This window comes from Chiloscyllium plagiosum, unplaced genomic scaffold, assembly GCF_037043375.1.
Source record: "Chiloscyllium plagiosum isolate Xiang-an unplaced genomic scaffold, Cpla_swu_hap1 HiC_scaffold_16, whole genome shotgun sequence".
Lineage (NCBI taxonomy): Eukaryota > Metazoa > Chordata > Chondrichthyes > Orectolobiformes > Hemiscylliidae > Chiloscyllium > Chiloscyllium plagiosum.
The window spans coordinates 92,311,376-92,455,554 of NW_028270154.1; the positions used below are offsets into that span (position 1 = coordinate 92,311,376).

The 144,179-nt window shown below is 45.4% G+C and overlaps 2 protein-coding genes across 6 annotated transcripts in view; one reads left to right on the forward strand and one right to left on the reverse strand.

The window, feature by feature from the left end:
• Positions 1-4,828: 4,828 nt before the first annotated feature.
• On the reverse strand, positions 4,829-64,161 carry LOC122556816 (lateral signaling target protein 2 homolog). 4 transcript variants are annotated; one of them, XM_087995541.1, is made up of 15 exons: positions 63,606-64,161; positions 62,974-63,059; positions 44,843-44,983; positions 42,922-43,028; positions 33,955-34,092; positions 31,692-31,894; positions 26,588-26,677; positions 25,308-25,397; positions 20,146-20,247; positions 17,393-18,271; positions 15,607-15,758; positions 14,622-14,741; positions 14,005-14,112; positions 12,307-12,410; positions 4,829-7,058 (listed from the first exon to the last, which is right to left on the reverse strand). In XM_087995541.1, exons 4-15 carry the CDS (start codon positions 42,997-42,999, stop codon positions 6,927-6,929), a joined length of 2,196 nt encoding a protein of 731 aa, XP_087851667.1. In that variant the 5' UTR covers positions 43,000-43,028; positions 44,843-44,983; positions 62,974-63,059; positions 63,606-64,161; the 3' UTR covers positions 4,829-6,926. The 4 variants fall into 4 exon arrangements, with proteins under 4 accessions (XP_087851667.1, XP_087851665.1, XP_087851666.1 ...); XM_087995539.1 differs by lacking the exons at positions 42,922-43,028; positions 62,974-63,059 and adding an exon at positions 51,390-51,457; XM_087995540.1 differs by lacking the exon at positions 42,922-43,028.
• An 18,407-nt stretch (positions 64,162-82,568) lies between these two features.
• Positions 82,569-144,179, forward strand: part of fam193b (family with sequence similarity 193 member B) — a 111,086-nt gene continuing 49,475 nt past the window's right edge. For both annotated transcript variants that reach the window (XM_087995543.1, XM_087995544.1), the window contains exons 1-2: positions 82,569-82,862; positions 132,381-132,611. In XM_087995543.1, coding sequence (XP_087851669.1) covers positions 82,659-82,862; positions 132,381-132,611 — 435 coding nt within the window. In that variant the 5' untranslated portion in view covers positions 82,569-82,658. The remainder of the gene's footprint in view (positions 82,863-132,380; positions 132,612-144,179) is intronic.

Below are 144,179 nucleotides of genomic sequence, written 5' to 3' on the forward strand. Positions count from 1 at the left end.
TCAGCTGCTTCCAGGTTGCTGAGTAAGAAATAATCAAACCCTGTGCATAGGCCTTGGCAGTCTCCCAGAGCACTGATGGATTACTGGTCATCGCCAAATTAATGTCCCAAAAGATATTAAATTCCAGTGAAAAATATTCTACAAACTTGCTATCTTTCAAGAGGAAAGGATCCATGCGCCAGTGCCGGGAGCCCATCGTGCCAGCGCCAGGCTTGACCTCCATATACATTGCCACATGATCAGAAATGGCTATGTTCCCGATTCTGCAAGACAGCGTCAAATTCAAGGTGGTCAATGGGACAAAATCATGTCACTTCTGGTGTAGCATTTATGTGAATTAGAGAAATAGGTGAAATCCCTACCTTTGGGGTGAAGACATCTCCACACATCCACCAACCCCAGCTCCCTGTTCAGGTCCATGTTGCCATGGTCTGGCGATGGAGGAGGCCAAGGACCTGCATGTCCTTGGCAGAGTGTGAGGGGGAATTAAACATTGGGGAGACAGGCCGCCTACTTGCGGAATGTTTCAGAGAACACCTCTGGGACACCCGCTCCAACCAACCCAATCGCCGCGTGGCTAATCACTTTAATTCCCCCTCACACTCCGCCAAGGACATGCAGGTCCTTAGCCTCCTCCATCGCCAGACCACGACGCCTGGAGGAAGAGCGACTCATCTTCCACCTAGGAACCCTCCAACCACAAGGGATGAATACAAATTTCTCCAGCTTCCTCATTTCCCCTCCCCCTACCTTTTCTCAGTCCCAACCCTCGGACTCAGCACCGCCTTCTAGACCTGCAGTCTTCTTCTTCCCGACCTCTCCGCCCCCTCCCCCTCTCCGGCCTATCACCCTCACCTTAATCTCCTTCCACCTATCGCATTCCTAACGCCCCTCCCCCAAGTCCCTCCTCCCTACCTTTTATCTTAGCCTGTTTGGCACACCCTCCTCATTCCTGAAGAAGGGCTTATGCCCGAAACGTCGATTCTTCTTCTCCTTTGATGCTGCCTGACCTGCTGCGCTTTTCCAGCAACACATTTTTAAGCTCCTTCTAGCTGAAGCCATGCCCCTCCCCAGACAACACAAAGAGAGAAAAAATACATACTTCTTATAACAAGAAAGTTAAAGTGGACACTCAACCCGTTCCCTGCATACTGTAATCCTCGGCACTCCTGATAGAACAGACATATATAACCTCCCCCAAACGCCCACCCCATCCCATCCCATTCCAGAAAAGAAGAACAACAGGAAATTATAAGGAAAAAAAAGAACAAAAGGATGACAGGAGGGGGGAAGAGAGAGAGAGAGAGAGAGAGAGAGAGAGAAGAAAAAAGAAACAATGTGATCTTCCCATGTATATTTTTTAAAAAGCCCCCTGACAACCAGGTAAACAAGGCAAATTACAGAGAAAAACAAACTAAACATAATTGTCCATATTATTCAAGCCAGTCAGTCTATTTTAAAGCATCCAGGGAGCCCTTTGCCTTTTCCGCTGAGTCAAAAGTAAATACGGACCCTCCATGGCTGAAACGTAACATTGCTGGATATCTTATGGAATACTGAATATTCAAGTCCCTCAGCCGCCTTTTTACCTCAAAGGCATTCCTCTTCTGAATCATGACCTGAGAAAAATCTTGGAAAATCATAATTCGTGATCCTGTTTATCCTTCCCCAGTGCTCTAGAGGCCTCCAGCATCATTTGTTTATCTCTATAACACTGGAGTTACACTAGGACTGGGCGGGGGTGCTGGTCAAATTGCCTGTGCACTGCAACCTGGTGAGCCCGTTCGACCTGCACCCAGCCTGCCCAGACTTCTAGCTTTAGAAACTCCGGCAGCCGTTGCTCCAGAAGCTGTCCAGCTGGCCTTATTCCTCCTGTTCAGGAAGCCCCACCAGATGGATGTTCTTCCGCTGACCTCTATTTTCGAGGTTACCAACCTGCTCCTCCAAGGCCCGTACCCAATGTTCCAAAGTCTGGACCCGACCTGCCAAGGATTTCGCTGTGGTCTCAGAAGCCGCGGCCCATTGCTCCACCTCCAACACACTGCCCAAGACGTTGTATCTGCTGCTCGTGCTTCTGCAGCATGACAGAGATCGGTTTGAGCCTGGCCCAGGTCTCCTCCAGAGTCAATCTTCTCTTGGAGTTTCACAAACTCTGAGACCAGGCTCTGCTCCATAGGGAAGTCCCCTGGGGTGATTGCAGAGACCAACGCTGTGGCCACAGATGTGTCTGCTGTTGCGGGGGGTGTCTCTGCTGGTTCCAATCCTCACACTCTCTTCCCTTTGGTCATTTCCTAACTGTTTTAAAGTGACACTAAACAATTCTTGGGGTCAAATAAATAGCTATTTCTACCACATTGGGTAATAAAGGGAGGGCGAGTGCACCAATATGATGACACGGTGGCTCAGTGATTAGTACTGCTGCCTCACAGTGCCAGGGACCTGGGTTCAATTCCAGCCTCGGGTGACCCTCTATGTGGAGTTTGCACATTCTCCTAGTGTATGCGTGGGTTTCCTCTGGGTGCTCCGGTTTCCTCCCACAGTCCAAAGATGTGCAGGTTAGGTGAATTGGCTATGCTAAATTGCCCGTAGTGTTAGGTGCATTAGTCAGAGGGAAATGGGTCTGGCTGGGTTACTCTTCGGAGGGTTGGTGTGGACTTGTTGGGGCGAAGGACCTGTTTCCACACCGTAGGGTGTCTAATCTAATCATTTTGTCTGGGTTCTGATGCAGAGCTCAGCAGGGTAGCCCTACTGGGTCACCGCCATCTTGAATCCCCATGTATGCTATCTTAATGGTGACTGGACGGTGTTTTCGGGTTTCAAGGGGATATAGTTTAGGCTGGGACTCAATGAGCTTGGTCTCACCTGATTGATATTGAAGGAAATTCTTGTCCAGGCAGGACTTGATCTTAGTGTGATGGTTGAAAAGTATTAAAGTAAACATGACGGCAGAGGTAAATATTGGTGTCAGCGGAAATCCGAGCTGCCTATGCATGTCACAAAGAGGGAGTATACATGTGGAAAAGAAAGTCAGAACAGAATCTCAGAAGTACAGTAGAGGTTCTTACTAGGCTGGACAACAGTTAACATTTGCATAGCCCCCTTTATTATATTACAATGCCCAAATTATAGGCGCATTATCAAGCCAATTTTGACACCAGTTTTCTCCATAAAATATTGTCAAATGGTGGGTTTCTATTGTTCTGAAAGACCGCCAGATTATACTTGACCTAGTTCTTATTTTAAGATAATCATTTTTTAAAAATCCCTACCAGAGGAAATAGTTCCTCTGTTTTGAATCCTTTTCATATTTATCAGCTTGAGCAGTTTGCCCTTCGAGGGAATACAAGCCAGATTCTTAAGGACCACATACTGCATGTGGCTTGATGTCAGACTCAAAAGCAGGAGATTTATTTATTCAATAATAAATAGGATCAGGATCACAAAGAACCTGTTGTATTGTGTTGTCAAATTCCTACTGGCAGTGCATTGGCGAAGGGCTAAGTAGTGCCACCAACAGGACATCTGCATTTTCATTTTTTCCAACATGGAGAAATTAATTTCATGACCATTTAAAGGATAAATCCAGCTACCCAAAAAGATAATTTATTGCCTGGATTAAAGCTAGTCTGGGCAGCAAGAACATAAAGTGTAGCACAAAGGCAACAGTGGAACCTAGGGACATTGTGGGATTAAAGCATTATGGAAAATATACCTTGCAATATAGTTTTGCATTGAAAGCAACAGCAAGGTTAGTTAGACTGAAATGGAGTGAATCAGGCAGCAAGTATGCACTGGAGTATGCACTATACATAATGGGTGCCTCTCCAAACAGAAGGAGCAGGATCCTCTTCTGCTTCATTTATGGTTACCATTTTTCAATTAAACCTTTTCAGTCTAATTTAAAAACATTACAACAGAGATTGTTCCAATGTAAGTGCACCACTTATTGGGGTAGAATGGAAGAGAGTAGTTTGTATCAAGTTATATAGTTCACTTCTGGCAGTCAAAAAAAACCAGAGGCAAAGTTTACCTTTTTTAAAAAAAAACTGTTCATGGTTTAGTTTGAGACTACAGTCGGCTTGGGTCTGTTTCAGTGCTGTATGACTATGACTATTTAATGTCCTACCATCCCTAACTCTCACAAATTCAATGAGTAAATTCTATACTTTATGTCACTAATAAATCTAAAATAAAACAAAAATGAAGCACCCTGAAGGTCACTTTGCATTTTTATTTTAACTATAACTCCTGAATCGTCAGTGATTTAACAGAAAAAGTGGAGGCAAATGTCAAGCTAAAAATTCTTTTAAGTGAGCAGAATTAAATATTAAAATGGTCCATCAATTGATATATTCAGTTTCTTCAATTATATAGTGTAGGTTTCAGTTACAGTGCCAGTCACCACAGTTTACCTTTTGAAAATTTATAATTTCCTCAGTCTGTAGACCACTGGATGGTTTTCCATTTGGATCATTGAAATTTTAATATATTACCCAGACTTGTGTCATGAGAGACATGGCTGTACACATTTGTGCATATTTTAAGGGAGGGACATTCAGAAGTAATCCCATAGTGAATTTATTAGACTAGGGGAAGCAATGGACCAAAAGAAAGGGATATCAATATTTGCAGAAGTGGCAATGAATATTTTTTTCCTTCTCACAAAGTGGAGGCTATTTCCCAAACACTTGAGTAATTACAGTAAGTACTCAATCACATACTGAAGGAGTGGAGAGTTTACCCTAGAAGCAGCTACCTTCATAACCAAGTCAACTTGAAGCAGAGACAAAAATGTTCCTGGATTTAGAACTCTAATGGAATCAATACATTCTCTTGTAACCCATTCAGTTTATTGTGCAAGATATTATATTTAAGATACATAACAGTATAACTTAGTAATTATTCAGAAGATGATCAACCAACGTAACCACAAATATAGTCATCTCCAAACTGAAGTGCAAAGATCAGTGAAGTTGAAGGGAGGTAAACAATAGGGTGTTCCCTCAACCAACAGACTACACCATCTCAGAGCTGGCATTTTTCAGAAGATGATGATAGGAAATTGCATTACCTTCCTTTAGAAAACTCGACATTTTAATTCAAGATCTGCTCCAATTGGACTAAGTAAGAAATCTAGACGAGACAATGGGGAATGTGTTTGGCTTCAAAAGAAGTCTGAAGATTACATGCCAATCACAGCTTTAAGTTAATTTAAATTTGTTTTGTGAGAACACAGAATTGCAATTTAGTAAAATTTCATTATCTGAAGGACTCCTAAGTGATAGCTTCCAAGGATTTATGCGCAGAATTTCCTTGGACTTTTCATGCAGAATATCCATTTTGTCATTTGTATGAAAGTGCATTTTTCTGTAAAATAAACATCAGCATACACGACAGAGTACTAAACAAAAGCCACAATCTGTACTTCAAGAAACATCCGTGTGCTGCAAATATAATTCCAATGTTAATACAGCATGGTTTTGCTTTTTGCTACATGGTACAGGAGGACACAAATATTAGATTGGTCATAAATATTAGATGAGTCAATGATCCGAAACATCATTGAAGACTATAAGCTAAGGAAAATTGTTGTTCAGCATGTGTTCAACACAGATTTCAAAACTCAAGGTTGGAGTCAGATTCAGCCTCAATTTCACTTTAGAAAATGGGCAAGCTTTCAAAAATACTGCTAACTAGCTCATAAACCATGACAATATATAACCCAAGATCTTTGTTATGTTTGCATCTAATCATAAATAGAATGTAAATACCATTCCCCAACTATCAATTAAAACATTGAAGAAACTATACTTGACAAAAAAAGTGATAATTATTTCAACAGAGGCTGAAATTATGAGCTGGTTATGGGTATTTTACTGGAAACAAATACATTTAGTGATACACAAACAAAAAAATTACCATATTTCCTGAACTATGTGCTAACCAATTCCAAGTGAAATTATGAGCAAAAGGAGTTCAAACCCTCTACCATTTCCTTGTGACTTCAATAAGCAGATGCTAGGAGTCAAAACTTAGCATTCCATTAATTTCCAAAACTAGGTTACTGAAATTTATGAAATTCCATAAGAGCAGCAACAACTTTGTGCAATTATGTCAATAATCAACGTAAGCTTCAACACTGCTTCCTACAATTATAACCAATATGTTGGGGCCACTTCTTCAGACATCAAACTGATTTTTGTTCCATGATATTAATCCTGAAGAGTCGCACACAAGTTTTCTTTGGAGTATCAACATTTGTGTTCTCCAAGTGCCAGCTTTTGTAGTACATAATTCTAAAGCAGTTTACTAGAGTTGAGCAGTTCAGATTTCTTCAGTAGAATGGCAATAAACTGGTCAATCCAGCTGATTGTCCATCAGTATTACAGGCTGCAGTATAAAAGTATCAAATGTGCCCTGGAACCTTCAAATTTTACCCCTGTTTCTCAGATTTGATACTGTTCACATATTACATGTATTTCAATTCCCTATAAGCTTATGAGCAATTTACAGAAGCAAATTACATTAGTAAAAATTACAAAATTTAAAATCTCTGATAACCGTCCTGTAAAACCATACAAAAACATTGCTGATTACCTTTATCCAATCTGAAGGAATCATGGATGCAGCTATCATTAAAATAAACTTGAGTTACCAAGTACATCTTTTATATCAGATGGTGATGCATAAATAATACACAATAAATGGTTGTTCTTTATAGATTTGCATTCGTATCAGAGTTAATATATTGAAATAGGACTACAGAGCTAGACGAGGGACTTTTGGATTTTGTGCGGTCATGGTAATTGTGAAGATGGTCATCCTTTGTTCATAGGAATCAAATGCCCAACATCAATCATTACCATGGGCTTGTTCTACTTGTCTCCTTGCATGTCTGTGGACACTCACTGGTCTTGGGCTTCAGGTTAACACGTCGATGTACTGGAGTAGCAGGGACTCAGGTGAAATGTGTAACAGTGTGCGCAGACACGGACTGGCTTCATGTGTCCATACCAAGGTAATGGTGCTGATTGGGAAGAACAGCGGGAACAAAAGATCTGAAACAAAAGAAAGTGGAAATTGAATATTTGCAGCACATTCTGACAGTGAATTATATACTAAGGGGGTGATATTGTTCTCTCTGAACATTGCAAAGCTCTTCAATATGACCCAGACATTGCAATGTATAGCAATTAAATACAAATTGCTTCAAGTCGAACTCCTGTGTATAAACACTATGATAAAGTATGAACAGAGACAAATTGACATAACATCTCAATTTATAAACTGCAACAGGTACACTAAAGAAGTCAGAATTAAAGGTAAGCAATTACGGTATTCTGGTTTGGAGTCTGAAAATTGGTTTTTAACACTAACATTTATTGACATATAATGTGTGTTTCTCATACTTGTACCCATTTACAAGATGGTTAGTGGGATTAGGGGATTGGTTAGCTCAGATAGCTGGCTGGTTAGTTTGCGATGGAATGTGATGCCAAATGTTTGGATCCAATTCCTGCACTGACTAAGGTTACCATGAGCTTTCTCAATCTCTCCCCTTGCCTGAGACATAGTAACCCTTAGGTTGAACTGCCACCTGTTGTCTCTATAATGAGAGAGAGAGAGTAGCCCTATGGTCTCCTAAGGTTGTGGCAACTTGATAAAAACAATGACTGCAGATGCTGGAAACCAGATTTTGGATTAGTGGTGCTGGAAGAGCACAGCAGTTCAGACAGCATCCGAGAAGCAGCAAAATCGACGTTTTGGGCAAAAGCCCTTCATCAGGAATAAAGGCAGAGAGCCTGAAGCGTGGAGAGATAAGCTAGAGGAGGGTGGGGGTGGGAGAAAGTAGCATGAAGTACAATAGGTGAGTGGGGGAGGGGATAGGTCAGGGAGGAGGGTGGAGTGGATAGGTGGAAAAGAAGATAGGCAGGTCGGACAAGTCCAGACAAGTCATGGGGACAGTGCTGAGCTGGAAGTTTGGAACTAGGGTGAGGTGGGGGAAGGGGAAATGAGAAAACTGTTGAAGTTCACATTGATGCCCTGGGGTTGAAGTGTTCCGAGGCGGAAGATGAGGCGTTCTTCCTCCAGGCGTCTGGTGGTGAGGGAGCGACGGTGAAGGAGGCCCAGGACCTCCATGTCCTCGGCAGAGTGGGAGGGGGAGTTGAAATGTTGGGCCACGGAGCGGTGTGGTTGATTGGTGCGGGTGTCCCGGAGAGGTTCCCTAAAACGCTCTGGTAGGAGGCGTCCAGTCTCCCCAATGTAGAGGAGACCGCATCGGGAGCAACAGATGCAATAAATGATATTAGTGGATGTTCAGGTAAAACTTTGATGGATGTGGAAGGCTCCTTTCGGGCCTTGGATGGAGGTGAGGGAGGAGGTGTGGGTGCAGGTTTTGCAGTTCCTGCGGTGGCAGGGAAAAGGTGCCAGGATGGAAGGGTGGGTTGTAGGGGGGGGGGCGTGGACCTGACCAGGTAGTCACAGAGGGAACAGTCTTTGCGGAAGGCGGAAAGGGGTGGGGAGGGAAATATATCCCTGGTGGTGGGGTCTTTTTGGAAGTGGCGGAAATGTCGGCAGATGATTTAATTTATGCGAAGGTTGGTAGGGTGGAAGGTGAGCGCCAGGGGCATTCTGTGACTTTACTTTAGAATTAAAATTAGCTTTGTCACATGTACTCACAGGAGTACAATGAAAAGTTCACAAGTCACCATTTATGACACCATCTGAAGTACAGAGGTACTGAGATACAGATTCTTAAGGAAAAAGTAAAATAGAAAAATAAAGGAAATAAACAGTTCAGAATAAAAGTCCTTCCAACCCAGTCCATACCGGCACCTAGCCTCCAGTACACACTAGGCCTTGACTCCAGACCACACCAGGCTTCACCTCAAGGTTGGGAGACTGCTCTGGAATTATCAAGGCTAAAAGTACATGCTGAGGGCATGCTGGGCTAGAAGTCCAGAATTAAAGGTTAGGATATTCAACAAGGTTCCTCATGGTAGGCTGGTTAGCAAGGTTACATCACACAGAATACAGGGAGAACTAACCATTTGGATACAGAACTGGCTCAAAAAAAAAAAGGTAGAAGACAGAGGGTGATGGTGCAGGGCTGCTTTTCAGAATGGAGGCCTGTGACCAGTGGTGTGCCACAAGGATAGGTGCTGGGTTCACTGCTTTTTATCATTTTATATAAAGGATTTGGATATGAACATAGGGGGTATGGTTAGTAAGTTTGTAGATGACACCAAAATTGGACATGTAGTGGACAGTGAAGGAGGTTACCTCAAATTACAATGGGATCTTGATCAGATGGGCCAATGGGCTGAGGAGTGGCAGATGGAGTTTAATTTAGATAAATGTGAGATGCTGCATTTTGGGAAAGTAAATCAGGGCAGGATTTCTACACTTAGTGGTAAGATCCTGGGGAGTGTTGCTGAACAAAGAGACCTTGGAGTGCAGGTTCATAGTTCCTTGAAAGTGGAGTAACAGGTAGATAGGATAGTGAAGGCAGCATTTAGTATGCTTTCCTTTATTGGTCAGTGCATGGAGTATAGGAGTTGTGGCTATTGTTGGGGAGATTTCACTGGGGTGTTTAATGTAGGGCTAGGGAGGGTGACACTAGTTCTGCAACAGACACTTCTAGTTCCAGCCCTGAAATGGTTAACAACAGCCAAGCGAGGTACTGCTGGCGACTGCATGAGTACCTGGCTGGAGCTTGTAAGGGATGTGCATAATGTTAATTAAATCTTGGAGCCTGTAAATACCAGCCAGTATCAATTGCCCCATCGAAACTCGGGATTAATAAAGAAACCGATCGGAATCTGTAACTGTTAGACAAGTGTGAATTGCTCTATCGGAACCTGTAACTGTTAAGTGTGAATGGCTCTATTTAAGTCTAAAGTTGATAAGTGTAATTGTCAATTTAGTTAAACTGAAACTATTGAAAATGGCTAGCCTGTCAGACGCATAGTAATTCCTTGAAACAATGAACTATTGAATACGGGATCGGAACCGCTCCCGGGGATGGCTGAGCCATTGTCAAGCACAGCAGGAGCTGGACAGGCACTTCGGTGCGGCCAATAGGAGGACGGATCCCCAGCGCGCGCAGATGAATGGACCAATGGGGAAGGCGAACTGACCGGGGACTCCAGGCAGCGCGAAGTATAATTGTGTCAAGTTTGAACGAGAAGGGAGAACGCCTTCTCCAACGAATGCATGCTTGTAGATTCGTTGTACCAGTTAAGATTCTGTGAATAAACTGCTGTCTGCGTCTAACCATAGTTGCCTGTGTGAGTCTCTCCTTCCGAAAGAACACGCAAAGACGGGACCCCGCGGGTCCGTCTTAACACTATGCAGGGCATTTATTAGGCCACTTTTGGAATTCTGCATTCCATTCTGGTCTCCCTGCTACAGGGAGGATGTTGTGAAACTTGAAAGAGTTCATAAAAGAACTACAAAGATCCTGTCAGGAATTGGAGCTCTTGGGAGAGGTTGATTAGGCTGGAGCGATTTTCCCTATAGCATCTGAGGCTGAGGGGTGACCTCAGAGGTTGAGAAAATCATGATGGGCATGGATAGGTAAATAGACAAGGGCTTTTCCCTGGGGTGGAGGAGTCCAGAACTAGAGGGCATAGGTTTAAGGTGAGACGGGAAAGATTTAAAAAAGGTACCAAAGAGGCAACTTTTTCACACAGAGGGTGATACGTGTATGGAATGAGCTGCCAGAGGAAGTGGTAGAGGCTGATACAATTGCAGCATTTAAAAGGCATCTGGATGGGTTAATGAATAGCAAGGGTTTAGAGAGATATGGGCCAACTGGGACTAGATTTATTTAGGATATCTGGTTGGCATGGATGAGTTGGACTGAAGAGTCTGTTTCTGTGCTGTACATCTAAGACTACGACCATGTTGCTGACAAGGAGAAAGGAATTAAAAAAAGATCAAAAGGAAAGAAACTGGCAGAGCAGACAAGCACTAGAGGAGGAGGAGTCCTACTCGATCACCATCTTGGAATGGTATGAACTTAGAATTATACAGTATGGATACGGGCCCTTCGGCCCAACAAGTCCACACTGACCCTCCGAAGAGTAACCCACCCAGAACCATTCACTGAACCTATAACTCTACATTTACCCCTAACTAATGAAACTAACCTACACATTATGAACAATACGGGTAACGTAGCATGGCCAATTCACCAAACCTGCCCACATCTTTGGATTGTGGGAGGAAACTGGAGCACCCAGAAGAAACTCACGCGGACATGGGGAGATTGTCTGTGTGGAGTTTGCACAGTCACCAGAGGCTAGAATCGAACCTGGGTTCCTGGCACCGAGACATCAGTGCTAACCAGTGAGCCACCGTGTTGGTATTAGTGTGATTTGATTTCCCCTCTTTCACTATCATTTCCAAAACCTTTCATAAAGGAGGCTTGTGTATCATGCTTTTCATGACCCCAGTGTCCCAAAGGAAAGCACTTTGGGGCCAACGAAATCACAGTCTAGTATTACTGACCTAACGCCGGAAATATGGCAGCTAGTTTGGACAGACAGAAAATCGAACTTCTTGAAAAACACAAAAGGCAGGTACTGTCCTTGTTGGCACGGCATGATGTGGATAGTAATTTGGTTTGCTCACAAGTCTGTACTATTTTTGTATTTTTGATACTTCATTTACTAGTGACATGATGTTGAAACATTTCATTGCAATGCTACAAGTCGTTTTCTTTAAAACTTGAAAAACCAGGATATTTCAGTAATGAAGAAGAAACAAAACTAAGTCAATAAACCCAAAAAGGTACAGAGCAAGGGTAGCCAATCAAGGTGGCATCTCCCAATCATTTGGAGTGGATTGCTTGCTAACATGTTGGTCTGAATAGTCTGCCATTCTGAAGAGAGTTAAGAAAAATGTGGTCTTTAAAAAGGTAGCCAAAATGTAGTGCATTTCAGTTTAAGTTCATTTTGACTTTTTTCTGAAAGTCTTTATTTAACAAAAATCGAAGAAAAGTCAAAGTAAAATGCCAATTACATAAATTTCACTTAGTGATAGAAGCTATAAGTGAAGTGAATGAAAAATATTTTGCATATGGTTTACGGACTGGCCATGTGGTAGAATCCAAAAGTTGCAAAATTGATGGCTAGTTAAGCTTTTTGAACTCAACGTCCCACTTTCACAGGACAGAAAACTGGCTGAAGCCACAGACAGTTGAAGCAGCAAAGATTGATCGAGTGTCAGTTATTCTCCTCCATGTAGCCAATACCAGATCTTTGATCCTAATTTTACATCACAATGGTTAACGTTTCATACCTTTCCACAGTTCCTGCAGTGGTGCCGCCTCCTGACAATTGTAAATGGTGCTTTACAAGATGTGCATTGGTTACAGGCAGAATCTGCAATCCACTCTGGGGGCACTATAAAAAAAGGGGCGGAAAAGCATGTATTATTTGCATGAAAACAATAAAAATTGAAAAAATTAACTACTTTGCTGATGACAAATTTAGTCTTTCTTCTAATAAGTTTTTCGAATCTAGGTGAGATTTCAGGATATTCAATAAGAGAAACCACTCAGATGTGAAAAGGCAGCAAGAAGAGGGCAAGTCAAAATTGAATTTGTTTGATGGCTAGTTGGGATAAATCTTGTGTTATAGTACAAAAAGTTTTTCAAAATTCTAAGGTGGCATGGTTGAAGTGGTGATGCAATCTTCCAGTTATATCCATTTTCGTTTGGTAGTGAGCAAGCCAGCATTCTCTATGTACCATTCAAAGCATGCCACGTTGCAGGGTCTTGTTAAGTGGCAACATACAAATTCTATCCAGCAATAGGAGTGGGGTTTCTTGCAAGGTTTTAAAATAGATCACTCAGGATTGTTGGGTGGTCATGAAAGAGCAGTCAAACCAAAGAAGAGTGAGAGTGAGAGCAAGAGCAAACAAAGGAGGAAGTTACCATCCCATGAGTGTGTTCTCAATCAGCCATGCAACTGAGATCCAGAGCTTGCCATGTCCATGGCTAGAAATGAACAATCACTGATTTGAGTTTTGACTTACTGCAATAGACTTCACAATGAACTTAACTGTGCTGCTTCATGGCAGCTGAATTACACAGGACAAAAGTGAGAATTGCAGATGCTGGATATCAGAGTCAGTAAGTGTGGCACTGCAAAAGCAGAGCAGGTCAGGCAGCATCCGAGGAGCAGATGATGTTTTGGGCATAAACCCTTCATCAGGAATGGGTTGAGAATAGTATCTAACTCTATAGATCTGAGCAAGACCTGAGCTAAGGGCAGAATTTCAAACACCAGGGGCTTTTATGTCAAAGGGAATGGACTATAAAAATAGGGAGGCCTTGCTCAAACTACACGAGTTACCAGTTAGACCACAGCTGGAATATTGAGAACGGTTTTGGTTCCCTTATTAAAGGGAAAATAATGTTGCATTGGGGACAGTCCTTGAAGGTTCACTGGGTTGATCCCAGGCATGAAACAATTTTCTGAGGAGGGGCGAGTAGGTTGATCCTGTACTCACTGAAGTTCAGAAGAATTAGAAGCAACCTTATTTAAAATGCAAGATTCTTTGGGGATTTTAGCAGAGTATATACTGACAGGTTGTTTCCTCTTGTGGAAGTGTCCAAGACTTAGAGTAAGGGGTTGCCTATTTAAAAGAGATAGAGGAGATTTTTCTTCCTCTCGAAGTACTGAATTTATGGAATTTTTCAGTATAGAGGCTGGATTGTTAAGCATATTCAAGACAGACAGACAGATTTTTAATCAGCAAGGGAATCAAGGGTTACAAGGCAAGGCAGGAAAATGGTCTTGAACATTATCAGATCAGGCACGGTCTCACAGAATGGGGAAACAAACTCAAAAAGAATGAAATAACTCACTTCTGCTCCTGTGTGCTGTGGAGCAAGAAACATAACCTGGCACCAATACTTGCACAATTAAGTAGTGATGTCTAATTATTGGCAGACTTTTTTTCCCCCCAACATGATATCCACTTAAAATGTACCTTCTAATTTGGTATTGTTTAAATTGGAAGCTCTAGAAGCATAAGAATGAGATTCCTGACACAGTGAGCAATCTTCTAATGTAGACTCCAAACAAACGCGATCTTCCTCTGCAAGGGATAAAGTTTAAAAAAAGTTAAAGAAAACAGCTGATTTCTAATTTTTGTAAATTTATGAAGTGTGTATTGAATATTATTAAAATTCTCTTTCAGATCCTAACATTCCATTTAAGAGAGGTTCAGTCTTGAGTAACTTTTTTTTTAATTGCTTTCTCTGGTGAACTGCACATTTTTGCACTTTATGTGGCAGCCCTCTTGTTATTGTAGCTACACCTCTGACAGTAGCGATACTCCAGGTATTTCCCCGATAACACTATCCAAACTCCTCAAAAGCCCAACTTCATAAAGCCCCTCCATCACAGCAGGAAAGTGAAAAGGACTCAAATCTTTCTAAAACTTTCTGGTCTCTTGATAATTCCCATTATTCCTGGGTTCAGAGTCAGAACTATAAGCTCCCAGATCTCAGCTGAGAATGTTCCCACACTCAATGTATCCTTTATAAATCTTCCTAAGAAATGAAAAACACTTGAGAATACAATTATAAAGTGAATCCATTGTACCTGTTTCCTCTTCCAGAGCATCCATATTGTTTTCTGGTGTTGATGTGGCAATGTCAAAGACAGTCTTTAAGATCCGCCGCAGGTCTCCTGCGAAGTTGGTCTGAAGTTGGTCTGCTACACCTATTCAAAACAACCATAATTTAGTGAGTTTTGAGAAGATTCATAGCTCAGTTTGAGGTTCTGGATATAGGTTTGCTCACTGAGCTGGAAAGTCTGTTTTCAGATGTTTTGTCACCATACTAGGTAACATCTTCAGTGAGCCTCTGGATGAAGCACTGGTGGTGTAGGCCACTTCCTATTTATGTGTTTGGGTTTCCTTAGGTTGGTGACATCATTTCCTATAGTGGTGTCATTTTCTGTTCCACCCCTGAGAAAAAGAAAAAGGCGGTGGGGGGTGGGAAGGTGCAGTCATTGTAGAACGTAGGTCCTGGTGTTCCTATTCATCTGCTGTCCTTGTCCTTTAAGATCATGAGTATGAAGGTGTAATTCGCCAATTGTTGCAGTGTATCTTGTAAAATGTATGGGACACTTACTTGTCTTATCACATCTTTAAATTGCCCCGAGAGCATTAAAAAAAAAAAACCATGGTGTGGGATTGGAATCAGAGACCAGACACAGATTTATATTGATCCGTCAGCTGGCTGCGGCACATCACTTACCCTTATTGATGAATTACACTTGCAACAGCAGGACCTGAACCCACAATCTCTCATTTAATGATCTATTACCATAATCACAAGGCTATCATAACCTATTCCTCGGACTCCCTGCACCTAGATTGAAATCTCATTCTCTGGTCTTCAAGAATAGAAACGAACCAATGCTCCTCTGGTGGTTCTCATTATCCCATTTACAGAAACGTGGCCACAGGATCAGGCGGTGAAGTGAGGGGCATGAAAAATCAACAGTGTTGTTTAATGCCATGGCACTACACATTAATGCTGCAACGTCACAGTGCAGCCTTACAAAGTGCTGAATAAATTACCTGAGATACAAACGAAGAGCCGATGAAGCATGTCACTGCGGCTGCAATACCTTGACCGAAGCTCCTCTCTGGCTGTTGCTCTCGCTGTGCACACTGCTTGCTTAACTGCTTCAAGATCCACAACTCGAGATCCATTCTCTCGCTCTAATGTACTGCAGCAAAGCACACAAGTCAGTATGCAACCACATGCTTAGCTTTTTCATTGGATGCTGCTTTGCCAGGATATATTTACCCATTCCAGTTGCCTGGTCTTTCAGTTTTCAAAATCATGACAAAATTAAAATATTTTTAAGCTGTATGAAATATGCTGACTGTCAGATGGACCATGATCCTATTGAATGGTGGAGCAGGCTTGAGGGGCCAAATGGCCTCCTCCTATTTCTTACAGTCTTATGGTTAGAGCAACCATTAAACAATTATTTTAAAGGTCAAAGCTACCTAGATATCTTGATGGATCCAAAGAACTGATTCGATTCAATCAAGGTTGTTTCTGGACCACTTTTGCCTGCCCTCAAATTTCATCGGAGCAGATCTCAGCAATAAGATCGGAAAATCTGTGACAAATATAGTTGATGTGCAGCAGACAAAGAAATTACTTATTCACCATTTGTGTCCAGGAATACCACTCTACTTCCTGCTTGCTTCCTATTCTGGATTCCTTACACCGAACCTACAAAAACATCTTTAAAATGACTTAAAATGTTACTTTTTGGGTTAGAAAATTGGTTGCTCAACTCTCAGAACTGTATCCCCTTCAAATATAGTATCCAAGGTGACAGGCTAGTTTTAAAGGAATTGCTTTAATATACCAAAGAGATTTCCAACCCACATCCACACAGGCCAAGAGATTTCACTTAGATATAATAGTCAGCACCCCGATTAGACCCAAAATGTAGATCCAGGTTGAAATTTACTTCTTAATTAGCAACTTGGTGTAACATTCTGCCAATACAACTGCTTAAATTGTTCAAATTCAGGCAATTTCATGATGAATTTTCAAGGAGCAGTAAGACACACACAGGAACGATGTAATGATGATCATTTACTGGGCTTTTCGATGCTGATAGAATGACTTTCGAGCTGGAGGCTGAGAAAGAAATAGGGGCAGCAGGTGGTCATGCAGGCCACAAGCCTGACCTAACATTCAATCAGATCATGGCTAATCCAATTATCATAGTACCCCTTTCCTGACAGGCCCCATAACCCTCGATACTCTTCAAGATCAAAAATCTAACTCTATTTTGAATATTATTGTGTATCTGGTGGATTTTAATTTCTTAGGGTTTATTGCAATGGAGGATGCACTGAAGAAACAAAAACATTTCCCCTCCGCAAGCTTTTTGTTACAAAATCATGTGTGGGCTGTCAATAATTGCTATCACAAAATCAGAATCTCTGTAGTGCAGCTTGAGGCAATTCAGCCCATCAGGTCTGCACTGGCCTTTTGAAGAGCATCCCACCAAAACCTACCTCCTTCCCAATAACCTGCATTTACCATGACTAATCCACCTCGTCTTCACATCCCCTGAATGCTATGGACAATTAAACATGGCTAATTGACCTAACCTGTACATCTTTAGATTGTGGGAGGAAACTAGAGCACCTGATGAAAACCCACATAGACATGACAAGAATGGGCAAACTCTACAGACAGACATGTTCCCAAGGATGGAATTGAATCGGGGTCCCTGGCACTGTGAGCCAATAATGCTAAGCACTGTGACGCCATCATTGGTATTGTCTTAGTCATTATTCTATAAATACCCCAAACCTCTTTAATCCTCACCTTAAATTACTGAAATGCGGCTCTTCGGGCACCACAGGAGTACTTGGGGTTCTTCCATTATAACTGTACTGCTTTGACATGTCATGGCTGGTGTTTACCATTTCATTGTGTTTCTCAATCCCTTCCATATGCTCTCTACTGGGATATGTGCTCAGAACAGCTTTTTGTTTCACAGTGTCCTGACTAGAAGTAAAAGCCTTTACTGAATGGCCAACATAATCCTGCTCAGAAGTAGTTGGCACAGAGCTTGTATCTGGAAAATCAGTAAAATAGTGAGATTGAGTGACATGAAATGTGGATATTCCTGTTGCTTCAAGCCCTGCTAACTGTGAATGGTCATTTTCTGAGGCAAAACTATTTCCTGCCACAGTGAAGTGCTGAATGATATTGGAATGAGTCAAGCAGTTAGCAGAAGCAGAAGCAGATAAAGAGGACTCAGGATTATAGTCCAGGGCTGCTGCTTTTTGTTTTGGTGCATTCTCCAGTCTGCTGCCAACAGTGCCTTGTCCAAACTCTTCTCCCCACAATTCATTTTCAGTCTCAAGTTGAAGTTTAGGTTCTTTGGAAGCTTCTGTTACATCGTTCGGAATTTGCTTGAATGAGTTGGCCAGATTGGGGTTGAACTGAGGTGAATATACTTCACTGGGTGCTTGGTGGACAATTGACTTCAACTGGTCGAGTTTCTCGGAATCTTGTGGAACAGGAGAAACCCTGTCGGTATACGTGGACTCATCAAGACCCTCATGATTCATGCTGTTGTGAAGAGATGAAAGGCTGGGCAGCATAGTACTGGCACTGAAGAAATCCTCAGCTTCTACAGCACATAGGCTCTTCTCTAAGAAAGAAAGTTCTTCTTCTGTGAGGACATAAAGCAAATCTCTAGGAATAAAGTGAAAAATGAAAGGTAAGATATTAATTTCACAAAAAAACCCTCTTTTTATCTAAATGCATGCTTGAAATAATCCAAATCACTTTCATCAGCATAAACTTCAATATTTTACAAGTGTATCAGTAAAATCTCAGCTTCATTGGCTTTTAGTGAAATGAAGAAGCACAAGCAAATAACTCAGTGCAAAACATTTAAATTGATCAAAAGATACACTTACATTAGGTGTCCTTTGTGTATTTTATGCAATTTAAGGGGCTTGTCAAATCAATACATATACTTTTTCACAATGATGCATAGCTGTGATTGCTGACACCGTGCAGTTTCTGTATTATTCTCTGTGAATGAGTGCATGTACATTAACTGATACAACCATGAACATGGAAGGGATTGCAGCATAAGAAATGGGGGGTGGATAGGTGAGACGATTGGGGCTCTCATCACCATTCACCCAGTCTCTCTCCCCTCCAAGCCCAAACAATTCCTGGATGGATGGTTGCCCCTGTTTGGTGCATGTTGCAATGATGTAGATGGGCTGGAGTAGTTTTCACGCATCAGCAGATACTGCATTCATTTATAACCCTTGTCCACATTGATGAACATGTAGTGCACCATGTTTTACATGGCTTTCCAGTATTTCAAAAATCTCAGTCAGCTTTAAAATCAGTCAAGAATTATTATTACAGATTTGCAATTGCCTCTGGGCCAACATAACCAGGGCAATGAAGCAACACTGAATCTGGGGGAGTTCAGACCAGGTTTGTTGATTGGCCAGGTTTTGAACCTAAAAATTTGAAGTTATGGAATTTGTTGTGCAAGCGTTTCAGAACCCTGGAGCAATCTTGCAACAATGTCAGAATTACACATCACTGGCCATGAATACCAGAGCGTGGGCAGAGTTAGACCACATTAGGTGTGATTCGACATGAGACGATACTAGTCCAGACTGAGACTCACAGGAACACATGGATTGGAACTCACTCACTTGCAGTTATAAAGACAAAATCAGGAGTCCGCAACATCTATGGATTACTACGTAAACACTTGCCTTTCTCCTTGAAGGATTTGTCTTGAACTCACTCAGTTTGGCATCAATCCACATGGTAAAAATAGGAGCTTTCACAAGATAGATTGAAGGTTGCAGGTGAGTGATGATGATCAAATGTGGGCAAAGTTTTATTTTAAATGAAGCTTATCAGGAGCAGCAGGGGCAGACCAAGAGTAGCAAAAGCTGGTATTAACACCAAGATTGTAATTATAGTTCCTTACAGGGCACAGAGTAAGTTAAAGCATGGGGACACAAAAAGAAAAGCAGCAAATTGTTCAAGATATCCTGGTCAGTGACAAACAGGAGGACTGCTCAGAGCGGACAGGAGGGCTTTGCTCTGTTTGTGGATTGCAGAGGTTCCTGTGCAGGTCTATGGAACTGACAGAGGCTCTGCCACAGACACTATTGCACTTGTTAAAATTTAAAATTTATTCTTAAAATTTAAAGATACCTTTGCATTGATCTCAGGTACTAAAAGTAGTGTAAGCTATGGATTTCACAAGGCATGACTGCACAGAGAGAAAGGTCAGTTAGTCTTTGGTGAGCTGTTCTGATAGAGTAGAAAGGAAAATACAAGTCAGGGATTAGACTAAACACCCTTCAAAAAGCAAAAATAAAAACCACCATAAGATATTCATTTCCAGTCAAAATGGGACCAAACTTTCAAGAACAGCAACGTAAGTCTCATTAATAAAATCTCCCTTTCTGACGTCAACAACCAACTGGACATTTCCAGCATTTCTTTGCTTCCCTAGCTGGTCACCTTTTACTTGAATTTACCAAGATTTTTTTCTTTAAAAACTACACAATGTCTCTTACCTTATTTTTTGCAGGAGGGTGTAGAATGGTTTAAAAAGCAGAGACATGTCATTGGGCTGCTGCTGTAGATTGAGGGGTCCTTCTGGATAAATCCTCAGCCCACTGGAAACAAATATAAAAGTAAGAAGGGGCTCTGGATCAGCTCAGCTGGATGGAAGCTTATGGCATCATTTATTTTTATCGTATGGTTAACTCAGTTGGCTGGATGGCTAGTTTGCATACAGGGTATAGAACGCATGTGAGAGAGCATTAGTTTCATAAGAAGTTGAACTGTCACCAGAACATCATATGGCAAATAGCAGGCAGTAGAGATTCAACTTACTGCCTGGTTAAACCTGACTGTAAACAGGGCAGAGCAGCCTGAGTGATTGTCACCCTATCCACTTGCTTAAACCTTTACTTTCTCCACCAATGGTGCACAATGGCAGCAGCATGTGCACCATTCAAAAAATTTGAATTAGAGTGAAGTCCTGATCCCTGAGATGAAAACGGTCAGTGATACCCAAACCAGTCTGGATAAGATCAAAGAAATGGAAATTTGCCAGGTTCCATCCATTTTAGGTTTAGCTTTCATGTCAAACAAATATAAGAACGTTAATCTGACAACTTCCACATGCAAGAAGAATCATCAGGAGATCTTTACAAAAATTTTCACAACTTCATTCTTGGGATACTGGCAATGATAGTCAACCCTAACTGGCCTCAAGGCCATGGTGAGCTAGCTCCTTTTACTGCTGCAAGCTTTAGTCCAGAATTGTTCTGAATCTCCCGAAGTGGTAGCAAAGGAAAATCAATATAATTCCAAGTCAGGATGATGCATGACTTGGAGGGGAATGTACAGGTGGTGGTGATGTTCCCATGGGTTTGCTTCCAGGTAGAGATTACAGGTTTGGAAGATACAGTGAATGAATCGTTGAGAGTTGCTGCAAGACATCTTGTGGATGGCACATGCTGCTGCCATTGTGCACCATTGGTGGAGAAAGTAAAGGTTTAAGCAAGTGGATAGGGTGACAATCACTCAGGCTGCTCTGCCCTGTTTACAGTCTGCTTGTTAACAATTGTTGGTGTTATCGAGGTAAGTTAGGAGTTTCCCATCACAATTCTTACCTACGCCTTCCATATAGTGGCCAGACCTCGTGGAGTTAGGAGGCATGTCACAGAATTCCCAGCTTCTAACCTGATGTTGCCACGACATTTAAATGGCTCATCCATTAACTTGCTGATCAATGCTCATGGAGAAAGTGAGGACTGCAGATGCTGGAGATCAGAGCTGAAAATGTGTTGCTGGAAAAGCGCAACAGGTCAGGCAGCATCCAAGGAGCAGGAGAATCGACGTTTCGGGCATAAGCCCTTCTTCAGGAATGAGGAAAGTGTGCCCAGCAGGCTAAGATAAAAGGTAGGGAGGAGGGACTTGGGGGAGGGGCATAAAAGGTAGGGAGGAGGGACTTGGGGGAGGGGCCCTACCTTTTATCTTAGTCTGCTGGACACACTTTCCTCTTTCCTGAAGAAGGGCTTATGCCCGAAACGTCGATCAGTGCTCATCCCAAGGATGTTGATGTTGGGGAATCCAGCGATATTTTTATTCATTCAAGGAATGTGAATTTTGCTGACTTAGCTAGAATTAATTACCCATCCCTATTTCTCTGGAGAAGGTGGATGTGAGCAGCCATCTTGAACTGTTGCAGTCCATTTGGTGTAGGAACCTCCACAATGCAATTCAGGAAGGAGCTTCAGAACTTCAACCCAACTCCAAGTCAGGATGGGGAGTGACTTGGTGGGGAACTTGCAGGTGGTAGTGCTCCCATGTGACTGTAGCTCTTGACCATCTAGATAGTAGTGGTCGTGGCTATGGGTTTGGAAGGTGCTGTCTGAGTATTTCTTCAATGCATCTTGTAGATGGTACACACTGCTGTGACAGAGCATAGGGGTGGAGAGAGATTAAGTTTGTGGATATAGTGCTAATCAAGCACCTGTTTGTCCCGGACGGTGTCAAGAACATAGAACATAGAAAAATACAGCGCAGTACAGGCCCTTTGGCCCTCGATGTTGCGCCAATCCAAGCCCACCTAACCTACACTAGCCCACTATCCTCCATATTCTGGATTAGTGGTGCTGGAAGAGCACAGCAATTCAGGCAGCATCCTCCACTATCCTCCATATGCCTATCCAATGCCCATTTAAATGCCCATAAAGAGGGAGAGTCCACCACTGCTACTGGCAGGGCATTCCATGAACTCATGACTCGCTGAGTAAAGAATCTACCCCTAACATCTGTCCTATACCTACCACCCCTTAATTTAAAGCTATGCCCCCTTGTAATAGCTGACTCCATACGTGGAAAAAGATTCTCATGGTCAACCCTATCTAAACCCCTAATCATCTTGTACACCTCTATCAAGTCACCCCTAAACCTTCTTTTCTCCAATGAAAACAGCCCCAAGTGCCTCAGCCTTTCCTCATACGATCTTCCTACCATACCAGGCAACATCCTGGTAAACCTCCTCTGCACCCGTTCCAGTGCCTCCACATCCTTCCTATAGTATGGCGACCAAAACTGCACACAATACTCCAAATGCGGCCGCCTCAGGACTCCGGAACTCAATTCCTCTACCAATAAAAGCCAGTACGCCATATGCCTTCTTCACCGCACTATTTACCTGGGTGGCAACTTTCAGAGATCTGTGTACATGGACACCAAGATCCCTCTGCTCATCCACACTACCAAGTCTCCAACCATTAGCCCAGTACCCCATCTTTTTGTTACTCTTACCAAAGTGAATCATCTCACACTTACCCACATTGAACTCCATTTGCCACCTTTCTGCCCAGCTCTGCAACTTATCTATATCCCACTGTAACCTGACACATCCTTCCTCACTGTCAACAACTCCTCCGACTTTCGTATCATCCGCAAACTTGCTCACCCAACCTTCTAGCCCCTCCTCCAGGTCATTTATAAAAATGATAAACTGCAATGGTCCCAAAACAGATCCTTGCGGAACACCGCTAGTAACTGCACTCCAAGATGAACCTTTATCAACTACTACCCCCTGTCTTCTTCCAGCCAGCCAATTCCTAATCCAAACCTCCAACTCACCCTCAATGCCATACCTCTGTATTTTTTGCAGTAGCCTACCATGGGGAACCTTATCAAATGCCTTACTAAAATCCATATACACCACATCTACCGCTTTACCCTCGTCCACCTCCTTAGTCACCTTCTCAAAGAATTCAATAAGGTTTGTGAGGCACGACCTGCCCTTCACAAAACCATGCTGACTATCCTTGGTCACATTATTCCTATCCAGATGTTCATTAATCCTATCCCTTACAATTCTCTCTAAGACTTTGCCCACAACAGAAGGGAGACTCACCGGCCTATAGTTACTAGGGTTATCCCTACTCCCCTTCTTGAACAAGGGAACCACATTTGCTATCCTCCAGTCTACTGGCACTATTCCTGTAGACAACGAGGACATAAAAATCAAGGCCAATGGCTCTGCAATCTCCTCCCTTGCTTCCCTAGGAGAATCCTAGGATAAATGCCATCAGGCCCAGGGGACTTATCTATTTTCACCTTTTCCAGAATTTCCAACACCTCTTCCCTACATACCTCAAAGCCGTCCATTCTAATTGTGACTCAGTATTCACATCGGCAACAATGTCCTGTTCCTGAGTGAATACTGACGAAAAGTATTCATTCAGTGTCTCCCCAATCTCTTCAGCCTCCACACGCAACGTCCCACTACTATCCTTGACTGGACCTATTCCTACCCTAGTCATTCTTTTATTCCTGACATACCTATAGAAAGCCTTAGGGTTTTCCCTAATCCTACCAACTAAGGACCTTTCATGTCCCCTCCTTGCTGCTCTTAGCCATCTTCAGGTCCTTCCTGGCTACCTTTTAACTCTCAGTCGCCCCAATTGAACCTTCACGCCTCATCTTTACATAGGCCGCCCTCTTCCATTTAACAAGGGATTCTAATTCCTTATTAAACCATGGCTCCCTCACACGACCCTTTCCTCCCTGCCTGACAGGTACATACTTATCAAGGACACTCAATAGTGGCTTCTTGAACAAGCTCCACATATCAATTGCGCCCTTCCCTTGAAGCCTACTTTTCCAAGCCACGCATCCTAAATCGTGCCTCACCGCATCATAATTTCCCTGTCCCCAGCTATAACTCTTGCCCTGTAGTGCACACTTATCCCTCTCCATCACTAGAGTAAAAGTCACTGAAGAATTGTGGTCAAGTTTGAGTGTAGTTGGAGATGTACTCATCCAGGCAAATGTGAGTATTCTATCACACTCCTGACTTGTGCCATCCAAGTGTCAGACTTTGGGGAGTTAGAATGTTAATGACACACTGCAGGATTCCTAGCCTCTGACTTGTTCTTGTAACCGCTGTCTTTTTATAGCTAGTCAAGTTCAAGTTCTGGTCAATTGAAACCTCTAGAATGTTAATAGTGGGGGCTTGGTGATAGATATGCAAGGATCAATGATCAGATTCTAGTACTTGTGGTGCAAGTGTTACTTGCCACTTATCAGGCCAAACCTGAATTTTTAGGAGAAAGTGAGGACTGCAGATGCTGGAGATCAGAGCTGAAAAATGTGTTGCTGGAAAAGCGCAGCAGGTCAGGCAGCATCCAAGGAGGAGAATCGACGTTGCCCAAAACGTTGATTCTCCTGCTCCTTGGATGCTGCCTGACCTGCTATGCTTTTCCAGCAACACATTTTCCAAACCTGGATTTTTGTCCAGGTCTTTCTGCATTTGGACATGGACTACTTGAGTATCTGAGTAGTCATGAAAGGTACTGGACATTCTACAATCTGCAGAAAACATTCATGTTCCTGATCGAATAATGGAGGGTAGATCACCAATGAAGCAGTTGGAGATGGTTGGGCCTAGGCTACTAACCAACAGTTTCTCCAGTGATGGTCTGCAGCAATGATGATTGAAAGACTGTTGGAGGTTAACCATCCTCCCTGGAGCTCACCATTTCACACAGCAGTGAAGATTTGTCTCCCCTGATTGACCTTTATATCACACTGAGGCTGGTCTGATGTCACAGGGAGTCTCTCAGCCCACCTTTGGGATTCAGCTCTTGCATACACATTTCAACCAAACTATTTCCAATGGTCATGAAAATGAGCTCCTTACCAAATGATAGCAAGGCGTGGAATAGTAAACATCAGTTCAGGCTCAAAACCATCAATCATATCTTGTGTCAAGTACCCCAGCTTCAATGCCCTGTAATATTGAAAGATGACATTTGGCAGAGTAAATAGGAGAAATCAAACCTACGTGTATTAAGAATAGAGGTTTTAAAAATTGGTAGAGAGACTTCCTGTTTCAAGAAAATTACAAACAAAATATTTAAGCGTAAAACACGAAGAATACAAGATGGGAAAGAGGGACTGCATTAACATTAAAAAGGCATTTCTGAGGAAAGTTAAATTGAGTAAGTTAATGAGTGGAGCCTCTGGGTCAGTGGCTATATATCACATTTTTGGGGATGCATGAATGCACAGATCTGTTGCAAGCCTCTCAACTTTCCGCACAAATCAAAACCAGAGAGAGGCGAATCATCGAGTTAAATTACACAGCTCAGCTGTACAGTCAGGCACACAATTCAGTGGAATTTAACACCGGTGAATACAGTAGCTCTCCCCCTCTCCCATACCCATGGGGGTACATTCCAAGCCGGAAACCATGGATAAGAGTGAACCCATTCATTTAAATGGGAGGCTTACCTTCCCAGCAGCCCCCTGGTGCCTGGTTCTGGAAGGTCCCCTATAATACATTTGGGCTGCAGTCAACTGAGGCTAACTGAAACCATGGAAAACAATTCTGTGGATACCAGGGTCGCCCTGTATTTACTATTGTGTTTACTAATGCAACATAGATTTGTAATAACCAAAGTAGAATTGGCATATGACTATCTACAATAATACCAGAGAATAAGGGTCGGCTCAGTGTCTAGACAAAGTGTCAAAATGAAATAAAATTGTCACGTGGAAGAATTTGACCTCAGGATGTTTCAAAGTACTTACCAGACAAAAAACACTCCTTTGAGTTGTGCTCACTGCTCTTTGTAGGCCAAAGCAGTCAGTTTTACACAAACAAGACTAATCATCTGATTAGTCGCTCTCAGGTGATATTGGTTGGTAATTATGTGTTGAAAATGTGTTGCTGGAACAGCGCACAGGGAACAGGAGAATCCAGGGAACAGGAGAATCGACGTTTCGGGCATAAGCCCTTCTTTAGGAATGAATGTGGTAATTATGTGTTGGCCCATTTACTTCCATAGTCCAAGGAAGAAAAGCAACAAAGCTCATCATCATCTCAACAGTCATCAGGTCAGTTTGGATTAAACAAAGCAATGGTTGAGCAAATCAGGCATTTATGCAAAAGATTAATGAAAATTCAGGAGGACTAACCTATCTATTGTTTCACAGAACAGCACAATAATCTGCTGCTGATTGTAGAGTTCTTCAGGAGACTTGATGGGAACCACTGCAGCAACATAGCTGGAACAAAAAGGTTACATTTCAGAACAAACCACACCTGTATATGGAAGATTGATCAGTGTATAAGACACTATAGGAATCATTCCCTTTTCCTAAGTATTTCAAGAAAAAGGTGTTGGTTACAAATAGCCTTGCTGAGTGTATGATGTAACTAAATCTCAATAAAAGACATCAACACTTCATCTGTGTGGTACATCACTGTTTGTTGTATACCTGTGTTTTGGACCAGGCCAGACCTCCTCAAAACATTTCAAGAAAGTACCTGGCCCCTAACTTTGGTAGTTGTTTTAAGCAGGTGTCGATTGGATATTCCAGGAGGGATGCAGCTGGTCAAACCACTGTTTTAAGCAAAGCAGAATGTATTTACAAGATTACCGAATGAAACACAAACAGATCAGAACACAGAATAGCATAACCTGTCTGAAAACTCAACAGATTATCCCAACTTAAATGATGCTGTTCCAATCCCCCATAAACACCCTTTGGCAAAAAAGGTAACATTAAACCCTGGTGGTAGAGAGAAAGAAAGAGACAGAGAGAGACACAGAGAGGGAGAGAAAACTGGCCACTCCCCTTTCATTGTACAAGTGTTTTTTTTAAATTGAAAGCCTTTTGCTCAAGGCAGTATCTGTAGGCTATAATCAAATTGGTCCTAACACCCATCCAATCCAGGCTTCTCAGAATTGCTGCTTTTACGACCTCTGGGGAAAAAGTCAAGGACAGCATCACCTTGTTAAAAATAATCAAATTATGGTTTTCCAAGTAATCATAAATCCTGTCTTTCAGAATCCTTTCCATCATCCCACCTGCTTTTCAAAAAGTACAATTAAGTGGGGCACAATACCTTTCCGTTAATAAGGTGATTCATAAGCCAGTCATTTCAACTGCTGCTCATGGAGCTTTACACACTAGTGTTGCATATACAGTCACAGAATCCCTTCAGAGTGGACGCAGGCCATTCGGCCAATTGAGTCCACACAGACCCTTCGAAGAGCATCCCACTCAGACTCATCCCCAGCCAATAAACCTGTATTTCACAGAACATAGAACTCTATAGCACATTGGCCCTCGTTGTAGTATCAGGCTTTTATCCTATAAAATCAGACTAACATACATTCCCATCATTGTACGAAATTCCATGTGCCTATCCAAGAGTCGCTTACTTGTTCCTAATGTATCTGATGCTACTATCACTTGTCAGTGCATTCCATGCACCCACCACTCTGTGTAAAGAGCCAATCTCTGACATCTTCCCTAAACCTTCCGCCAATCACCTTAACGTTATGCAACTAGTGATAGACATTTCCATCATGACTAGACTATCCACTCTATCGATGCTTCTCATCATCTTGTACACCACTATCATGTCCACCTCTCATCCTTCTTCACTCCAATGAGAAAAGCCTTAGCTCCCTTAACCTAAGACATGGCCTCCAGTCCAGGCAGCATCCTGGTCAATTTCCTCTGCACCCTCTCTAATGCTTCCACATCCTTCCTATAATGAAGTGACCAGAACTGAACATAATATTCCAAGTGTGGTCTAACCAGGGCTCTATAGAGCTGCAGCATAACCTCACGGCTCTTAAACTTAACCCCCCACTAATGAAAGCCAACATACCATATGCTTTCTTAATAACCCTCAACTTGGGTGGCAACTTTGAGGGATCCACGGACATGGACCCCAGATCCCTCTGTTCCTCAACACTGCCACAAATCCTGCCTTTAACCCTGTACTGTGCATCCTTGGATATCCAAAACACCAATTATACGAACCTCAGACTATCCAAACAAGATCTTAAGATCCAGATGCTTGGGTAAAATGTTCTGAACATTCATTTGGATAATTGAGGTTGCCCTGTAATCTGCATCCAAATTCAACCTTCCAAAGTGAATAGCTTCACACTTTTCCAGGTTTAACTCCATCTGCCACTGCTCAGCCCAGCTCTGCATCCTGTCAATGTCACATTGCAACCTACAACAGCCCCACCCACACTATCCACAACTCCACCATCCTTCCTATCAGCAAGCCTACCAACCCACCCTTCCACTTCCTCATCCAAGTCATTTATAAAAATCACAAAGAGCAGAGGTCCCAGAATCATTCCCTGTGGAAACCACTGGACACTGAGCTCCAAGCTGAATACTTTCAATCTATTACTACCCTCTGTAGTCTTCTGTGGCCAGCCAATTCTGTATCCAGACAGCCAGATTTCCCTGTATCGCATGCCTCCTTACTTTCTGAATGAACCTACCATGGGAACCTTATCTCATATCTTGCTAAAATCCATGTAAACTACATCCACTGTGCTACTTTCATCAATATGTTTTGTTACATCCTCAAAGATGTCAATAAGGTTTGAGAGGCATAACCTGCCCCTCACAAAGCCATGTTGACTCTCTCTAATCAAATTATGGTTTTCCAAGTAATCATAAATCCTGTCTTTCAGAATCCTTTCCAATACTTTGTCCACCAGAGACAAAAATGATTGGTCTGTAATTCCCCAGGGTTATCCCTATTCCTTTTCTTGAAGAAGCGAAGGACATTTGCCACACTCCAATCACCTGGAGCTACTCCAGTGGTAAGTGTGGATGCAAAGATCACAGCCGAAGTCTTAGCAATTCCCCATGGCCATTCCACCTAACCTATACATCTTTGGACTATAGGAAGAAAACTGCAAACTCTCACATACATGAGTAGAATGTGCAAAAATTCGACCAGAGTCACAGGAGGTGCTGAAAGGCAGCAGTGCTAACCACTGACCCACAATGCTGCCATGTTATCTTTATGATAACAAAAAGAGTGGAAAAGCACCTTTGAGGCAGTGCATCCAAAATTCTAACTGCTTTCCTTTGGAGAAGACAAACATTTTCACCTACACAGGGATGTTCTCAGTTTAAGTAGTACAAAAATTGTTTTTTTTAAAAAACAAACAACAAAAAAAACAGACCATATGCCCATTGATACCTAAAACTTAAAACATTATAGATTAAAGTGTCTCATTGGGATTCCAACAGTTCAAGGCAGCAGCTCACCAAACTTCAAGGGTCATTAGGTATCACCAACAACTTCCAGCCATGCCAGCAGTACTTCGATTCATAGAACATAGAAAAATACAGCACAGAACAGGCCCTTTGGCCCATGATGTTGTGCCGAGATTTAATCCTAATGTAAAATAAAGTAACTTAACCTATGCACCCCTCAACTCACTGCTATCCATGTGCATGTCCAGCAGTAGTTTAAATGTCCCCAATGACTCTACTTCTACCACCACAGCTGGCAACGCATTCCATGCATTCACAGCTCTCTGCGTAAAGAATCTGCCTCTGACGTCTCTTTCTACTTCCTCCTAATATCTTCAGATCATAACTCTTCGTGCCAGTCAATCCTGCTCTGGGTAAAAGTCTCTGGCTATTGACTATGTATTCCACTCATTATCTTGTATACCTAAATCAGGTCTCCTCTCTCCAGAGAGAAAAGTCCGAGCTTATTCAACCTTTCTTCATAAGGCAAGCCCTCCAGTCCAGGCAGCATCCTGGTAAACCTTCTTTGCACCTTCTCCAAAGCCTCGGTATCTTTCCTATAGTAGGGTGACCAGAACCGGACACAACATTCCAAGTGTGGTCTCACCAGGGACTTGTAGAGCTGCAGCAAAACCTTGTGGTCTTAAACTCGATTCTCCTGTTAATGAAAGCCAAAATACCATATGCTTTCTTAACAACCCTATCCACTTGGGTGGCAACTTTGAGGGATCTATGTACTTGCACACCCAGATCCCTCTGTTCCTCAAGACTGCCAAGAATCCTGTCTTTAATCCTATATTCAGCATTTGAGTTTGACCTTTCAAAACACATGACTTCACATTTATCCAGGTTGAACTCCATCTGCCATTTCTCAGCTCTGCATTCACTAAGCAAATAAGAATAAGTGTAATTTCTGTCATTTTATAACCTATTTAGTATTTACTATGGTTATATTTTTGAACCGTATTGAACTTGATAAATGTTACAACACAGGGTAGGTAAACCCTCCTGCTTAATTTAAAACCACCAACACAGAAAAGATTTATCCCATGCAGTAATCTGTAAACATTGGGCTGGTCAAGAACTGTTTAAAGTAAACATTTACAACTTTATTTCTTAAAGTAAAACAGAATAATTAACTAACAACTTCCTTGCTCTAACAAGTCCTTGTTCTCACCTTTTTTACCTTCCCTTCTATAATACTAGTCCGATAAAACTCCTGATTACAATTTACAAAATAACATTTCTCTCAAAACCAGGCAGCTTTTGGTTCTTCTATTTGGATCTTCCTGTGTCATCTTTTTTACTTCTTAGGGATTTCTGCTTCACAGTTTACTGATTGATTAAGATACCTTTTAAGAGAGCTATTTTTCAGGCAGTCTTTATGAGCGGGTAGCTGGGCAGTTCTCCTCCCAACTGTTCAATTTTCCACAGTCTTATACCCCCAAAGCATCGGATTGTCTCATTGACAAACTTTTAAAAGCCAATCTACTAAATTCAAACTTGATTGGAATTTGGTATTTTTTGGGGTATAATTTAAACTGATTGGCCTAATTCAAATTTGTTTTTTGTTGTTTCCAGGCAACCAACTACCAGAGTAGCTGGAGCACATGTTTCATTGTGTCTTAATGAGAACACTTGGTGCTGTCACTGCTTGCTTTTAACTCTTAAGGTATAGTTCACCCACATCTTCATAACAAATGTCATGCAATGCATGCGAAATGACTCTATAAAAGATAGATGGAATAGCTTTGCTTTGGCTGAAGTAGTGGGAAAATGCCATTGCCACACTGGGTTATAGAAGGATTATCATCATTTGGAAAAAAAATCGTCTAAATTCCAAACATAAGGACTTGTACAGATATACTAACGGAGACACCATCAGGTCAAAGCAAAGATTAGATCCTCTTTCGTTGCTGAATTTCAATACCGAAGCTGAAACTGCCATTCGTAAATGCCTGTGACAAAGTTCATTACTTTATTACTCCCTTACCTTAACTCAAACTCAGCAAAGAGCCTGTCAAACCGAACCAGGGCTGCTTTGATGTCATCAGTATAAACGGTGTAGTCAGAAAGACTCTGCTCCCGGAGTAGGTAGCGTACTTCCTCTAGACTGTGTAGCAGGTCCTCTGCCAGAGGGTGCAATGCAATCATTTCAGATTCATGTACATCAATGAGAGAACCAGCGACCAAACACTTAAAAAAAAAGGAAAGTGAGGCAAGTTAATTACTTGTTGCTTTCTTGCATTTAAAAAAAATCCCCATACACATGTACAAGTCAAGAATACAAAGCACACTTTGAGGTCTAATGTTTCAGCTAAAGATAATTATGAAATGCTGACAATATCCTATGATGGCTCATCTTCGGTTTTGTGTAATTAAATCACTAAAATTGGAATACAAAATTGAATTAAGAGACAGATTATGAAAGGTACCACCAATTTTTTCACCTTTCATTGAAATATGAAAAATATTTCATGGTTCAGTCGTAGAAATTCAGCTGTATCCAATGATTAGGCAATATTTAATCCATCATTTTGTGACTGCTTCTGGGTCATATTTATGTTTCATTTCAGTGAAGAGAAACAGGAAATATGAAGAAGTTGCTTTGACTTAGTGAGCTTAGTGACACATAGTAAAAGATGGTCCCATTCAAACCTTCTGGTCATGTGTATATTAAATTATATCCAAATTCAATGAAAAAATGAGAGCTGAGAAGCGGCAGATGGAGTTTAATTCAGATAAATGCAAGGCGCTGCATTTTGGGAAAGCAAATCTTAGCAGGACTTATACACATAATGGTAAGGTCCTAAGGGAGTGTTGCTGAACAAAGACCTTGGAGTGCAGGTTCATAGCTCCTTGAAAGTGGAGTCGCAGGTAGATAGGATAGTGAAGAAGGCGATGGTATGCTTTCCTTTATTGGTCAGAGTATTGAATACAGGAGGTCATGTTGCGGCTGTACAGGACATTGGTGAGGCCACTGTTGGAATATTGCGTGCAATTCTGGTCCCCTTCCTATCGGAAAGTTGTGGTGAAACTTGAAAGAGTTCAGAAAAGATTTACAAGGATGTTGCCAGGGTTGGAGGATCTGAGCTATAGGGAGAGGCTGGACAGGCTGGGGCTGTTTTCCCTGAAGTGTCGGAGGCTGAGGGGTGACCTTATAGAGGTTTACAAAATTATGAGGGGCATGGATAGGATAAATAGGCAAAGTCTTTTCCCTGGGGTCGGGGAGTCCAGAACTAGAGGGCATAGGTTTAGGGAGAGAGGGGAAAGATATAAAAGAGACCTAAGGGGCAACTTTTTCACACAGAGGGAGGTACGAGTATGGAATGAGCTGCCAGAGGATGTGGTGGAGGCTGGTACAATTGCAACATTTAAGAGGCATTTGGATGGGTTTATGAATAGGAAGGTTTTGGAGGGATATGGGCCAGGTGCTGGCAGGTGGGACTAGATTGGGTTGGGATATCTGGTCGGCATGGACGGGTTGGACCGAAGGGTCTGTTTCCATGCTGTACATCTCTATGGCTCGATGACCTAATCTTTTCCCTTCCTCAATGGGATTGTCTGTAACACTACCACTTCAGAAATACGGAGGGCGGCATGGTGGCTCAGTGCTTAGCACTTAGCCTCAGCTCCAGGGCCCCTGGTTCGAGTCCCACCTTGAGCGACTGTCTGTATGGAGTTTACACATTCTCCGCATGTCTGTGTGGGTTTCTCCGGTTTCTTCCCACAGTTCAAAGATGTGGGGGTTAGGGAGAATTGGCCATCGTAAATTGCTCAGTGTTCAGGGATGTGCAGGCTAGGTGGTTTAGTCATGGGAAATGCAGGGAATAAGGATGGTTTGCTGAAATAAATGTCGAAATCCTTTGGTCATTAAATATCTGCTTCACTCTCAGCTCAAATTTACACAGACTAGATGTCACACTCTCAAGCTCCAAACAAATTGTGGTAAGACCTTTGCCTGGCAGCCACCCCCGATTTTAGCTCCATACGGGTTCTTAAGAGCTTCAATTGATGCAGATAAACACAACAATCAAGTCTTTAATTTGTGCATATGTAACTAGATTTATCCAGCCCACAAATCTAAATCAAAGAGTTGGTTGACACCTGTGAACTGTTATAGATAAAATAGTCAAAACTGCAGCTAGAAACCAGGGAGGTAGGTTGACCAGGGATTGTTCTTAATATAAAACTCAAAATTATACTGCTATACATGGCATACAGTAATCGGAAAACCACCCTTAATCAAGGTCTACCTCAGCAGCAAACCACAGTTGTACTCCGAGGTGCTCCTGTAAAACCTCATCTGGAAATTTGACGCGGAAATCTCTATTTGGGCGCTCATTGGGAATGCAATCGTCCATTATCTGGTTAATTATCTGCAGCATGTGGTCCTGAAAAGTAACAACACGTACAAGCTGAAGCAATAACTGGGTCTTTAGAGTAGATATCGGAAAAGTTGCATTAAAAAGGTCAGGAGAAGGGAAATCCAATTTCCATTGCATCATCCAACATGACAACTTTAATCTGAACAACATTGGCCCAGAAATTTAGACCTAGGTTGTAACCCCAATCTCCAACACCAATCAAATTTTATTTAAAAATCTCATTTCCCTATTCAAAAAGGGAGGGCAGCAAAAAGCAAGTAACTAGAGGCTGATTAACTGAACATCTATTGTTGGAAAAATATTGGATTCAATGATTAAGAAAGTAAATTACAGAACATTAGGAAATTTATAATCTCATCAAGCATATTGCACTGCTTCACAAAAGGAAAATCACATCAGACTAGTTTTTTGAGGATGTCTCAACCAGAATGGATACCATACAAAAAAGTGTCATACAATAAAAAAGTCCATGGTGTTTGAGGTAGTATATTGGTTTGAATAGAGAATCGGCTCATGGGCAAGAAACAGGAGTGAGATAAGAGGTTCTTCAGATTGGCGACCTTCTGCCAATACGGTTCACAGGGATCATGTTTGGATCAGAATAGTTTACAATATATATTAATGACTTGGAGGAGGGAAGTGAATGTACCAGAGCCAAATATGGTTAGATGGCACAAAAACAAGTGGAAAAGCGGGTTCATGGAAGGACACAAACTCCTTACAAAGAGATATTGATAGGCAAAAAGTGGTCAAATGGAGTATGGTGTGGACAAATGTAAAGCTGTTCATTTTGGAAGGGAGAACTAAACAACAATATTATTTAAATGGAAAGAAACTGCAGAAAGCTGCAAACCAAAGGGACTCAATACTATTTAAAAATCGGCAACAGTTCGGAGAAGGTTCACTCAGATAATCTCTGGGATGGAGGGATTGTCTTATGGGCAAAGGTTAAACAGGTTGGGATTCTACTCATTGAAAATTAGAAGAATAAGGTTTGATCTCATTGACACATATAGGATTCTTAAGGTGCTTGACAGGGTAAATCCTGAGAGGATGTTTCCCCTCATTGCAGAGTCTTGGACCAGAGGGAAGAATCTCAGAATGAAGGAGTGCCAATTTAGGACCAAGAGGAGGTGGAATTTATTCTCCGGTGCGTTGTGAATCTTTGGAACCCTTGTTTCCACAGAGCTGTGTGGGTAAACTTCTTGTGTATAGTTGAGGTTGAGATAGATAGATTCTTGATCAGTAAGGGAATCAAGGGTTATGGGGAAAAAGGGTAGGAATGTGGACATGAGGAATGTCTGATCAGCCGTGATCCTAATCAATGGCAGAGCATGCTGGAGGGACTTACGGCATTCCTCTATACTCATTTAAGGTCTTTGGACCTCCCGTGGAGTGATTCATGGGCAGGGCCTCCTGTTTCAAATCTGCCCAGGAATCCTTGGACCCAGAAGTGGAGAAGATAGTCAACACTGCACTGACTCAGTGTTTCAGGTGTATTCTGATAAACATCTAGGAGACACTGTGAACCTTAATGTGATAGGGGCAAGATGAATTAGGCAAGTTGGTTCTGGATGGTTGGCAGATATGTGCAGTGCAGCAAGCATGTGTCAGTTTAGTACTTACCAAACAGTTTGAACCCACAATAATCCACTTTAAAGGGAACTTTTCTTTAGGTGTTCCAGACACAGGGAACTGCCCTTTGGAATTTTCCATTTCTTCGGTAATTCCCTTGGATTCAGCTAAATTGGGATTTCTGCATGGACCTGACTTGACAGCAACTCTAGCCCACGCTGTTGCAATGATTATTTGACCATCAAAATAGCTAGGCCAGCAAGTCTGCTGGGAAGACGATTTCTTTCTCTGCACACATTTCCAGTTTTGTTGCCAAAAGTAACCACAGGAAAACTATTCCCTCTTTCATTACATAAATCAAATCACTTTCTACAACTGCAATAATCCAAAGAGACATCTTCTCCAACCACTATAAGTACATTTTGATTTTTCATTTCAGTTCTGATGACACGTTGGTATTTTGGATGCAATCTGACTTTTCCATCTCCAGGTGTGACTCACCAGCCATACATTCCCCCAAACATTTCTGGGCCTTTGTTTCACAGATCATGTATCAACTCATTCTGCCCCTCCTTCTTAATCATCAAGCACACATTTTTTGCCTCATCGCGCAAACACAAGTGAGAAGGGGAGATACCTCTGTTTATTCCATATGAGCTGGTGGTGAAATATCATGAAGTTGTGAAATGTAGAAATAATCTTCCAAGTCTTTTGGTGGGTCATATTTCAATATCATCATCAATAAATGCATGCTTAACACCCTACTGGCTTGACTGACAAAACAAGTCGGTGTTGTGTGATTTGCTCTGTTCAGCTGAATGTTGGTAAAGACAGATCATTTCACCTTATTAAAGTGTTCACTGATCTGGAATATAATGCAGTGAGCAGCACAGTAATTCTTTGGCGTATCACAAAAGAGTTTTACATCTGAAAGGGGTGGAATCTCTTGTAACCAAAGGCTGCCAGAATCTGACTAAATATTCCACAAGATTGGAAGGTTTCCCACGTGTTGCAAAGTTTTTACTACTTTGCTACTTGTTTATCTTCATTCTTCGAAATGATTTGAAGAGTGCATCAAGAAAGCATTGATCACCTCATAGTGAAATGCTTTGTTTCTACACTGCTAATGAACAGGCAACACCCTAGATTGTTAGTCGGTTTTAGCAGTTAAGAATGTGGGATTTTATAACGAGGTTAAGTTAGACACTTAAAATGCAAGACAAAAGATGAATGTTGTGGATTGTTGGGGCAGGTATATGGGATGGTTGCAGGTGGAAGAGAGTGAGAGAGAGACAGATACAGATAGACACATTTTAGTAATCAAACTACTTGTCCAGAGACAGGTTTGTGATGTGAGGTGCCAGTGTTGGAATGGGGTGGACAAAGTCAGAAGTTGCATGACACCAGGCTATGGTCCAACAAGTTTATTTGAAATCACAAGCTTTTGGAGCATTGTCACTTCACCTGACAAAGGAGCAAAGAAATTACTGTCCTGGGGAAGAAGCTGGAGCAGAATAAATTGTTTTTGTAGTAACAACTAAGTAGTTTAGAAAGTGGACCATTATTCAGTAAGAGATGTTGAGATTTAAAGCAACAAGGAGTCACCAAAGTGGGCCATGCTAATAAAAGTCTGTTCTATTCAGATAGAGAGTATCAGAACAACTTTAAACGGACATTGGAAGATTTGACCTGATGTAGCAAGGAGATGCTGAAAGTCAGGAGTGCCTTGATACTTGATCTTGCATTGCAGCCAGTCAGAACTGTGACAAAGTAGTAATGTGTCATGTCACATAGATCAATTGATTTATGCAATTATTACAGAAATACCATTTCTGTAAGTTGGTGTGTTAGCTGTTAAATGGTGTTTGTTCAATATTGATCTTAGTTCACGGTTTTTAAAATAGTAAAAGCCTTAAAATAAGAAACTGCCAAAGGTGAGAGATCAGTCAGGAACTGGGAAAACCATTTCAAAAAAAAACAAACAATACAAAATTGAATTCTGCAGAGACTTGAATGTGCAATAAAAGTTGCACGGCAGAATACAACACAAACAGCTGCCTGATGTTGAGACCCACACAAAAAGGCTTTTTGTTGCCTCAGACGAAGTCCAGTTCTTTCACCCACTCAAGACAGTCTAAATGTCAATGATTCGGATTTTGCTGTTACCAATAAAGGAACTGCACTCACTATCACTGACATTGGTTAAAAACAAAACATCTAAAGCTGTACAGGTCTAGAGAGTCAGCAACATGAATTTTAACACCAAATTGAATTTGGCACCTTCTACAGGAGGATTGTGGAATCCAGAGACAGTAAATATAAGGACGTGATTTGCTTACACATTGTAGAATTTTTAGTCAAAAACAGAAAATGAAAAAGCAAAATAAATAGGATTTTATTCAGACAGACAAAAAGATTGGAGCATCCTCATGTGGTTTGGGGTTCCCCTCACCAACCTTTTAGAAAATTAAAACAAAAAATAAAAAAATCCAAAAGCAGTCAGGCCACCTCGACAGGTTTTTAAGGGGAGGTTACAGGAGGTTTCCAGTTGCACCTACACCCAGGCTGAAAAGGCTTGGAGGCTTGACTAAAAACTTAGCCATCTCACTTCCTGACCTGTTACGGGAAACAAACATCTATTGGAGCAGCAGCAGGCCATTCAGCCCCTCGAACTTGTTCTGCCATTCATTATGATCATGAGATGGAGAAGTCAATGTTTCGGGTGTAACCCTTCTTCAGGGCTGGGGGTGGGTGTCGGGGGAGCTGCAAATAAAGGGGGTGGCGGGGCAGGGGATAGGTGAAGACAGGTAGAGGGTATGACCTGGTTGGTCAATGGAAGGAATGAATCTGAATGAATGAATCTGCAGCTCTCCCTACACCCATCCCCAGTCCTGAAGAAAATTTACACCCGAAACGTTGCCTTCTCCACCTCCTGATGCTGCCTGACTTGCTGTGATCTTCCAGCCTCCTGCCTCTCTACTTTGGATTCCAGCATCTGCAGTTTTTGTCTCGAATTCTTTACAATCATGGCTGATCATAGAGCTCAATATCCTAATCCCACCCTCCCCCCTTAGCTCTTGATCCAGTTAGCTGCAAAAATTACATCTACCTCTGTTTTGAATACACAATGTTTTGGCCCAATCATTTTGCAGTAGTGAATTCCACAGGCTCATCTGGATAAAGAAATTTCTCCCCGCTCAGTCCTGAAAGGTTTATCCTTTATCCTTAAACTATGATCTTTGGTTCTGGACTACTCCATCATTGGGAACATCCTTCCTGCATATTACTCATCTACTCCTGTTCGGATTTTATAGCTCCTCCAAGAGATTCTCCCCTCCTTCCTCCAGTCTTCTAAATTCCATTCAGTTCAATACCTAATCAACTCAATCTCTCCTCATACGTTAGTCCTGCCAATCCAGGAATCAATTTAGTAAACTTTTGCTGCACTCCTTCTGCAGCAAAAATATCCTTCCTCCGATAAGACGACCAGAACGGCACATAACGTTCCAGGTGTGGTCTTACCAATGCCCTGTATAGCTGCCTTAAGACATCCTTGTTCCTTTGTACTGAAGTCCTCTTGTTATGGAGGCCAACATACAGTTTGCCTTCATTACTGCCTGCCACACCCGCACACTTACTTTCAGTGACTGGTGCACAAGGACACCAGGCCTTGATCACTAAATTGAGAAAAGGCACTTCATTCAAAATAATAACCAGCCTCCTATTTTTGCTACCAAAAAGGAAAGGCTCACATTTATCCACAATCTGCCATGCATTTTCCCCAGTCAGCCTATCCAAATCACACTGCAACATCTCTGCATCCTCCTCACAGCTCACCCCTCCATCTAGCTTTTGAGATATTACATTTTGTTCTCTCATCTAAATCAATAACATCTCAATAGCTGGGGTCCTAGTATCAATTCCTGCAGTACCCATGAGTCACTGCCTGCCATTCAAAAACAAAGGAGGAGAAAGTGAGGTCTGCAGATGCTGGAGATCAGAGCTGAAAATGTGTTGCTGGAACAGCGCAGCAGGTCAGGCAGCATCCAGGGAACAGGAGAATCGACGCTTCAGGCATAAGCCCTTCTTCAGGAATCACAAACCCACCTGCCTTTGTGGGCGGCACGGTGGCACAGTGGTTAGTACTGCTGCCTCACAGCGCCAGAGACCCGGGTTCAATTCCCGCCTCAGGCGACTGACTGTGTGGAGTTTGCACATTCTCCCCGTGTCTGCGTGGGTTTCCTCCGGGTCCTCCGGTTTCCTCCCACAGTCCAAAGATGTGCAGGGTCAGGTGAATTGGCCATGTTAAATTGCCCGTAGTGTTAGGTAAGGGGTAAAAATGTAGGGGTATGGGTGGGTCACACTTCGGCGGGTCGGTGTGGACTTGTTGGGCCAAAGGGCCTGTTTCCACACTGTAATCTAATCTAATCTAATCTAATCAAACAAAGACCTATTTATTCCTACTGTTTCCTGTCTGCTAACCAATTTCCTATCCATCTCAGTACACTACCTCCAATTCCATGCACTTTAGTTTTACACTTTGAAGTGGGACTTGGTTGAAAGCCTTCTCAAAGTCTAAATAAACTATATCTACTGGCTCCCATCTCAGTGAGTTACACCCTCAAAGAATTGCAATAGATTTGTCAACCACTGTCTCCCTTTTGTAAATCCGTGCAGTCTCTGATTCTACACTCTGTTTAAGTGCTCTGCTGTAAAATGCTTGAAAGTGGACTCGATATCCATGCAGTGAAATTACCTCCTGTCCTATTAGCAAACAGAAAGCTAACCAGTAAAATCCAATAGCCTCCTTTGGCTGATTGTATTCAGTTTCTGAATTAATTGCCTGGAGGTGGCAGGTAGGTCTGTTCAGCTCCAGACACACACCTCAAAGTGATCACAGTAAGGACAGAAACAGGAAACAGGTATTGCTTATTTCAGAACCCATCCAAATCTGCCCTATTACTCAAATTTAGAAAGCATGGCCTGTATCTTTCTTTAGAAACAGTTGTGGTGACTTCATGGACCTTGAACAATGCTGGAGTGAATTGGATCCAATTATGTCAAATCTCACTTTCACAGGAGGGGAGCCTGAACTCACTGCTGTGTTCAAATATATCACATTTCCATGGACAAGGGTCAAACTCATCCTGTGATGCAGGAGTCTTAAATTGCAAGATATAAATCCTCACAAGGGCCAATAGAATACAAAGAATTGTCAAACTATTTAAATCCCCAAAGCTTCAAAATTTTTTATAAATTGTTTATATCAGGAAGATCTGAAACCTAACTTTAACTATTTATAATAGCTGTTTTACACAAAGAATGATTATGTCACTAGTTAATCATTGGCTTCATTACAGAGTTTACAATAAAGTGGAGACTGGGGGTGGCAGTGAGAGGTGGGGGATTGAAGAATTCTCAGTTCAATTGAAAAGATCAATGATTAAAAAAACAAAATGCAGGAGAAACTCAGTATGTCTGGCAGCATCTGTGGAGAGAAAACAGAATTTCACTAAGGCATTTGATAAGATTCCCCCAGGGTAGGCTATTGCACAAAATACGGATGCATGGGATTGAAGGGTTTGGATCAGAAATTGGTTAGCTGAAAGAAGACAGAGGACTGTGGTTAATGGGAAATACTCATCCGGGGGTTCAGTTACTGGTGGTGTACCGCAAGGTTTGATTTTGGGTCCACTGTTTGTCATTTTTAAAAGTGACCTGGATAAGGGCATTGAGGGATGGGTTAGCAAACTTGCAGATGACACTCAGGTCGGTGGAGTTGTGGATAGTGACAAAGGATGTTGTAGGTTATGGAGGGACATAGATAAGCTGCATAGCTGGGCTGAGGGGTGTCAAATGGAGTTTAATGCGGAAAAGTGTGAGGTGATTCACTTTGCAAAGAGTAACATGAATGCAGAGTACTATGCGAATGGTAAGATTCTTGGGAGTGTAGATGAGCAGAGAGTCTCAGTGTCCAGGTACATGCATCCCTGAAAGTTGTCACCCAGGTTGATAGGATTGTTAAGGCATACAGTGCGTTTGCCGTTATTGGTAGAGGGATTAAGTTTCGGAACCATAAGGTCATGTTGCAGCTGTACAAAACTCTGGTATGGCCGCACTTGGAGTATTGCATATAGTTCTGGTCACTACATTATAGGAAGGATGTGGAAGTTTTGAAAAGGGTTCAGAGGAGATTTATCAGGATGTTGCCTGGTATGGAGGGAAGGTCTTATGGAGGAAAGGCTGAGGGACTTGAGGCTGCTTCATTCAAGAGAAGGTTGAGAAGTGACTTAATTGTCACATAAGATTAACAGAGGGTTAGGTAGTGTGGAGATTGAGAGGCCTTTTCCTCAGTGATGGCTAGCATGAGGGACATAGCTTTAAATAGAGGGGTGATAGATATCGGAAGTATTAGGAGGTAGTTTCTTTTTTCAAGAGAGTAGTAGGAACATGGAACGCACTGCCTCCAACAGCAGCAGACTCACCAACCTTAAGGGCATTTAAATGATAGGCATATGGACAAGAATGTAATAGTGTAGGTTATATGGGCTTCAGATTGGTTTCACAGGTGGGCACAACCTGGACTGCGCTTTAATGTTTTATGTTCTGAGTTAATGCTGAGTCCAGTGAGATTCCATCAGAACTGATAGCAGCTAGAACAAAGTGGTATGTATGTGGAAGGTGAGGTGGGGGCAATGAGATGGAGAAGACGATAAAGATGGGGCCAAAATCAGAGAGGCTGTTATATGATCAACTGTTTTTAAACTGGGATTATAAATACAGGCTTGTTGTTTCAATAAGTGGCTAACGGCTGAGGGACTATTAAAATTTTGAATGGGTTCTGATGAACGTAAGTTTTTGTTATAGTGTGATGGCAAGAAATTTATTTTGGTTTGTTTGACCATGGGTCTAGAAATTTGCCAAAGACAGATGCTGGGTGTGTTGCTAAGGCAAAAGGTGGGGGGTTGGGGTGCATGGGCTGGCACAATTGAAGCAATAGATTGGCTTGGGGGTGGGGGGGTGGGGGGGGGGGGGGGGCGTGGAAAGACTGTGGGCAGAAAGGAAAGTTGAGAAGGTTATGGAGAGCCTCATATTTAAACAAAACAACAGGGTCAAAGTCAGAGAGAAGAAAGGTGTGCCTTTTAAATAGCCTGCTTTGGCACTCAGCCACTCCTGCCCATCTCTAATCTACATTTGAGGGTATTGGATTCCCTGCCTCAAAACAAAAAAAAAAAATTGTCATTGGGGAACTTGCCTTACTTTTGCCAAAATTCCATCCCAGTCCTTTGGGAAAGAGCAGCTATGGGAGTCAGAAGCTGCCTGATTTAAGCTACCCATCTTGGGAACAAAAATCTGACCTTATTGATCTGAAAAGGAAGTTCAAGGATTAGATCCATTCTATATTTTTTGACAAATTAGCATTAAACAAGACACCAAGATAAAAGATTATTATATCACAAATATATTATTCTAAACTGATGTACAACAATACCCATGTATTGTTCCATCAAGATGGAATTTAGTTGGGCACCATTCAATTGTGTGACAATGAAATGAGCACCACTCATTGCAATTGTGTGCAATCAAGGAGCAAGAGGTGCAGCTCCATTACATGTTTGAGGTGACTTTTCTGGTGGGTATTTGAGAATATATATTATACTCCTCTGCTTTTCAATGCATTGGCTTTTTAACTGAAAACAGTACATATTGACGTGAGATTGAAGGCTGAGAGTGGGCAGTTTACATTTACCAATTAATACTCAAATAAATCTCTGGCAGGTGATGTTATAGTCCTCTTCCAGCACAAGACCCCTTTAAGTAAGGTGATGATGCCAGTGTAATACATCATGGCTAATGTTATTAAAACTATCAAATTCAGAATGATATTGTAATGAAGTCACAAGGTTAATTCAATGAAGCCTTGGGACACAAAAGGACACTTTGTTGTTCATGGGATTTTGAAAGGAAAACGCAGGTAAAAATCCTGTCAATGGCAAATTTACCAGTTTAAAAATGAGTATGTCACCAGGTCAATGATTTCAAATAGCTTGAATAATCTATAACTCGGTAACTATTTTCAAGTCCATGGTAAGTCAAAGTTTATTGTGATTAGTCCAGTTGTCAATCTACTATTTTCATACTTCTTATTCAGCACAAAAATCTCCAGTTTATCACATGGGAGTACTTTGAGAAAAAGAAAGTTTGTGCAAAGGTTTCGCCTATATTTCCATCATTCTGCTCTCAGATGCTACCTGACCCATAGAACACACCCAACATATCAATTTGCAACATTTTTTTTTGAAGAACTTTCTTTGGGACACACACAGGGACCAGAGTTTGATTCCAGCCTCAGGTGACTGTCGGTGTGGAGTCTGCATGTTCCCCCCACATCTGCATTGGTTTCCTCCAAGTGCTCCGATTTCCTCCCACTGTCCAAAGATGTTAGGTGGATTGGCCACGCTAAATTGCCCCTTATGTCCAGGGACGTGCAAACTAAGTGGGTTAGCTATGGGAAATGCAGGGTTACAGGGATAGAGTGGAGAGCTGGGCCTTGGTGGGATGCTCTTTGGAGGGTCAGTGCAGACTCAGTCGCCGAATGGCCTCTATCTGCACCGTAGGGATTCTATGCACTGACTGATTGCACTCTATTCTGAGAGGAATGATGAGGTTGCTGTACAGAGTCAACGTGATCTGAATGGCTGCCTGCTCTATAATTACATTAAGTCCTTATTAATAAATGGCACCCTGCAAAAAACTTAGGTCATTTCCATTTCAATAAAATAATAAAAATGAAAATGTAGTTGATGAGATGGTCACAAAAATAAAACGGTATAGACTGGGAAGTACGCATGAAGACCAAACATTGTTAAAATGTAACTGATGATGAATTGCCAAACTGGGCTAATAAGCATGTGCAAATAGTACCAAGTGTTAGAAACACTCCAACTGTAGTTTGTTTTTGCAATGTGTCATTATCTTCTAGAAAACATTTACTTTAGAATATTTCTTTGCAAAAAAACAAAAATGCCGACACTAAAAGACTGTTGAACATAACGGACGATGTAACCCCCACTATGGCAACTGTTTAAGATTCAATGTCATTTGCTTCTAGAGATTGTTCAAAATAAAACTTGGATTAGCTCGACCACACAGGATGGATGCCTGAATCTAAGTCACTGACCTGTCTAGCCCGAAGATTATTTAGTTGTACCATATACTGTTGGGGGTCATTGTGAAGATTGACGTTATTCAGCTCCATCATCACTTGGGTTACTTCCTTATCTGCATAGAAGAATTGAGCCAATGGATGTGGGTTGGACCTCTGAAAATATGGAAAATATTAGTGTCAGAACAGAGAAATGGTGAAACGAGATTATCTCACCGCAACAACCTGTTGTAGCGCATGAAGAAACAAGTAAACTTTAACACGGATTCATAGCAATAGGATCCGGACTCTTCGGTGACCAACCAATAATTACAGTCTCATCCCAGAATTCATCTTGCAGTGGAGCTAAATGTTGTGAATAAAGTGGAATAGTTGGGGAATTATCTGCATACATGCATACTCCAAATAACAAGCCAACAGAAAAGTCGTAACTTGATCTAAAGTTTAAGTAGAGCTCTTAATCTTATTCCAAGCTATTAATTTACATTTATGAGACTGCCGGATGGTACATTGCCTCCCGGTTGCTAGCGTCAGAGACGTCTCGGATTGAGTCTGCAGAATTCTTAAGGGGGAGGGGGAGCAGCCAAAAGTCGTGGTACACATCAGTACCAATGACATAGCTAGAAAAAGGGATAAGGACCTGAAAAATATGAATACAGGGAATTAGGTTGAAAGCAAGACGAACAGAGTAGTAATCTCAGGATTGCTACCGGTGCCATGGGCTAGTGAGGCTAGGAGCAGAGAGTGAGCTGGTGTACAAGGGAGACCTTCAGATATATGGACCATTGGGATACCTTCTGGGGAAGGTGAGACCTGTACAAGGAAAATGGGTTGCACCTGAACTGGAGGGGCACCAATATCCTGGGTAGGAGGTTTGCTAGAGCTCTTCAGGAGGGTTTAAACTAGTTTGGCAGGGGAATGGGAACTGGACTAATGGATTAGAGGATGGGGTAGCTGGTGAATAGGAAGCTACTCAGGGCAGAGAGTCTGTGAGGAAGGGTAGACAGTTAATGGGGAAAGTTGCAGTTGGTGTGATGGGTTGAAGTGTATCTATTTTAATGTGAGAGGTGTCAGGAATAAGGTTGATGATCTTAGAGCATGGATCAGTACTTGGAACTACGATGTTGTGGCCATTATGGAGACTTGGATATCACAGGAGCAGGAACGGTTGTTGGATATTCTGGGGTTTGGATTTTTCTAAAGGAATAGGGGGAGCAGGTGGGGGAGTAGTTTTGCTAATCACAGATAGTAGCATGACTGCAGAAAGGGAGGGTTTGTCTACAGAGTCTGTATGGATGGAAGGCAGAAACAGGAAAGGAGCAGTCACTTTATTGGGAGGTTTCTACAGGGCCCCCCAATAGCAACAGAGACAGAGACACGGAGGAGCAGATTTTGGAAAGGTGCAGGAGCAACAGGATTGTTGTTGTGGAGGACTTCAACGTCTCTAATATTGATTGGAACCTGCTTAGTGCAAATAGCTTGGATGGAGCAGATTTTGTCAGGTGTGTCCAGGAAGGATTCCTGACTCAATATGTGGGTAGGCTTACCAGAGGGGAGGCCATATTGGACTCGGTCCTTGGCAACAAACAGGCAGGTGTCAGATCTCTTGGTGGGAGAGCATCTCTGTGATAGTGATCACAATTATATTACCTTTACTATAGTCATGGAGAGGGATAAGAGCAGTCAGTATCACAAAGTATGTTATTTGGGGAAAGGGGAATTACAATGCTATTAGGCAGGAACTGGGCACCTAAATTGGGGATCAGGTGTTCAGGAAAACACAGGACAAAACGTGGAGGTAGTTAAGGGAGCACTTGCGAGTGCTGGATAGGTTTGTCCCACTGAGACAAGGATGGGATGGTAGGATGAACAAAACTTGGATGACAAGAGATGAAGAACATCTAATCAAGAGAAAGAAAGAAGCTTGGTTGAGGCGGCAAGGATCTAAAAAGGGCTCTAGATGGTTACAAGGGAGCCCGGAAGGAAATGAAGAATGGACTTAGCTAGCAGGGGATATGAAAAAGCTTTAGCAGGTAGAATTAAGGAAAACCCTCAGGCATTCTCCACTTATGTGAGGAACAAGAGGATGGCCAGAGTGAGGGTAGGGCTGATCAGAGGTAGTGGAGGGGACTTGTGCCTGAAGTTGGAGGTGGTAGGAGAGGTCCTTAATGAATACTTTGCTTCAGTATTCACTAGAGAGGGACGCTGTCATTTGAGAGGAGAGCATGAAACAGGCTAATATGCTTTAACAGGTTTATGTTAAAAAGGAGGATATGCTGTAAATTTTGAAAAACGTGGATAGATAAATCCCCTGGGCCAGACGAGATGTACCCAAGGTTACTACAGGAAGTGAGGGAAGAGATTGCTGCGCCTTCAGTGATGATCTTCGCATCCTCGTTGTCCAGTGGAGCAGTACCAGATGATTGGAGGGTGGCAAATGTTATTCCTTGTTCAAGAAAGGGAATAGGGATAATCCTGGGAATGACAAACCAGTCAGTTCTATATTGGTGGTGAGCAAATTAGAGAGGATTCTGAGAAACAGGATGTATGATCGTTTGTAGTTTGATTACAGATAGTCAACATGGCTTTGAGAGAGGCACATCATGCCTCACAAGCTTTACTGAATTCTTTAAGAATGTGACAAAACACATCAACTAGAGTGGTGGATGTGATGTATATGGATTTTAGCAAAGCGTTTGATAAGGTACCCCATGGTAGGGTCATGCAACAAGTAAGGTGGCATGGGCTACAGGGAAATTTGGCTGGCTGGATACAGAATTGGCTGGCCCCATAGAAGGCAGAATGGTAATATATGGCAAGTATTCATCCTAGAGCTCAATGACCAGTGGTGTTCCTCAGGGATCTGTTCTGGGACCTCTGCTCTATGTGACTTTTATGAGCGATTTGAATGAGGAAGTGGAACGGTGGGTTAGTAAGTTTGCTGATGACATGACAGTTGGAGGAGTTCTGGATAGTTTGGACAACTGTTATAAATTGCAACAGGACATGGACAGGATGCAGAACTATGCTGAGACGTGGCAGATGGAGTTCAACCTGGATAAATGTTAAGTGATTTATTTTGGCAGGTTGAATTTGAATGCAGAATACAGGGATAAAGGCAGGATTCTTGGCAGTGTGGAGGAACAGCAGGGTCTTGGGGGCCACATCCAGAGAGTTGCCACCCAAGTTGATAGGGTTGTGAAGAAGGGGTATGGTGTCTTGGCTTTTATGAGCAGGAGGATTGAGTTTAAGAGCCGCAAGGTTATGCTGCAGCTACATAAAGTCCTGATTAGGCCACACTTGGAATATTGCATTCAGCTCTGGTCACCTCATTCTAGGAAGAATGTGGAAGCTTGAGAGGGTGCAGAGGAGATTTACCAGGATGTTGCCTGGACTGGAGGGTATGTCTAATGAATAAAAGATTGAGAGAGCTAGGACTTTTCTCACTGGAGTGAAGGATGAGAGGTGACTTGATAGAGGTGTACAAGTGGGCGGCACGGTGGCACAGTGGTTAGCACTGCTGCCTCACAGCGCCAGAGACCCGGGTTCAATTCCCGACTCAGGCGACTGACTGTGTGGAGTTTGCACGTTCTCCCCGTGTCTGCGTGGGTTTCCTCCGGGTGCTCCGGTTTCCTCCCACAATCCAAAAATGTGCGGGTCAGGTGAATTGGCCATGCTAAATTGCCCGTAGTGTTAGGTTAAAGGGGTAAATGTAGGGGTATGGGTGGGTTGCGCTTCGGCGGGTCAGTGTGGACTCGTTGGGCTGAAGGGCCTGTTTCCACACTGTAAGTAATCTAATCTACAGGATGATGAGAAGCACAGATAGAGTAGATAGCCAGAGAGTTTTTCCAAAGGCAAAAATGGTGATCACGAGGGGCATAATTTTAAAGGTGATTGGACGAAGGTTTAGGGGAGATGTCAGCAGTAGGTTCTTTACTCAGAATGGTGGGTGTGTGGAGTGCACTGCCAGCGGTGGTAGTAGAGTCAGATACATTAGGGACATTTAAATGACTCTTGGATAGGCCCATGGATGATAGTAAAATGAAGGGCATGTAGGTTTGTTTAATCTTAAAGTAGGACAAAAAGGTTGGCACAACATCCAGGACTGAAGAGCCTGTACTGTGCTGAACTGTTCTATGTTCTACATTCTTTATAAAAAGGTGCATTATTCACTACCATCCAATTATTTCTTCTTTGGAAGCAAACTGAAAATTGAAAAGCCATTTCTTGTGTGGGAACTGAATCTATAATGTGAAACACCACGCCTGTTCAGAAGTTTGTTTCAGCAAATAGAAAAGTAGAGGATGTTAATTTGTACTTTATTACTAATGCTCAGGTGAAACAAAACTAACCAAATTAAGGAAACATGATGGCAATCTTACGAAAGCAAATAAATCAGCACTGGAGTTTATACATTACATGGATCGAGATCTTAGATAATTGAAGCTTCCTTCAAATACCTTATCCCTTACTCTCAATGTGTGAATAAAATTTCCCATCAAATTTTTCTAACAAAAATCGATTAAAACATCGATTGTTTTATTTAGTGATTCCCTGGAGAAAAAAAAACAAGTGCAGTTAATTTTAAATGTTGAAAGAATCAAAACTGATCTTATTTTCTAGTTTCTTTCTAGAACAGTTTTAACTTATTTCCAGATCCTCAATGTTTCAAGTGAGCTCAATGGTGGCGCACATTCGAGAGTCTGGAGGTTGTGGGTTCAGATTTACTCCCATGACTACAGTACACAATCAATCAATGCTGAAACTCCACTGAGTACTGGAGGGACCATTACCTTTCTGATCAGATTTTCAATCATCTTAATGCTACTAGGGATTTTATCCCACCCATTTGCCAGTGGTTGCCAAGTGCTTGAGATTTCTTGAAGCATGAAGAGCGTTATATTAATTCAAACATTTTGTTGAACTTGGGTAGATACATTTTTGGCAATGCTATGACATTATTCTATGATCCATTTTATACACTGGATTAGATAATTTTGGAAATAAAAGATCACAACTTTAATATAATTTAATGGAGTTTAATTTAGATAAATGAGAGGTGCTGCATTTTGGGAAAGCAAATCTTAGCAGGACTTATACACTTAATGGTAAGGTCCTAGGGAGTGTTGCTGAACAAAGAGACCTTGGAGTGCAGGTTCATTGCTCCTTGAAAGTGGAGTCGCAGGTAGATAGGATAGTGAAGGCAGCATTTGGTATGCTTTCCTTTATTGGTCAGAGTATTGAGTACAGGAGTTGGGAGGTCATGTTGCGGCTGTACAGGACATTGGTTCGGCCACTTTTGGAATATTGTGTGCAATTCGTGTCCTTCCTATCGGAAGGTCGTTGTGAACCTTGAAAGAGTTCAGAAAAGATTACAAGGATGTTGCCAGGGTTGGAGGATTTGAGCTACAGGGAGAGGTTGAATAGGCTGGCGTGGTTTTCCCTGGAGCATCAGAGGCTGAGGGGTGACCTTATCGAGGTTTATAAAATCATGAGGGGCATGGATAGGATAAATAGACAAAGTTTTTCACCTGGGGTGGGGAGTCCAGAACTAGAAGGCATAGATTTAGGATAAGAGGGGAAAGGATTAAAATGGGAGCTAAGGGGCAACTTTCTCAAGCAGAGGGTGGTATATGCATGGAATGCTCTGCCAGAGGAAGTGGTGGAGGCTGGTACAACTACAACATTTAAAAAGCAAATGGATGGGTATATGAATAGGAAGGGTTTGGAGGGATATGGGCCAAGTGCTGGCAAATGGGACTAGATTAGGTTAGGATATCTAGTTGGCATGGATGAGTCGGACCGAATGGTCTATTTCTGTGCTGTACATCTCTATGGGTCCATAATGTTTGTTCTCAATGCAAACATCAAAATGGTCAGTATAAATAATACAAGGACACTCTGAAGAGGGGCCTACAGGCTTCTACATTGCACACCACCTTTCTAGCAAAAACACTGTAGCTGACTGGTGCACGTGGAAGCCAGCGCTTAAATTTGGTTTGGTGCACTTTAGGTCATCTACATCAAACTAGCCGCATCAAACATGCCTAGAAGAATGCCAGAGTTGCACAAGTTCTCTCTCACACTAACTGTGACAACACAAACTACCATGACTCTGGATGTCCATGCCATTCTCTCAGACTCTGTGCTGAGAGCAACTTCAGAGGACAGCAGTTTAGACATGCTTAAATAATGAGGCACCTACTTCCTTGCTCTTGAAATATACACATCCATGAAACAACAACAATTTCACAGTTCTTAACAAGTTTTTAAAAAGGTAAAGAACCACCACCTACAGGCAGGAGTACTAAATATACTGGCATGTGTGTTTTTGGAAACAGCTTTGTTCTATCAACATTTCCAAATTACATTGAAACATCTGTTTGTATCAAACTGAAAAAAAATACAGCTTGCTTGGTTTCAAGTATCATTATGAAAACATTGCTATATTTTCAACTCAAACCAAAACTGGTTCAATGTAATGGCTAAGAGCCCCAGATAACAATCATTTAAGAAACATACTACACAGTTCACAATAACTCATCACCTTTCCCTTACTTACATTTCCAAAAACGTAATAGTTCACGACCATTGTGTAATAGAAGTGCTAATAATGATGTTAGCATAATCCTATTGAGAAAATAACAAAGGGCATGAGGACCAATGGGAGGAGATTACACATAATTATAAAGAAAATGAATGCTAAATGCTTGAAGTCTAAACATTAGAAACAGCTGCAAATATATATTGTCTTGGTCACTGATCAGAAACTGAAAATTACATTTGCATTTCCATAGATCGAACTGAGAGGCCAACACCTGCTTTAACTAAAAGCATGGACCAAACAGATTTCATACAAGACCTCAGTAAATGAATGTGGACGGATAGCTAACATGACAAAAGATTAATCTAAACATGGAAACCACAAGTAGGCATGTTTTTTCATTGGTGATATATACTTTGCTCTAATTATAGAGTCTGAGAGATATACAGCATGGAAACAGACCCTTTGGTCCAACTTGTCCATGCTGACCAGATATTTGCCAGCATTTGGCCCATATCCCTCTAGACCTTTCCTATTAATATACCCATCCAGATGCCTCTTAAATGTTGTAATTGTACCAGCCTCCACCACTTCCTCTGGCAGCTCATTCTATATACACACCACCCTCTGTGGAAAAAAAAGTTACCCCTTGCTCCCTTTTATATCTTTCTCCTCCTCACCTTAAACCTGTGCCCTCTAGTTTTGGACTCCCCCACCTCAGGGCAGCTCAGCAGTTGGCACTGCTGCCTCAAAGCACCAGGGACCAGAGTTCAATTCTGGTCTTGGGTGACTGTGCAAATTCCACATAGATATTCTCCTGGTGTCTGCGTGAGTTTCCTCCCACAATCCAAAGATATGTAGGTCAGGTGAATTGGATTTGCTAAGTTGCCCATAGTGTTAGGAGCATTCGTTTGGGATAAATGTATTGGAATGAGTCTGGAGGATTACTCTTCGGAGGGTCAGTGTGGACTTGTTGGGCTGAATGGCCTGTTCCCCACTGTAGGGGATCTAATCTAATCTAAAAAATCCTCAGTCTGTTCCCAGACTGCCTTTGGTAATACATTTACCGCAGTATGATTTCAGCTCTGAAGAATTCCATTTGCTTAGTTTCCAGTCACTTCATGATCTATTTTGTATCTTGTCCTTCCTAAACCTCATGATATCAATCACTGTTCCCACACATACATACTCCACTTATTCTTCAACTCTTGTTCACTCCCAGGGATTGACATGACCCTTCAAGGTACTATGTCTATATCACAATTTTCAACTTTTACAAAGGGAGGACCCTCCTTGTTTGCCCCAATCTATCAGCCATTGTGTTTGCAAGATCAACTTTCCCCTCACTCCGATATAAAAGGGATTGCCAAGCACAATTCACTATTCTCCAAACCATTGGGGAGCTATGACTCCACTACGGCAACTCAGATGCAACACTTGCCCATTCAATTTCTGAGAATGACCTCATCCACCCCTTCTACAGAGTCATAGTCATAGTCAGAGATGTATAGCAGGGAAACAGACCCTTCGGTCCAACTCGTCCATGCTGACCAGATATCCCAACCCAATCTAGTCCCATCTGCTCGCACCCAGCGCTTATCCCTCCCTATTCATATACCCATTCAGATGCCTTTTAAATGTTGCAACTGTACCAGCCTCTACCACTTCCTCTGGCAGCTCATTCCATACACGTACCACCATCTGCATGAAAATGTTGCCCCTTAGGTCTCTTTTATATCTTCCCCCTCTCACCCTAAACCTATGCTCTATTGTTCTGGACTCCCCATCCCAGGGAAAAGACTTTGTCTATTTATCTTATCCATGTCCCTAAGGGAGGATTTTGTAAACCTCTATAAGGTCACCCCTCAGCCTCCGACGCTCCAGGGAAATTAGCCCCAGCCTGTTCAGCCTCTCCCTGTAGCTCAATTCCTCAACCCTGGTGACATCCTTGTAAATCTTTTCTGAACCCTTTCAAGCTTCACAACATCCTTCTGACAGGAAGGAGACCAAAAATGCATGCAATATTCCAACAGTGGCCTAACCAATGTCCTGTGCATCATGACCTCCCAACTCCTGTACTCAATACTGACCAATAAAGGAAAGCATACCAAATGCCATCTTCACTATCCTATCTACCCACAACTTCACTTTCAAGGAGCTATGAACCTGCACACCAAGGTCTCTTTGTTCAGCAATACTCCCTTGAACCTTACTATTAAGTCCTGCTAAGATTTGCTTTCCCAAAATGCAGCACCTCATATTTATCTAAATTAAACTCCTCTGCCACTTCTCAGCCCATTGGCACATCTGATCAAGATCCCATTGTAATCCAAGGTAACCTTCTTCATTGCCCACTACACCTCCAATTTTGGGGTCTTCTGCTAACTTACTAATTGTACGTCTTATGCTTGCATCAAAATCATTTATATTAATGATGAAAAATAGAGTACCCAGCACCGATCCTTGCGGCACTCCACTGGTCACAGGCCTCCAGTCTGAAAAACAACCCTCCACCACCACCCTCTGTTTTCTACACCTGATCAGGTCCTGGGATTTATCCACTTTTATGCATTTCAAGACATCCAGCACTTCCTCCTCTGTAATGTGGACATTTTTCAAGATGTCCCCATCTATTCCCCTACATTCTATATCTCCCATGTCCTTTTCCAGAGTACATACTGATGCGAAATACTCATTTAGTATCCACCCCATCTCCTGCAGCTCCACACAAAGGCTGCCTTGCTGATCTTCGAAGGGATCCTATTCTCTCCCTCATTACCTTTTTGTCCTTAATGCATTTGTAAAAACTCTTTGGATTCTCCTTAATCCTATTTGCCAAAGCTATCTCATGTCCCCTTTTTGCTCTCCCAATTTCCCTCTTAAATATACTCCTATTGCCTTTATACTCTAAAAATTCACCTGATTTTTCCCGTCTATACCTTTTATATGCTCCCTTCTTTTTCTTAAGAAAACCCTCAATTTCTTTAGTCGTCCAGCATTCCCTATACCTACCAGCCTTTCCTTTCACCCTAACGGGAATATACTTTCTCTGGATTCTCATCATCTCATTTCTGAAGGCTTCCCATTTTCCAGCTGTCGCTTTACCTGCGAACATCTGCCCCCAATCAGCTTTTGAAAGTTCTTGCCTAATACCGTCAAAATTGGCCTTTCTCCAATTTAGAACTTTACCTTTTAGTGATGGAAAAGAATAGACCAGATCTATTTTAAAACTAAAACATGTAATCAAGTAACCAGGCTTGATACACTCACTGCTTAGTGCAATCTCCAATTCAACTGTGATTAGGAGGTGGCTTTGCAAAATAATTGTGCTCCATTTTAATCTGGGCTTCCCCTCGACTCAATCTTTGAGCTCTGCTTCTCATTTCTGCTGTAATCTCTCACTGTAGCCTGTATTTAATAAAAGCTTCAGTCAATGTCACATTTTTCTCTTGGATTCTGGAGTCCCCTGGTCTATTCATTCTCCTAATTTAACACTTGCATGCTCCACTTCTTTACAGCAAGGAGCAACAGTGGCTAGGGAAACCAGCTTTTCAATATTTTGGGAAGGGAGAAGGAACACTGATGTTAAAAACTTTTGTTGGAACACAAGTCCCAGCTGAAGGAGCAAACTGTTTAATTAAACCTTGTATACCACAAGCTGGACCAGTCACTGCAGGAGCCAATACATTCACCCTATTTGTACATTTGTAGCAGCAAACACCCTTGGATGAGCCTTTCAGCGTTTTGGTTATTTGCAGGGCTTTAAAAGTGTTATTTTCATTGTCTAACAGTCTTTTGAAAAAAAAGTCCCATATTTTCCTTTAATCAATTCATTCAGCAGCTCCACTTACTATCTTTGAGAGGATCATCAGTTATTGGTTCTCCTTTTCGCAAGTTACTAAAAATCTTTATTCACACCTGGAGCTTTCAACTTGCAAAAAAAAAAAAAAAAAAAATCCTAAATCTGTAACCATGACTTTACTAATACCAGAGGGTGGGAGGGCGAGAGCAATAGACCGAGAACTATCTCCACATTAGTCTGTTATCAATCAGTTGTACAACTGAGATTCAGGACTTGCCATGTCCACGGCTGGAAGTGAACAATAAAAGGATGTTTTGATTTGCTGCAATCAACTTCACAATGAACGCTACAGATTAACCAAATCTGAGTGCGCAATACATGATCACTGGAGAAAGCTTCCTGGTTCACAGTCTAAATGTAGATTTGTGCTGATAGCCAGTGAAACACAAAAGTTCTGGCCTGTTTTCCACAGGTTTTAAAAAGTAGGACTTGGAAACTCAGATTGGAAAAATTTCTAAACAACAAGAATTATATGCCACAACAAATTCCCTCAGTGCTTTAGAGGGTTTCCAGTGTGCTATGTCAAACAGGGAGATTAACAATTTAAGAATGTGAAAAGTTGTCCAGGGATATTTATTCAACAATGACTAAAGATCTATTTTATTGTCTAGTGGCAAACACTATCTTCTCAAAGTGATCAGAGAGTTCTAAACACTCTGCTCTTTTCTCAAAAGGGAAATCTGCATCATGTTAAATACGATTACATAACACTATGAACATTTCTGCGCTGGTGTATTATCTGACGTAACACAGACGTACTATAATAACCTGTTTAACACCCTTAAAACACTTACACCCTGTTGAAAATTTCAACTTCCTCTTAATGCAGGAATCTGTAAATACAGTCAAACAATTAAAAATGAAAGCACCACCATAGCTTTAGCAAATAAAAGATGATAGAGTTCTGCATCCTTAATAATTAAGAACCTATTCATTTAAAAGATAAAGTATCTTCCAACCTCTCCTCACTTCATGACAAAGGTGTCAGTCCTCAGTGCTTGTGCTGTATACTGGTTGACTGACTATTTTGTTGAAAGACTTCAGAGAAGATACAGAGATGGCAGTCATCAGAACTTGACACTCTTGGAAAATGAGAAACTGTCACATACTTGGAGAAAATTCACCCTTCCTAATAGTGTGTCAAACAATTTTCCAAGCAGGCGTGTAAAAAAGACAACATTTCCCTTTCAGGTCTACGTAGATGTTGTCAGACCTGATAGTTTGTTTTATTCTACATTTTCAGCATCTACAGAATTTTGCTTTTGTAGTCACTTTCCTTGCTATAACCACCAGTCCATACACAAGCTCAGAGCCATAGTTAGATTTTAAGCAGATTTCTACATTCTGACAATGTTAATAACATACTCAATTTCTTATAGAACATAGAACAGTACAGCACAGAATAGGCCCTTCAGCCCATGATGTTGTGCCGACCATTGATCCTCATGTATGCACCCTCAAATTTCTGTGACCATATGCATGTCTAGCAGTCTCTTAAATGTCCCCAATGACCTTGCTTCCACAACTGCTGCTGGCAACGCATTCCATGCTCTCACAACTCGGTGTAAAGAACCCGCCTCTGACATCCCCTCTATACTTTGCTCCAACCAGCTTAAAACTATGACCCCTTGTGTTAGCCATTTCCGCCCTGGGAAGTAGTCTCTGGCTATCGACTCTATCTATGCCTCTCATTATCTTGTATACCTCAATTAGGTCCCCTCTCCTCCTCCTTTTCTCCAATGAAAAAAGTCCAAGCTCAGTCAACCTCTCTTCACAAGATAAGCCCTCCAGTCCAGGCAGCATCCTGGTAAACCTCCTCTGAACCCTCTCCAAAGCATCCACATCTTTCTTATAATAGGGCAACCAGAACTAGACGCAGTATTCCAAGTACGGTCTAACCAAAGTTTTATAGAGCTACAACAAGATCTCACGACTCAAACTCAATCCCCCTGTTAATGAAAGCCAAAACACCATATGCTTTCTTAACAACCCTGTCCACTTGAGTGGCCATTTTAAGGGGTCTATGTACCTGCACACCAAGATCCCTCTGTTCCTCCACACTGCCAAGATTCCTATCCTTAATCCTGTACTCAGCTTTGAAATTCGACCTTCCAAAATGCATCACCTCACATTTATCCAGGTTGAACTCTATCTGCCACCTCTCAACCCATCTCTGCATCCTGTCAATGTCCTGCTGCAGCCTACAACAGCCATCTATACTGTCAATGACACCTCCAACCTTTGTGTCATCTGCAAACTTGCTGACCCATCCTTCAATCCCCTCATCCAAGTCATTAATAAAAATTACAAACAGTAGAGGCCCAAGGACAGAGCCCTGTGGAACACCACTCACCACAGACTTCCAGGCAGAATATTTTCCTTCTACTACCACTCGTTGTCTGCTGTTGGCCAGCCAATTCTGTATCCAGACAGCTAAGTTCCCCTGCATCCCATTCCTCCTGACCTTCTGAATGAGCTAACCATGGGGAACCTTATCAAATGCACCGAGGCAACAACTAACTCCTTCTTCAAGAGCAATGTGCAGCAAAACAAAATGCTATGCCCAAATTGACACTTGACAAACTTTGGAAATGGAACTTCATCCAACTACTCCAACATATATAAACTCTCCAGGTCAGTTGACCAATAAGGATGGCAAGGGCAGCACGGTGGCACAGTGGTTAGCACTGCTGTCTCACAGCACCAGAGACCCGGGTTCAATTCCCGCCTCGGGCGACTGACTGTGTGGAGTTTGCAATTTCTCCCAGTGTCTGTGTGGGTTTCCTCCGGGTGCTCCAGTTTCCTCCCACAGTCCAAAGATGTGCAGGTTAGGTGAACTGGCCACGCTAAATTGCCCGTAGTGTTACGTGATGGGGTAAATGTAGGGGAATGGGTCTGGGTGGGTTGCGCTTCGGCGGGTCGGTGTGTACTTGTTGGGCCGAAGGGCCTGTTTCCACACTAAGTAATCTAACGTAAGTAATCTAATCTAATGTAAGGAAGGGCTCCTTCACTGTTCCAGTATGGTTTCTTACCTCTTCTTACTGCAATCTGGTTTCCTAACATTTGATCAAGATTTACAATTCAATGCCCATTGGAAAAAAGGTCTTGCAGTATTCAGTCTGATTATTTTAGGCTAAAGTGAGGACAACAGATGCTGGAGGAAGCCCTCATTCCTGAAGAAGAGCTTATGCCTGAAACATCGACTCTCCTGCTCCTTGGATGCAGCCGGACCTGCTGCGCTTTTTCAGCATGACAATCTTACTTGTTCAGTTTGAATGACCCAAACTAATTTTGCACAAGGTACTAATAAATCCATCTGGATTAGATTCAAACCTAGGTCAATGGATTGCAATGGATTCAGAGAAGGCCCCACCACCACTTTCTACAGGGCAACTAGGGTTAGTAATAAATTGCTAGTGACACCATACATCCAGATAACATAATCGATAGAAAAGCTAATGTGTTGTCTCTGCAAATGTTGATTAACAATATTTTTGGTGAAACAAGGTAGATGCAAACTCCGATAGAATTGCTATTTTAAGAAAGTTATTTCTCCCCACTTCATTTGGAGAGGTTTGAATTCATTAATATACACTGTATTCAAAATAACATCCCAAATTAATGCATTGAAAGCAGCACAAAGAAGACATGCAATCAAAGGCAGAACACACACACTGCTTCCGCCCCCACCCCCTCCACCTCCACATCCCTCCCCACCATCCCAGCATCTTCCCAGAGAAGTTTCACTCAATTCATTCCAGGGATGATGTGCTTATTTCATGAAAGTTTGAAGTAATATGAGAAAAACAAATATTCTGAGGGGTTTGATAGTTCTTGTAAGGAAGACAAGATTTATGGGGGACGCAGTTTATCAAGTCTTCCTTTTAAGACAGAGACGAGAAAGGTCTTCTTTCGGTGAGTTGTTAGTCTGTGGAATTCTCTTCTCCAGTAAATAGGGGCATTTAGGTCATGGAACATATTCAAAGTGGAGGTGGATAATGTTTGGATTGGACAGCGGAATCAAGGGTTCTGGGGACAAGCAGGAACTGAGACCAGAATCAGATCCACAAAGATCTTCTTGAATGGAGAAGCTGGATAGAGGGATAGATGTCATACTCCCGGGCCTAATTTGTAGGTTTGTAAATAAGGAAAGGAGTTTAAAATCATGTGACAGTTTTAACTTTGCGATACAAAATGGTTAAGTGGTGAGAATACCCAAACATCTCATGAAATAAAATTTTATTAAACAGAGGAAAAAAAAGTGTACAATCAATTGACATGTTCTTCTGACTAATCGCTAACAGAATTTATCACTTGCGGCAATTTGGGATCTCCATCCTTTCAGACATGTACTGACAATGAAAAATGAACAAACTGGCTTTCATTGTACTTCAACCACAGTTTTCATTGGCCAATGCTAAATTTGTATTCACACCCCTAGTGACAAGTTGAGAATCTACCCAAAGGTCTTTCAAGAATTTTTGCTCTAACTGGTAACAGGATTAGTTAAACTACCACATATTGACTGCAATATTGTTGAGACCTGTACAATCATTTCATCTTCAAGAAAGTGATTCAGAACTCATCACATTAAGAGACAGGTAACCATCAAATTATCTACTTTGCAGACTCTATAATTATTAACCGAGAATACACAGAGTATTAGCAAACTAATACCATCTGTTACGTTCTTCAAGCTCCCCGCATGTTTTCAGAATTAAGGATGTGTCCTAAGCAACTCATGATCTATTAGCTGGTTGACATTGACCACTTTCCTGATCCTCTCTTTTGCTGGATCCGTTCGGCTCTTCTTCACTTTGATTATACTGTTGCTCTAATCCTCCATCCCCAGCCAGCTGGGCAGCCTTCTACTTCTGCTTTTGATAGTGGCCTAACCAATTGCTAATCTCATCTGGACTGGTTTGCCTAGTTGAACTGCTTCTTACCGTAAAGAACTTGTCACTTCCTTTAAAGAATCCTGCTGTGGAAAATCACTTGGCTATTGGCTATTCCAATCCTTTTACACCTATGTTGAACACTCTGTGGAAATTCCTACTGAATCCCTTTCCCAGACATCTTTTACTGTCATACCAATGACAGTGTAACTGCTCCTTCCTGCTCATCCCTCAAATTGCCAAGATACTTAAAAATTAACCATACTTTAAATGCTCAATGATCCCTTACTTTTAAAATGGTTCATCTCCTCTTCAAATTCCCCTTCGACTCTGTCCTCATACTGGTGATGGCTAGCATGAGGGGACATAGCTTTAAATTGAGGGGTAATAGTTATAGGGCAGACGTCAGAAGTAGTTTCTTTACTCAGAGTGGTAGGGGCATGGAAAGCACTGCCTGCAACAGTAGCAGACTGCCCAACTTTAAGGGCATTTAAGGGCATTGGATAAACATTTGGATGATAATGGAATAGTGTAGGTTAGATGAGCTTCAGATTGTTACACCGACGTGTGAAACCATCGAGGGCCAAAGGGCCTGTACTGCGCTATAATGTTCTATGTTATTCCAATCACACAACTTATCTTGATGAACAGTACTCTATTTTTCCCTCCGGCTTTACTATAAGTTTCAGAGATAGCCAACCTTAATGTTAGCACTAACCTGTTTTATGGTTCAAGATGCATATGTTACCATGCTGGAATGCTACTTTAGCACTTGGTCGGGGGCAATGTCAGAACACTGGTTGGGGTAGCGATTCACACCTATCAACCTACATTCAACAATCCTCCAATTTTTTTCTGGGCTTCTGTCGTGAAGCATACACATATCCATAGACACCAGGAATTGTTAAAACCACTGCTTCCGTTAGAATCGGGTTTATCTGTGACCTGCCTTGATAGTCAGCCCAAGAAAAATCTTCTGTCTTTATTTAGAATTATTTAGAGACATTCACAGCCTGGTTTCTGATCAGTGAAAGCCAAGAGACAAAAACTCACTTTTCAAATGAGAAAACAATCTAATACAAAATGATCACCAGAATACCCGACATGGAAAATGAAAATGCAACAACAGGGTCCTTTTTTAAATGGTTTGCAATGGTAGCACATTGTTGGGAAGAATAGGGTGACCTCCACTGCTTGGCCAATAATGAGTTAGTTGATTTAAAGATTCAATCTATTTCTGGAATAGGAATATGGTCCTCTCCCCCTCCCTTACACTGCTCCCTGCCACCGACCAGATTCATCCATCCCATTGACCAACCAGATCATACCTTCCACCTGTCTTCACCTATCCCCACCTCACCACCCTAATCCCACCACCTCCTTTATCTGCAGCTTCCCCCACACCACTCCAGTCCTAAAGGGTTACACCCAAAATGTTGACTTCTCTACCTCTTGAAACTGCCTAGCTTGTTATGTTCCAGCATGAATAGAAGTAGCACCATTTTTTTGTTAAATATAGCAATAATGCTGTACCCAGAAGGATCTTAATGTTTACAGAACCATTATAAAATCAAATGTAAAAATACTATTTGTAAACATTCAAAAATCATAAAAACCAAATACTCAGGTCTGACAGCATCTTTAGAAAGAGGGAAAACCACTTAATAGTCACCTTTAAAGTAATGGATTTGAAATCTGATTTTTTGTGCAATAATTCACAGAAACTGTAGTGTGATTAGATGTTAAATGCTGACATGGGTGAAGCATTAAAACAAGTCTAAACACAGCATTGTTTGATTACTACATCTGGTGATTCGTAAACATGACTAGTAAGTCTTACTTTTAGGTAATTGAACAAGTTATAATGATAAAAGCTTAAGAATTAGAACAAAATTAAATTTTACTTTATCTCAATCGGTGTGAAGAATGAGATATATTGGTAGATTGTTCTTGGTCCAATTGCACAATCCTATTGAAATGTCACCTGGACAGAATTGGAATGCAACCTGTCCACCATTTAGGTTTTGTAATCACAGTCATGTGATGACACACCTATGCAGGTGAGATTTGAACACAGGTTTGAGCCCAGATGTGGGAACACTAGCACTGCACCACAAGAGCTTTTTAAAATGCACTCTAAATTAGTTTTAGCATCCCAGTAAGATATGCTCTCAAATGGCATCAGTCTAGATGTGGGGCAAGTTCCTAGGTCTGAACCAGAAGGCCGAGGTTCAAGTCCCACTTGTGTCATAACATTTCCGAACAGGCTGATGTCAAGATAACTAAAATGTGGGGCAAAGCAGGTTTGGGTTTAGTTGAAGGACCCAACCACACCCACACCTCCAAACTCCCAATAGTCAGGTACCCTGGGGACTCTCATCTTGACTCACACTTGGAAAGTTTATTGAGTGAAGATATTGAGAGCCAATTGTTCCTTGTGAAACTCTATCAAGCAATATTGCAACAGGAGGAGAAAAAGAGTTTTTAGTTAAATGGAAACAACTCATTACATATATGTTACATTGCAGTCAACAAAAGACAGCAGCTGAACACACTAAGCAAATCTTGCACATGTCTCTAACTTAAATGAACTAAATTCACCAAACAGAAAGATTACAAATTAGACAAATTTTCCCTAAAGCTCATCACCATGCAAAACTTAGAACAAAGATATATGCTGAATGATTTAATCTGAGAGTTCAAGTGAAGTGAAATTACAGTCAAGTTAAGATTGGGACAATGAATGTGAGATTAATTCACAACACACCATGATTTCTTTTTGTATCAGGTAGGCAACTGAAGTAATTAAAGAGACAGATGCAAATATTAATTTGTTTGAAACTACCTGATATCTTGGATGGTTCTAGTGAAGTCATTGTAAAAAATTAAATTTCCTTTTGACTGGTTGCCTGCTCCCAAATGAGATTATTTCTGCAAAAATAGGAGTGCAATTTTGCAAATTGTAACTTGTGCAGATTTCAAATAACAATTAATTGACTTCAAACCTCTCAAAACTTACATTTGCCAAATGTATAATTTTTGAAGGTGATGCAGCATGTAAGAGTTTGAATCCATTATTAATGAAGCAGTCAACATACTGAAAACAGTCTAGGTGCTTTCCAACAGCAGAAAAAGGAAGCAGATAAGAATCAGAGAGAGAGAACCAATAATCTGTGGCTGCTCTGACACACTTACTGGCGTGTGCTATAGAAATTATGGAGATGTTGTTGTGTGAAGAAAATAACATTAAATTCCTCAGTAGGCACTGGATAAAAGGTAAGACCACTCACCACTTTAATAGACTACTAATTTGCAGAGTAGAATTCAAAATGAGAGTTTTGAAAAAAAAGAGAAAAATGATAACAAAAGGAAGGTCTGAAAAAAATTAGAAATAAGTTTTTAAAACTATCGCTGAGATGAATGGAATGCCAAGGTGGGACGATTGAGTGCAAAATATATACTACTGAATACTCTTACTTTAGGTTTGTGCAGCCATTTCCTTACTGCAGCAGGCAGCATGTTCAATTGCTCCGAGTTAGTGTGCATTCAAAACGAACACTTCAAGCAGCTGGATCGACAGCCCAGATTTCTGTTCCCTCCAATTTGCTTCAGTTTTTCAAGCATGGTAACATTTGTCCATCACCTCCATTGAATTATCTCTTGGTCTTCTCTTGCTTCACCAAGTTTCCAGCTGTTTCACTACCTGGCAACTCACTTCGCTTGGGTAGGCTGGTTGTTGTAGCACACTCGTAACTTGTCCCTTTCACAAGGCAAGCAGTGAGCTCTCTCTCTCTCCTATCGACACACACGAGTAGATGGAACAAGTCTTCACTCTTCCTTGAGCAGGCTGACAGTTGTTCCTCACTGTTGTTTGAGTGGGTTAGAAGTTGTTAACCTGGTGAGACATGTTTTTCCTATCGGACACTGCAAATCTCAGGCTGCTGTTAGCCACTGAGAAAGCCCCTTGTGTCGAAGCTGACCTTTCAGTCCATCTCTCTCCTACCCCTGGGCTCTGGCATAGTCAGCTTAGCCCTCAGTCCCTTCCGCCTTCGCTGTGTACTGTCCACCCACCTGACGCATTTACCTACCTTAATCATAATTTACGTGCTGACGTGGTCAGGTAAGCCCCGCCCCAAGCCTTATTCTTGCCCAAAGAGCGCAGGTGAGACGGCAGAACGAGTGCTTTGATAAACGCACGGGGTACCATTCTATCGCTCGTATTTAGGCAGTGATTAGCTGCATTTTCAAATGAGAAGGCAAGGTGAGCCCCGGATTCTGTGAAATAATGTTTCCAGAGAAAGCTGTGCTTCCCTGAACCCGTGACCCCAGCAGCATAGCCCTGTGTTTCAGAGGCTGACAACCTGCTTGTAGGCAGCAGGAAGACCCCCAGATCATAGCCCTCTGTTTTAGAGGCTGAGAACCTGGCTTTGTTGAGCTTCTCAAGGCAGCACTGATAGTCAGATTGTCCTCTATCCACTGCTTTACCTAAGTTGTCCAAAGCAGATGTGACTAGCAACTTATTAATAATGAGATTTAAACATCTGACACAAACATTGCTTGGTCCAAGCAGGCTTAATGAAGGACTAGAATCCATAGGTAAGAGGGGATTACGTTTTTTTTGCAGTATATTGCTTATGTGCCTTTAGAAGGGTCACTTCTGTTACATCTCTTTTGATGACATTCTTATTTTAAATGGCAATGAAGAAACCAAAATGTGTCTAGAAACAGATGGAAATATTCCAATGCTGCTCATTCTGTTCTCTTTTCTATGCGTTTTTGAACAGCTGGAGCTCTGCTGAAATGTAACTTCCTGGGTTCCAGGATTCCTTTCCCATCAGGACCATATCATCCTGCTGGATGACATAAACATGACTCTCCTCTGCTACTCAGTCACTTCAAATATGAAGGTAACCTGATGCAGCTTTCTGTGTCTGTCCCTAATTAGCTGAACTTCAAGATTGTATTTAAATTCTCTACCAGTTTTTCATATTCTCTGCTTTGTTGGGTCTTGAACACTAAACCACTTTTTCTCAGATAAAGTCTATTTCTCCACTGACTTCTGCACCTCCAGCATTGTGTTTTTATTTGGAGACCGGATTGTGTGCAGGGCTAACTAATTCTAATGTCTGTTCTGCTCATTGGCTGGGGCTTTCTCTCTGTTTGCTGAGATAGGCGTGACCTGTTCTTGCTCTGGCCTATCTTGCCCAGGATTCTATTTGAAATGTTGCTGTATGGTTCTCCATTCATTCTGTTGAATTCACTGACTCACCCCAGTGTCTCATCCCTTTAATGGATTGAATAGGACTAACTTCTCAAATCCCTACTGCTACTTCCAGTCATGTGCTAATTATACCATACTTAGGCCAGCTTCTTTCACATTTTCTCTCCTATTTTCTTGATTCTTTAGGATGGCAATTGTTGTAAGTCAAGGTGAGATTCTAAGGAACGTGATTACATCATCTATATTGGTTTTAAGAATGTTCCAATGCAATTTACAAGTAATGAAGTACCTTTGAATCATAGTTACCCTGTTGTGAAACATGAAGCTTTAGTTTAACATTTCATGTGCTGGACAGCATCTCCACCAGTGCAGCATTCCCATTGTATGGGTAAACTATGCCAAAAATTTAGGCCAGTGTAGAAGGAGTGGGTGAGTGGGACTATCTGGTTCAGTATGGATGTAATAAACCAATTGGCTTCCTTCTGTGCTGTCACAAATCTGTTTCTTTCCTCCTGTCAACCTGCCGTAACATCTAGCATTTCCTTCACTTCCTGTTACATTGTTACCATAGTCCCTCTATTCCCGCAACACCAAGTGAATTTTGACGAATCCTGACTGCAGCGTAACCTGATATACAAATGGTTTGTCCATCCATCATTAGATCTGGCAAGGCTATACCAAACACCAAGCAAGTTATCAAATTTCTGTCCTTGCCTCTCTTCCTGCAACAGCCCGGTCACATCAGAAATTTCATGCAAGTTGTTGTTAAAATATGTAATAAAAATGTATATATCTCCCTAATCCCCATAATATTTAAATGATCATGGTTACTAAGTCTAAAACAATGTTGGCAATTTATCAAAATAACCAAAACAAATGATCAAGAATTAAAGCATCGTGATGGGGAGAAAATAATGATCTTGAAGGGCAACAATTTTTGGAACTAGATAAATTTAATAAATCCTTCTATGAGAATTAAGCCTTAGAGGTAGGTTTTTTTTCCTGGCAGTTAGACTTAACATTAGGACCAATGAGTCATAATGTTGTCAGCAAAACTCGAGGGAGACTACACTTATCTGTATACCAAAGCCAGCAATTCAATTACAATCATTGAAATGAATGTGAATGTTGTGCACCTTCTCACTGTTGAAAGTTTGGATATGGATTGTGAAAATTCAGATGAAAATTGAGAGATAGATCCTTAAAGGTTTTCAAAGAGTGTTAACTTTTGGTCTGCAGAGTGTAATAGCAACCTGTTCCAGCAACCGAGAGGCTGAGGCAATTCAGAAACCTAGGCTAGTAAAAACAAGAGCTGAAAAATGTGTTGCTGGAAAAGCGCAGCAGGTCAGGCAGCATCTAAGGAGCAGGAGAATCGACGTTTCGGGCATAAGCCCTTCTCCTTGGATGCTGCCTGACCTGCTGCATTTTTCCTGCAACACATTTTCAGCTCTGATCTCCAGCATCTGCAGTCCTCACTTTCTCCTAGTAAAAACAAAAGAACTACATGCACACTTGTTGCTGTGTTGTGTGGGGTCTATTTCTATTCATGCAATGGGAAGCATGAGATTCCAGAGAGATGAGTAGCTTTGTTCTGGACATTTCTAGAGATTTGTCAACACATACATTCTGTGGTTAATAGCACCCATTTTAATCCAGCAAGAGTCCATTTTAAAATAAATAATAAAGTAGTGGACTTTTAAAAATGTAATGATTTCTCATCATGCTTTATGGCACGACAGTCTATTGATATGACACTGGTATTCACCTCATTGTCAATTACAGACAGTACGGCTCCAGCATGTGTCGAACATTTATCAAACTTTGATTTCTATTAACTACTAGCATAAAAGTAAAGCACAAAATGTACAGGAATGTAAATATTAACCAAATAGAACATATTACACTAAAAATTAAGTATAGAAATGAAAAAGTCAATGAATAAAGACCCAAGATGATGGAATAAAAGTAAGCCATTTGCCTATCGAGTCTGCTCCACCATTCACTGAGATCTTTACTGATCTAAGTATCCTCAACTCTAAATTGTGAATGTTTGTTATACAGTTACTGTTGAAAAACCTTGCCAATGAGCTCATTTAAATGTTCACATTTGAAGTAAACCAAGGAATAGTAAGTGGGGAATACATAAATGATGACAGGCAGAGAGGAAAGATGTAGTTCAAGTGAAAATCCAGAAACCCAATTCTGATAAAAAGAGCAGAGAACATGGAATGAGCAGAACAAGAACATGACAGAACCAGCACAGAAACAGCCTACACAGAGAGAACAGTATAAAAAAAAGGTCAACACCAGAACAAAGACAAACAAACTTTAACAGAAAACCTAATTAGTTCATGTAACAAATTTTGCAAGTGAAATCATAAATTGGAAAGCTGACAAATCAATCAATCAAGATAAAATTAGATGATTAGGAATCAACATAAATTCACATTAATACATATTAGAAAGTGGTGGTGGTAGTTGAGCAGGGCCTATCAGTTAACGAGAGGGGAGAAGCCAGTCACATTTTATTAATCAGTTAATTTATGCTTCAGACCTCTTTTATTAATTTGCAAAGTCTCCATGAGAAATTATTTTGTGCATTCATATGCTAATTATGGCAACCGGCTGGCAAACATATTCCAAATCTAACACATTATCATATTTGTACACAATTTTGTACTTCTATACAGGGGTAATACTGTATTAGGTAGTGATAAGGTTAAATTGAAACTAATTTCTGGCATTAACCTGATACCGAAGGGCATTTCTTCAATAATCAAATATGTTGAAAATACATAATTACCTCTAATTATTACTCTAATTAAACAGGGCTTAAAATGAAGACCAATGGAGGCAGTGAAGGACTATCAGTACAATATTCTTAACTATATGCCAGAAGATAGTATTTAGGTCCATCAATAAGCTAATTTCACCAACTAGCATTTTGACAAACCAATTCCACTTAGCTGCATGGGTAATTTCTCTTCCATATATTGGATACAATAAAGTTATGAAACCATTCTTCATAAACAATTATTATTTTACTGTAACTTGAACACTTGAATAGTTTCCTTGGTAACCATTCCAGGCCCATCTGATAAAAATAATGTGAATTCCCTTCTTACTTCAACCTTCCATTTGTATCCCATGATTTTTCGAATGCTCTGCCATTACAAATAGTTTGTAGTTAAGGTACAATGTTTATGTTGGTAAAATAAATATGATTCTTAACCACAGAACATTTTAAATTGATTAAAATTAAAACCTAGTAACAAAATTCATATAAATCCCAGTTACAATGCTCATTACGAGGATGCATAGAGACTTCTATATTTATTGAAGCACCTTCCAGCTTTTACCTTTATCATTTACAGCTTTCAAAATTTGATGTGATCTACTTCTAATTTAATACACATCTTATCTTCATAGATTAGACTATATGGAACAAAATACAAACTTTAGAGGATTACAGGGTAGCTAGGAAAGAACTCAAAAATGCACTGAAGACAGCTAAGAGGGGACACAAAAAGCTGTGGAGGGAAGGATTAGGGAAAACCCAAAGTCGTTCTACACTTATGTGACGAATAAGAGAATGATCAGAAAGAGGGTAGGGCAGATTAGGAATAGTGGAGGGAACTTGTGCCTGGAGTCTGAAGAGGTAGGGGAGGCTCTAAATGAGTTTTTTGCTTCAGTATTCACTAGAGAAAGTGAGAACACCGTGAACCAGGTTAATAGGCTTGAACTGATTGATTTGGAAAGGGGATGTGCTGGATATTCTGGGAAGCGTCAAGATGAATAAATCCCCAGGGACGGACCAGATATATCCAAGGTTAGTACAGAAGTGAGAAATGAGATTGCTGTGCCTCTGGCAATAATCTTTGCGTCCTCACTCTCCACGGGAGTAGTACTGGCTGATTGGAAGGAGGTGAATGTTGTTCCTCTGTTCAAGAAAGGAAATAGGGAAATCCCTGGGAATTACAGAGCAGTCAGTCTTACATCTATGGTAAGCAACTTACTGGAACAGATTCTGAGAGATTGCTTTTCCAAATAGTCATAAATCCTTAGTTTGAAAGATAGTCAGTATGGCTTTATAAGGGACACGTTATACCTTATTGAGTTCTTTGAGGATGTGACAAGACAAGTTGAATGTTGAACCCTGGATGTGGTGTATATGGATTGCAATAAGGCATTTGATAAGGTTCCTCACGGTAGGCTAATTTAGAAAGTTAGCAAGTATGGGTTACAGGGAAATTTGGTTGTCTGGATACAGATTTGGCTGGCCAAAAGAAGACAGCGAGTGGTAGTGGATGGAGGTCGGCGACCAGTGGTGTCCTGCAGTGATCTGTTCTTGGGCCTCTGCTCCTTGTGGTTTTTTAATAAATGATTTGGTTGAGGAATTGGAAGGTTTATGGAGTCATAGATAGTGTCGAGGGCTGTTGCAGGCTACAAGAAGACGTTGACAGGATGTAGAGCTGGGCTGAGAAGTGGCAGATGGAGTTCAACCTGGATAAATGTAATGTGATTCATTTTCGAAGGTTGAATATGAATGCTGAATACTGGATTAAAGACAGGATTCTTGGCAGTGTGGAGGAACAGTGGGATCTTGGGATTCACGTACATAGATCCCTCAAAGTTACCACCCACATCGATAGGGTTGTTAAGAAGGTGTATGGTTTTTGGCTTTCATTAACAGGGGGATTGAGTTAAACACCCGTGAGGTTTTGCTGCAGCTTTACAAAACCCTGGTTAGACCACATTTGGAACATTGTGTCTAATTCTGGTCGCCTTGTGATAGGAAGGATGTAGATGCTTTAGCGAGGGTACAGAGGAGATTTACCAGGATGCTGCCTGGATTGGAGGGCTTATCTTATGAAGAGAAATTGAGTGGGCTTGGATATTTCACACTAGCGGGAAGAAGGAAGAGTGGTGATTTGATAGAGGTGTACAAGGTAATGAGATACATAGAGGAGATAGCTGAAGACTTTTCCCCAGGGCTGAAATATTCATCATGAGGGGGCATAAGTTTAAGATGATTGCAGGAAGGTTTAGGGGAGAGTCAGAGGTAGGTTCTTTACACAGAGGGGCAGGTGCTTGGAATGCACTGCTCGAGGTGGTAGTAGAGTCAGAGACATTAGGGACATTTAAGCAATTGCTGGACAAGCACATGGATCGTAGTAAATTGTGTGGTGTGTAGGTTAGGGTGATCTTAGATTAAATAAATGCTCAGCACAACATTGTGGGCTGAAGGGCCTGTGTTGTGCTGTCCTGTTCTATGTTCTCATTTCTAGTTTGAAGAGTTCATATGATTTACAGGGGTTATGTTCAGCAGTAATTACTAAAAGTCAAAAAATGAAGTTTGTTGCGGTTCATCTACTGTTAACAAAATGTCCACTTAATTAATGGAAAGAATGCTACTCAAAACTTTTGATACAGGAGATGCATCATATTACCTTAATTACTAAAGACACTTGTGGGAGAGACCCTGTGCTGAAGGATGCCTAGCGACAGACCCTGAACTGTAGTTATGTTTTTCAATACACACCTGAGTACCTCAGCTAAAGGAACAAATCTCCAAGAAGCTGGTGGCAAAAAGAAGAAATAAAAAAACTTTGCAGCAAGATGATCTGCACAAATCTTCCAGTGAAGTGTACACTGGGAATCTTAAAAGTTCCAGAAATCAGTAACTCTAACTTTCTTTTGAACTTTGAAAGCTAAACCATTACCTCAACTCTGAGACCCAAGTCTAACTGAACCTAATCTGACCTGCAGTTTGATTTGAAGGTCTCATCAATTCTTCAACTATCAGCATTCCAATCCAGATAATAGAAAATCGACTGGATTGTCAGAAATCTTCTCTTGTCTTATCCTTTGAGTTCAGACCCTTGGCACCAAAATGTTTTCCCAGTTGCCTTTTTTATTTTATCTCTGCAGAATCTTATTGTTTTGTCTATTGTGTAATTATGTGTAGAGATCAAGGGAGAATAGTTTGATTCTGAATAGTAAAATGCATGATAAGCAGTTTTTCATTGATTGTAAGAATAAGTTTATTTTGAATCAACAAGCTATTTTGAGTTTATGGAAGAAAACTGGTGAAATTCTATTCTGCTCTGGATAACAGTAATAAAGAGAAACAATTAGCCAAATGATGATTAAATGAAACATCGGGAGGAAGAACGTCTCATCTTCTACCTTGGGACCCTCCAACCACATGGGATCAATGTGGATTTTACCAGTTTCCTCATTTCCCCTTTCCCCACCTTACCCACATCCAACCTACCAACTCGGCACTGCCCTCCTGAACTGTCCTACCTGTCCATCTTCCTTCCCATCTATCTGCTCCACCCTCCTCTCTGATCTATCACCTTCACCCTCACCTTCATCTACCTATTGCATTCCCAGCTACCTTCTCTCCAGCCCCATCCTCCTCCCATTTATCTCTCAGCCCCCTTGGCCCACAAGCCTCATTCCTGATGAAGGACTTATGCTCAAAACTTCGATTCTCCTGCTCCTCAGATGCTGCCTGACTGACTGTGCTTTTCCAGCATGACACTTTTCGACTCTGATCTCCAGCATCTGCAGTCCTCACTTTCTCCCTCTCGAAATGAATGCTAATGTTGCAGTTGCCTTCCCAGCTGTCAACTGAACCTGTATGTTGTCCTTAAGAGAATCCTGAACTTGAACTCCCAAGTCCCTTTGTGCTTGAGGTTTCCAAAACCTTTCCCCATTTACAAAATAGTCTGCAGCTCTGTCCTTCTTACCAAAGTGTATAACCTCATACTTTACCAGATTCTATTCCATTTGCCACTTCTTTACCCACTGTCCTAGCCTGTGCAAGTCCTTTTGCAGTCTCCCTACTTCTTCAACATTACCTGTCCCTCCAGTTATCTTTGTCTCATCTGCAAACGTAGCAATAGTGCCCTCAATATTTTCATCGAGATTGTTAATGCGTAGTGTGAATAGTTTTGGCCTCAACATGGATCCTGTGGATCTTCACAACTCACTGGCATCCATCCTGAAAAATACCCTTTTTATCCCCACTCTCTGTCTTCTGAAAGTCAGCTAATCCTCTTTCCATCCCATTACCTGCACCTAACTCTATGGGTTCATACCTTATTGAGCAGCCTCCTGTGCGGTATCTTGTCAGAGGCCTTCTGGAAATCCAAATAGTTCACGTCCACTGACTCTCCTTTGTCTAACTTGCTTGTTATTTCCCCCAAAGAATTTTAATAGATTTGTCAGTAATTATCTCTTCCTGAAGAAGCTGTGCTCACTCAGCCCTATTTTACCATGAAATGAATCTAAAATCTTATCAATGACAGAAGTCAGGAGAAAGTGAGGACTGCAGATGCTGAAGATCAGAGCTGAAAATGTGTTGCTGGAAAAGCGCAGTAGGTCAGGCAGCATCCAAGGAGCAGGAGAATCGACGTTTCGGGCATGAGTCCTTCTTCAGGAAAGACAGAATGCAATGACAGAAGTCAGGCTAACTAACCTTTAGTTGCCTGTCATCTGCCTCCCTCCTTTCTCAAACAGTAGTGTTACATTAGCCATTTCCCAATCCTCTGAGACCCTCCCTGATTCCTGAAAAATCACCACCAATGCCTCAACAATGTCTCCCCAGCTTTTTCCTTCAGAACTCTGCGTTATAGTCCATCTAGTCTGGGTGATTTATCCACCTTCAGACCTCTACCATCATCTTTAAAGCACAGCAAGCCAGGAAGTGGTCTTCACACCTTTGTGCTCAGCTGTTAATACTGAACATGGTCGGGTATGGTGTGTTTTAGTTATAAAGAAAGGCTGGATATGCTGGGACTTTTTCACTGGAGTGTAGAAGGTTGAGAGGTGACCTTGTAAAAGTTTATAAAATAATAAGGGGTACTGATAGAGTTAATAGAGTTGTCTTTTCCCTAGGATGGGAGATTTCAAGACTAGCGGGCACGTTTTTAAGGTGGGAGGAGAGATATTTAAACAAGACATGAGGGCAAATTTTTTACACTGGTTAACTCAGAATAAACTTTCATCAAAAATGGTGGATGCAGATAATTATAACATTTAAAAGACATTTGGATAAGTGCATGAACAGGAAAGGTTTGGAGCGATATGGGCCCGGAGCAGGCAGTTGGGACTAGTTTAGTTTGGGATTATGGTCAGCATGGGCTGGTTGAGCCAAAGGGTCTGTTTCCATTGTTACGAAGATGTGGGTGTACTGTACCTTTTAAGAGAACTAAAATCTTGCAGAACAATCTGACAGCACCAAGTGTCCTGAATAAGATACAATGAAACATGTGATCCAGCTACTGGGGTAGCTAGGGTAACTGGTTGCCTAGAGACAAAAAAGATTTGAATTAGGCCAATCAGTTTAAATTATACCCTGGAAAATACCAAATTCCAATCAAGTTTGAATTTAATATATTGATAACCTTAAAAGCCAGCGACACAATCCAATGCATTAGGAGTATAGGACCGGGGAAAATTGAACAGTTGGGAGGATAACTGCCAAGCCACCAGCAAATAAAGACTGCCCGAAAAATAGCTCTCTTAAAGACACCTTTATCGATTAGTGACCTGTGAAGCAGAATCTTCAAGAAGAAGAAAAGAAGACAGGAATACAGAGAAGAACCGAAAGCTGCCTGGTTTTGAGATAAGAAGTTTTGTTTTGTAAATCTTAATTGGGATTTTTATCAGACCAGTATTATAGAGGGGAAGGTAAATAGTTATTAGTTAATTATCCTCTGTTATACTTTAAGAAACAAAATTGTTAACTTTTACTTTAAATAGTTTTTGGCCTCTCGAATTTTAACAGATTATGGCACGGGATAAATCTTTTCTGTGTTGCTCGCTTAAATTAAGCACGAGGGTTTACCCCATGTCATGACACCATGCTGTATGACTCTATGAAAGTAAAGAAAAGCTCACTCTCCATTTCATTGACAGGGTGATGGAAGAGGAGGAGGACACTCCTTTATCCATAAGGCCATGTCACCCACAGTGTGGAACTCAGGTTATTGCAGTGTCCTGGGTGAAAAATAATGTAGAGCTTTACCAGGAAGATCAGTAATCTAAACTCCACAAGAGAATGTGGCACTATCCTTTCAGTTAACTCATGCATGTCCGGCTAGCTCTGTTTCCAATTCTGCTACTGCATGTACATATCACTACAACTCTTAGTATTGTATGCAGCATGGCCCCCACACCACATTCTCCCAAACTACTCATTCTTCCTGCCCTCTGTCCTTCCATTCGCTCACTGGAAACCTCTCCTGCTCACGCATCACTGCTAACTGCTGTTCCATCTACATCCATAACTTAGTCCCTCCCTTTGTGTGTGTGTCTCTGTCTGTCTGTCACTCACTCCCTCACTCATTCACTCACTCACTCACTCAGACACAGACATGACTGCAAAGTCATCTATCCCCCACCGTTCCCAATCAACATGGCACCACCTGACCAATATCCTGTTGTGTAGGTAGCAGTGGTGTCAGTAATCAGACAAACCCCTTGACTGTGGCAGTACTCCCTAATTTAGTATCGTCTCCCTATTCTATACTAATGACTGCCCCTTTTTGTCTTGAATACATCATTATTTGCTTTAAACACATTCAATACATTTCGGTGGTGAACTGCTGGCATGTGCTGCAGGTCTGATGTTGACAATGTGACAATGCTCAGAAACACGTCCACCCTCTATATGACTGATAGTGTTCAATCCTTCTCACTATCACAATCTTCCTGCTTTTCCCTCTATGGTAAAAAATAAACCTGACTCACAAAGGCTGGCACCCTGTAACTGGGCACGGATGACCTTGTTTGCTAAGAAAGCAATGTAAGCCACACAGGGGCTGTAGGTCAGTGGCGAATTCACTGTTTGAGCATTAAGGAAACAAATTAAGAGCTGTAAGCCTCATTGTGTGTGTGAGAGAGATAAGCATGAAAGTCATAGCTGTTCCTCAGCTTCAAAGCAAAGCATTGAAGAGCTGAAGTGGTGTCCAGGTTGGACTGAGAGCAAGCATGATGACTTTGCAGAGCTTGTAGTTTCCTACTGCCAAGTTGTGTAGATGAAGGGTTGAGGAAGATGTGGATATTGATTCAGTTGATTTCAGATGCTTGCCTTTTGCAAGACAGCTGAAAAGCCTGTTTCTCTTTTTCTATGCTTTTACTTGCTTTTTGGTTTGCAACAAAGATGATAAAATTTTGGAGTTCGTTGTGAAGGATGAGATTTCTGAATACCTGGAAGTTATGGTAAAATAGGACAAAGTCAGCATGGTTTCATCAAAAGGTCATGCCTGATAAATCTGTTAGAATTCTTTGAGGAAGTAATTAGCAGCTTAGACCAAGGACTGATTCGGGATAGTCAATATTGCTTTGTGCATAGGCAATCATATCTCACCAACTTGATTGAGTTTTATGAAGAAGTAACTAAGAAGATTGCTGAGTGGTGGATGTTATCTACCTGGACTTCAAGAAGGCCTTCGTCAAAGTGCCATACAAGAGGCTGCTGAGTAAGATAACAGCCCAAGGTGCTAGCACGGATAGAAGATTGGCTGTCTGGCAGAAAGCAGAATGGGGATAAAAGGGTCCTTCTCAGGATGGCAGCCAGTGACAAGTGCTGTTTCGCAAGGATCAGTTTTGGGACCACAACTTTTCACAATATACATGAATGATCTAGATGAAGGAACTGAAGGCATTCTGGCTAATTTTGCAGATGATACAAAGATAAGTATTGGAACAGGTAGTATTGAGGAGGCAGGAGGCTGCAGAAGGATTTGGACAGGTTAGGAGAGTAGGCAGATGGAGTACAATATGGGAAAGTGTGAGGTCATGCACTTTGGTAAGAAGAATACAAGCATGACTATTTTCTAAATGAGGAGAAAGTTCAAAAGTCCGAAGTGCAAAGAGACTTGGGAGTTCTCGTCCAGGATTTTCTGAAGGTAAACTTACAGGTTGAATCAATCGTTAGGAAGGCAAATGCAATGATGGCATTTATTTTGAGAGGATCTTGAATATGAAAGCATGGATATACTTCTGAGGCTGTATCAGGCTCTGGTCAGATAAGTATTGTGTGCAGTTTTGGGGCTCATAACTCGGGGCGGATGTAATGGCCCTGGAGTGAAGTTCAGAGGATGTTGATGAGAATGGTCCCAGGAATGAAAAGCTTAATATATGAAGAATGTTTGAAGAGTCTGGGTCTGTACTCTATGGAGATTAGAAGATTGAGGAATAATCTAATAGAAACTTACAGAATACTGAATAGCCTGGACAGAGTGGATGTTGGGAAGATGTTTCCATTGGTAGGATAGACTAGGACCCGAGGGCACAGCCATAAAGTAAAGGGAAGACCTTTTAGAATACAGATAAGGAGAAACTTCTTCAGCCAAAGAGTGGTGCCACAGAAGGCTGTGGAGGCCAGGCCATTGAGTATACTTAAGATGTAGATAGATTCTTGATTGTCAATGGGATCAGAGATTACGGGGAGAAAGTGGGAGAATGGGGTTGAGAAACTTATCACCCATGATTGAATGGCGGAGCAAACTCAATGGGCTGAATGGCCTAATTTCTGCTACTGTGTCTTATGGAGATCTCCTTTTTCCTGAAGCACTAGGGGTTTTCTCTGCTATAGCACTTACAGCGCACACCTTCCACCACTAGTGCACACGGTCCAGAATTGAAAATGGTTTTCAACCTCTGTTCTTTTGTATTCTTCAAAGGGAAAAGCATAAATCTGTCTCCCACCCAGACGTTTCTCCCATTACAATTACAGACTGAGAGAACTCACAGGAGATTATGGTTCAATTTGCAGTGCATTTCTCTCTTTGATGGTTTCTCTTTGAATCTTCCTTGAACTGCCAAGTACTATATTTTAGGGTCTACCTTGACACTGATGAGAAACCACACAAGCCTTTCAGATTGTCACTAGTTACATTGCCCAGAATTTCTTGGTCACCTTTTAGTTGTGTGTACTTTTTATTTAAGTGTTTCAATGAAAAGTTCACTATATCTGTAGCTGATCCAAAGTTAAGATCTGTGGTCATGAAACAATTTTAATTGAGTTCTGTTATAACTTGGGTTCATGAGTTGTTGATATAATTGTATCATGGAGGAGAAACAAGCTAAATTTAGCAATTTCATGTAACACCATTGTGGCGTCTAAAGTCCAAATATTTGATTGCAAAGTTCTATCTTGGAGGTAGTATTATGGGGACAATAATATATATGTTTTAAAGCTGACAAGTAACATCATAAAAACAACTTTATTGCCCTGCTGTAGAGATTTATGACAACTTCAAACTAATTAAAGAACTTAGCATTTCAACCACAACAGTAAGCAGTTCTTCCTTTCCAGGAGTTTTAGTGAGCCTGTAGAATAGGGTTGGACCTCTTACTGAATGTGGATTCATAGACAATAAACATGGAAATTGCTGGAGAAACTCAGCAAGTCTGACAACATTTGTGAAAAGAGAAACAGTTAATATTTTGGTTCCAATATCACTCTTTTCTAGAACTCTGGGTTCTCCATGGTTGAATAGATGCTTGGGTTATTACTGTACGAGAACAGCTTGGCTAGGTAAATGGATTGTTTTGGAGTACATCCTCATTCTGTGCTGATGAAAGATGTCATATTTCTATATGTGTTACCATGTTTCATTCCAAGATGGCAGTTTCGTAGAACTCCTCAGCCAAAGTTCCCTCCGTTTCTTTTGTGTTTTCTTCATTCATTGTTCTCAATGATGTCCTGAACTTCAGGCCCCAGTGCGGACATGGACCTTTGCCACGCCACGTCTGCACTATCTCCTAGCTCACGTGATTGTCTCTGACTCAGTGTGACAGTCTCTCGGTTGCCTGGCTTGACAGTCTTTCAGATCAGCGTGGCATCAGCATGGACTTCCGGCCTCAAGATGATTCCAGAGTAGTCTCCTGGCCTCAAGGTGAAGCCCAGTGTGGTCTGGATCCTCAGTGCCAGAGTGGACTGTGTGGGAAAGATTGTTATTGTAAACTTTTTAATTTCTGAATTGTTCTAATTTATTTCTTTGGTCTGTAATGCTTGATTTCTTATTTCTTTATTATTCTAAATTCTTTTGCCTAAGAATTTGTACTTAAGAACTTGGATCTTTGTATCTAAGATGGCGCCATATGTGGTGAATTGTAAACTTTTCATTGTACTCATTTAAGTACGTATCACAATAAATCTAATTCTATTTTCATTCGACATTCTTATTGAGGAGGTGAATTTTAACATGGAGGCAGATGAATATGGTTCACTTCAATGGAGGTTTTCTTCAAAATAAAACCAAGATTAGAGTTCTTGGTATCAGTGACCAGCATTGCTCAGACAACAAGTGTTGATGAAAAGTTGTTTATACTGTCATAGTTCGCAACAAATAGAGTAAACATTGAAGGCCTTAAGTTCGTTTCCAGTTCAGAATAATCAGGGATTGATTTTTAATTTAGAAAACCCAGAGATTTAACGTTTTTAGGGGTCAGAAACAATTTTCGTTTCCCTCCTTATTGGAGTTCAGGACAATTCAGGGAAAACAGTCAACTCACTGGAAAAGTTTACTTTGTGCGGTTCCCAAATAGGGCAGTTTGGTTTGACACTGCAAATTATTACTAGCTTATAAAGATCATTGTTTTGAGAGTATTCATGTGAGAAGACATACATTTCACAGGGAAGAAACCATGAAGAATCATTAAGCCAAACTTAAAATTTCATACAGAAGTGTAATTCCTCTGGATTTAAATCTCTGCAAATTAATGGTGTTGAGAAATACATTGTAAAGTTCCTTTTGTTGTGTGTTTCAAGATTTTTCTGAACTGTCCTTTTTTTTGATGAACAGTGAAGCCAAGGTGCATCTCATCACTGCCAATCAGCCAGTGACTTTATCATTGTCTTTCAGGCAGTTAACCCAGACTGAATCTGCCAAGGTGAGGCCGGGGGTAGTCCAAAGCAAGGTCAAGCTATTTTATGGGGCATAATGGATCAGAAGGTTGACTGGTCTTGGAAATGATAGTGAATTTACAGTGTAGTTTTATTAGGTTACTACCTGGTATGTCAAAATATACAAATTGTGTGCAGGAGGGTTTCCTGACACAATATGTAGACAGGCCAACAAGAGGTGAGGCCATACTGGATTTGGTTCTGGGTAACGAACCAGGCCAGGTGTTAGAATTAGAGGTAGGTGAGCACTTTGGGGATAGTGACCATAATTCGGTGATTTTTACACTCGTGATGGAGAGGGATAAGTGTGTACTACAGGGCAAGAATTATAGCTGGGGTAAGGGAAATTATGATGCGGTGAGGCATGACTTAGGATGTGTGGCTTGGAAAAGTAGACTCCAAGGCAAGAGTGTAAATGATATGTGGAACTTGTTCAAGGGGCAACTATTGAGTGTCCTTGATAATTATGTACCTGTCAGGCAGGTAGGAAAGGGTCGTGCGAGGGAGCCGTGGTTTAATAAGGAATTGGAATCCCTTGTTAAATGGAAGAGGGCGGCCTATCTCAAGATGAGACGTGAAGGTTCAATTGGGGCGATTGAGAGTTATAGGGTAGCCAGGAAGGACCTGAAGAGAGAGCTAAAAGCAGCAAGGAGGGGACATGAAAGGTCCTTAGTAGATAGGATTAGGGAAAACCCTAAGGCTTTCTATAGGTATGTTAGGAATAAAAGAATGACTAGGGTAGGAATAGGTCCAGTCAAGGATAGTAGGGGGAAGTTGCGTGTGGAGGCGGAAGAGATTGGGGAGACAATGAATGAATACTTTTCTTCAGTATTCACTCAGGAACAGGGCATTGTTGTCGATGAGAATACTGAGGCACAAATAAGTAGAATGGATGGCTTTGAGGTATGTAGAGAAGAGGTGTTGGAAATCCTGGAAAAGGTGAAAATAGATAAGTCCCCTGGGCCTGATGGCATTTATCCTAGGATTCTCTGGGAAGCAAGGGAGGAGATTGCAGAGCCATTGGCCTTGATTTTTATGTCCTCTTTGTCTACAGGAGTAGTGCCAGAAGACTGGAGGATAGCAAATGTGGTTCCCTTGTTCAAAAAGGGGAGTAGGGATAGCCCTAGTAACTATAGGCCGGTGAGTCTCACTTCTGTTGTGGGCAAAGTCTTAGAGAGAATTGTAAGGGATAGGATTTATGCACATCTAGATAGGAATAATGTGATCAAGGATAGTCAGCATGGTTTTGTGAAGGGCAAGTCGTGCCTCACAAACCTTATTGAATTCTTTGAAAAGGTGACGAAGGAGGTTGATGAGGGGAAAGCGGTAGATGTGGTATATATGGATTTTAGTAAGGCGTTTGATAAGGTTCCCCATGGTAGGCTACTGCAGAAAATACGGAGATATGGCATTGAGGGTGAGTTGGAGGTTTGGATTAGGAATTGGCTGGATGGAAGAAGACAGAGGGTAGTAGTTGATGGCAAAGTTTCTTCATGGAGTGCCGTCACTAGCGGTGTTCCGCAAGGATCTGTTTTGGGACCATTGCTGTTTGTCATTTTTATAAATGACCTGGAAGAGGGGTTAGAAGGTTGGGTGAGCAAGTTTGCGGATGACACGAAAGTCGGAGGAGTTGTTGACAGTGAGGAAGCATGTGGCAGGTTACAGCAGGATATAGAGAAGCTGCAGAGCTGGGCAGAAAGGTGGCAGATGGAATTCAATGTAGCTAAGTGCGAGGTGATTCACTTTGGGAAGAATAACAAAAAGATGGGGTACTGGGCTAATGGTCGGATACTTGGTAGTGTGGATGAGCAGAGGGATCTTGGTGTCCATGTACACAGATCTCTGAAAGTTGCCACCCAGGTAAATAGTGCGGTGAGGAAGGCATATGGCGTACTGGCTTTTATTGGTAGAGGAATTGAGTTCCGGAGTCCTGAGGTCATGATGCAGTTGTATAAGACTCTGGTACGGCCGCATCTGGAATATTGTGTGCAGTTTTGGTCGCCATACTATAGGAAGGATGTGGAGGCATTGGAACGGGTGCAGAGGAGGTTTACCAGGATGTTGCCTGGTATGGAAGGAAAATCGTATGAGGAAAGACTGAGGCACTTGGGGCTGTTTTCACTAGAGAAAAGAAGGTTTAGGGGTGACTTGATTGAGGTGTACAAGATGATTAGGGGGTTAGATAGGGTCGACAGTATGAACCTTTTCCCGCGTATTGAGTCGGGTATTACAAGGGGGCATAGCTTTAAATTAAGGGGGGGTAGATATAGGACTGATGTTAGGGGTAGGTTCTTCACTCAGCGAGTCGTTAGTTCATGGAATGCCCTGCCAGTAACAGTGGTGGACTCTCCCTCTTTATGGGCATTTAAGAGGGCATTGGATAGGTATATGGAGGATAGTGGGTTAGTGTAGTTTAGGTGGGCTTGGATCGGCGCAACATCGAGGGCCCAAGGGCCTGTACTGCGCTGTATTCTTCTATGTTCTATGTTCTATGTTCTAAATCTTCGCACAAACTTTGAATGTCAAAATATGAATATTGAGAAACATTCGAAAAATTGGGGCTATTTTCGTTTAAAACTTTACAACAATGAAGTGACATGAACTACAAAATAAAATGGGCAGACTGCAGTAGAGAAGGTTGAGGAAGAGATATAAGAATGTTTTTAAAAGGACTGAGGCTAAAGCGGGAGAACCAAACCTCCTTCCTGAGGCGCCGGAATCACATGTTGGAGTGGTAGTGGGGAGGTGTGTAACAGAGAAAATATCAAAACAAGATGTGGTACTGAGCTGGAAAAGCGCAGCAGGTCAGGCAGCATCCAGGGAACAGGAGAATCGACGAAGGGCTTATGCCCGAAACTTCGATTCTCCTGTTCCCTGGATGCTGCCTGACCTGCTGCGCTTTTCCAGCAACACATTTCCAGCTCTGATCTCCAGCATCTGCAGACCTCACTTTCTCCTCAAAGGTGTGGTACTGAAACAGTGAGAAAAATCAATTGTAGGCAAATGTAAATCAGGACTTTTTTTTGTAGTGGGAGGAACTGTCAGCATGGAATGCTTGGCAATACTGAAATGTTGTAAGGTCTCCATCTCCTTTTGCTCTTTGCGCTGTGTTCACTTTCCTGTAAGAAACTGCAGACGGAGCTGGATTGAATTGGACGACCTGCTGCCTGTATGAAAGATGGCGACCGCCGCTGTGCCCTCACTTGTGACAGATGGAGGCCGCTTTCCTGCCTGCTTTCCGGTTGACGTCAGTCACCCTCTCTCCCCCGCCCCCTCCCCCCACCAACCTCCGCTCGCTCGCCGCCATATTGGAGTCTGTTTCCCTGGAGCTCGAGTGGGTTTGTACCGGAGTGAACTGGGAGTGGGATTGGAGCTGGGGATGAGCTGTGCCGAGGAGAAACAAGTAGCCGCCCGGCGGAAGAAGAACAAACGGGGAGCGGCGAACGGCGCCGTGGTCCCGGGAGAGAGCCGCAGTCCCAGTCCGGCGGAGGAGGTGCTGAGGCCGCTGCAGAGCGAGCAACCGCGAACGGGGATGGAGCCGGAGCCTGGCCCAGGCCCAGGCTCAGGCTGGAGCGGGGAGCAGGTAAACAGCAGGGAGCAGCCCCTCTCCCCACCGCCGCGGACCGAGAAGGGGCTCTGTGTGTGTGTGTGTGTGTGTGTTTGGGGTGGCCTGTGGATTGCAGTGAGTAGCCGACTTCCCCCATCCTCTTTCCCCCCCCCCCCCCATCTCTTTCTGTCTTTGGGCCGCGTGTTAGGGATGGGAGTGTGGAGGGGATAGGGTTACACTTGGGCTTGGGTGAGGTGGGGGTCCATCAAAGGGGAGCCCCCATCTCTCTGCTTCAAGTAAAGAGGATGCTGCTCAATATTGGACCTTACAGCTCGGAAACAGACCCTTCGGTCCAACTCGTTCATGACGGCTAGACATTAGTCCCATTTGGTCCACATCCTACTTCTCCTATTCATATACCCATCCAAATGCCTTTTAAATGCTGTAACTGTACCCGCCTCCACCACTTCCTCTGGCAGCTCATTCCATACACATACCAACCTCTGTGTGAAAAAGTTGCCCTTTGGTCCCTTTTAAATCCTTCCCCTCTCACCCTATACTTTTCAAAGACCTTGACTATTCACCCTATCCATGCCTCTCATGATTTTATAAACCTCCACAAGGCCACCCCCCTCAGCCTCTAATGCGCCAGGGAAATTACCTCCAGCATATTCAGCCTCTCCCTTTATCTCACCCTTCAATCCAAGCAGTATCCTTGTAAATCTTTTCTGAACCATTTCAAGTTTAACAACATCTTTTGTCTAGCTGAGAGACCAGAATTGAACACAGTATTCCAAAACTGGCCAAACCAATGTCTCGTACAGCCGAACGTGGCATCCCAATTTCCTACTCGATGCTTACGCTACACTGTTTACCTGCAACTCCACTTTCAAGGAACGTCAATGAACCTGCACGTCTGGTCTCTTTGCATGGCAACATTCCCCAGGATTGTCTATGTCTTGCCTGGCTTTGCATTTCCAAACTGCAACACTTCCCATTTATCTAAATTAAACTCCATCAGCCAATCTGATCAAGGTCCCATTGTACTCTGCGGTAACCACCTTCACCGTCCACTACAGTACTAATTTTGGTGTCATCTGCAAACTTACTAACCGTTCTTCCGAAATTCACATCCAAATTATTTATAAATGACAAAAAACAGTTGACCTATCACCGATCCTTGTGGAACACTGCTGGTCACAGACCTCCAGTTCGAAAAACAACCCTTCACCACCATCTTCTAAAACACGTTTCACGGTCTTGGTATGTTGAATACCATTTTTAAAACGAAAGCATTAAAAATGCAGTGTTTTTGATTCTGAGTGGATTAACTTGTGCCAATAATCGGCCGCTGGATGTTACTCTGAAGCAGTAATAGAAACTGAAACTGTCCTCTTTGTATCGTGTATTCTGTCTAAATTGTGCCTTTCATCTCCAAAATATATGCAAGTTTGAGGGCAGAATGTATTCAGTAGAGTGTCATTTTTGTTGCCATCACTTAGTTATGGAATGGACTAGTTCTGAACTCATAGAACTTTTATGTCCCGCGATGCATTGGTAAATGTAGTTTACTGTTGTCAGTTTACTGTTGTCAGTTTATTGTTGTGTACTTCTAGATTTATTTGAGCAGGACAGTTGCTTCTGAGCAGTTAGTTACTGAATAAATTATGCTCTTCAGTTAATTTTTTGTTATCAAACTGTTGATTTTGTCTCAGGTAAAGCAATTTGCTTTTGGTTGATGGACCATATGTCCATGCTAAGAAATACAGAGAAAAGGTTTGGAATTGCACTGCAGGTCAGTCGGTATCTGAAAGTGCAAGGTAGCTTGATTGTTAGTTCTTGTGCAATTACAGAATAATCAGTTCTGATAAAGATTAGTTATTCATGAATAACTAATGTGTTCTATGTCATCTGTGGAATTTTATCATAGTTTTTCCCTATTGTTCATTGGAAATTAATATGCACAGGTAAATAACATTGCAATAGGTGTCATTAATTATATAATAATTGTTTTAAAAAAGTTTGTACACAGTAATAGTGCTGCATGGTCTCCCAGTGCACCTGATGAAATTGTGTGCAAAGCTTTACTTTGCAAGGATGGACGAGTATGAATAAAAACATATCGGGGAAAATATTATAAATTACAACCCTCGAGTGAATATAAGTCTGCTGAACCAATTACATAGCAGTCTCTTACAATTTCTCCCTTGGTGTTGAGCAATAAATGGTGGAGGATCATGGGTGGAATGCACCCAGTGTCTCAAACTTGGTCCTACTTGAATCCAAGGCAGTGTTTCACTTGTCAAAGCCAGTTTCTGTATTATTTGGATTTTTGTCTTTTGTTCTTATGGATTTCAGCTTTTCATTTCTTGCAGTCAAATGTATTTTGTTTGTTAACCAACAGCCTACTTGGATTTTGACTTTTTGTCCTTCTCAACTTAATTTTCATTTAATATTTAACTCTTCATCTACTTGGCATCACTATCCTCTCTTTATTTCTTCTGACTGTGTCCTGATTGCCTTGGCTTACTGTTAAATATTTTGATTCCTATGATCGAAACTGCTCCAGTGACAATCATAAAATTGCCTGGTGACAATAGGTACTTGTACAATGGATGAGGCTAGTTTGCTTTCCTTGCTATTACAGAAACCAAATTGTATGTAGTGTTAAGCGAATAGTGAGGGTACCTACTATCTCGTGCTCCCAGGAGGAGGTTGAACACTTCATCAACTTCACAAACACCTTCCACCCTGACCTCAAGTTTACCTGGACCATACAGCCCTCCCCTTCCTGGACCTCACCATCTCCATTTCTGGTGACGGACTCAATGCGGACATCCACTACAAACCCACTGACTCTCACAGCTACCTGGACTACACCACCTCCCACTCTGCCTCCTGTAAAAACGCTGTCCTTATTCCCAATTCCTCTGCTTCTGCCACATCTGCTCCCAGGAGGACCAGTTCTACCATAGAACATCCCAGAAGTATACTGTGTCTGTCTTCTGAGGAGCTTGTTGTGATTTTCTGCTGTACATTGGAAATGGCAATCCATGAGTTGAGCATTGTATTCTGTTTTTATGGGGGTGTCTTTCAAAACCTTTGTGTCTGTCGCATTCCTCCTCATTTGAGCAGATCCTGAGCAGGGCTTGTCAGTAGGAGATGGCTTCTTTAACATGTTTAGGGTGGAAGTTAAAGTGTGGCATCATGAGGTTATTCATGGGCTTGCGGTAGAATGAAGTGTACATCTTGGATGGAGATCTGTGAACCCAAGAATAAAACGGATTCTGAAGAATAGTCCGTGGTAAGTCTGGTGTGTTGAAACTTGTTGATATCGCGATGTAGTCATTTCAGTAATTCCTCTTCATGAGTCCAAAGGGAGAAAATGACATTGATGTATCCTATTACATGGACTACTATTCAAACTAACCTCACAATGCTGGACTTCCCTAGCTTCCGTACCCATGAAGATGGCCTCAATCGTGATCTTGGGTTCATGTCGTGCTGCGTATGACCCCACCACACTATTCTGTATTTGAAAAATCTTCCTAACTGCGTTTTGACACCGTCACTCTGTTAAATTGCTATGAGCTCTCTACCTTAGTTTGTAGAGTTTTGAATTACTTATTACTTTGGTTAGATCCTCGGCGTGCAACTTTTATTTGTTATTCCAGTGATTTTGGTTTGTCTCCGCCACCATGTTATTTTAAATTTTTTATAATTATCTCTCTGCCTCATTTAGTCAGATTATAGGTGATCCCTTCACTTGTTATTTAGCTGTTGACACTTTATTCGCACCATCTGACACTTGTGAACACTTGCAGCGACCTATTGTTTGGCCTGTCGACACTCCACTCGCACCATTTGTATGATCTTTACGTCTCTCTGCCTATAAATCCTGTGCCTGTGCACCACTCTGTCATGTCACCTGACAAAGGGGCAGCACTCAAAGCTTGTGGTTTCAAATAAATCTGTTAGACTGTAACCTGTTGTCATCTGACTTCTGACCTTGTCCAGCCTAGTCCAACACCGACTCCTCCACATTACAGATAAACTGATATCTGTTAAGTGGGAGACTTTAAAAAATGTGGTAATGAGAGTTCAGAGTCAAAGAGTGTGGTGCTGGAAAAGCACAGCCAGTCAAACAACATCCAAGGAGCAGGAGAATCAATGTTTCGGGCATAAGCCCTTCATCAGGAGCGAGAGTTCAGGGCCAGCAAGTTTCTGTTCGTGAGGACCAAGCCTAGCAGGAGTAGGGAACACTGGATGACAAGAGGTATTGAGGCTCTGGTCAAGACAAAAGGAGACCTATACCAATATACCGGCCACTACAGCGGACAGCTGAAACTGACAACCGGAAGCAGCAGGGACAGGCCACTATAAATGCCGGAGGAAATACCACAGAAGCGCTTCATAGGAGGCTCCCAAGCACTGAGGATGTCACCTAGACAGGGGACGAAACGTTTGCAACAAAAACTTCCAGCTCGGCGAACAGAACCACAGCAACGAGCACCCGAGCTACAAATCTTCTCTCAAACTTTGATGACCTATGTTAAGTATAGGCAGTTGGGTTCAAATAAAACCTTTGACAATTGGGGGATATTTTGATAAGTCCAACCAGGGAGAACTTGCACAGTTAACGGTAGGGCCTTGGAGAGTATTGTCAAACAAAGAGACCAAGGGGTGTCTGTAAGTATTCCTTGAAAGTAGCGTCAGAAGTAGACTGGATGCTGAAGAAGGCATTTGATATTCTTGCCTTAATTTGTCAGTGTGTTCTCTGGTATCATCTAACACTTAAGAGGGAAGAAAGGAGACATGAGAGTTTTGGCAGACAGGGGAACGAAAAATCCAATGAGATTCTATAAGTATATTAATTGCAAAAGAGTAATGAGGGAAAAAGTAGGGCTTAACAATCAACAAGGCCATCAATGTTTGGAATCTCAGGAGATGGGTGGGGATCCTAAATGAATATTTCATGTCAGTATTTACAGTGGAGAAAGGCATGGAAGCTAGGGAACTTCTGGAACTAAATTAGGGATTTCTGGAATCAGAAGAGAAGGTGATGGAGGTTTTAAAACACAAAGGTAGATAAATCCCCAGGATCTGATCAAGTGTACCCCAAGACATTGTGGGAAGCCAAGCACTGTGTCCAAGGATAAGACAGGGAACTACAGTCTGGTGATTCTAATGTCAGCGTTGGCAAGGTTTTTGGAGGGAATTTTGAGAGACAGGATCTGCATGCATTTTGAAAGGCAAGGAGAGATTAGGGATAGTCAGCATGGCTCTATGTATGGGAAATTGTCTTGCAAATTGATTGCGTTTTTTAGAAGGGGTGACTGAGAAGGTAGGTCAAGGCAGCGCGGTAGACATTGTTTATATGGACTTTGATGTGGAGGTGCTGGTGTTGGACTGGGGTGGACAAAGCTAAAAATCATTCAACACCTGGTTATAATCTAATAGATTTATCCAAAAGTACAAACTTTTGGATTGCTGCACTTTCATCAGGTAGCTAGCAGGGCAGGATCATAGGACACAGACTTTACAGTAAAAGATTAAGTTGTCATACAACTGATGTAATGTATTGAACGAACCTAGATTGCTGCTAAGTTTTTAATCACTTAGAATGGGGATGTAGGATTCAGTTGATTAATATGTAACTTCTTTCAAGTTTTACTTATTAATCAATTGAAACCTGTTAAGTGATTAAAGACTTAGCAGCAATCTAGGTTAGTTCAATACATTGCATCAGTTGTATGACACTTTGATCTTTTACTATAAATTCTGTGTCCTATGATCCTGCCCCACTAGCTACCTGACCAAGGAAGAGTGCTCTGAAAGCTTGTACTTTCAAATAAATCCGTTGGACTATGACTTGGTATTGTTTTTAACTACATAGGCTTTAGCAAGGCTTTTCACAAGATACTGCTTGGTAGATTGGTTAGTAAGGTTAGCTCCCTCGGGATCCAGGCAGAGCTAGTCAATTGATTTAAAAAATTGGCTTAATGGTAGTAGGGGGTTATTCAGACTGGAGGCCTGTGAGCGCCAGTGTGCTGCAAGGGCTGCTGGGTCCACTGTTGTTTATCATTTTCATAAACAATTTGGATGAGAATATAAAAGGCATGGCTACGAAGTTTGCAGATGATTCCAAAATTGGTGGTTTGGTGAACAGTGAAGAAGGTCATCTAAGAGTACAATGGGATCTTGATTGAACTGGGCTGAGGAATGGCAGATAAAGTTTAATTTACATAAATGTGAGGCGTTGTAATTTGTAAGGCAAACCAGGGTAGGACTTACACAGTTCATGTTAGGTCCCTGGGGAGTGTTGTTGAACAAGGTGACAGAGGGGGTGCACGCACATTTCCTGAATGTGGTGTCACCGGTAGACAAAAGGGTGAAGAATGTGTTTGACACACTGCCTTCATCAGTTAGGGTCAAAAATCACATGACACCAGATTGTAGTCTAATGGGTATTTGAAAACATTAACTTTCGGAGTGCTGCTGCTTCAGATGCTAGAGAGAGAGAGAGAGAGAAAGACCTTAGACACAGAATTTATAAGGAAAAGATCAAAGGGTCATACAGCTCAGGCAAATTAATTGAACACACCTAACATGGCTCTTAAATCTTTAATCAGTTGGAATGGAGGTGCAGGTTTCAGTTGATTAATGTGCAAATCCCATAACTTTTTTCAAGTCATTCTCCTGAGATAACTTAGTGTTATTGCTATAAAAGGTGACACCAACGGTCACACAAGGTATCTTAGGCATGAGGTCTTGGAGTCTGTCTTAACCCAGAGTCAAACTGGTTTCTGGATGTCACGTTACAACTGTATAAGACATTGGTAAGGCCACTTTTGGAGTACAGCATACAATTGTTTGCCCTGCAGTAGGAAGGATTTAATTAAACTGAAAAGAGTGCAAAAATGACTTACAAGGATGTTACTGGGACTAAAAGGAGAGGCTGGATAGGTTGTGCCTTTGTTCCCTGGGAGCCTGGAAGGCTGAAGGGTGAGCTTTATAGAGGTTTATGAAATCATGAGGGGCACGAATAGAAAGACTAGCCAAGGGCATTTTCCCAGGGTAGGGGAGTCCAAAACTAGAGGGCTTAGATGAGAGTGGAGATATTTATAAGCCATGTGCAGGGCACCTTCTTCCACACAGTGGTTGGTGCGTGTATGGAATAAGCTGCCAGAAGAAGTGTATAGGAGGGTACAGTTACAACATTTAAAAGACATTTGGATAGGTACATGGTAGCAAAGGTTTGGTGAGATCTGGGGCCAAATTCAGGTAAATGGGATTAGTTCAGTTCAGGAAATCTGGTTGGCATTGACAATTTGGGCGGAAGGGACTGTTTCTGTGCTGTATGACTGTGATTCTGCGTGTAGTATGCAAGGAACTAATATGTGGCAAAATCGTTGTTGTAACTTAATAAAAATTATTCTTCTCTATCAAGTTGGGTATGGTTTTATGTCTAGATTTATGGAATAATTGAATTAATGAGGCTATTTGTTTAGTTTTCTATCTAAAATGTGAGTATATACGTGCTATAGTGGAGCCAAACTACGGTATCCTCCACTAGGAATGAGGCTTGTGGGCCAGGGACTCAGAATTGGGAGTGGGGTGGGGCTAGGGGGAAGGTAGGTGAAGGTGAGGGAGAAGGTGATAGGTCGGAGAGGAAGGTGGAGCAGATAGATGAGTAAGGTGATAAACAGGTCAGGAGGGTGGTGCCGGTTTGGAGGCTTGGGACTGGGATGGGGGGGGGCTGTAGAATGGGGAAACTGTTGAAATCCACATTGATCCCATGTGGTTGCAGGGTCTCAAGGCAGAATGTGAGGCATTCTTCCTCCAGCTGTCCAGTGGTAAGGGTTCAGTGATGGAAGAGGCCCAGCACCTGCATATCCTTGACTAAGTCGGAGGGGGAGTTGAAGTGTTCATCCACAGGGCAGTGGGGTTGGTTGGTGCGGGTGCCCCAAAGATGTTCTCTGAAACGATCCGCAAGTAGGCTTCCTGTCTCCCCGATGTAGAGGAGACCACATCAGGTGCAACGGATACAGTAGATGATGTTGGTGGAGGTACAGGTAAATTTCTGATGGATGTGGAAGAATCCTTTTGGGGCCTTGGACGGAGGTGTGGGTGTCGTCCCGTTTCCCCCCTTTTGTTGAAACAAAATGCCCAGAGACGGTGTAGTTTTGCCTTCATCTTTATTCCTGGAGGGAGAGAAAATGATTGCCCATGTGCACAGGGGCATGAGTTAATGATATTTTCTGGAACAGCAGTTTCTCAATGAACTATGTCGTCATTTTACAGGGAGGGGCATCCGGATAAGTCAACATACATATTAATTGGGTGACCGTTACAATCAACGAGTAGAAATAGTTGAGAATAAACCATTTGCTGTCACACAATGAATAACACTTCGCATAATGAATATGTTTCGCCTTGTTAACTGATACATACTGAATGCTGCCTCTTGTTAAATGGCTCAACATATTGACTGCTTTTCCAACTTGTTAACCCATTACCCTTGCCTCCAGCATCCCATTGTTAACTGCAAGTTCTTATCTGATCTGAATCATGCTCAGCTGAACCTCTTGTTTCACTAAACTCAAAACTTAACTCTTTCCTCGCTTGCTTATACCCTATACACATTCTCATCCATTCAGGTTATTCAAAAATTATTTTCGTTTAACAAATTGATACTTGGCTAATGTGAAAGCTGTCAGGAAATGTATTTCAAAAGTCTGGAACAGCAAGCAACAACAAAATGTTTCCTGTGCTTTAGCAATTGAAGAGACAGTTTCAGTTCAGATTTAAATCTCAAATATTCGTGGAAAACCAGAAACTACCTCTGACATCTGTCTTATACCTATCTCCCCTCACTTTAAAGTTATGTCCCCTCGTGTTTGCTGTCCCCATACTTGGAAAAAGGCTCTCCCTGTCCACCCTATCTAACCCTCTGATTATCTTGTATGTCTCTATTAAGTCACCTCTCAACCTTCTTCTCTCTAACGATAACAGCCTCAAGGCCCTCAACCTTTCCTCATAAGACATTCCTTCCATAGCAGGCAACATCCTAGTAAATCTCCTCTGCACCCTTTCCAAAGCTTCCACATCCTTCTTATAATGCGGTGACCATAACTGTACACAATACTCCAAGTGTGACCATACCAGAGCTTTGTATAGTTGCTGCATAACCTCCTGGTTCCGGAACTCAATCCCTCTATTAATAAAGGCCAAAACACTGTATGCCTTCTTGCCAACCAGATTGACAGGGTTGTTAACTTTCAGAGATCTGTGTACATGGACACCGAGATCTCTCTGCTCATCTGCACTCCCAAGAATCTTACCATTAGCCCAGTACTTTGCATTCCGATTACTCCGTTCAAAGTGTATCACCTCACACTTGTCCACTTTAAACTCCATTTGCCACCTTTCAGCCTAGCTCTGCATCCTATCTATGTCTGTCTGCAACCTACAACATCTTTCGTCACTATCCACAACTCCACCGACCTTAGTGTCATCTACAAATTTAATAACCCACCCTTCTAAGCCCTCATCCAGGTCATTTATAAAAATGACGAACAATAGTGAACCCAACACCGACCCTTGCGGTACGCCGCTAGTAACTGGACACCAAGATGAACATGTTCCATCAACTACAACCCTCTGTTTTCTTTCAGCAAGCCAATTACTGATCCAAACTGCTATGTTTCCCACAATCTCATTCCTCCGCATTTTGTATAATAGTCTACTGTGGGGAACCTTGTCAAACGCCTTGCTGAAATCCATATACACCACATCAACCGGTTTACTCATCTGCCTGTTTGGTCACTTTGTCAAAAAACTCAATACGATTCATGAGGCATGACCTACCCTTCACAAAACCGTGCTGACTGTCCCTGGTCAGATTATTCTTTTCTAGATGGTTATAGATCCTATCTCTTATCATCTTTTCCAACTCTTTACCAACAACTGAAGTGAGACTCACTGGTCTGTAATTACCAGGGTTGTCTCTACTACCCTTTTTGAACAAGGGAACCACATTTGCTATCCTCCAGTCCTCAGGCACTATTCCTGTAGACAATGATGATTTGAAGATTAATGCCAAAGGCTCAGCAATCTCTTCCCTTGCTTCCCAGAGGATTCGAGGATAGATCCCATCCAGCCCAGGGGACTTGTCTATTTTCATACTTTGCAGTATTTCTAATACCTCTTCCTTGTGAACCTCAATCTCTTCAAGTCTAGATGCAAGTATCTCTGTATCTTCCTTGCCAACATTTTCATTTTCTATAGTGAACACTGTCGAAAAATATTTATTTAGTGCTTCCCCTATCTCCTCTGACTCCACACGCAACTTCCCACTATTATCCTTGATTGGCCCTAATTTAACTCTAGTTCTTAATTCTTTTATTCCTGACATACCTATGGAAAGCCTTAGGGTTAACCCTGATCCTATCCACCAACAACTTCTCATGTCTCCTCCTGGCTCTTCTGAGCTCTCTTTTTAGGTCTTTCATGACTTCATTGTAACCCTCAAGCGCCATAACTGAGTTTTCACATTTTGTCCTAACATAAGCTGCCGCCTTCTTCTTGACCAGGGATTCCATTTCCTTAGTAAACCATGGCTCACACGTTCTATAGCTTCCTTCCTGCTTGACAGGTACATACTTACCTAGGACACACAGGGCTTTTCCTTGAATAAGCTCCATATTTGTAATGTTGTTTCCTTCCCCATTCTATGCTTCCTAAATCTTTCCTAATTGCATCGTAATTTCCCTTCCCCCAGCTGTAACTCTTGCTCGGTGGAGTACACCTATCCCTTTCCATCACGAAAGTAAACCTGACAGAATTGTGATCGCTGTCTCCAAAGTGCTCACCCACTTCCAAATCTAACACCTGGCCAGGCTCGTTACCCAGTACTAAAGCTAAAGTGGCTTCGCCCCTTGTAGGCCTGTCTACATACTGTGTCAGGAAGCCCTCCTGCACACACTGGACAAAAACTGACTCATCTATAGTACTCGTACTGTAGTGTTCCCAGTCAATATTTGGATAGTTGAAGTCCCCCATCTCACTCCTATCGAGAATCATCTTTGCTATCCTTTCCTCTACATTTCTGGGACTATTCGGAGGCCTTTAGAAAACTCCCAGCATGGTGACTTCTCCTTTCCTTCTAACCTCAGCCCATACTACCTCAGTTAACAAGTCCCCAAACATCCTTTCTACAACTGTAATATTGTCCCTGATCAACAATGCCACACCTCCCCCTCTTTTACCATCTTCTCTGTTCTTACTGAAACATCTGAATCCCGGAAGCTGCAACAGCCATTCCCTGCTCTATCCATGTCCCCGTAATGGCCACAACATCGAAGTCCCAGGTACTAACCCATGCTGCCAGTTCACCCACTTTATTTCGGATGCTCCTCGTGTTGGAGTACACACACTTCAAACCAGGTTTTTGCTTGCCAGTGTCAGATACTTGATTTTGGAACTCCCTATTCTCATCCTCTTTTGTAGCTGTCCTACAATTTTGGTTCCCATCTCCCTGCTGTATTAGTTTAAATCCACCTTAATAGCTTTAGCGAATTTCCCACCCAGGATATTGTACCCCTCTGGTTTAGATGAAGACCATCCAGCTTGTAGAGGTCCCACCTACCCCAGAAAGAGCTCCAATTATCCAAAACTCGAAACCCTCCCTTCTGCACCATCCCTGTAGCCACGTGTTCAACTCCTTTCTCTCCCTATTCCTCACCTCACTAGCACATGGCACGGACAGCAAACCAGAGAAAACAACTCTTTGTCCTAGCTCTAAGCTTCCATCCTAGCTCCCCGAATTTCTGCCTCAAGTCCCCATCTGTCTTCCGACCTATGTCGTTAGTGCCAATGTGGACCATAACTTGGGGCTGCTCCCCCTCTCCCCTAAGGATCCCAAAAACACGATCAGAGACATCACGAACCCTGGAACCCAGGAGGCAACACACCAACCGTGAGTCTCTCTCGTCCCCACTGAACCTATCTGTCCCCCTAACTATCGAGTCCCCAATGACTACTGCTCTGCTCCTCTTCCCCCTTCTCTTCTGAGCAGCAGGTGCCCCACTGCTTTCCCCTGGTAAGTCATCCCCCCCAACAGTATCCAAAAAGGTATACTTATTGTTGAGGGGAATGGCCACAGGGGATCCCTGCACTATCTGCCAGTTCCCTTTCTGTCCCCTGACTGTCACCCATCTGTCTTTTTCTTTTATCTGGGGAGTGACTACCTCTCTGTAGGTCCTGTCAATAACCCCCTCTGCCCCTCGAATGATCCGAAGTTCATCCAACTCCTACTCCAGTTCCCTAACGCGGTTTTCAAGGAGCTGGTGTTGGGTGCACTTCCCACAGATGTAGTCAGCAGGAACACTAGTGGTGAGTTGAAAAATGTTGTGCTGGAAAAACACAGCAGGCCAGGCAGCATCCGAAGAGCAGGAGAATTGACGTTTCGGGCATAAGCCCTTCTTCAGGAATTAGGCTGGTGTGCCAAACGGGCTGAGATAAAGGGTAGGGGGAGGGGTGTTGGGAATACGATAGGTGGAAGGGGGTGAGGGTGATAGGCCGGAGAGGGGGTGGGGGAGGAGAGGTCGGGAAGATGATTGCAGGTCAAGAGGGCGGTGCTAAATCCGGGGGTTGGGACTGAGATAAGATGAGGAGAGGGGAAATGAGGAAGCTGGAGAAATCTACATTCATCCCGTGTGGTTGGAGGGTTCCTCCAGGCGTCGTGTGGTCAGGGTCTGGCGATGGAGGAGGCCAATGACCTTATCCTTGGTGGAGTGGGAGGGGGAGTTAAAGTGTTTAGCCACGGGGCGGTTGGGTTGGTTGGTGCGGTTGTCCCAGAGGTATTCTCTGAAACGTTCCGCAAGTAGGCGGCCTGTCTCCTCAATGTAGAGGAGACTGCATCGGGTGTAACAGTAAATGATGTGTGTGGAGGTGCAGGTGAATTTGCGACGGATATGGAAGGATCCATTGGGGCCTTGGAGGGAGGTGTGGGCGCAAGTTTTGCACTACTTGCGGTTGCAGGGGAAGGTACGGAGAATGGAGGTTGGGTTGGTGGGGGGGTGTGGACCTGACGAGGGAGTCGCGGAGGGAGTGGTCTCTCTGGAACGCTGATAGGGGTGACCCTTACTTCCCACATTCCACAGGAAGAACATTCCACTGCCCTAAACTCCATTCCCACTATTCTAACTCCTGAAGTGACTACTAAAAAAAAGGATTAAGAAGTAAACTAGTTACCTTACCTTGTCAATCTGGCTCCCACAGCTTTTTTTAGGTTAGAGGAGGAGGGTGGGTGGGAGACACTACCCGAGTTGTGTCTTAGGTAACGCAACCATGCAAATATAAACTGTTCTACTTACACTTCCTAGAAGTCCTTTGCTCGCTCCTCCCTCACTGGCCTGAAGGTAAGCAGTTTCAATGTACTTACCGGCCTTCCCTACAATCACCTTGCCCCAACGTCACCTCCTCCTGGCTTCTGCCTCTCGCTGCTCCGAAGTGGCATGTTCTCCAAATGAAATTTCCCAAATAAAACAGTTGGAATTACAGTGGCAACTTTGGTAGAGATGAGCATTTTTAAAATTTGCAATATGGAGGGGGGCCAATGAAGTCTTAACAATAGTTAACAGAACTGAAACAGCTCAGCCTCAAGTTCTAATATTCTTTAAAATCTTAAAACATCAAAATTAAAATGCACTCTTCTTCATGTGAATATTCTGTATCAAAAACACAGCAGCGAAGATATTTTAATACAATACACTCATATGGCTAAAGCATGACCACTGACCCAACTTTTTTTTAAATAGGTGTTGTGGAATTTGAAATAAATCAGTGGTTCAGGGCACTCAATCAATTTTTTTTAAGATCACAAAAGTTTGATAATTTTAAAAAGGACATAATGTTGTACAATTTCAATGTAAAAAGAAAATCTGCCCTATTAGATAGCCCACAAAACACATTGAATTGAGATTCTGATTCAAACAAGGCAAAACAGTTACTTTAAAAAAGGATTTTCTGAACCATAATTTTAACAAAGCAAAATTTTTCAACATCACACACTCTCAGCATGGCACAATTTACATTGAAACTCTCTCTCCCCCCCCCCGACCTAAGTATTAGTGCAACCTTAAATTCAGTGTTCTCTTTTTTTTGCATTCTCTCACTGAAATTACACTTATAAAGAGGAGAAAGCCCTCACAGTGACCACATGATACCGCAATCTAAACTACTCTCTTCCCTCAGACCAAAGGCTCAGCCTCAAATTTTGCACTAGGGGAATTTGACCCCTTTCTCACTTTACTCCTCACGGGGGCTTGAACCTCAACCAAACACATGGAAAGGCTGAGCCCTACTCAAACAAGGAGAGACCAAACTGCAACCCCCCCCCCCCCCCCCCCCCCCCCCCCGGCCACCCCAATGCAGCGCAGGGGCCTCGAACCTCTGCCTGCCAGTGCACTTGCAAAATTGTGTCTCTCAACTGAACTAATTACTGTTTGAGGAATGCGTAGAATAGAGAATGATCGAGCGAGGGAAGCATCTCCGGCACACAGGAATATCGAGAGGGGCCAATGTTTAAAATCTTACCTTGTGGGCCCGTCAGTCTCGTGACATCGATGTTCCGGGCAGCCGCTGACACTGTCCAATCATAACTATTCATTTGGGTCCTGCCAACTACACCAATATTGTTGTCTCGTTTTCCTCCTCAGTCAGAGATGTACAGCATGGAAATAGACCCTTCAGTCCAACATGTCCATGCCGACCAGATATCCCAACCCAATCTAGTCCCACCTGGCCCATATCCCTCCAAACCCTTCCTATTCATATACCCATCCAAATGCCTCTTAAATGTTGCAATTGTACCAGCCTCCACCACTTCCTCTGGCAGCTCATTCCATACCTGTACTCACCCTCTGTGTGAAAAAGTTGCCCCTTTGGTCTCTTTTATGTCTTTTCCCTCTCAACCTAAACTCATGCCCTCTAGTTATGGACTCCCCGACCCCAGGGAAATGTCTTCGTCTATTTATCCTATCCATGCCCCTCATAATTTAGATTATGGCCCAACAAGTCCACACCGACCCGCTGAAGCGCAATCCACCCAGACCTATTCCCCTACATTTACTCCTTCACCTAACACTACGGGCAATTTAGCATGGCCAATTCACCTAATCTGCACATCTTTGGACTGTGGGAGGAAACCAGAGCACCTGGAGGAAACCCACGCAGACACGGGGAGAATGTGCAAACTCTACACAGACAGTCGCCTGAGGCGGGAATTGAACCCGGGTCTCTGGCGCTGTGAGGCAGCAATGCTCACAATTTTGTAAACCTATATAAGGTCACCCCTCAGCCTCCGACACTCCATGGAAAACAGCCCCCTGTTCAGCCTCTCCCTATAGCTCAAATCCTCCAATCCTGGCAACATCCTTGTAAATCTCTTCTGAACCCTTTCAAGTTTCACAACACCTTTCCGATAGGAAGGAGACCAGAATTGCACGCAATATTCCAACAGTGGCCGAACCAATGTCCTGTACAGCCACAACATGACCTCGCAAATCCTGTACTCAATACTCTGACTAATGAAGGAAAGCATACCAAACGCCTTCACTATCCTAATCTTCCTGTGACTCTACTTTCAAGGAGCTATAAACCTGCACTCCAAGGTCTCTTTGTTCAGCAACACTCCCTAGGACCTTACCATTAAGTGTATAAGTCCTGCTAAGATTTGCTTTCCCAAAATGCAGCACCTCACATTTATCTGAATTAAACTACATCTGCCACTTCTCAGCCCATTGTCCCATCTGATCCAGATCCTGTTGTAATCGGAGGTAACCCTCTTCACTGTCCACTACACCTCCAATTTTGGTGTCATCTGCAAACTTATTAACTGTACCTCTTATGCTCGAATCCAAATCATTTATGTAAATGACAAAAAGTAGAGGGCCCAACACCGATCCTTGTGGCACTCCACTGGTCACAGGCCTCCAGTCTGAAAAACAACCCTCCACAGTCAAAGCAGAACATTCAGGCACTTAGTATTGTTTTAGCTCCTTCATCTTTATTCTGGGTCCTGGAGTAAGAGAGAACGATCGCCTATGTGCACAGGGACGTGAGTTCACGGTCTTCTCTGGAACAGCAGTTTCTCAATGAACTATATAGTCATTTTACAGGGAGGAGCATCCAGATAAGTCAACATGCATATTAATAGGGTGATTGTTACAATCAACAAGTATCAATAGCAGAGGCCAAGGCCTTTACTGTTATATAATGAATGTTCTTAACCTTGTTAACTGGATTCTTGCAATGGATACTTTTCCACTTGTTAGCTGACCTTGCGTACTGATTGCTTCCAATATTGTTAAATGGCTTTACGTAATTAGTGCTTTTCCACCTTGTTAACCCATTACTCTTGCCTGCAGCAGCCCATTGGTAACGATAAGTTCTTATCTGATCTGAGTCATGCTCAGCTGAACCACTTGATTCACAAAACTCAGAACTTAACTCTTTCCCTGTCTGCCTTGACATGGATGAATGCATTCTTATTGGGAGTGGTGTGGACGCAGGTTTTGCACCTCCTGTGACAGGGGAAGGTGCTGGGAGTTGGTTGTGGGCTTGTGGGGGGGGCGTGGACCTGATGAGGGAGTCACAGAGGCAATGGCCTCTCCGGAAGGCTAATACGGGTGGGGAGGGAATAATGTATCTGGTGGTGGGGTCCGTTTGTAGGTGGCGGGCATGGCGGAGGATGAGTCAATGTATGTGGTGGTTGGTGGGGTGGAAAGTGAGGACAGGCACTCTGGACTACATTCAGAACTGACTGAGCCCACATGGACTTCAGGCTACATTCAGAACCCCACTCCTCCCAATGCAAGGAGGACAGAACCCCTCTGGTCCTCACCAACCTCTGCATACATCGCATCATCCTCTGCCACGTCTGCCACCTGCAAACGGACTCCTCCACTAGAGACATATTAAGCTCCCCACTCCTATTGGTGTTCCGGAGAGACCATTCCCTCCACAACTCCCTTGTCAGGTTACACTTCAAAACAAGCGCCGTATTAAAATTTGGATGCTAGTGATTGGAGGACTTAGTTGGCATTGACCTATGTCTCAATGAAATGTGTGCCTCATAGAGGCTTTCCTCCTTTCCCCTATATTGTGCTGTGTTAAATTTACTTGGCATTATAAAACTATCATTGGTGCTTGTGTGAGCAAACTGGTGAAATCTGCATATTAGAAACATGGGAAAGAACTGCCAAAGTTTCTTCTTTGGTTCTGAGGAAGTATTTGGTCCCTTGCAACTTAACTACAAACTGAGATTTAGATCAAGATGTCATTACTCTGCGGTTACACCAGAACTGATGTTCTGATGTACGAGGTTTTGCCTATTGATGGAAGGTGATATCTGGTTAGTCTTGGATGAATGCAATGGTGATTGTATGATTAGCACTCTGTCAATTGTACATAAATGAATTAGCGAGTTTTGCGACAAATGAGCCAAGCTTAATTATATCAAAATTAGACAGGAGCTGAGAAATGTCGGTTGGACACAGCTATTTGACATAAAGTCCACATTTGATATGTGGGAGGCTTTCAAAGATAGGTTGAAGGTTGTGCAGGATAGGCATGCCCCTTGGAAAACAAAGGATAAGAAAGGCAAGATTTGTGAACTTTGGATAACAGGAGAAATCGTGTGACTAGTCAAGAGGAAAAGGGAAGCATACATAAGGTCCAGGCAGCTCAGACCAGAACGGGCCCTGGAGGAATATCGGCAGAGTAGGACCAATCTTAAATGAGGAATCAAGCGGGCTAAAAGGGGTCATGAAATAACTTTAGTGAGCAGAATTAAGAAGAATCCCAAGGCCTTTTATTCTTATATAAGAAGAAAGAGGGTAACCAGAGAAAGGGTTGGTCCAGAGAAAGGATAAGGAAGGAAGGTTGTATGTTTAATCTGAGAAAATGGGTGAGATTCTCAATGATTACTTTGCATCAGTGTTGACTGAGGAACGGGAGGTGATGAATGCTGAGATTGTTAACTCTGTTAACGTTTGTTAACTCTGGATCACGTTGACATAAGGAGGGAGGATGTGTTGGGTAGGCTAAAGGATATTAAGGTGGAAAACTCCCCAGGACCAGATGGGCTCTATCCCAGGTTGCTGAGGGAGGCGAGAGAGGAAATAACTCGGGCCCTGACAGATATCTTTGTAGCAACCTTAAACACAGGTGAAATGCCGAGTGACTGGAGAGTTGCTCATGTTGTCCCCCTGTACAAGAAGGCTAGTAGGGATATTCCAGGTAACTACAGACTAGTGGAGCCTGATGTCAGCGGTGGGAAAGTTGCTAGAAAAGGTACTGAGGGATAAAAAAAATCTATTTATATTTGGAAAAGATTAGGCTTATCAGTGATAGGCAACATGGTTTTGTGCGGGGTAGATCGTGCCTTACCAAATTAATCGAGTTCTTTGAGGAAGTGACCAAGTTGATAGATGTCATACACATGGACTTTAGTAAGACTTTTGATAAGGTTCCCCATGGTAAATTAATGGAGAAAGTGAGGTCACCTGGTATGCATAGTATTCTAGCTGAGTGAATAAAGAACTGGCTGAGCAACGGGGACAGTAGTAGTTGAAGGGAGTTTCTCGAAATGAAGAAGGACGACAAGTGGTGTTCCACAGGGGCCACTTTTGTTCGTACTGTACTTAAATGATTTGGAATAGGGCATTCTTGGTGTGATCAGTAAGTTTTTAGATGACACAAAGATTGGTGGAAAGCCTAGGTGACTGTCAAAGAATATAGAACAATATAGGTTGACTGGAGAGTCGGGCGGAGAAGTGACAGATGGAGTTCAATCCAGGCAAATGTGAGGTGATGCATTTTGGGAAGTCTAATTTTAGAGCGTATTATACTGTAAACGGAAGAGCCTTGGGAAAAGTTGATGAGCAGAGAGAGTGCAGTCCATTGTACCCCGAAGGTGGCTGCCAGGTGGATAAAGTGGTCAAGAAGGCATACAATATGCTTGCCTTCATCAGACAAGGTGTTGAGTATAAGAGCTGACAGGTCATGTTAACATTGTACAAGACTTTGGTTTGGCTGCATTTAGAATACTGCGTACAGTTCTGGTCGCCACATTACCAAAAGGATGTGGACGCTTTGGAGAGTGTGCAGGGAAGGTTTACGAGGATGTTGCCTGGTATGGAAGGTGCTAGCTATGAAGAGAGGTTGAATAGGTTAGGATTGTTTTCATTAGAGAAAAGGAGATTTGGGGGTACCTGAATGAGGTATACAAAATCATGAAGGGTATCGACAGAGTAGATAGAGATGAGCTTTTTCTCAGGATGAAGGATTCAATAATGAACGATCATGCTTTCAAGGTGAGAGGTGAAAAGTTTAATGAGAATATACGCGGCGAGTACTTTACACAGAGGGTGGTAGGTGCCTGGAACATGTTGCCAGTAGAGACAGGCATGGTAGATTCATTTAAGATGCGTCTGGTCAGATGCATGAGTAGGTGGGGAGCAGAGGGATACAGATGCTTAGGAATTGGGCGATAGGTTTAGCTAGTGGATTTGGATCAGTTCAGGCTTGAAGGGCCTGTTCCTTGGCTGCAAATATTCTTTGTTCTTTCTTTGAATTAGTCGTTAAATTTGGATTACACTGGTCCTATCAAATCTCTCATTTGGTGCCACTATCTTTTAATTTAAAAACATTTTTTATTCTTTTATATCCAGAAGTGTTATCGCACACAACTGACTTTTTTTTCCCATCGCCAAAACACTGTGTAACACTTCCTTTTATTAACAACCACCATCACTTAAATCACCCATGCAAACCATCTCAGGTGAAGAGGTACGAATGTGAGAAGGGGCTAAATCAAACTGGAGTCTTTTAATTCCGTACATGGACGTTAATTTCCAGTCTTTTTGGGGACAGAATTAAGCGTGGTCTTCAGCTGGTGAAAATAATAGCAAGAGAGAAATGTGCATTAAAGGTAGAGTTGCCATTGTCCCAGAGGTTTGCTTGCTCATTAGGGAGAACTGATCGGTAGTGGTTTAACCTGAGGGTCACTACACCTCAGTTGAGCAGAGAGGTTGAGAAGGCAAGTGATCTCAACCAGTGTGGGAATTGAACCCATGCTGTTGGCATCACTCTGTATTGCAAATGAAACATCCAGCAAACTGAACCAACCAGACCCTGAGATAATGTGTTTTCTCATTAGGGGATTGAACCTTGGTCTCCTACGTGAGAAGGGGGGATACTAACCACAACACCAATGAAGAACACACATAGAAATGTGCGTTACTCTCCAAACAATTTGATACAAATACTATGTTTACCTCGAGTACAGCAATGCAGTTTAATTTTGTTTGAGCTATGGGTTTTGTCATCTTTTAAACTTGACAGTGATTGCTACGAAACGTGCAAGGTTTTAAATCTTTCACCTCCTCCTTAACCTTACAAAATTTGTACTTTCTCTGCTGAAAGCATGGGATGGAAACACTCTCCCAGATACTGATGTGAAATGAGAGAAAGATCAGTGCGTGAGGTCTGTCTGTGGTAATCCTGGATTTTGTGGGTAAGAACCTCTGCTTTTAGTAGTACCTAATCTCTCCTTTTTCAGCACCTTCTAACTTCTGAGAACATGCCTGAACTCAGGAAGTTCACGGTGGCATGGGGCTCAGTGGTTAGCACTGCTGCCCCACAGGTTCAATTCCAGTCTTGGGTGACTGTGTAGAGTTTGCACGTTCTCCCCTTGTCGGCATGTGTTTTCACCAGGGTTTCCTCCCAAAGATGTGCAGGTTCGGTGGATTGGCTATGGGAAATGTAGGATTATGGGGATAGTGTGGGGGTGCTGGGTCTGAGTGGGGTTCTCTTTGGAGGGTTGGTGCAGACTTGAGCCAAATGGTTTCTTTTTGCATTGGAATGATTCTATGATTCTAAATTTCTGATGTCCTTCCTTTCAACGGTGCGACTTATTTCTATCCTAAAGGTGTTATCCCAATCCTAAAACTAAACTAAATTTTGCAGAATGGTTACTGAAATCAGACCTACATGCAAGGATGGAATAATTAGATATGTTCTATTTATTGTGTATGAGAGGGTGTTTGGTCAGTGGATGCTGTCTAATGGTTAACAGGGGAGGGTGGGGAAAAGAATTGTCTTACATTCATATTTAGGAATAATCACTTGCAGGTAACTGTTTGATGCTATTGAGCTTGGTTTGGGCAACAGGAAATAAGTAAATAAATTAAGCAAATGATGAATTGATCCAAGCCTTCAATTTGCTTGGGAAATAAGGGTTTTAACAAAAAAGTGTAGCAAATAATTAAATGAATTGGTGTAATCTCAGATCAGCTGTTTTGCACTGAGAGGTGTTAGATTAGTAGTTCGTTAGTGATGCTCAATTTAAATATGAGAGATATTATGAAACTCTTTGGATCTTAGAATGCTAAACAGTACAGTTGATGCATTATACTCTGACAGTGAGAGCCCTAGCAAAACTGGAATCAATGGCAATCAGATGGCGACCAGTGGGAGTCATACCTGGCACTTAGGAAGATGGTTCTAGTGTTGAAGGTCAGTCATCATAGCACCAGGACATCATTGCATAAGTTCTTCAGGATGGTGTCCTTGTCCCAACTATCTTCAGCTGCTTCTTCAATGACTTTCCCTCCATCATAAGATCAGCAGTGGGACTGTTTGCTAATGACTGCGAAGTGTTCAGTACCAGTCACAACTCCTCATATACTGAAGCAGGACGTGTTCAATGTGACAAGATATGGACAAAATCCAGATTTGAAATGGCAAGTAACATTGGCACCAAGCAAATGTTAGGCAAAGACCATCTCCAGTAAGAGATATTCTAACCACTGCCTCTTGATTTTTAGTGGTGTTACCATTGCTGAATCCCCCATGATCAACATCCTGTGGGTTATCCTTGACCAGAAACTAAACTGGACTCACCCTATAAGTATCGTGGCTACAAGAGCATGTCAGAGACTAGGAATACTGTGGTGAGTAACTTACCTCCTGACTCCCCAAAGACTGTCCTCCATCGACAAGGTGCAAGTCAGGAGGACAATAGAATTCTCCCACTTGCCTGGATGGGCACAGCTCCAACAATACTCAAAGCTTGATACTATCCAGGACAAGGAGAAAGTGAGGACTGCAGATGCTGGAGATCAGAGCTTAAAAATGTGTTGCTAGAAAAGTGCAGCAGGTCAGGCAGCATCCAAGGAGAAGGAGAATCGACCTTTCAGGCATAAGCCCTTCTTCAGGAATGAGGAGGGTGTGCCAAGCAGGCTAAGATAAAAGGTAGGGAGGAGGGGCTTGGGGGAGGGGTGTTGGGAATGCGATAGATGGAAGGAGGTTAAGGTGAGGGTGATAGGCCAGAGAGGGGGTGGGGGCGGAGAGGTCGGGAAGAAGATTGCAGGTCAAGAAGATGGTGCTGAGTCTGAGGGACTGAGAAAAGGTGGGGGGAGGGGAAATGAGAAAGCTGGAGAAATCCGCATTCATCCCCTGTGGCTGGAGGGTTCCTAGGCGAAAGATGAGTTGTTCTTCCTCCAGGCGTCGTGTTGCCATGGTCTGGCGATGGAGGAGGCCAAGGACCTGCATGTCCTTGGCGGAGGGGGAGTTAAAGTGTTCAGCCACGGGGCAGTTGGGTTGGTTGATGCGCGTGTCCCAGAGACTATCCAGGACAAAGCAGCCTTTTTGATTAGCACCATTTTAATGAGCATCCAGCTCCTCCACCACTGATGCTCACTTGCAATAGTGTGTACTATCTGCAAATTGCTGTGCAGAAATTCACCAAAGATATGTGAGCAGCACGTTCCAAATGTATGACTGCTTCCATCTAGAAAGACAGGGCAGCAGATGCATAGAAGCACCAGCAGGTACCCCTCCATGCCACTCACCATCCTGACTTGGAAATATATTCCATCATTGTTGCTAGGTCAAAATCCTGAAACTAACTTCCTAATGGTATTGTGGGTCTGCCTGCAGCACATGTGTAGCGGTTCAAGAAGGCAACTCACCTCTTTAAGGGCGACTGGGGTTGGACTATAAATGCTGGCTAACTGGCAATGCCCATGTCCTATGAGTGAATAAGAAATAAGAACTTTGTAGAAAGTTCCTCTGACTGAGTCTCCAGTTTTGAATTGGACCAGGTTGTTTAAGAACACTGCATAATTTAAAGGTTAAGCTCGTAATATTTTTTAACAATTGCATAAAGGCATATGATGTAAACACTTAGACATTAAGAATTAGCATCCCTACAGTGTGGAATCAGACCCTTCGGCTCACAAGTTCACATTCACCATCTGAAGAGTAACACACTTCTATACAACCCATTTCCCCAATCCTATATTTATCCCGACTAATGCACCTAACCTACACATCCCTGAACACTTTGGACAATTTAGCATGGTTGGTTCACCTAAGCTGCACATCTTTGGACTGTGGGAGGAAACTGGAGCACCCAGAGAAAACCCACACAGACACAGTCTCTCTCTCTCTCTCCCTTCTCTCTCCTCTCTCCCTCTCCGCTCTCCCTCTCCGCTCTCCCTCTCCGCTCTCCCTCTCCGCTCTCCCTCTCCGCTCTCCCTCTCCGCTCTCCCTCTCCGCTCTCCCTCTCCGCTCTCCCTCTCCGCTCTCCCTCTCCGCTCTCCCTCTCCGCTCTCCCTCTCCGCTCTCCCTCTCCGCTCTCCCTCTCCGCTCTCCCTCTCCGCTCTCCCTCTCCGCTCTCCCTCTCCGCTCTCCCTCTCCGCTCTCCCTCTCCGCTCTCCCTCTCCGCTCTCCCTCTCCGCTCTCCCTCTCCGCTCTCCCTCTCCGCTCTCCCTCTCCGCTCTCCCTCTCCGCTCTCCCTCTCCGCTCTCCCTCTCCGCTCTCCCTCTCCGCTCTCCCTCTCCGCTCTCCCTCTCCGCTCTCCCTCTCCGCTCTCCCTCTCCGCTCTCCCTCTCCGCTCTCCCTCTCCGCTCTCCCTCTCCGCTCTCCCTCTCCGCTCTCCCTCTCCGCTCTCCCTCTCCGCTCTCCCTCTCCGCTCTCCCTCTCCGCTCTCCCTCTCCGCTCTCGCTCTCCGCTCTCGCTCTCCCTCTCCGCTCTCCCTCTCCGCTCTCGCTCTCCGCTCTCCCTCTCCGCTCTCCCCTCCCTTTCTCGCTCCCCCGCTCTCCCTCCAACATTGTGTGCACAGCACAGAGAAACCAGAGGGAATAGATGTGTGTGCTATGCCCAGATCTATATAACTGCCATTCCCTAAAGCAGTTCATGATTCAACAATTGATTTCCAGTTTGGAGATCGCGTTGGGAAGCAGCTGCATGTTAAATTTGTTCATAATTTCCTTGGTGTTTCTGGGGTATAGGTAGGATTTTCTCCTCTTCAATAGTTTGTGAACTCCTGCATATAGCATGGAATCTGCTTCCTGATTGAAGCAACAGCTGTCAGGAGAGGAACGAGATACAGCTGTAAGATCATCTCAGAAGCATGTCAAGCGAGGTTCCCTGAAAAAGGGAACGATCCTTCTTTATACAGGGTTTTACATCACAGTCAGTCATGCACGCAAGACAGAACCCTCTACCACTCCCCCATAGTCATATGCCACCCAAAAACAATATATAGTAATTAGATTATTCCTTAAAATACTCTGTGATTTGGTAGTCACATCGTGCCTGCAAGACAGAAAAACAATTAGCCTATTAACATCTCACCCCCTCCCTCTCTTCCACTCCCCCCCCCCTGCCCCGTCACCCACCTCTTTCGCCCCCCTTCCTCTGGCTGGCCCCCTCCTCCCTCTGGCTCGCCCCCTCCTCCCTCTGGCTCGCCCCCTCCTCCCTCTGGCTGGCCCCCTCCTCCCTCTGGCTGGCCCCCTCCTCCCTCTGGCTGGCCCCCTCCTCCCTCTGGCTCGCCCCCTCCTCCCTCTGGCTCGCCCCCTCCTCCCTCTGGCTCGCCCCTTCCTCCCTCTGGCTCCCCCTCGCTCGCCCCCTGCCCCCTCCGCTCGCCCCCTGCCCCCTCCGCTCGCCCCCTGCCCCCTCCGCTCGCCCCCTGCCCCCTCCGCTCGCCCCCTGCCCCCTCCGCTCGCCCCCTGCCCCCTCCGCTCGCCCCCTGCCCCCTCCGCTCGCCCCCTGCCCCCTCCGCTCGCCCCCTGCCCCCTCCGCTCGCCCCCTGCCCCCTCCGCTCGCCCCCTGCCCCCTCCGCTCGCCCCCTGCCCCCTCCGCTCGCCCCCTGCCCCCTCCGCTCGCCCCCTGCCCCCTCCGCTCGCCCCCTGCCCCCTCCGCTCGCCCCCTGCCCCCTCCGCTCGCCCCCTGCCCCCTCCGCTCGCCCCCTGCCCCCTCCGCTCGCCCCCTGCCCCCTCCGCTCGCCCCCTGCCCCCTCCGCTCGCCCCCTGCCCCCTCCGCTCGCCCCCTGCCCCCTCCGCTCGCCCCCTGCCCCCTCCGCTCGCCCCCTGCCCCCTCCGCTCGCCCCCTGCCCCCTCCGCTCGCCCCCTGCCCCCTCCGCTCGCCCCCTGCCCCCTCCGCTCGCCCCCTGCCCCCTCCGCTCGCCCCCTGCCCCCTCCGCTCGCCCCCTGCCCCCTCCGCTCGCCCCCTGCCCCCTCCGCTCGCCCCCTGCCCCCTCCGCTCGCCCCCTGCCCCCTCCGCTCGCCCCCTGCCCCCTCCGCTCGCCCCCTGCCCCCTCCGCTCGCCCCCTGCCCCCTCCGCTCGCCCCCTGCCCCCTCCGCTCGCCCCCTGCCCCCTCCGCTCGCCCCCTGCCCCCTCCGCTCGCCCCCTGCCCCCTCCGCTCGCCCCCTGCCCCCTCCGCTCGCCCCCTGCCCCCTCCGCTCGCCCCCTGCCCCCTCCGCTCGCCCCCTGCCCCCTCCGCTCGCCCCCTGCCCCCTCCGCTCGCCCCCTGCCCCCTCCGCTCGCCCCCTGCCCCCTCCGCTCGCCCCCTGCCCCCTCCGCTCGCCCCCTGCCCCCTCCGCTCGCCCCCTGCCCCCTCCGCTCGCCCCCTGCCCCCTCCGCTCGCCCCCTGCCCCCTCCGCTCGCCCCCTGCCCCCTCCGCTCGCCCCCTGCCCCCTCCGCTCGCCCCCTGCCCCCTCCGCTCGCCCCCTGCCCCCTCCGCTCGCCCCCTGCCCCCTCCGCTCGCCCCCTGCCCCCTCCGCTCGCCCCCTGCCCCCTCCGCTCGCCCCCTGCCCCCTCCGCTCGCCCCCTGCCCCCTCCGCTCGCCCCCTGCCCCCTCCGCTCGCCCCCTGCCCCCTCCGCTCGCCCCCTGCCCCCTCCGCTCGCCCCCTGCCCCCTCCGCTCGCCCCCTGCCCCCTCCGCTCGCCCCCTGCCCCCTCCGCTCGCCCCCTGCCCCCTCCGCTCGCCCCCTGCCCCCTCCGCTCGCCCCCTGCCCCCTCCGCTCGCCCCCTGCCCCCTCCGCTCGCCCCCTGCCCCCTCCGCTCGCCCCCTGCCCCCTCCGCTCGCCCCCTGCCCCCTCCGCTCGCCCCCTGCCCCCTCCGCTCGCCCCCTGCCCCCTCCGCTCGCCCCCTGCCCCCTCCGCTCGCCCCCTGCCCCCTCCGCTCGCCCCCTGCCCCCTCCGCTCGCCCCCTGCCCCCTCCGCTCGCCCCCTGCCCCCTCCGCTCGCCCCCTGCCCCCTCCGCTCGCCCCCTGCCCCCTCCGCTCGCCCCCTGCCCCCTCCGCTCGCCCCCTGCCCCCTCCGCTCGCCCCCTGCCCCCTCCGCTCGCCCCCTGCCCCCTCCGCTCGCCCCCTGCCCCCTCCGCTCGCCCCCTGCCCCCTCCGCTCGCCCCCTGCCCCCTCCGCTCGCCCCCTGCCCCCTCCGCTCGCCCCCTGCCCCCTCCGCTCGCCCCCTGCCCCCTCCGCTCGCCCCCTGCCCCCTCCGCTCGCCCCCTGCCCCCTCCGCTCGCCCCCTGCCCCCTCCGCTCGCCCCCTGCCCCCTCCGCTCGCCCCCTGCCCCCTCCGCTCGCCCCCTGCCCCCTCCGCTCGCCCCCTGCCCCCTCCGCTCGCCCCCTGCCCCCTCCGCTCGCCCCCTGCCCCCTCCGCTCGCCCCCTGCCCCCTCCGCTCGCCCCCTGCCCCCTCCGCTCGCCCCCTGCCCCCTCCGCTCGCCCCCTGCCCCCTCCGCTCGCCCCCTGCCCCCTCCGCTCGCCCCCTGCCCCCTCCGCTCGCCCCCTGCCCCCTCCGCTCGCCCCCTGCCCCCTCCGCTCGCCCCCTGCCCCCTCCGCTCGCCCCCTGCCCCCTCCGCTCGCCCCCTGCCCCCTCCGCTCGCCCCCTGCCCCCTCCGCTCGCCCCCTGCCCCCTCCGCTCGCCCCCTGCCCCCTCCGCTCGCCCCCTGCCCCCTCCGCTCGCCCCCTGCCCCCTCCGCTCGCCCCCTGCCCCCTCCGCTCGCCCCCTGCCCCCTCCGCTCGCCCCCTGCCCCCTCCGCTCGCCCCCTGCCCCCTCCGCTCGCCCCCTGCCCCCTCCGCTCGCCCCCTCCCCCCTCCGCTCGCCCCCTCCCCCCTCCGTTCGCCCCCCTCCCCCCTCCGTTCGCCCCCCTCCCCCCTCCGTTCGCCCCCCTCCCCCCTCCGTTCGCCCCCCTCCCCCCTCCGTTCGCCCCCCTCCCCCCTCCGTTCGCCCCCCTCCCCCCTCCGTTCGCCCCCCTCCCCCCTCCGTTCGCCCCCCTCCCCCCTCCGTTCGCCCCCCTCCCCCCTCCGTTCGCCCCCCTCCCCCCTCTCTTCGCCCCCCTCCCCCCTCTCTTCGCCCCCCTCCCCCCTCTCTTCGCCCCCCTCCCCCCTCTCTTCGCCCCCCTCCCCCCTCTCTTCGCCCCCCTCCCCCCTCTCTTCGCCCCCCTCCCCCCTCTCTTCGCCCCCCTCCCCCCTCTCTTCGCCCCCCTCCCCCCTCTCTTCGCCCCCCTCCCCCCTCTCTTCGCCCCCCTCCCCCCTCTCTTCGCCCCCCTCCCCCCTCTCTTCGCCCCCCTCCCCCCTCTCTTCGCCCCCCTCCCCCCTCTCTTCGCCCCCCTCCCCCCTCTCTTCGCCCCCCTCCCCCCTCTCTTCGCCCCCCTCCCCCCTCTCTTCGCCCCCCTCCCCCCTCTCTTCGCCCCCCTCCCCCCTCTCTTCGCCCCCCTCCCCCCTCTCTTCGCCCCCCTCCCCCCTCTCTTCGCCCCCCTCCCCCCTCTCTTCGCCCCCCTCCCCCCTCTCTTCGCCCCCCTCCCCCCTCTCTTCGCCCCCCTCCCCCCTCTCTTCGCCCCCCTCCCCCCTCTCTTCGCCCCCCTCCCCCCTCTCTTCGCCCCCCTCCCCCCTCTCTTCGCCCCCCTCCCCCCTCTCTTCGCCCCCCTCCCCCCTCTCTTCGCCCCCCTCCCCCCTCTCTTCGCCCCCCTCCCCCCTCTCTTCGCCCCCCTCCCCCCTCTCTTCGCCCCCCTCCCCCCTCTCTTCGCCCCCCTCCCCCCTCTCTTCGCCCCCCTCCCCCCTCTCTTCGCCCCCCTCCCCCCTCTCTTCGCCCCCCTCCCCCCTCTCTTCGCCCCCCCTCTCTTCGCCCCCCTCCCCTCGCCCCTCTCCCCCCTCTCTTCGCCCCCCTCCCCCCTCTCTTCGCCCCCCTCCCCCCTCTCTTCGCCCCCCTCCCCCCTCTCTTCGCCCCCCTCCCCCCTCACTTCGCCCCCCTCCCCCCTCTCTTCGCCCCCCTCCCCCCTCTCTTCGCCCCCCTCCCCCCTCTCTTCGCCCCCCTCCCCCCTCTCTTCGCCCCCCTCCCCCCTCTCTCCGCCCCCCTCCCCCCTCTCTCCGCCCCCCTCCCCCCTCTCTTCGCCCCCCTCCCCCCTCTCTTCGCCCCCCTCCCCCCTCTCTTGGCCCCCCTCCCCCCTCTCTTGGCCCCCTCCCCCCTCTCTTGGCCCCCCTCCCCCCTCTCTTGGCCCCCCTCCCCCCTCTCTTCGCCCCCCTCCCCCCTCTCTTCGCCCCCCTCCCCCCTCTCTTCGCCCCCCTCCCCCCTCTCTTCGCCCCCCGCCCCCCTCTCTTCGCCCCCCTCCCCCCTCTCTTCGCCCCCCTCCCCCCTCTCTTCGCCCCCCGCCCCCCTCCCTTCGCCCCCCGCCCCCCTCTCTTCGCCCCCCTCTCTTCGCCCCCCTCTCTTCGCCCCCCTCTCTTCGCCCCCCTCTCTTCGCCCCCCTCTCTTCGCCCCCCTCTCTTCGCCCCCCTCTCTTCGCCCCCCTCTCTTCGCCCCCCTCTCTTCGCCCCCCTCTCTTCGCCCCCCTCTCTTCGCCCCCCTCTCTTCGCCCCCCTCTCTTCGCCCCCCTCTCTTCGCCCCCCTCTCTTCGCCCCCCTCTCTTCGCCCCCCTCTCTTCGCCCCCCTCTCTTCGCCCCCCTCTCTTCGCCCCTCCCCCCTCTGGCTCGCCCCCTCCTCCCTCTGGCTCGCCCCCTCCTCCCTCTGGCTCGCCCCCTCCTCCCTCTGGCTCGCCCCCTCGCTCGCCCCCGGCTCGCCCCCTCGCTCGCCCCCTGCCCCCTCCGCTCGCCCCCCTGCCCCCTCCGCTCGCCCCCCTGCCCCCTCCGCTCGCCCCCCTGCCCCCTCCGCTCGCCCCCCTGCCCCCTCTCTTCGCCCCCCTCCCCCCTCTCTTCGCCCCCCTCTCTTCGCCCCCCTCCCCCCTCTCTTCGCCCCCCTCCCCCCTCTCTTCGCCCCCCTCCCCCCCCTTTCGCCCCCCTCCCCCCCCTTTCGCCCCCCTCCCCCCCCTTTCGCCCCCCTCCCCCCTCTCTTCGCCCCCCTCCCCCCCCTTTCGCCCCCCTCCCCCCTCTCTTCGCCCCCCTCTCTTCGCCCACCTCCCCCCTCTCTTCACACCCCTCCCCCCTCTCTTCGCCCCCCTCCCCCCTCTCTTCGCCCCCCTCCCCCCTCTCTTCGCCCCCCTCCCCCCTCTCTTCGCCCCCCTCCCCCCTCTCTTCGCCCCCCTCCCCCCTCTCTTCGCCCCCCTCTCTTCGCCCCCCTCCCCCCTCTCTTCGCCCCCCTCCCCCCTCTCTTCGCCCCCCTCTCTTCGCCCCCCTCCCCCCTCTCTTCGCCCCCCTCCCCCCTCTCTTCGCCCCCCCTCCCCCCTCTCTTCGCCCCCCTCCCCCCCTCTCTTCGCCCCCCTCCCCCCTCTCTTCGCCCCCCTCCCCCCTCTCTTCGCCCCCCTCCCCCCTCTCTTCGCCCCCCTCCCCCCTCTCTTCGCCCCCCTCCCCCCTCTCTTCGCCCCCCTCCCCCCTCTCTTCGCCCCCCTCCCCCCTCTCTTCGCCCCCCTCCCCCCTCTCTTCGCCCCCCTCCCCCCTCTCTTCGCCCCCCTCCCCCCTCTCTTCGCCCCCCTCCCCCCTCTCTTCGCCCCCCTCCCCCCTCTCTTCGCCCCCCTCCCCCCTCTCTTCGCCCCCCTCCCCCCTCTCTTCGCCCCCCTCCCCCCTCTCTTCGCCCCCCTCCCCCCTCTCTTCGCCCCCCTCCCCCCTCTCTTCGCCCCCCTCCCCCCTCTCTTCGCCCCCCTCCCCCCTCTCTTCGCCCCCCTCCCCCCTCTCTTCGCCCCCCTCCCCCTCTCTTCGCCCCCCTCCCCCCTCTCTTCGCCCCCCTCCCCCCTCTCTTCGCCCCCCTCCCCCCTCTCTTCGCCCCCCTCCCCCCTCTCTTCGCCCCCCTCCCCCCTCTCTTCGCCCCCCCTCCCCCCTCTCTTCGCCCCCCTCCCCCCTCTCTTCGCCCCCCTCCCCCCTCTCTTCGCCCCCCTCCCCCCTCTCTTCGCCCCCCTCCCCCCCCTCTTCGCCCCCCTCCCCCCTCTCTTCGCCCCCCTCCCCCCCTCTCTTCGCCCCCCTCCCCCCTCTCTTCGCCCCCCTCCCCCCTCTCTTCGCCCCCCTCCCCCCTCTCTTCGCCCCCCTCCCCCCTCTCTTCGCCCCCCTCCCCCCCTCTCTTCGCCCCCCTCCCCCCCTCTCTTCGCCCCCCTCCCCCCTCTCTTCGCCCCCCTCCCCCCTCTCTTCGCCCCCCCCTCCCCCCTCTCTTCGCCCCCCCTCCCCCCTCTCTTCGCCCCCCCTCCCCCCTCTCTTCGCCCCCCCTCCCCCCTCTCTTCGCCCCCCCGCCCCCCTCTCTTCGCCCCCCGCCCCCCTCTCTTCGCCCCCCGCCCCCCTCTCTTCGCCCCCCGCCCCCCTCTCTTCGCCCCCCGCTCCCCTCTCTTCGCCCCCCGCCCCCCTCTCTTCGCCCCCCGCCCCCCTCTCTTCGCCCCCCGCCCCCCTCTCTTCGCCCCCCGCCCCCCCTCTCTTCGCCCCCCCGCCCCCCTCTCTTCGCCCCCCGCCCCCCTCTCTTCGCCCCCGCCCCCCTCTCTTCGCCCCCCGCCCCCCTCTCTTCGCCCCCCGCCCCTCGCCCCCCCCCTCTCTTCGCCCCCCTCTCTCTTCGCCCCCCTCTCTCTTCGCCCCCCTCTCTCTTCGCCCCCCCCTCTCTTCGCCCCCCCCTCTCTTCGCCCCCCCCTCTCTTCGCCCCCCCCTCTCTTCGCCCCCCCCTCTCTTCGCCCCCCCCTCTCTTCGCCCCCCCCTCTCTTCGCCCCCCCCTCTCTTCGCCCCCCCCTCTCTTCGCCCCCCCCTCTCTTCGCCCCCCCCTCTCTTCGCCCCCCCCTCTCTTCGCCCCCCCCTCTCTTCGCCCCCCCCTCTCTTTTCGCCCCCCCCTCTCCTCTCTTCGCCCCCCCCCTCTCTTCGCCCCCCCCTCTCTTCGCCCCCCCCTCTCTTCGCCCCCCCCTCTCTTCGCCCCCCCCTCTCTTCGCCCCCCCCTCTCTTCGCCCCCCCCTCTCTTCGCCCCCCCCTCTCTTCCCCCCCTCTCTTCGCCCCCCCCTCTCTTCCGCCCCCCCCTCTCTTCGCCCCCCCCTCTCTTCGCCCCCCCCTCTCTTCGCCCCCCCTCTCTTCGCCCCCCCCTCTCTTCGCCCCCCCCTCTCTTCGCCCCCCCTCTCTTCGCCCCCCCCTCTCTTCGCCCCCCCCTCTCTTCGCCCCCCCCTCTCTTCGCCCCCCCCTCTCTTCGCCCCCCCCTCTCTTCGCCCCCCCCTCTCTTCGCCCCCCCCTCTCTTCGCCCCCCCCTCTCTTCGCCCCCCCCTCTCTTCGCCCCCCCCTCTCTTCGCCCCCCCTCTCTTCGCCCCCCCCTCTCTTCGCCCCCCCCTCTCTTCGCCCCCCCCTCTCTTCGCCCCCCCCTCTCTTCGCCCCCCCCTCTCTTCGCCCCCCCCTCTCTTCGCCGCCCCCCTCTCTTCGCCCCCCCCTCTCTTCGCCGCCCCCCTCTCTTCGCCGCCCCCCTCTCTTCGCCGCCCCCCTCTCTTCGCCGCCCCCCTCTCTTCGCCGCCCCCCTCTCTTCGCCGCCCCCCTCTCTTCGCCGCCCCCCTCTCTTCGCCGCCCCCCTCTCTTCGCCGCCCCCCTCTCTTCGCCGCCCCCCTCTCTTCGCCGCCCCCCTCTCTTCGCCGCCCCCCTCTCTTCGCCGCCCCCCTCTCTTCGCCGCCCCCCTCTCTTCGCCGCCCCCCTCTCTTCGCCGCCCCCCTCTCTTCGCCGCCCCCCTCTCTTCGCCGCCCCCCCTCTCTTCGCCGCCCCCCTCTCTTCGCCGCCCCCCTCTCTTCGCCGCCCCCCTCTCTTCGCCGCCCCCCTCTCTTCGCCGCCCCCCTCTCTTCGCCGCCCCCCTCTCTTCGCCGCCCCCCTCTCTTCGCCGCCCCCCTCTCTTCGCCGCCCCCCTCTCTTCGCCGCCCCCCTCTCTTCGCCGCCCCCCTCTCTTCGCCGCCCCCCTCTCTTCGCCGCCCCCCTCTCTTCGCCGCCCCCCTCTCTTCGCCGCCCCCCTCTCTTCGCCGCCCCCCTCTCTTCGCCGCCCCCCTCTCTTCGCCGCCCCCCTCTCTTCGCCGCCCCCCTCTCTTCGCCGCCCCCCTCTCTTCGCCGCCCCCCTCTCTTCGCCGCCCCCCTCTCTTCGCCGCCCCCCTCTCTTCGCCGCCCCCCTCTCTTCGCCGCCCCCCTCTCTTCGCCGCCCCCCTCTCTTCGCCGCCCCCCTCTCTTCGCCGCCCCCCTCTCTTCGCCGCCCCCCTCTCTTCGCCGCCCCCCTCTCTTCGCCGCCCCCCTCTCTTCGCCGCCCCCCTCTCTTCGCCGCCCCCCTCTCTTCGCCGCCCCCTCTCTTCGCCGCCCCCCTCTCTTCGCCGCCCCCCTCTCTTCGCCGCCCCCCTCTCTTCGCCGCCCCCCTCTCTTCGCCGCCCCCCTCTCTTCGCCGCCCCCCTCTCTTCGCCGCCCCCCTCTCTTCGCCGCCCCCCTCTCTTCGCCGCCCCCCTCTCTTCGCCGCCCCCCTCTCTTCGCCGCCCCCCTCTCTTCGCCGCCCCCCTCTCTTCGCCTCCCCCCTCTCTTCGCCCCCCTCCCCCCTCTCTTCGCCCCCCTCCCCCCTCTCTTCGCCCCCTCCCCCCTCTCTTCGCCCCCCCTCCCCCCTCTCTTCGCCCCCTCCCCCCTCTCTTCGCCCCCCTCTCTTCGCCCCCCCTCCCCCCTCTCTTCGCCCCCCTCTCTTCGCCCCCTCCCCCCTCTCTTCGCCCCCCTCTCTTCGCCCCCCCTCCCCCCTCTCTTCGCCCCCCTCTCTTCGCCCCCCTCCCCCCTCTCTTCGCCCCCTCTCTTCGCCCCCCTCCCCCCTCTCCTCGCCCCCCTCCCCCCTCTCTTCGCCCCCCTCCCTTCGCCCCCCTCCCCCCTCTCTTCGCCCCCCTCCCCCCTCTCTTCGCCCCCCTCCCTTCGCCCCCCTCCCCCCTCTCTTCGCCCCCCTCCCCCCTCTCTTCGCCCCCTCCCCCCTCTCTTCGCCCCCCTCCCCCCTCTCTTCGCCCCCCTCCCCCCTCTCTTCGCCCCCCGCCCCCCTCTCTTCGCCCCCCGCCCCCCTCTCTTCGCCCCCCGCCCCCCTCTCTTCGCCCCCCGCCCCCCTCTCTTCGCCCCCCGCCCCCCCTCTCTTCGCCCCCCTCTCTTCGCCCCCCTCTCTTCGCGCCCCCTCTCTTCGCCCCCCCTCTCTTCGCCCCCCTCTCTTCGCCCCCCTCTCTTCGCCCCCCTCTCTTCGCCCCCCTCTCTTCGCCCCCCTCTCTTCGCCCCCCCTCTCTTCGCCCCCTCTCTTCGCCCCCCTCTCTTCGCCCCCCTCTCTTCGCCCCCCTCTCTTCGCCCCCCTCTCTTCGCCCCCCTCTCTTCGCCCCCCTCTCTTCGCCCCCCTCTCTTCGCCCCCCTCTCTTCGCCCCCCTCTCTTCGCCCCCCTCTCTTCGCCCCCCTCTCTTCGCCCCCCTCTCTTCGCCCCCCTCTCTTCGCCCCCCTCTCTTCGCCCCCCTCTCTTCGCCCCCCTCTCTTCGCCCCCCTCTCTTCGCCCCCCTCTTCGCCGCCCCCCCCTCTTCGCCGCCCCCCCCTCTTCGCCGCCCCCCCCTCTTCGCCGCCCCCCCCTCTTCGCCGCCCCCCCCTCTTCGCCGCCCCCCCCTCTTCGCCGCCCCCCCCTCTTCGCCGCCCCCCCCTCTTCGCCGCCCCCCCCCTCTTCGCCGCCCCCCCCCTCTTCGCCGCCCCCCCCTCTTCGCCGCCCCCCCCTCTTCGCCGCCCCCCCCTCTTCGCCGCCCCCCCCTCTTCGCCGCCCCCCCCTCTTCGCCGCCCCCCTCTCAGTATTGTACTGAAGTCCAGATTGCCTGTGGCCTTTGTATGTGCATTTTCCAGGCATATTACCAGGTAGAAATTGGAATTTCATATTGAATGTTTTTTGGGCCCATCAAATCCAAAGCCCAGGTTGGTGAGGCAAATGTCGGCTCTAAAAATTGACCTGAAATAATTGCCTCTAGCTTGGTGCTGAAGTGGAAGATCACTTCATTCCTGGAGAAAATGGAAGATAAAATTATCTTGTATTATTGTAAACGGTAAGTTGCATGAAAACTAACTGCGGCATAACTCAATTTAGATATTTAATATTTGCGATCTATTTTAAGTGGCATTAAATTGGAAAGGTGAGATGATGCAAATTAAAAGTATATCACAGACAACTTTGCAGAGATTTACCTATTCGTACATCACAGAATTGAATCTGATTGTTTCATTAGAGGTTAAATGACTGAACAAAAGAATGGATTATTCTTCTTAGTCCTGTGGTCCATCTCCAAATTATTGGTACAGTATCTCCTGATCAATGTACAGCCACTTAGGTTGAAAGCCTTTAATAAAAGCCGCTGTATAGGTAAACTAATTCAAACCAATATCTCAAACAGACTTACTTCTGCCTGTTTCCCTAGTTAACAATTTGAAAAAAACAAAATTAGAAGCATTGTCCAGTTGTCAGCTCAACATTTACATAATACAATTATATTATGGGGTATTAGAAGGAAGCAACCAAAATAATTTGCAGAGAGTTAGGTCAGTTAATCCCACATAGTTTGTTGAAAGATGAATTGTGCCCAATACAATCAATCTTTTCAAGTGATGAGTCATTCAATGGAAGTGCGTAATTTGTTGTAGCAAGGAATCTAATAATGCTATACTTGATTGTTAAGGTTTCAGATTCTGTAACCTGGCAAGTTGCTCAAATTGGAAACCGACAACTGCAGCAAATTGCTCATGGGATGTGGTTATTTTGACAGATCGGCATTTATTTTCCATCCCCACTGGCTCGGGAAGACAATTATCTGTCGTGGTTTTCACGATAGAGTACTGTGAAGGCTAAAAGTTGTAGGGCATTGATCCATTGAGAATGAAGAAATTACAGTCTAGTTCCAAGTTGGGTTGGTGCATGACTTGGAGGGGATTTTGCTGATTACGTTATTTGAATATGAAATTCAAATGCAGCAGAGATGGTGCACACTGCTGTCACTGTGTGCCAGTGTTGAGGGTGAATCTGTGTTGATGGTTGGAGTACCACTTTAATTGGGCTGCTTTTTCTTGGATGAAGATAAATTTCATGAGTGTTGTTTAGAGTTGCACTCATCCAGGCTATTGAAGAGTATTCCAGCAAACTCCTGACTTGTGCCTTGTAAATGGTAGATAGGCTTTGAAGAGCTAGGAAGTGAATTACTTGTTACAGAATTCCCAGTCTCTCCTTTCACAAACGTATGTTTGAGGCTGTGCTTGTTGGGTTTCTAATTGGTAACTTTGAAAATGTTTATGGTGGGGTGAGCTTCAGCATGATAATGCTGTCAATATGGTGGTAATAAGGTTAGGATTAGGATCTAAGATGGTGGCATGGTAGGGGCCCTGAGCTGGAGCTTGTCGTTTTATTTTTTCCTTTTTTATTCCCCTTTCTACTTGCCTCTTATCCTTGGAAGACTTCGATGGTAATGGGCCGAGCCAGCTTGCACTTGAGGCGAAGCACTACATTGACTCGTGCTCTGTCTGCTTTTACTTTTTTCTCTCTCTTTGGCTTTTATTTTTACTTTAACCTTAGTTACCTACTGGGGAGACCACCTGGCAGCTTCAGTGGCAGCTGCATTGCCGAGATCAGCCCAGTGCATTCTCGTGGCTGCAACATTGTTGATAGAAGCAAGATGGCATTGAAGAATGGTGACATGATTCTGTGGCGGCAGCTCAGCGAGGGGGAGACCCATGCTGGTAATGGCCTCAGCATTGGGGTGGAAGAGCCTGGATTCAGGCCTATGGCTAAGCACTTAAGAAGTACAGTCATGCTGAACTTTGAACTTTATATCTTTATTTTCTACTTATACCTAAGGTTCTGTACCTAGGTACCTGTTGTACCTAAGATGATACTGGAGATTGGCAACTTTGTATGCTTTTCACTAAACTCCTGTATACACCCACCCATAATTATCTCTCATCCCCTTACCCCTCAATATTCCTGATGAAGGACTTATGCCCAAAACATCGACTCTCCTGCTCTTTGGATGCTGCCTGACCTGTGCATTTCAAATGCCACCCTTTTCGACTATGACTTCTCCAGCATCTGCAGTCCTCCCTTTCTTGTTGATTACATATGTCATAATTCTAAATTCTGAAGAGGAATTTTACATTGTTGTAGTAAATGGTCATTGTGTTGCATAAATATGCCCTACTATTTTGAACTCCAAGTATCGATGTTGGAATGAACTTGTTGCTCAAGGGGTGTTACATTTACAAAAGAGTTGTGGGTAATATTGAACAAGGTGCATCTGACCTTATGGAGGGGAGATCATTGATGAAGCACTTCAAGATAGTTGACATTAGGGCACAGCACTGAGGAACTCATACAATGATGTCCTTGGCTAAGTTGATCGGCCTCCAAGAGCCACAGTCATCTTCCTTGGTGCTGGGTGTGATGTGAACTAATAAAGACTTTCCCCCAATTTCTATTCACTCCAGTTTTGCTTGAACTTTATGATGCTATATCTCTGGCATGTAGCTCCTTTGCTAATGTTTGGACCAAGATTGTAATAAAGTCACAAGTTGATAATACTCCTAGAATCCAAACTGTTGATTTATTGAGCAAGTCATTGCTGCGTAAATGTTGTTTCACTGGCATCTATGATGCTGGCAGCCTTAAAAAAATTGATGCTTTAGACTAGAGTTAAGGCCATGCAGAGTTGTAGATGAGTTCAAGTCTGGAGGTTAGAAACTGGAAAGCTTGCCAAGAGAGGGTTTGAACATTCAAATGTAGAGGCATTATTGATATTGTTTTCTGGAACAGGACAGAATTGGTTGTGACTATAGAATTGGAAGCAGGCCTTGGAGATAACAACACAAATTTTGGTTGCAAATAATTTGGTTCAGCATTGGACAGTGGCCAGGGAGTGGAGTGGAGCTGGTGTGTTTGTCTTGTACTAAAAGAGAAATAAAGGAAGAGAAAGATTGGATTGAGAGCAAGAAACAAATTCATAATTAAAATTCAACTTTAAAATGTTTTACTTTTACAATTAAAATTTGAAGAAGTGAAACTCTGCTCTTGGAATGGTTGATTTTCATTGCCAGAGAGACTTAACTATGAATGTAGTTAAGATTATCACTTAGTATCAAAGATACTTTGAATTGTAAAAAATTTAACTCAGTTTTTGTAAATGCTAAATTCACACTGTTTGCTGAGTTTTGATTGTTGTTGAGATAGCCAACAAAATAACATTTTCATGTCATTGATGACAGCAGAGCAACTCCAACAGCAACTTGTGGATGTTTGAATTAAGGCATGTACTGTGAGAATATGTATAAGATATGAACAGGGAGGGAGAGAGTTAAATTTTGAGTTTTTGTGAAAGAAGATGTTCAGCTGAGCATGACTCAGATCATTTAAAAACTTAGTTAACAATGGGGTGCTGGAGGCAAGGGTAATGGGTTAACAAGGTGGAAAAGCATTCATTACGTAGAGGTATTTAACAATATTGGCAGCATTCAGTATGTCAGGTCAGTTTAACAAGGTAAGAAATATTCATTATGTGAAGCCAGTTAAGATTAAGAACATTCATTGTGTAACAGCAGATGGTTTAATCTTTACTGTTGATGCTCGCAGATTGTAACAGTCACCCAATTAATATGTATGTTGCCTTATCTGGATGCTCTTCCTTGTAAAGTCACTATATAATTCATTAAGAAACTGCTGTTTGAGAGAGAAGACCGAGAACTCATGTCTCTGTGCACATGGGTGATCGTTCTCTCTCCCTCCAGGGCACGGAATAAAGATGAAGGAGGTAAAACTATACCGTGTCTCTGAGTGTTTTACTTCGACTGACGGGGAGGGGTGGGGGGAGGGGGGAGAGGGGAAGCGGGATGACACCTTCCCATTTAAATTTACTTCACCACTTGCACAGAAAAACATTGAAGGCCATTAACCTTGGTATTACTTGGGCAGCAAATTATGTCCCAATTGACGAGTCTACAATTGCATTACTTCCATAGCAAGAAACCTTTGAAGTTGCTGAGCAGAAACCTATAACTGAAGTAAAAGTATTAAGATTTTTTTAAAAATAGGATATTAGGGATTGCCTTTTTGTTATTTAATGCTTTAATACTGAAGCTAAGAAGTATAGATATTCTCTAATCAATCTATCCAGAGTTGTTATTACACCCTTCTGGATCAGGTGCGAAATATCACCTAGCCCATTAAGCGTGGTCTGCTTTTGAATCACTTGTTATATCATCTATACATTTACTCTGTCTTCCTGCCTTTGACATATATCCCTGAATAAGCCTATCTGGCTCAGTGTTGAAAATTTAAATTGCCCCAACATGCAGAGCCAGTTTCATTTTTCTATTACCTTACATGCTAAATAAAGATTTCATGAATTTTCTTCCAAATGTCCTGGCTCTAGATGTTATGTTTGTGTCCTTTGGTCTGGATTCTCTTACCTTGTCTGTATAAACCTTTTTGAAATCTTTTGTCATACAAACCATTTTGATTTGGTTAACTTCAACCCTCCACCCCCCAAATATCACTGGTAGAGTTCCCAGTTTGATTGGTTGTGAGACGTATGATAGTCGTTCTTTTTATCATCACGAATAATGTTCAAGTAGATTTTTTTAAAAAAATCTTTAATGGATACAGAGATAACTGGTAAGGCCAGCATTGTTGCCTGTCTCAAATTTCCATCGAGCTGAGTAGTTTGCAGAGCCATTTTCAGACAACATTATTGTGCATCTGGAGTCGCCTGTAGTTCAGACCAGGTAAGGATAGTACATTGCATTCCTTTGAGTATACCGGATGGATTTTTACAGCACTCGATGTTGTTTGAACTGCCATGATCATCGCTGCTAAGACTGGCTTTCTGTTCTAGATTTGATTAATTTAATTTAAATTCCAGTTGTGGTGTTGGTAGATTTGAACCCATGTCCCCTGAGCATTAGCCTCGACATCTGAATTACTAGTCCAGTAACATTGGATAAAATGTGGTGCTGGGAAAAGCACAGCAGGTCAGGCAACATCTGAGGAGCAAGAGAGACAATGAAGTCCTGATGAAAGGTTATGCCCGAAACATCAACTCTTGCTCCTCGGATGCTGCCTGACCTGCTGTGCTTTTTTCAGTGCTACACTTTATCGACTCTGACTTCCCCATCATCTGCAGTTCTCGCTATCTCTTAGTCATTGAATTTACCATCATGCCATCATTTTACACTGGTTAAGCTTTGTGTCTTTTCCCGAGGATGGGGGATTTTCAAGATTAGGGGCATGTTTTTAAGATGAGAGATGATAAAGAAGACGTGCAAACTGTTTGCCCAGAGGGTGGTTCGCATGTGGAATGTGCTTCCTGAGGAAGCGGTGGGTGTGGGCACAATTGCAACATTTAAAAGATATTTGGAGAAGTACATGAATAGTAAAGGTTTGGAGGGATATGGGCTTGGAGCAGGCAGGTGGGACTAGTTTAGTTTGGGATTGTGTTCAGCGTGGTCTGGTTGGACCTAAGGGTCTGTTTCCATGCTCTATGACTCTGAGGATAGAATATTAAAATTAAGTGACGAGATAATGATATTGATGCAATATTTTAGATATCATTTGATTCGCTGGAGCAAATTCCTATTGTGCCAGTTAAAGGTTTGTAATTTTTTGCTGCAATTTCTGACAATTAGGAAGTTGGTGTACAATACTGCAAAATACAAGTGACAGTGATACAAATTGACAAACGATTGGTGAAATAGCACTTGAAGGGTTGCCCAGTTTTGTTGACTGTGATTATGAAATGCATATTGATTGGAACTCCATTGCATAATGATGGTTAATAAAGCAAAGCTGAATGGGAAATATTGGTAACGATTGATGTTAGAAACGAAAATCGCTTCTCAATAATCGCTCTAGACAAATTCAGGAAAACAAAGTTTTATTAACAAGTCAAGTCTGCAGAGTTCGGCACCCTTGAAGAAAAGGCGCGCTGAGGCTTACAAAGTCTCCCATTATATACAGTTCAAATCCCTCCTCTCCTTGGCTCTAACAAGCCATGAGGTTCACATTCTTAAAAACATCATTATTCTTATCACAAAGTCTGCAACAAATGTCTCCAGAGTCTCTAAAGTTGTTGTTTTTCTCACCCTGTAGTCTTATCAGTCAAAGACTTATTCTTCTCTGTCTGTGCAATCTGTAACAGATGTCTCTCGAGTCGTTTCCCTATCCTGGAGTCTTATCAGTCAAGGACTCATCCTTCCCTGCCTGTGTTAATGGTTTCATCAATCAAGGGCCTGTTTGTTTTTACTCTGCTCACAAATTGTCAGCGTTCTGCACAATTTAAACTAGCCTGTTTGTTTTTACTCTGCTCACAAATTGTCAGCATTCTGCACAATTTAAACTATTCTACTTTTGAGTATATAAAATGTTCTAGAAAAGAAACAAAAGTTTTGTCTTTTATTATAGATCAGTCTGTGGTCCAGGCACATCTTAAAGTTTAAACCGAAATTACCTCTCACAATTCCACCCTTTTCTTTCTTTAAGATGTGCCTGACCAAGATAAGCCCCCCCTCCCTCAAGGGCCCGGGAAATCCTTGGTCTTTCGCAGCAACATCACTTTAAGTTCCCGCGTCCCATGTTGTGGAACCACCACTGCCTGGAGTCGGGAAATATTTTTCTGAATTAAAAACTGAATACAGGGAGTTAGGCAGGGTAATACGAGAAGAAGAATCATGCCTCCCCCAACCACCAGCAACGCCGTGCGCCACCAGCTACCACCTAGGAGACCATCCCACCATCCGATGCCACTAAGAGGACGCCAAGATTGTACTGGCACATGGGCCAATTTCCGAATTTCATCGGAAATTTTCAAAACCGCTTTACCATTATCGTCAATTTCTAGACAGCAGTTTGTCAGGTTAAATTTCCCGCACACACCCCCCTCCGAGGCCAACAGATAATCGAAGGCAAGTCGGTTTTGATATATAGCAGCCCTCATCTGATCTTGCTGCTGAGCCAACAACTCTAGGGCCAGGGCAGTCCGGTTAGTAATGACCTCTACGACTGCTTGGAGCCTGATAATTCGATTTAACATATAGATAGGAGTACGATATCCCCATGATCCGTCCTGTGCCCACGTAGCCGGCCCGCAGTATTCAATAATCCGGGCCGGTGGCCACTCATCCCCCCCAATCACCGACTTGGATATCCCTTAGCGACCTACGCAGGGAGTCAAAGAGTTTAACTCCCAAATCATCGCCTTCCTCCCGGGGTAATAGGAAGAATTCAGATCTTATTAGACCCAGGAAGCATACTCCAGCCCATCCCATGGGCAGTTTGGAATATGCCTGATTACCGCATATCCAAAATAGGCCATCTGGAGCAGGCCCTCCCTGCCTCACAACGTCATCCCACAACTCCTTTACCCCAGGGACGCCCTCAAAAGGACCAGGACCACTGCAATTCCAGTATTCGGATTGTTGACCCCGTGGCAGAGTCTGGACAGGATTATTCCAGCATTGATTCCCCTGACAACCACAGCTCCACACTCTTTTCATGCCATCGGAAGGGTCCGCACTTAGCTCGTAAGAGGAGGAATCAGAACGTAACCGAATGCAATTTTGATGATCTCGGTTTGCAATGTACCAAGCAATATTCTCAGGCCACCATACTCGCGTGGTTGCATCCAATATATTCTGACAGGGGCTAATCCCTACCTTCACGGTCCCCTTGCCTTCAATACAGAACTGGCCCTCAGGGCTGTTTGTCAGTCTCCACCCCTGGCTTTTTCTGTTGTTGTCATGAGTCCAAGTGGTTTGCAGCAATTCCCCTATGTCTAAGCTTTGACCAGTCCACGGCCATTGTTCCGACATATGCGGCCCCCCACAGACCCAGCAATTGCTAACATTTAAAACAGTGGCTATTCTAGAGGTGAGATCAATAAACAGGTTTTGTGTAACATCAGGGAGTTCAATCTTTCCTTCTACCTCTGCGTATACAGATGGCACTTTAGGGAGCACGACCGTTCCCTGACGGTCTTGCTCTTTCCCCAACCCCCGATCAGTGATCTGTATCTTGGTCTCCTTGACTCTGTCAACCTGCTCCCTGAGCAACACGGAGGATAGGTCCCACCTCCCAGTTTTGCTAATACACACCCAGCGGTCATTTATAGGGCATCCATGGATTTTGCCACCGTATCCTTTATTATATATCTGATAATAGGGTCTCCCATCCTCCCAACATTCATGGCGTGCATTCACATCGTAACACCTATCGTCCACATAGGAATGGGACACAAATGATCCCGAATAGATTCGAATCCCAAGTCTTACTGTAGTTCGACATTTGTCACATCTCCCCTCACCCTCCCCCACATACAGGAGTAAACTGATCAATATCCCCACCAATACAGTCCAAGTAGAGTTCATTATTGCTGTCTTTTCAGTTTTACCGACAACGGCTTGTCCCCTTGCTCGCATGTCCAGGTGCTTTCTTCTTCAGGCGGAACAGGCCCCTTTATCCTTGATGCGTGGACCCACCCTTTTTCTTTCGTCCGAACAGCTGCTTCAGTTGTTAATAGAACCAGGAACGGTCCTTCCCACCGCAGCTGGAGCTTTTCGGCCTTCCAGGTCTTAACAAGTATCCAATCTCCGGGCTCCACCTTATGCAGGAGGAAGTCGAGCGGCGGAGTCTGAGCCAGGAGACCTTTCCTCCGGAGTTCTGCAAAAGAACGGGATAAGGCCAGTAAATAGGTTCGGATAAATACATCCCCCCCTTGTAGAGTGGGACATCCATCAACCTTACTCCAATACAGTAATCCGAACAGCATTTCATAGGGGGAAACCCCGACATCTCGGCGAGGTGCCGTACGTATCCTCAATAGGGCAATGGGCAGGCACTTTGGCCAGGGTAACTTAGTTTCTAACATCAGCTTAGTCAATTGGGTCTTGAGCGTGCCATTCATTCTCTCAACTCGACCCGAACTCTGAGGATGCCAGGGTGCGTGGAATTTCCATTGGATACCCAGGGCAGTACAGATCAAATGGTGTAGCTTAGAAATAAAATGCGTCCCGCAGTCGGAGTCGATAGATTCCATTATGCCATATCTCGGGATTATGTTCTCTAACAACAGTCGGGCCACGGTTGGTGCATCGTCTTTGGCAGTTGGGAAAGCCTCTACCCAGTGAGTGAAATGGTCTACTATTACTAGCAGATATTTCCATCTCTGTACTGGGGGTAATTCTGTAAAGTCGACTTGGATCCTCTGAAATGGCCTAATCGCGAGGGGCTGACCACCGGCTGGCATAGAACGCATGGCCTTCTGATTAATACGCCGGCAAGTGGGGCATCCGACTACCTCTTGTTGGGCTAATGTGTATATCCCCCTGCATACATAGTCTCTCAGGATTGTATCACACATGGCTTGCACCCCCCAGTGGGTCTGATGGTGTAATCGGTGCAGAATACCCCGGGTGATCTGTTTGTTCTGTACTTGTCTCCCATCAGGAACCGTCCACTTCCTGTTAGTATCTAGCCGGGCACCCAATTGATCCATTTTATCAATCTCCCCCTGGGTGAAGACGGGTTGTTTAGCGAGCCCTTCCCTCAACGGTATTAATGTTAACAATTGGACGGATTTTTCGACCGCTGCCCGCTTGGCTTCCTCGTCTGCCAGCCGGTTTCCCACCGCTTCCGGTGTCGACCCCTTCTGGTGACCGGGTACATGGACTACTGCAAGTTCCGCAGGTAACGCCAGGGCTTCCAACGTTAGGCTGATCATTTGTTCGTGAGCTAATTCTTTTCCCCGGGAAGTTATCAATCCTCGCTCTTTCCAGATTTTCCCGAAAGTATGAACGACTCCGTATATATGGTTCCCACTTTCCCTTCCAACAACTTCAGGGCCTTCTGGAGGGCGTACAACTCACAGGATTGGGCTGACCACTTCCCGGGCAGTCGTCCGGACTCAATCGCCCGTTTCGTTGCACCATCTATGACAGCATAGCCACTGTATCGTACTCCACTGATGCACCGGGAGGACCCGTCGATATACAGTTCCTGTCCCTCACCCAGCGGGGCTTCTTGCAAGTCCACAAATTCTTGGTTCTTGGTCTGCAAGTCCACAAATTCCACACAATCATGCTCCTGTTCCCCATCTGCAGGACGTCCGTACAGAAACTGGGCTGGGTTGCAACTGAGATCTTTTGCAAAATTGAGATCGTTCCCGGTCATCAAAATCGTCTCATACTTCAGGATGCGAGAGTCTGTTAACCAGCGGTGAGCCTTTTGAGCCAGTATGGTACTAACCGAATGTGGGGAGTATATTGTGATCCTTCCTCCAAAGGTAAGTTTTCGGGCCTCTTCTACTAACATTGCCGTAGCTGCCACTGCCTGTATACAGGTCGGCCATCCACATGACACAGGGTCCTAACATTTTTGACAAAAATGCAACCGGCTGACGTTTCCCTGCCCGCAGCTGAGTAAGCACACCCTGGGCAATTCCGCCGGCGCTATTGACATATAACTGGAACGGTTCCTTCAGGGTGGGTAAAGCCAATACCGGAGCTCGAATCAGTTTATTTTTAATAATATTAAATCGCTGCTCCTCCTCATCTGACCAGTCCACCTTTTGTCCTTCTTGTCCCAGTTTGTCGTACAAAAATTTTACTAAAGTGGTGTAACTTTCAATCCATATCCGGCAATACCCTACTAGTCCCAGGAATTGTCTGACTTCCTTCTTCGTCCTGGGTATTGGCATACCCGTAATTCCTGATATTCGTTCTGGCGTGATACGGCGGTGCCCCTTACTGACTTGATGGCCCAGATATCTTACTTCTCGCTCCACAAACTGGAGTTTTGTCCTGGAGCCGCGTAGACCCTGTTTCCCCAGGAAGTTCAGCAGGGCAACGGTGTCTGCTCGTACCTCCTCTTCTCTTGGTCCTGAGAGTAAGAGATCATCGACATATTGGAGCAATTGATTCTCCGCGTTACACCGAAATCCTCCTAAGATCTGCTCCAGTATTTGTCCAAACAAATTGGGTGACTCCGTGAATCCCTGCGGCAAGACCGTCCATCTTAACTGTCGTTTTCGTCCTGTGAAGGGATTCTCCCATTCAAAGGCAAAAAGGTTCCGACTTTCTTCGTCAAGGGGCAACTCCAGAAAGCATCCTTCAGATCTATTACGCTGAACCATTCATGTTCGGGGGGAATTTTACTCATTAACGTGTAGGGATTAGGTACCACCGGGTATCTAGCCTGGACTACTTCATTCAACCCCCGCAAGTCTTGCACCAGCCTATATGTCCCGTCCGGCTTCCTCACAGGGAGTATTGGAGTATTGAAAGGGGACATGCATTCCTCCAGTAGTCCATCTGTGATTAATCTTTCTATCACAGGTTGTAACCCCTCCCGTCCTTCCATAGCAATCGGGTATTGTTTCCTTCTTACCGGGCCTCTTCCTGGTAACATGGTGATTTGGAGAGGTTTGATGTTTAGACCCCCTCTGTTCCCCTCTCGGTACCATACTTCCGGGTCTATTTGTTGATCATCTTCTTCGGTGAGGGCGAACAACCTTACCACCATTTCCCCGTTATTTGGTACCGTTCCGATCCCTAGTTTGACCTGCAAGTCTCTTCCTAACAAATTAAACCCTGCCGATGGCAGTAGAAGGAGGTCTCGTTTAGTAGTTCTGTTTTCATACCCAATTTCCACGTCCTCCACCACTGGGACTTGTAATTTCTGTCCTCCAATTCCAGATACCCCCATAACTTTTCCTCCTGCTCGGGTGCCGGGGGGTATTTGGATTATACTTGATCTTTCGGCTCCCAAGTCCACCATAAATGTGATCTCCGATCCTTGGGGCCCTACTTTCAAGTTTACCAGGGGTTCCTGTCGATAGTCCTTTTGCCCCAAGGGTAGGAACCCCCGACCTCCCTAATCTTCCTCCATCAGGGCGTACGACCTCACCTCCCGCTTGTAGCGGGAGCACTCCCGTTTAAAATGTCCCTCTTCATTACAATAGTAACATCTGAGTGTCCTCTTCGTTTCCCTGTCGCGGTCTCGCGTTCCTCCACTCTTCCTTTGTTCCGGCCATGGTTCTCTTTTCCTCTGCTCTTGCCACGACTCTCCCCTTTCCTGTTTCTGCCACGGCTCTCCCTTTTCCTTTCTTCCAGCTGTCATTTGTTGCACCGTTTGCATCATTATCTTTGTCGCCTTCCTTTGCTTCTCATCGTCCCTTCTCACAAACACCTTTTGCGCCTCCCGTAGTAGTTCACTTAAAGATTTACTATCCCAATCATCCATTTTCTCTAACTTCTTTCGTATGTCCGGCCAGGCTTTTGATACAAACTCTACCCGTATGAGTTGTTGCCCCACGTCCGTCTCAGGGTCCACCCCAGCAAACTGCTGCAAATTCTTCCTAATCCTGTCTAGGAAGTCCGTAGGGGTTTCCTCCGGGTTTTGATGATTACCAAAGGCCTTGGTAAAATTGTGCCCCTTCGGGGCTGCGTGTCTTATTCCTTTTATCCAATATTCCCGCATGTCTCTCATGTTGCGTCGTCCTCCCTCCGTGTTCTTATCCCACTCGGGGTCGGTGAGGGGAAACTTCTGCTCCCCTCCTTCTCCCCCCTCTCTCTCCCAGACCAAGAGCGCAGCTTGTCGTATCATCTGACGCTCCTGGCTAGAGAACAATGTTTTCATGATGGAACACATCTCTTCCCACGTGTAAGTATTCGGACCCAGGAACTGATCCAATTGTTCAGCAAGTCCCATGGGGTGCTCTAGTAGACCCTTCATCTCCCTCCTGAAATTCCGTACTTCAGTACTCGTCAAGGGAATGTTCACATATCCCGTCCTTCCCTCCTCGCCCCCCATGGGCACTTCCCGGAGTGGATTCATTCTTGCAATCGAGACAGGGTTTTGTCTGTGACCCTTTCCAGCTTGAGATCTGGTCTGTACCCCTGAGGTAGTTTGTGATTCCTCCCCATTTTCTTTCCCTTCCCCTGAATCGTCGTCACCCGAAGGAACATTTTGTGGGGCAGACGGGGTCACGTAGGGCGGCGGTAAGTGATCTAAAGGGTCCCATTCTTTCTGCCCTTTCGAGTCTTTATTAGTTACCTGCATTTGGCAAGATATCGTAACCGGTAGCCAACAAAGGGCATAATCACTTTCTTCCAGATTAACATCAGGTTTTGAATTGACATATAAAATGAGGGCTTGCCGGACCCAGTCTTCGTCAGTACCGAATCTAGGCCACCACACTGAGTCGCCCTGAATAGGTTTCTGGGACCACTTTTGACAGTATTTTACCATCTTCCTTTTAGATTTTCCCTTTCTTCCACCCTGATCCCAATTATTTAGCATTCTCCCTAACGGACTATCGTCAGGTACCCCGGGGTATGTGTCATTGTCCCTGTTTAAGCCTACCTTTCCCTTAATCGCCTTAGATCCCTTATTTCCCATTTCCGAGGACTTCGTATTTTTCCCATGATAATCTATCACAATGTAGCCAATTCCGGGACCTTCAGTCCCGTGATCGCCCAGGTTCCTTTGCAGGCACCCCCGGTCTTTGGATTCCTGTGTCCTACGTCTCTGTGACACAAATCACAGGCACCCCGTAGGTACACGTTCCTCCTCAAACACGGTCTCTGCAAAATCCCTCACAGGCGAGCCCCGGTCTCTAGATTCCTGAGTCCCACGTCTCTGTAGAAAAAAAAAATCCACAGGCTCCCCGTAGGTCCCCAGTCCTCCGGAAACACGGTCCCCGCAAGTTTTTTTCTTACCTGGGTTCGGTGCACCGAAATTACTCGATCGTTAACCGTTCCCACTGCCTCGGGTACACCCCTCCTTTGTTTTCCTGAGCCTCCCGGATATCACTCGCTCAAGCCGCGCGGGGCGACAAGCAAGGAATCAGGGACTGCCGAACTCGGCAGGGTGCACCTTCTCCGATATCCTTCCTCAACTCCCCTTGCGGCCGGAGTGTTGATCCCGGATGACGAGCCCCCAAGTTGTTAGAAACGAAAATCGCTTCTCAATAATCGCTCTAGACAAATTCAGGAAAACAAAGTTTTATTAACAAGTCAAGTCTGCAGAGTTGGGCACCCTTGAAGAAAAGGCGCGCTGAGGCTTACAAAGTCTCCCATTATATACAGTTCAAATCCCTCCTCTCCTTGGCTCTAACAAGCCATGAGGTTCACATTCTTAAAAACATCATTATTCTTATCACAAAGTCTGCAACAAATGTCTCCAGAGTCTCTAAAGTTGTTGTTTTTCTCACCCTGTAGTCTTATCAGTCAAAGACTTATTCTTCTCTGTCTGTGCAATCTGTAACAGATGTCTCTCGAGTCGTTTCCCTATCCTGGAGTCTTATCAGTCAAGGACTCATCCTTCCCTGCCTGTGTTAATGGTTTCATCAATCAAGGGCCTGTTTGTTTTTACTCTGCTCACAAATTGTCAGCGTTCTGCACAATTTAAACTAGCCTGTTTGTTTTTACTCTGCTCACAAATTGTCAGCATTCTGCACAATTTAAACTATTCTACTTTTGAGTATATAAAATGTTCTAGAAAAGAAACAAAAGTTTTGTCTTTTATTATAGATCAGTCTGTGGTCCAGGCACATCTTAAAGTTTAAACCGAAATTACCTCTCTCAATTGAGAATGAGGATTATTGAAGCACAGCACAGACTTCACTTAGACAAGAAATGTACTTCGCCATCTCTACCCTTTACATGTTGAATGTGTTTGCCTCGCACATCACTACTGTAATTGTACTTATCTGCTAGTTGGTAATCAAGTAATGGCCTAGTTTGTGAAAATCTTTTAAACCCTTTGATTACACCTGATTTTTTTCGTTTCAGCCAACCCTTACTGTCCACCAGCCAGCAAAGGACTGTTGTTTGTTGTGCCATCATGAACGCAAGGATTGGGGAACTCAACAGAATGGGATTGTGGATCTAAAGAAGTTGGCACATTCACTACCTGCATTAACTCATGGCGGTCTTGAACGGGTGCCTCTCTGGATATGCCAAGCATGTCAAAGACGAGTAGAGGAGGAGCAGCAACGGGCTATCTGTGAACAGACCCTAATGGTAAAAATGAATTTTACTTGTGATGATCTAAAATATTTGTTGCGCATTATAGGAAGAAAGGGAAATTTTGTGTTCCATTTAATATTGTTATTTTCAGAATATAAATTATCATGACTGAATTCTGGGCTATACCTGCAAATTTAATCTGATTCTCTTGGTCATACTGTAGAATCAGCTTACAGAATCAGAAGTATTAGCATTGTGATCACGTGAAATGCTCATTTTGTTCTGTGGTATAGAGTCATAAAAGATGTACTACAGGGAATCAGACCTTTCAGTCCAACTTGTCCATGCCGACCAGATTTCCTAAATAGATCTTTGTGGGCGGCACGGTGGCACAGCGGTTAGCACTGCTGCCTCACGGCGCCAGAGACCCGGGTTCAATTCCCGCCTCAGGCAACTGACTGTGTGGAGTTTGCACATTCTCCCCGTGTCTGCGTGGGTTTCCTCTGGGTACTCCAGTTTCCTCCCACAGTCCAAAAATGTGCAGGTTAGGTGAATTAGCCAAGCTAAATTGCCCGTAGTGTTAGGTGAAGGGGTAAATGTAGGAGAATGGGTCTGGGTGGGTTGCGCTTTGGCGGGTCGGTGTGGATTTGTTGGGCCGAAGGGCCTGTTTCCACACTGTAACTAATCTAATCTAATCTAATCTAATCTAATCTAATCTTTCTGCTCTCACTTTAAACTGATGCCGTTTAGTTTTGGACTCCACCACCCTGGGGAAAAGACCTAGTCTGTTCACCCTATCCATGTCTCTCTTGATTTTATGAACCTCTATAAGGTCATGACTCAGCCTCCAATGCTCCAGGGAAAATAGCCCCGGTCTATTCAGCCTCTACCTATGGCTCAAATCCTCCAACCCTGGCAACATCCTTGTAAATCTTTTCTGAATCCTTTCAAGTTTCACAGCATCCTTCTTATAGCAGGGATACCAGAATTGCATGCAGTATTCAAATAGTGGCCTAATCAATATCCTATACAACTTGTGGTTCTGTTCGCCGAGCTGGGAATTTGTGTTGCTGACGTTTCGTCCCCTGTCTAGGAGACCCGGGTTCAATTCCCGCCTCAGGCGACTGACTGTGTGGAGTTTGCACGTTCTCCCCGTGTCTGCGTGGGTTTCCTCCGGGTGCTCGGGTTTCCTCCCACAGTCTAAAGATGTGCAGGTCAGGTGAATTGGACATGCTAAATTGCCCGTAGTGTTAAGTAAGGGGTAAATGTAGAGGTATGGGTGGGTTGCGCTTCGGCGGGTCGGTGTGGACTTGTTGGGCTGAAGGACCTGTTTCCACACTGTAATGTAAAGTAATGTAATGTAATGTAATGAGACACCCTCAGTGCTTGGGAGCCTCCTGTGAAGCGTGTCTGTGATGTTTCCTCCGGCATTTATAGTGATTTGTATCTGCCGCTTCCGGTTGTCAGTTCCAGCTGTCCGCTGCAGTGGCCGGTATATTGGATCCAGGTCGATGTGCTTATTGATTGAATCTATGGATGAATGCCATGCCTCGAGGAATTCCCTGGCTGTTCTCTGTTTGGCTTGTCCTACAATAGTAGTGTTGTCCCAGTCGAACTCATGTTGCTTGTCATCGGAGTGTTTGGCTACTAAGGATAGCTGGTCGTGTCGTTTTGTGGCTAGTTGGTGTTCATGGATGTGGATTGTTAACTGTCTTCCTGTTTGTTCTATGTAGTGTTTTGTGCAGTCCTTGCATGGGATTTTGTACACTACATTGGGTTTGCTCATGCTGGGTATCGGGTCCTTCGTCCTGGTGAGTTGTCTGAGAGTGGCTGTTGGTTTGTGTGCCGTTATGAGTCCTAGTGGTCGCAGTAGAGTTTGAAATAGAGAACACACACTGGATCATCAACGCCACACTCACAGGAATCCGATTCACTCGAGAGGAAGAAAAGGACAACCAACTCCCATTCCTAGACGTGATGGTACAGAGAACACCGAACGGAGAATTCACCACAAAGGTATACAGGAAAGTCACACACACACACACACACAGACAAAGTCCTGAACTACGAAAGCAACCACCCCAACAGACACAAAACTGTGACCACTAGGACTCATGACGGCAGAGGAGAAAGTGAGGACTGCAGATGCTGGAGTTCAGAGCTGAAAATGTGTTGCTGGAAAAGCGCAGCAGGTCAGGCAGCATCCAAGGAGCAGGAGAATCAACGTTTCGGGCATGAGCCCTTCTTCAGGAATGATCTCTGAGGAACCTTGTTGTACACCTTACTGTCCATATAGATCATGTCCGCTGCTCTGCTGTCAGCAATCTTCTTCAAAAAATGTAATCAAGTTTGTGAGACATGATTTCCCCCACACAAAGCCATGTAGACTATCCCTAATCCTTGCCTTTCCAAATACATGTACATCCAGTCCCTCAGAATTCCCTCCAATAACTTGCCCACCACCAATGTCAGGCTCACTGGTCCAAAGTTCCCTTACCATCTTTCTTAAACAGTAGCACCACATCAGCCAAACTCCAGTCTTCCAACACCTCATCTGTTGCTATCGATGATACCAAGTATCTCAGCCAGGGTTCCAGGAATCACTTCCCTACCTTCCCACAGAGTTCTAAGGTACACTTGTTCAGGTCCTAGGGATTTATCCACCTTTGTGCATTTCAAGACATCCAGCATCACCACCCCTGTAATATTTTTCAAGATGTTGCTATTTATTTCCCCACAATCTCATATCTTCCATATACTTCTCGACAGTAAACACTGATGCACAGTACTTGTTTAGTATCTCTCCCATGTCCTGTGGTTCTGTGGCCTTGCTAATCTTTTGAGGGGCCCTATTCTCTCCCTAGTTACCCTTTTGTATAATCCTTTTGGATTCTCTTTAACTCTACTTGTCAAAGCTATCTCGTATCCCCTTTATGTCCTCCTGATTTCCCTTTTAAGTGTACCCCTACTACTTTTATACTCTTGTAGGGATTCACTTGATCCCTGCTGTCTGTACCTGATGTGCGCTTCCCTCTTTTTCTCGACGAAGCCTTCAATTTCTCTAGTTATCTAGCGTTCCGAACACACACCGGCCGTGCCCTTCATCCCAGTGGGAACATGCTGGCTCTGGACACTCTTATCTCATTTTCTACCTCCCCGCTTCTGGTTTAAATCCTCCCAAGTAACCGAGTAGATTCAGAAACTCCCTGCCAGTATATTAGTCCCCTTCCAATTCAGGTACAGTCGGTCCTTCTACAGGTAATTTCTCCTAGAAGACATTCCAATGATACAAAAATGTGAATCCTTGTCCGCTGCACCAGCTCCTCAGCCTTGCCTTCATCTGTTCTATCCTCCTATTCCTATCCTCACGAGCCCATGGCACCGGAAGTAATCTAAACCTTACTACCCTCGAGGACCTACTTTTTAAATTCCTGCCAACTTACATTATTCTCCTCTCAGAATCTCGTCCTTTTTGCTTCCTATGTCATTGGTTCCAATGTGTACAACCACTTCCTGCATGCACATAAGTTTTGTATAACATTTTAGAATGTTGTTAAATTCACCACAGTGATGTCTCGTTTAAAAAAAAATTGCAGTCCTTCACATCGGCAAAGAATGATCAGAGTCTGTTTCTTCCATCACTTTGAGCTTAAATTGGTTTGGTTTGGGATGAAAAGTTATTTGTAGTTTTTTAAAATTTTTGTGGAATTTGTGCACAAATTAATTTGAGTCGAAGAGTGTGGTGCTGGAAAAGCACAGCTGGTCAGGCAGCATCCGAGGAGCAGGATGTTGCCTGACCGGCTGTGTTTTTCCAGCACCACACATTTCGACTCTGATCTCCAGCATCTGCAGTCCTCACTTTTCTTCTATGAATTAATTTACAAGGTTCAGTATGCTCAGAATGCCAGTTTTTTTTTGTAGTTTCCTTTTTACAGAGAGTTATATTGTGAATGAAATTTGTCTTATGGCTTGGATTGAAGTTAACCTTTCTAAAGCACTCAAAAACCTAGAAATTGCTCTTGAAAGGATTGTGTTACTTTAAAGAAAGGGGAGGAAAGGCTCAAATGTGAGGTCAAACCTAGTCAAGTACTCTGAAAGCCAGACCCTTGTGGATGATTTGATGTCATGTTCTAAATTAAACAATTCTGTTTTGTTTCTGCAGTACTTTAGTATAAAACTGGGGAAATCTAAAATGAAAAGGTGCTGGTTATATTCAGTAGCATGGCAGCATCCCTGAAAAGAAACTAATATTTTGAATTGAACCTGACTCTCAGAACTGAAGGACAGTGATGGATTTTATTTTATTGAAAGGAAGGAAGGCCAGGAGTTTAAGAACATAAGAAATATTAACAGGAATAGATCATTTAGTCTGCCCTATCATTCTTTAGATCCCTCCCTGGCATCACAGCTAGAGAACAAGGAAGATTTGAGATAGAGTTGAGCACAGGACAGATTAAGAAACAAAAGGCAAAGGACATGATAATGTTTGTTGTCACGAAATGGAGCATTTACTTACAATGAATCAAAATAAGGGCAGAGTTCATGCTTTGAAATTGTTGAGTTCAGATGTCTGTAAAGTTCCTAACTGGAAGGCTGTAAAAGTGACTTTTCAGTCATGGACCTCAAACATGAGGAAGGAAATGGAAATCAGTGAAGATTGACAGGATAAAAGAAACAAACTGAAATGACAGTGGGGAGAAGCAATAGAGCGTCAAGGTAAGGATTCCCACAAGAGAAGTAATTCTGAATAAAACCTGAAAATGAAAGCAAAATACTGTGAATGCTGGAAAACTAAACTTATAGCAAAGTACCTGTACTAAAAATGCTGATGGCAAGTGTGATGGCATCTGTGGAGAGAAAGTTACTGTTTCAAGTCCGACCCTCATGAGGTAGTTTACAGCTTTCTAAATGCAGTATTGAGGGAGTGAATTGCCTGTTCCTAGTCCTCATTCTTATGTTCACATGTTGCTGCTAATCTGTGCATTTTCAGCACGTCGGTTTTATTTCATGTTTTCAAATGTTAGTTCACGTTGATATTTGAGATTATAAAAGTAAAAGTTTTCTTATTTTTTCCAAAGAGAGCCTGGAGTTCTCCCAGGTCAAAAGCAGCATGTGACATTAGAACAATAAAACCCTGTGCCACTTACTGTACTGTACAGCGGAACACAGTAATGCATCAGAATGGCATTTCTGTTCCTCGCAACTACTGGTAACGTTCAGTTTATTCATCATCTTGGAAGTTGTGCCTGATCTCAGGCTATTTTCACTGATTATGTGCTAGTGTTGTGCACCTTGGAGAAAGTTGCTTCAGATTACGAGCTTGAATGATTGTGTTGTCATAGAATTGTAGAATGTTAATGACACAGAAGGAGACCACTTGGCCCAGTGTATCTGTTCCAGCCAAAAAAATGACCCCAAACTTTTGCCATTTTCCAGCATTTAGTCCAGAGTACTGCAGGTTACGGTATATAAGATATGCATCCAGATACCTGGAGTCATATAGCACGGTCAAACTAATCCATGTTGACCATAATTCCAAACTAAACTAGTCCCACCTGACTGCACTTGGCCCTTATAGAACATAACTGAAAATGTGTTGCTGGAAAAGCGCAGCAGGTTAGGCAGCATCCAAGCAGCAAGAGAATCAACGTTTTGGGCATGAGCCCTTCTTCAGGAATTCCTTTACTTTACTTTTCACTGATTGGGAGAAGATTTGTAGTTCGGGTGCTCGTTGTTGTGGTTCTGTTCGCCGAGCTGGGAATTTGTGTTGCAGACGTTTCGTCCCCTGTTTCGGTGACATCCTCAGTGCTTGGGAGCCTTCTGTGAAGCGCTTCTGTGATGTTTCCTCCGGCATTTATAGTGATTTGTATCTGCTGCTTCCGGTTGTCAGTTCCAGCTGTCCGCTGCAGTGGCTGGGTCCAGGTCGATGTGCTTATTGATTGAATCTATGCCACGAAACGACATGACCAGCTATCCTTAGTAGCCACACACTCCGATGCCAAGCAACATGAATTCGACTGGGACAACACTACTATTATAGGACAAGCCAAACAGAGAACAGCCAGGTAATTCCTAGAGGCATGGCATTCATCCACAGATTCAATCAATAAGCACATCAACCTGGACCCAACACACTGGCCACTGCAGCGGACAGCTGGAACTGACAACCGGAAGTGGCAGATACAAATCACAATAAATGCTAGAGGAAACATCACAGAAGCACTTCACAGAGGCTCCCAAGTATTGAGGATGTCACCTAGACAGGGGACGAAACGTTTACAGCACAAATTTACTTTTCACTTTTTAAAAATGATTCTGCCTTGATTTCTGATCATTTTATATTTGCACACAATCAATTATTTTTGAGGTTTATAAAACCATGTGAGGCATAGATAAAAGGAGTAGTGAAGGTCTTTTCCCTAGGGTAGGGGAGTTCAAAACTAGAGGGCATAAGTTTAGGGTGAGAGAGGAAAGATTTAAAAGGGACCTGAGGGGCAACATTTTCACCCAGAAGGTGGTGTGTTTATGGAACAAATGCCAGAGGAAGTGGTGGAGGCTGGTACAGTTACAACGTCTTAAAATAATTGGACCGCGACATGGATGGGAAAGGTTTAGAAGAAAATAGGCCAAATGCAGGCAAATAGGTCTTGTTTAGTTTGGGAAATCTGGTTGGCATGGATGGATTGGACTGAAGGGTCGGTTTCCATCCTGTATGACTCTGATTCTTGGATGTTGTGCGAACATGATGGCTAATTAAATTAATCCCTTGTGCCTGCCCTTGGTCCATACCTCTGCATTCTTTGCATATGCATGTGCTTGTCTAATAGTCCCTTAAACACCCATATTATATCTGCTTCCACCAGCACTCCTGGCAAAGTGTTCCAGACTCCTACCACTCTGTGTTTCGAAAATACTTGGCACCTCACATCTCCTTTGAACTTTCCCCCTCACATTAAATGCAAGCCCTCTAGACTTAGACGTTTTGCCTGTGGAAAAGATTTCATCTGCCAACCCTATTTATGCATCTCTTAATTTTATAAACTTCTCTCAAGTCTCCCCTCAGTCTCCACTGCCCCAGAGAAAATAGCCCAGTTTTCTAGCCTCTTGTTACGTGTCATACCCTCTAATCCAGGCATCATCCTGGTAAACCTGTTACGCACCCTCTCCAAAGTCTCCACATCCTTCCTATAATGTGGCAACCAGAATTGAATACAATACCCTAAGTGTGGCCTAACCAAAGTCTTATAACGCTGCGACATCACATCCTGACTCCTGTATAATCAGTTCCCCGACCTATAAAGGGAAGCGGTGCCATACACTTTCTTTATTACCCTATCTACTTCTGTGCGGCAGCTTTCAGGGAATTATGGAAGGTCCTGCCATTAACTCTATATTTTTCCTTTACATCTCCCAAAGTGCAGTACCTCACTGGATTAAATTCCATCTGTTATTTCTCTGCCATATCTGCAACTGCTCTAAATCCCACTATATTCTTTGGAAACCTGTTACACTGTCCACAACTCCAATCTTTCTATCATCTATAAATTTACTACCCCATCAACATTTTCATCCAAGTCATTTATTTAAATCGCAAACAGTAGAGGTTGGATCCCAGTGGAACATCACTAGTCACAGACCTCCAGCCAGCAAAACACACTTCCACCACTGCCTTTGCCTTCTGTGGGTGAGCTAATTCTGAATCCAGGCGGCAAAGTCTCCGTGGATCCCATGTAACTTAATCATCTTAATCTTGTGGGTGAGCCTACCATGAGGGACCTTGTTCAAAGCCTCACTGAAATCCATGCAGACAACAACCATTGCTCTATCCTCATTGATCAACTTTGTCACCATCTTGAAAAATTCAATCAAGTTAGTATGTTGTGACCTGTCCTGCACAAAGCCACACTGACTGTCGCTAATTAGACCATGCATTTCCAAATGCATGTAAATCCTGTCCATAAGAATTCTCTCCAATAGCTTTCCGACCACTGATGTGAGCGTCTTGGCTCTATAGTTTCCTGGATTGCCTTTTTGAACCGAGGAACGACATTAGCTACTTGCCATGCTTCTTGAACTTCTCCAGTCGCTAATGAGGATACAAAGATCTTGATCAAGGCCCCAGCAATCTCCTTTCTTGCCCTCTCAATAACCTCTGATAGATGTCATTGGTCCCTGGGGACTTATCCACCTCAATGCTCTTCCAAATACTGTAGCATGTTAGCATGCTCTGCACTAGTCTCACTATCCTCCACATCCTTCTCCTCGGTGAATACCGATGCAAAGTACTCATTTAGGATCTTGCCCACATCTTCTGCCTCCAAGCACAAGTTCACTCCTTTCACTTTGAGTGATCGTACCTTCTCCCTAGTTAATCTCTTAATGTATGTATCGAATGCCTTGGGATTCTCTTCAACGCAACTTGCCAAGGTCGTTTCATGGCCCCTTCTTACTCTCCTAATTCCCTGCTTAAGTTCTTTCCTGCTTCATATTTCTCATGAGCACTGTTTGATTTTAGCTGCCTAAATCTTTTGTATATGCCGGTTTATTCCTCTGAACAAAATTCACAACCTCTCTCATTATCCAAGAGTACCTTATTTTGCAATCCTTGTCCTTCCTCCTTACCGGACCAGGCCGATCGTGAACTCTGATCAGTAGGTCTTTAAACAATTCCACGTGACTTGCCCGATAATAACTCTGACCAATTAATACTCCCTAGCTCCTGCCTAATACTGATGTAATTTTTCCTTCCCCAATTTAATATCTTCCCCTGCAAACTTATCTTTATTCATTGCTATCTTAAAGCATAAAGAGTTGATCACTGTTTCCAAATACTTTCCCATTGAAAGGTCAGTCACCTGACCAGCCTCATGAGCCAATACGAGGTCTGATATGGCCCCTTCTGTAGTTGCACTATCCACATACTGTTTCTTGAAATGATAAACTCTTGGGTGCACTTAACAAATTTTGCCCCATTTAAACCTCTTGCTCTAAGGGAGTCGTAGCTGATATTGGGACAGTTGAACTCGCCCACTATGACAACCTATTGTTATTGCATCTTTCTATAATCTGCCTACATTTTTTTCACAATCTAGAGTAATAATCTCAGGATTGCTACCAGTTCCATGGACTAGCAAGGTGAGGAGCAGAGAGTGAGTGCAGATGAACATGGCTGCCGGACTGGCGTAGGAAGGAAGGCTTCAGATATGTGGATCATTGGGATACCTTCTGGGGAAGGTGTGAACTGTACAAGAAGGATGGGTTGCACCTGAACTGGAGGGGCACCAATATTCTGGGCAAGAGGTTTGCTAGATCTCTTTGGGAGGGTTTAAACTAGATTGGCAGGGGGGTGGGAACTGGAGCTACGTATCAGATGATGGAGTAGGTAGTGAACAGGGAGAAAGTGAGGACTGCAGATGCTAGAGATCAGAGCTGAAAAATGTGTTGCTGGAAAAGCGCAGCAGGTCAGGCAGCATCAAAGGAGCAGGAGAATCGACGTTTCGGGCATAAGCCCTTCTTCAGGAATGAGGAGGGTGTGCCAAGCCGGCTTAGATAAAAGGTAGGGAGGAGGGACTTGGGGGAGGGGTGTTGGGCATGCGATAGGTGGAAGGAGGTTAAGGTGAGAGTGATAGGCCGGAGAGGGGGTGGGGGCGGAGAGGTTGGGAAGAAGATTGCATGTCAAGAAGGCGGTGCTGAGTCCGAGGGTTGGGACTGAGAAAAGGTGGGGGGAGGGGAAATGAGGAAGCTGGAGAAATCTGCATTCATCCCTTGTGGTTGAAGGGTTCCTAGGCGGAAGATGAGGCGCTCTTCCTCCAGGTGTCGTGTTGCCATGGTCTGGCGATGGAGGCGGCCAAGGACCTGCATGTCCTTGGCGGAGTGGGAGGGGGAGTTAAAGTGTTCAGCCACGGGGCGGTTGGATTGGTTGCTGCGGATGTCCCAAAGGTGTTCTCTGAAACGTTCCGCAAGTAGACGGCCTGTCTCCCCAATGTATAGGAGGCCACATCGGGTGCAGCGGATGCAGTAAATGATGTGTGTGGAGATGCAGGTGAATTTGTGATGGATATGTAAGGTTCCCTTGGGGCCTTGGAGGGAAGTGAGGAGGGAGGTGTGGGTGCAAGTTTTGCATTTCTTGCGGTTGCAGGGGAAGGTGCCGGGAGTGGAGGTTGGGTTGGTGGGGAGGGTGTGGACCTGACGAGGAAGTCGCGGAGAGAGTGGTCTTTCCGGAATGCTGATAGGGGAGGGGAGGGAAATCTATCCTTGTAGGTGGGGTCTGTTTGGAGGTGGTGGAAATTACGAAGGATGATACGATGTATCTGGAGGTTGGTGGGTGGTAGGTCCAGGCAAATTTGAGGTTGGGGTGGAAGGTGTTAGTAAAGTGGATGAACTGTTCAACCTTCTCGTGGGAGCACGAGGTAGCGCCGATACAGTCATCGATGTAGCGGAAGAAAAGGTGGGGGGGGTGGTGCCAGTGTAGCTGCGGAAGATGGACTGTTCCACATATCTGACGAAGAGACAGGCATAGCTGGGGCCCATGCGGGTGCCCATGGCTACTCCTTTGGTTTGGAGGAAGTGGGAGGATTGGAAGGAGAAGTTGTTAAGAGTGAGGACCAGTTCAGTCAGTCGAAGGAGGGTGTCAGTGGAAGGGTACTGGTTGGTTCGGCGGGAAAGGAAGAAGCGGAGGGCTTTGAGGCCTTCGTGATGGGGGATGGAGGTGTACAGGGACTGGATGTCCATGGTGAAGATAAGGCGTTGGGGGCCAGGGAAGCGAAAATCATGGAGGAGGTGGAGGGCGTGGGTGGTGTCCCAAACGTAGGTGGGGAGTTCTTGGACTAAGGGGGACAGGACCGTGTCGAGGTATGCAGAGATGAGTTCGGTGGGGCAGGAGCAGGCTGAGACAATGGGTCGCCCGGGGTAGTCAGGTTTGTGGATTTTGGGCAGGAGGTAGAAAGGGGCGGTGCGGGGTTGTGGGACTATGAGGTTGGAGGCGGTGGATGGGAGATCCCCTGAGGTGATGAGGTTATGGATGGTCTGGGAGATGATGGTTTGGTGGTGGGAGGTGGGGTCATGGTTGAAACTTTATTGCTGGAACAGCACAGCAGGTCAGGCAGCATCCAGGGAACAGGAGATTCGACGTTTCGGGCACAGGCCCTTCTTCTCCATTCCTGAAGAAGGGCCTGTGCCCGAAACGTCGAATCTCCTGTTCCCTGGATGCTGCCTGACCTGCTGTGCTGTTCCAGCAATAAAGTTTCAACTTTGATCTCCAGCATCTGCAGACCTCACTTTCTCCTCGGAGGTGGGGTCATGGTCAAGAGGGCAGTTGGAGGAGGTGTGCGCGAGCTGGCGTTTAGCCTCAGCAATGTAAAGATCGGTGCGCCAAACTACCACCGCGCCTCCCTTGTCTGCCGGTTTGATAGTGAGGTTGGGGTTGGTGCGGAGGGCTGCACGTTGCGAGGGTGAGAGGTTGAAGTGGGTGAGAGGTAGTGAACAGCCAGGTATAGCATGCTGAGAGTCTGTGAGGAGGGATGGACAGTTGATAGGGCAAATGTACAGTTGATAGGGCAAATGTACAGTCAGTGTGATGGGTTGAAGTGTGTCTATTTTAATGCAAGAAGTATCAGGAATAAG

What these genes read in the sequence shown, in the direction of transcription:
- LOC122556816 (XM_087995542.1), bottom strand. Translation starts at nt 63,752, where the DNA reads ATGCTTGAAAAACTGAAGCAAATTGGAGGGAACAGAAATCTGGGCTGT. An exon ending in TTCTGTGAAACAATAGATAG is followed by an intron (nt 25,398 to 26,587) that starts GTTAGTCCTCCT and finishes TCAATATTACAG; the next exon opens with GGCATTGAAGCTGGGGTACT. An exon ending in CCGCATTTCAGTAATTTAAG is followed by an intron (nt 15,759 to 17,392) that starts GTGAGGATTAAA and finishes GCTTTGCTGCAG; the next exon opens with TACATTAGAGCGAGAGAATG.